Source organism: Akebia trifoliata, chromosome 10, assembly GCF_017979445.1.
Source record: "Akebia trifoliata isolate Shusen 1 chromosome 10, ASM1797944v1, whole genome shotgun sequence".
Taxonomy (NCBI): Eukaryota; Viridiplantae; Streptophyta; class Magnoliopsida; order Ranunculales; family Lardizabalaceae; genus Akebia; species Akebia trifoliata.
The window spans coordinates 1804789-1948435 of NC_141384.1; the positions used below are offsets into that span (position 1 = coordinate 1804789).

Genomic DNA, 143647 nt, shown 5'->3' on the forward strand with positions numbered 1-143647 from the left:
AATTTTTTTAACTAGGGTGACTTCTAGTATAACTTATGAAACTAATTTAACTAATAATATATATTGTGAAAATCATGAGGTTATTAAACTTGATTGAATGGGCCACAATGCATTTTCAAAGGCAGTTTATACCGTACTTTTATGTTAATGAGACAAGCAAATAAATTTTATGAGAAAATTTTTATGGTGAGTGTCATACACAGATTTCTTAGAGATAAGTATTGATTTTCTTGGGATTAATAAAAAACACTGCTCATTTTATTTTTTACCATTTTTGATTTAAAAAAACTAAGTTTCAAAAATGTTAAAACAATGTGTTCAGAATTAATTTGAATAATGCACCATTTTAATAATTAATCAATTTTCAATGTATATTTTGATAAATTAACCTAATATCACTCACATACTTATACAAAGATATGTGACATACGGAGACGAACATAATACAAATCTGAATTTATTATTATTAGATAAAGTTATTAAACAAAAACAAATCAAACAAAATCACAACCAACTTACAGAACATAACATAGATCTTATTAATACAAATATGTGTACCAACATTTCAATTAGTATTTGAGTCAGTCAATGTGCCCATCCATGCTGGTGGAAGCATCCCTGTTTGTTCATGAACAGTCTTAAACAATGGTGGCAACATCCTATAGACCCCGGCAACCTCTTTCATGGCCGAACCAACGCTCCCCCCTTCATCGACCTTCTCCCCACTACTACCATTACTCCAAATGCTGATTTTCGGTTGTAATCCCCTCACAGCTTCAGCGTTAATCTTCGCAATTTCTTGAAACATTCCATTATTAATCATCATATAGTCCCTTACTGCATTATAATTACCTCCCATTGCTTCTAGAAGTGTCCGTAAATATACACCTTGGGCTTGGGCCAACACCATTAGTCCTTCGGCCTCTTTCTTCTTCGCGTACAATTCTCCGTCTGCAATTTGTAGACGAGCGTATAGAGATGCCGATGCAATTGCTCTTTGTGCTGCGGCCTCATTTTCCTTCTCATATAGCTCTGCTTCTGCTGCCTTTTGTTTGCTATAGAGCTCCCAATTTGCCTCTTGTACCTATATGTTCATGAATTAATGGTAAGGAAAATGTTCATCTTTTTAAATGATGAAGAAAAACAAATTCATGTGTGATGCTTTGGGTTTTTCTTTTTTTCTTTGATTCTTATATGCATTTATCTTAGAGAGTTGTTGTTGGTACCCGAACTTTTACTTATTACACCCCAATTAAAAATAAAGATGAATAATCAATAAGATATAGAAGTTGGGGTACTTATAGAAACTCTCTCGTTTTCTTTTCTACTAGATTCATATTATTTGTATATGAGCATACTTTGTAATTGTAAACCACTACTGAAATTGTTTCCTGAAGAGTGTGTTTTAATGTTTAATTGGAATGGTAAATAATTTAAGAAATTAAGATATAATAAGTAAAAATTAAGAGTCGTCATAATATAATATATAAATGGGACATAATTGATTGATTCATTACGAGTCATATAGCGTACCAAATTGGATTTGTATCAGAACCCAAATCAATGATCCACAATCAAAATTATTGGATCGGAATTCGGGTCTAATCCGATCCATTGACAGTACTATTCAGCTTTTCGTTGCATCTGAGAAAAGTCAATGTAAAGTGTAAAGTGCAAACATACCTTGGTTTCATACTCCACACTTGCTTTACTCAGTAACTCAGCCTTAAGCTTCTCCGTCCGAGTCAACGCGTTCATCCTCTCAACCTCCCTCTGCAACTCAGCCTCTCGAATCGCCACCGCTTTCGCTGCCTCCACCTCCGCCAACTGCGATTGTTGGGTCCATCCAGCTTTCTTCATTGCCAACTCAGCATTCGCTTCTGCCACATCAGCTTCTCTCTGATTCTCAAATATCTTCACTTCTGTCTTCACCTTAATCTCTTCTTTCTTCCCTTCACCTTGTCTTTGTGTCGATATCACCTTAGTCTCCGCATCGATCTTCGCAGCATTCTGTAACGTTTGTCCTTCTCGAAGCTTCGATCCAATCTCACCTTTCATCCTCGCTTCCGCTACATCAATCTTAGCTTGATTGGCTGCCTCCATCTGTGTTTTCTGACCCAAATACGAGAAGTACTCATGACCGGGCACGTCGACAAGTTGCTTAACATTCGCGTTATATATTAACAACCCAAATTGATTTAGTTCAAGTTGAACTTTCTCAAACACTTCTTGTTTAAAATCTTTAGTACCTTTAAAGACTTCTTCCATAGTCATCGATGCGGCAAGAACACGGGTTTCGCCTTCGATGATACCTTGAACGAGTTCTTTAACATGGTTAGAGAGCTTGTCATGAGGTGAGATGAGTTTGGCATATTTAAGGAGACTTGATTCATCATCGATACGAGGACCGATGGTGAAGACGGCTGGGAGGACGAAAGGGAGTTTTTCGGCACTCATGGCTTGAACTTCGAAGGTGTAGTTTACGGGTGAGACGTCGAAGACAGTGCATGATTGGCCTGGGAGAATCCATGCTTTCTTTGATAGTTTGATGTCGTCTATGCCGAAACCAGTTATTACTAGAAACTCAGATGGGCTTGCAATCCTATACATGGCTATGTATGTGTCTCTAAGGTTTACAACTTTAGATTTGTGTGATATGTGTGTGGTTTTAGAGTTGGTTTTTATAGAAGGATGTTTATGTGTTTAAGGAAGTTTATTGATATTGGCGTCGTATTTACTTTGGAGTTTCTTGAGGATTGACTTTCTTTCTTGTCTTTGAGATAAGCTGTCAACAGGAAGAGGAAGAGAAAGAGAAAGAGAGAGATTCTATTGGCACGCCAGTTTTTACTTACACACAACATTCCTTTAAAAAATTCAACGGATTTTTTATGTTGGTGTGCTATAAGTAAAAGTTGGTTTGATAATATAAGATCTCAAGCTAAATGTCATACAAACTTTTTTTTTTATTTATTATTTTTTTAAATGCTCAAGTGACTGCAAAAGACATTATGCTGATGTGGATGTGATATGTTTTCCTCGAGATATAAGCGAAAAGAATCGCCATCTACGCAGTGGTGAAGCGCGAGTGTCCTGCACAGTTAACCCAAACCCATCATCATCCACTACCCAAAAATCCTTTCTTATTCTTTAAGAGTAGAATGTATAAAAAAATATAAAGTTTTGCGGGTGAATGGTAAAAATATAAACATATTTGATGATTAATCGATCAATCCTTATTGACTTGTCGATTTAATCGACGAATCCCTTATTTAGAGACTTTTATGAATTTTTTAAAAAATTTGAACAATTTTGTGATTATGGTAAAAACATGATCATATCCTCTGTGAACATAAAGCATAAAATTTTAAGAATTCTGAAGGAAATTGAAGAAATAAAATAAAAATAAAAATAATATATTTCTTAACTGTATATCAAATTTAGGAGTTTAGTGGTTATTTATTATTTAAATCTTCGGGGCAAAAGATATATATAACTTATTTTTGTTTTAAACCTTTTAAAATAAAATATAAATCATGAACTTTTAAAGACTGATTTATTATGAGAGCTGCTATTGCCACACCAACTTTTTCTAATGTACATGGTTGGTGTGGCATTAGTAAAAGTTGATGTAGCAATAGCAACTCTCTTAATTATTTAGTACAACATGGATTCATAACCTATTGGATCAGTACTACTAACTTACTCATTTCCCATCCCATAAAATGTAATAATGTAATTAAATCATATTATTTGCATTATATCAAATTAAATTTGACCTGATCGGGACGTACGCAGTCCAATTATTAAGATTTCTATCTTAATATTACGATCCGATAAAAACTTGGTTCTGTTCCAAGTCTAATTCGATCCTTATTGGATTATTCCCAGATTAATCAACCCTAATCAGATCCGGACCCAATCCATCAATTAATAGCTCTTATCAGTAGGCCCAAAGAGTGTAACATTTGAGGCTTAAAGTAGAATAGAGAGCAATTCAATCGAAATCCTTATCGGTGGCCACAGTTGTTCTTCTTGTTTGGTTGTGAGCAGTATTTGTACAAGAAACTTACGCGTAGGTTCCTACACGTCAATGTCAACCAATGAAGTCAAGTTCTTAACCTAATTTTATAACGAAACGGATCGAATAATTTTATGCAATTTATTCTAGACGTCTTTAATGAATGATAATATACGCTATATTGTCTAATAGAAGAATAATAATATCCTTTATAAGTTGGAAAAGACTAATGATATTCTCTATGCTGGTCATTGACTTATACCATATGTTGTTTTTATTTTTAAACCGTGGAAACATATAATCTTCAGATATGTTGATTTTTTTTTTTTTTTTTTTGAGTCGTGATAATCTGACTTACTCACATGACATATTCAATCGACACCCCTGGCACGATAAGTTTGGGAGCTATAGATTTGTCCTCATCGGGATATAGAACTGTGTTTTCCCTTTAAAAAAGTGTAGTTTTATGCAGTTTTGTATCTCGAGGAGAGCAAATCTATGATTTTCGATCATGTCACGTCAAGGGTATCGATTGAGTGAGCATGCCATGTGGGTACGTTAGATTATCATGATTCTTTTTTTTTTTTTCCCCTTGTAATTGGACTAGAGTTGGTTTGTATCGCATCCTCTTTGAAGTTAAATGGGGTAAAAGAGCAGAAGATAATAAAATTAGAGAAGTATTTTTCCAAAAAGGGAGGACGAGGAGATGGAAGACAATAACATTAAAGGGGGGAAGAGAAAAAAATAATAAGTAGGATCCACAAAATTGTAACCAATGAGACGTTTATACTGGGAGCAATTCCTTTGTAGCCCGATTTTTCTATAACTCTCTATAATTATATCAATGGGTGAAGGTGTGCCACATCATCAAGTCGGTGATTTAAATCCAAGTGTTCAGTGACCGTCTAATTTCAAACACTTAATTAGGTTTAAAAAAAAAAAATCTTATTAGATTTTTTTTTCCTAATTTGATTTAAACTATGGATGTGTAAATGAGGATTGAGTTGATATTTTTATGCAATGTGATTTTCAATGAAGTATAGAACAAGAGTTACAGGAAATCGCACTATAAATCGAGGATATGTTCTTGTTTATACCCCGTAACTGTAGATTTTATGTTTTAAGGATTAGATCGGGATTTCATGTTTTTTCATTATTAAAAATCCACACCTTCCATTATTGCAAGTATTTTCAATCAGCTATCACTGGTCACTATCTTAATTTATATCATTGTAGTTTTCTATTATAAACTTGTACAGAAGCAAAATAGGTGGGGAAAAAAAGGGTCAAATGGTCTATAATTACTCAAATGGAACCAATTTGGGGTTAGGTTAGAACCGGTTTTAGTGAACACTAAATGGTTTGGTTGTGATCATAGTTATTTGAATCCGATTCAATTTTTTTTTTTTTTTAAATGAGACCTAATTAGAGATACATTTACATTTAGATTTGATCCATTTTTAGGAACAAATCTTTGTTTCACACGACCAAATTATCTCAATTGATTTTCTCCTAATTCATCATCTATTTGTTAGGAAAACTACTTACCATAAATGCTTTAGATTATATTTCTATTGTCAAGATCAATCACTCGAGAAAAGTACCAAATCCCAACCATTAAAACAAGAAATCCAATAGTTCAGATAAAAGTGTACTCGAAGATGTGTCTCATGCATGCTTAAAATAAATATCGTTAATTGGATTTTCATCATCATTCGATGGATCCAAACCCTAATTTTTAATTTTATCTCTATTGATATTTTCACTCATGTATCCTATCATCTGTATTATTCGACATATTATTCAAATAATTCTCTTTTCATTCACCCCCCCCCCCTCTTCTGACATATAATCCTTATTTATGGTTTTGTGTATCTCAAAGTAAATGATCTATGATTTTGTGAGAGGGGGGCGTCAGAAAATCGTTATTCTTATTTTAATTATGTTTATTTTTTACATAATGACACGGTTCAGGGATTAATGGAGCGGTTGAACCGATGAACCAGTGGCCAACTACTTTTTATGTTCTTAATAGGCAAATGATCCTAGTCTTTGGATTTTACTTAATGGAATGTTTAAATAATTTATCAATTATTTTAAATATAATTTTCTGAATATTTTTAAATGTTAAAATTAATTTAATAAAAGTGGTACATTGTCCTAGAAACTTCGTGGGAGTTGCTTGTAGACATTTTTCGTGGTTAATTTCAACACTTCGGACCAATTCATGGAGATTTAACGAAAAAACAAAGTCAACGATGAAAGTCAAAGTCTAATAAAATCTTATGTTCTAATCATGGAGGATGAGAAAATTTGCATGACGTCAAGATATACATTGCAGTTACAATCATACAAAACAACAAGAAGAAAATGTACAAAAATAAAATGCCATTTGAAGTATATTTATTAATTTTTAAATATGTATAAATTTAATGAAATCTAATCTTTATGAAACCATTATTTATTTATCGTAAGTTCTTAACCTTATTCTAGTGCATCCTATATAATCTCCCTAAAACATATGGTTATTAGTTTTAAACGTATATTTGATGAAATATACGATCTTAAGCAATTTCTTTTGTCTCGTAAGATTAATCTAGAAAAAGTGTGTGATCGAAGAAGATTTGTTGATTGTAAGATGTGTGCTGCCGATGAGATGAAGAGTTTCAAAATGATTGTTGTTTGTAAAAGGGAGAGATGATGGAATACATTTGAATGGGTAAAATATTGTGGGGTCGTTCAACTCGAATTAATAAGTTAATAGGCTCTTGTAAAGGGCCAAGAGAACCTTGATCAACCAAGATTCAAATTTTTAGATAAAGAACTTGGATTAAAAATTTGGACGGGGCAACAAATCTTGTGGGGTCACTTGTTTATGTTAAAATGAGTTTTTTGCCTTCATGGGAGTGGATCCTCTATAGCGCTCAATTCTTCTATTGCATTTGTGTGGTAGAAAAAGTACTACATCAATATGACGTGATAACCTAATCGTTTGCAATTGAGAGTTCAAAGGCCGTCCATTTTAAAAGTGTTAGGATCATGCCAAGCAAAATATTTAAAAATAAAAAATAAAAAATAAAAAAGAAGATCTAAGGCATGAATATTGTTGTCCGGTTATTTTCAGCACTATAGAGGACCGCCCCCTGCCTTCGTTGGGCATTGCGTTAGCATGACAATGCACAAATAATCATAGATTGCTTTCCCTGAGATACAAGTTAAAAAATCAACGGTTCTCTATGCACTGCCGCGTCATTGTAGTATTGAATACAATGTTTAATGAAGACAGTCCATCATTTTCCAATGAGTACTTTATATGCATTACCATTTAAGAGAGAGAGAGAGAATTGCTATTGGGACCCCAACTTTGACCTATTACACTCCAATTTTTTAAATTATGTCCCACACCCCGGTTAATATTAAAACACACTCTTCAAACATTACAAAGGTTAGACTCAAATTATAATCTTAACATTACGACACTCAGTTCAAATAATTTTAATAATTGCTTACAATTATGATTAGGCTGGTATAAAATCCTAAATCAGAAAAGAAATATAGATTTAGCAAAAAAACACGAGAAAAAAAAAATCTAGCAAAAGAAAAAACAGAAAACTTCTATTGGCATCCCCAACTTTTACTTATTTTTTTATATTTTAATTTTTAATTGGGGTGTAATAAGTAAAAGTTGGGGCGTCAAAAGCAGCTCTCAAGACAAACATAAAATCCATTTGAAGAAGAATTTAATAGGTTGGTTTCAAGAAAGCGTCGGTCTACCTTTTTGCTATGAGTGTGAAAGAATGTGGACCAGGATTTAATGGCAATAGGATATTGAGTTGAATTAAAGCCCAAAAGCAATAACCCACTAGAAGGAATATATGGGCCCATTGTTGCTCTAAAGCTCTATAACTTTGTCTTCAAAAGAGCTATTGACATGCCACTCCAACTTTTGGTAAATATTTGAGATACCTCTTACATTTTGTCAAAACTCTTGACACATCCCTTGACTCTGGTCTACTTTGAATGAGTAACAAAAATATGCTTAAAACCCTATATTTTTCTTTTAAAAAAAAAACACGCTATCCTTGAGCTATTTGACTTCTATGGTAAATTATTTTTAACTACTCAATGTCTCTTAAATCCGTCATTTTCTACCTCACCCTAATATTTTGTAGAAAATAATTGATTTTTCTACCCAAAATTCCTTTATCTTATAAGTATCGTAAAAATAAAATATTGTTCTGTAGGTTTGAAGGTTGTACATGAGGGTAACAAATATATTCCCAAAGGGGTTGAAGATTATTGGTATTGGGAAAGAAAAATTGAGGGCTTTTAAGGTAGAGGTCAAAGATGAGGTTATTTAGGTCGTTTTCCATTAACCTCTCTGTGTAAATCGAATTACAGGTGTATGCCATCAATTGGATATTACAATGCCCAAATCCAACCCATCTAACTATCGGGGCAGGCTTAACAAATAAAACCTTAGTCCAAGATTGGTCCACTTACATTCAAATAATTTGCAGGTCGAACTAGGTCAAATCCATTTTCAACTTTTTTTTTTTTTGGTACTGAAAGCGTGCTAAATTGAAGGAGGTGAATGAGAAAGACAATAAGATGTATTCCACTCCACTATAGTTGGAAGAGACGTTTATCCCCCGTAAAACTATAACAAAGTGAGACTTATGGTTGTATTTTATTATATAGATTTGTTAAGATTTGACAAAACTTAAACTTGCATTTCTTTTGGGATGAGAATTTCCTATCATTTAGAAGATGCCCATAAAAATTATCGTGCCACTTTGTTTTTTCCTATAAATAATGTGTTCTCCATATGCATTGGTATGTTTGTTAAAAAAAAATTAGTGTGTTAACACCAATCTTTTGAATGATGGTGTGTTTGAAATCTTTTTTGATGTGTTTTAAATTGTGTTATAAATAAAAGCTAACATGGCAATACAAGTTTCCTAATTTATGAGTTCAGATTGTATGCACTCAGGGTAGAGGATTGAAACCCCCCTCCCACACCTTAACACATGCCACATAAGCCACAATTCAAGGAAATTTTAGAGAGACGTGATAAAGGATGTGCTAGATAGTACGTGGTCTGTACTCGGCTAACTTGGCAAGGGCACGTGTTTTTCTTTGGGATGCACAAGGTAAAAGATCTACGATTCCCTAGCCTTGCCATGTTTGTCACATATAGACCATGTACTACTTAGCATGTCGCTTTTATCATTAGTCAATTTTAAAAGGGAGATGTCTTAGGCTTACATGGTATGTGCTGAGACAAAGGCGGATTCTCTATAGCACAACGTTGCTGTAGCACATTTTCAATAGACATGAGGGCACATGCTATTAAAAAAAAAATAATAACACCCCAACCCTCTTATGATCATGGTTTAGATCTGGTTTAAAAGAAAAATAATTTTAAAAAATAGTTCTTTTTTTTTTCTCCATATCCATGTCTTTACAAATGAAAGGCTACTAAACTCCCACTATTTTAAGTTTGAGATTTAATTGCATCGCTGACATGATGCTCTTTCAACCATTGAAAGCATCCAATAGGGTGCTACATAAACGTTGTGCTACAGATTCCGTGTTAAGATGTGGGAGGGTTTCAATCCTCCACCCTGAGTGCATAGGATCTAGACTCACTACTAAAAGAAAAACATTTTCCTTACCATTTTTTGTAAAGATTTTAAGTCTTACTAAGAGCCGTTTTACTCAAATGTATTAGCAATCCATCACCACAACACTTTAAATGTCATCGAAAAACTAAAAAAAAAAAAAAAGTTTCTTTTATTTTTTATTTTTGTGTGCTTCATCCAAGGTTTTGAGAAATTGATGGTTACCAAACTTCCACCCAACTCCAAAATTTAAAATTAAAATTTAACACTTAAAAAAAAAAAATTGTTGGAAAAATTACTTAAAGAACCCTCGCAGAAGGATTTCTTTTCAAATAGACCCTAAGTTTTCGACGGTTGCTTGGTAGGACATTTAGTAAACTTTTTTCGTTCTAAATGGTCCATGGACCTCATCTCCTACATTTCTCATGATTGAAGGTCCTAACCTTTCGAACTTATCGTTTTCATAAAAAAAAAATATTTGGATTTTTGATATCTCAATTGAGTTTCAGAGACTCTATTCCATTATAAAGGATTTAAGAAATAAGTAGAAGCTATTTTCAAGGGGGTTTTTCAAACGTTTTGAAGATGCATGTAAAAAAATTAGGATTTTTTTCTTCACTTTTTTCCTTATTTTTTGGATGAAAATCGATAAAGAACAGTTGTTTTGGTTTGAAATCATTTAAACAAGTCCTAATCTCAAGTTTTTTTTTTGTCTATTTTTCTATGTATTTTAGTCGAAAAAAATCGAAAAATAAAAATAGATGGATTTTACCAGTGTCGAGTTCACCATTTTTTATTCAAAATGTCGTGAACTTGGCAATAATTAAAAAGTGTCAAGTTCAACAGTAAAATTTGTGAACTCGATAGAAAGAGGGACCATTTAGAAAGAAAAAAGTTCACTAAATGTCCTGTCAAGTTACCATGCAAAACTTAAGGCCTATCTAGAAAGAAACCCCTTTGTGAGGGTCCTTTAAGTAATTTTCTTTTTCAAAGTTCATAGAATTTTATTCTCTACAACTCATAATCATGGATCATGTTTTTTTGATGTCACAATTATGATTTCAAAACTCTTCCAAGACTGAGGCCTATCGCCCGAGTCATCTCGATATCAAGCATGGACGAGACGGACAAGTCAATGTATTAGGTGAGATTTAAAACCCCATATTTATTATTCGATTGTTAAATGAGACGTCTCAAACTCGTACGAGACAACTCAATCTCGTTCACGCATAAGACCAGACGTCAAATCGAATTTTAAAACCATGGTCACAAGCCCAAGACCCTTAGCAAGGGTGAAATCCTTATTAACTTAGTAAGGTTAGTCGGACTCTTACCAAAATTGTCCAACAAATTATTTCTTAAAAAGCATCTTCCAAATATGGAAAGAAAAATGCCGCTTTTAAGTACTACTTGGTAGCCTGTGTACTCCATCTTCCCATCCAACCATCATTAGACTTCCTCTCTCTATATTATGTTGCTTACGTTTCATCTTAGAAAAACCTAACAAGACAATATTTGTCCCCGCAGTAACCAAAACAATATCACGTGACACTATAGTCAGAAATATCATCATCTTTTCAAAGCATCCAGCTGTAACATAATCAACGGCTTAAAAGTCTCAACCAATCACTCCATTGATCAAATATCAACGGTCAGATTTCTCCTAATTCATGATACGTGTCAATCTGTCAGAAAAAACTGCTCAGTCCGCCTCGAACTACTACAACGAATGCACTTTCATCATTAATCTATCTCTCTCTGTGTCTGAACTCTCACAGTATCACTCTCACTTTCTCTGCTTCGGATTAAAACCCTCGACAGAGAAAACGAGTCGCCCTCTCTCTCTCTCTCAATCTTTCTATCTAAATCTCTCTGAATATCTCTCTCGATCTCATCTTCGATCGCTCTCAAGCTCTGTGACGATTTCTCCGAAGCTTTGATTTCGTGGAGAAGTCTGGAAGGAGCATCGATTCAGTTTCAGATTATTTAAGATGGAGAAAGGTTAGGGTTTTCGAGTTTTTCATACATGGATAACTCATGGCAGAGCAAATGCAGTTCTTCATGGCCTTTGTTGCCTTCTTCATCGCAGCTTCCGCCTCAGGGATCGCGAAACCAGGTGCTTTTGCAGAGAATCTTAGGTTTATGTTCTTTTAATGTTTCCTGATTGTTGTAGATGGCATGCATGAGTGGTAGTTTTAATGGATTTTCTAATCGTTTTAAGAAGGGAAAAAAATAAAAAAAATGCGGTAAATATTGTGCGAAATAGTGGATAAACGATACCTAGATTGAATGTAATAAGTTCGATTAGTTCAATCCATATGCGATGAGGCGATTGTTTGCAGAGTAGAATGTCACAGTAAAGACAATGCCGATGCTGGTAGTGAAATCTGTAGTGTTGTATAGTTGGTCTACTAATCAGACGGGAATGTTGGATTATTGTGTGTTCTGTTATAATTTATGAGTGTCTCTTTGCTGAACTTTTGCATTTCAATTCGGTGGGATATGTTGCGGTGGTTGCAAAAGTGAGCTTAGTATTTTTGGAGAATTTAGATAAGAAGTTTGGAGCCTCTTTGGACCCCTCATGCGAATGTGAATGTGAATGTTGAGGAATTTATTTCAAAATGTTTTTGGAGAGTTTATGTTACCACATGCAATAAGAATGTGAAGGCATTTTTGTGTAAAGCTCTAATGTAGTTATTGGTTGGGAAGGTTAAATCTCTAATGTACAAGTGGTTTCTTGAGTGAAAAGGATCACTTTTTTGAAGATTTATTTATTTAGATGGAGTTGCTTGGATTGTATTTCCCCTAATTTGTTGTAACAGATTTGCATTAAGATTCTTACTTACTGGCTTTCGTTCTCTGTTCTCTGTTGTATGTTTTGTGCTATTTCTACATCTTTCCAATACATTAGAGATTCATAAATGACACAAAAAAGGGAAGATTCGCAATGTGGTCACTGTACTGCTCTTTCTCTCTCCAAATTGTTTTGAATTTCCACTTCTGAATATTTTTATGGCTTTCAGTTTTGGCCTTTGTGGACATGTTTTGGAACCATTTTGGGGGAAAAGAGGCAGTTTTGTGTCTGGATGGTGTTTTTGTGTTGATGACAAATATGAAAAGGTTGGGGTGGAAAAGGGGGAAAGGGGGGGGGGGGGGCGGCTTTGGAGAAAGATTATTAAGGCTAAATATGGGAAAGATCCAAAGGGTTGGTATAGCGTAGCGAGTGATAAGCTGTGGTGGCGGAGTGTGGAAAGGTATTTTGAGAATTTTGTAAGATTCAATGTGGGTAGAGGTGACAAGGTTCGGTTTTGGGAAAACTGGTGGTGTGGGGAGTCTCCTCTTCAGACCAGTTTCCCCGGTTTCTATGACCTGTCGACTAAGAAAAAAATGTCTGTCTCTTCCTTTTTTTTTTGCGAATGGGTCAGGAAGTGTCTTGGGATCTTGGTTTCAAAAGAAACTTTAATGACTGAGAGATTCCATTGGTGTTATCTCTACTTAGCTCATTGTTTTCTCCGAACTCGCCTCCCTTGCGGAGGATTCTTGGATCTAGGTGGGTAACTCAAACGGAAGCTTCAATATGAAATCTTTCGTTTCCCTTCTTGACAGTTCTGTAGACTTTTCCTTCCCTATTGCTTCTGTCTGGCCCCCTTTTCTCGCCTCCAAGATCTCCTTTGTCTTGTGGTTAGCAACCTCAGATAAACTTTTGACTCATGATCATCTTAGAGCTAGGGGTGTGGTCCTTGTGGAGTTTTGCACGCTTTGTAAATCAAATGGAGAGTCCGTTAATCATCTCCTTATCCATTGTGGGTTGGCTTGTCAGGTTTGAGGTCACTTCCTTTCGTTGTTCAATTTTTCTTGGTATGCCAGTAGCTTGATCCGTTTGTTACTAAGTTGTTGGAGGTCCACAACTTTTTTGGCTGGAAGAGGATCCTTTGGAATTTTATTCCCTCGGCCATTTGTTGGGGTTTGTGAAAAGGAAGAAATGGGCAAATTTTTGAATGGAAGGAGCCGTCGTTGCAGGAAATCATCTTTAGCATCGGGTGTTTGTTGTTTTGTTGGTGCAAGCAATTTAAGGAGTTTAGGGGATTCCGTTTCAAAGATTTTTTGTCTAGGTGGGATTTGTTATGTAGCAGGTGATCTTGTGGGATCAGGGCCTTTTCTTTAGTTGTTTTCTTTGTGTTTTTCCCCTCTTCTTGTTCTTGCTTTGTGCTTTTTCTTGAGGACTTCTTGTTCTCCATTAATAAATTTTTGGTTTATCAAAAAAATATATGAAAGGGTCAACATTGATCTGCTCGGTGCTTTACACTGTTGGTGTAGTTAGCACACCAATTGCTCTTGAAGTTCTCACTTTCATGTGCAAATGTGTCACTGCAAAATTTTCTATATGATCTTCCACCATTTGTAAGAACTTCGAATGCTAAATATCACTCAAAAATAACAGGGAGTGTGGCTAGTGAGGCGATGGGAATCTTTAATGCAACATTAATGTGGAAGCATATAAATTCATAGGAACATGATGAAAAGTCCCCAGCTTGTATCCGGATAGCTAGCTGAGGACTAGAATTTTTGATAAAAAGGGAAGGGACGACACTAGCTTCACTGTGAGGCATGGATGGTAGCATTTGTCATATTTGTGTATGTATATGTATATATATATATATACACATATAGGTAAATGCAAGATATATTAAATGTGGTTGAGGTGACCAACAAGAAAGAGTACATAGCAAGACACAGAAAAGAACAAGACCCCCAAAAGACTATTAATCCAATCTACATACCCACTCCCATCTCCCCATGAAGTCCTCAAAGAAGACCCCTTTGAATTCTACACTCCCTCTACACCAAAAGAAAAGAAAACCTTTGATGGATACTATAATGCTCTCAAAGCAATCCTCCTTTTCTTCAAACACACGACGATTTCTTTGATATCGTATTTGTATATTGGATTGATGTTGATGGGCTTGTCACTTTTTTCCTACAGTGAATATCGTTTATCCCATTATATTGGGTCTTGCTTATTGCCCTGAATAGCATGAACTTACTAACATACAGGATGGTTCACACTCCACACCATTGCATTGCCCCATCTTTTCCCCATTTCATGTATGCATTTTTTTTGCTTATGTCTAATGTTATAGTTGAATGATTTTCCTTAATGGGATTCCTTTTCTCTATAGATGGCAATGAATGCAGGTCAGAATTTTCATCCCTATGTTGCACAAGAGCTCAGGTCAATGAATAGCGGAGTCATACAAGATTCTATGGTTTTCAATACTTTGGACATAGGTTCCTGCAGACCAGAAATGCCTGAGCTGGGAAATTCATTCCTAGCTCTCCTATCTGGACCTTCACCACAGATACAATGTGAAGTTCAGCATCTGTCAAGTTCAAAACCATCCATGGATTCTACTAAGCTTCCCATGCCTGATAATGGTCTTATGGCTGGTGGTGATGGATGTGGAGTTCAACTTTCACCTGTTGGGTTATTATCTCAGCGTCAGGGACATGAAAACATGGGAAGTGGAGTCGAACACGTTCCTTTGATTTCATCTAGAACAGCTTCAACTTCTGCTTGTAGTTTTGTTTCTGATTTGAATGCTAAACTTCAAATGGGAAACTTAAATCGTTATAATTCAGAAATCACCAAGCAAGATATCCATCACAGAGTTCAAGGCAACCAAACAGGAGTGGATTTGTCATCTCCTCAGTGGGGATGGCTTACTAGAACAAACTTTCCAAGTGTTGGTCAACATAATTTAACAAACGTTCAGGCTTCAATGAAAGTGCCATCAAACAGAAAATCTTTTGTCTCTGATCACTCTTCTGCTTTTGCAAGTGGGCGTCCACGTGTCTTCTGCCTGGCTACAAGTGAGTATATGTGCAAATTGAAAGAATATTCTTATTTACGGGATACTATCTAACATGTCTTGACTACCTTGTGAAGGAGGTGATCTACTAATCAGCAACACATTTCTTCTTGGAGTTGTTTGCTCATGTCATGGTTCACACATGTCTATCACTACATTTTGTGAGGTAACTCCTGGCGATTCACTTACTAGACCTGAACACTATTTTTAGTAGAAAATTTGTTTTTTTACTAGAGTTGTTTTACAGCATTCAGGATTATGTGCTGTTAACCCTGGAGATGCTGTCCATTTGGAGAGTGGTGAGACTGTTGCACAGTGGCGCAGGCTTTACTTCCTCAAGTTTGGGGTAAGATCTGCATATTCTATTTGATAGCTTATTTCTTATAAATAGCTGGTGACCTGGTGTATTTGTGTTCATGACAAGGAAAGTTCTATGACTTTGTACGTTACTTTGGGCTTTCTTCTTTGAATTGAACGTTATGTAGTATGCCACTTGTTGAAGCATGGATCTCCCATTATCTTCCTGTTCTTCTTATTTATTTGTTTTACTTTTCAATTGCTTGTTTTATGGATCCCAACAAACTTATCTGAAGCATTACTCTCTCTCCATGTTGAGCTCTTTTTACATGTAGTATAAGTTGCTGAAACTGCTGTTATAATATGGACCCTATGTGTACACATCTTGTTTGTAAGATCTCTTAGAGAATTTTACTAAATGAAAATTTCAAAATCTTCTTTCATCTTGGCGGAGGTAAGTACTGAGACAATAGTTTGGGGTATGCATTGTTTCATATTAGAACCCAAAATTTAGCATTTTTTTATTATAGCAGGCTTGTTTTTATTACTCAAGTAAATGTAAGCACCATTTTTTCTTTTTTGGCATAAGCATTGAAAGTCATTTAAGCTAATATATATTCGTATATTTGTTTATTGAAATATATCACTTTTGTCCAATTTCTCATCATCTTAGTCCAGACGCTCGATTATGCCTACTGAGACTTTGACAATGTAAGGATTTTGTGAGTTCTATATGTGGTGCTTTATGGTGGTTTTTTGGCAATCCCTAGAGCTACTTGGTTTGGAGTTACCACCATTCATTGGATTTGAGGGTGTGAATGGTCACTCAATAAGAATTTAATTTTAAAACAATTTTTATACAAAAACAACTCCAGGAACTAATCCAAATTAGAGGTGCAGGTAAGGAGGTTTGCTTAAAGAATAGGGAAGGTGTTAGGCATCCCTTTAACTATTATCAGGATTAAGTAACTCATAATGCCATGAATACAAACATAGAAGCGGTGTCTTTTACATTTACAAGTGCTTAGTTTGTACGTAGCTAGTTAGAAAACTGCTTCTTTCTCTTGCATCCGGAAGATGGGGCTTGGTTTTGAATATAGACCTCTCCATGAGTTGGTAGCATTTGGATCCTGACCATATTTCGTTTATCGTACAACCTGGATTGTCAAAGATGCTTCTAATGAACCAAGTATTTCATTGTGACAATGCATCAGCTGATATGTTTCAATGATCTATGTCTGGAATTTAAAGTTCTATTTGTTATTGGCATGTGTTGTTTGAAGCGCCAAAAAACACTGGATGGTGATGCTTTTCTGGTGCTTTAGATTAGGGTTCCAGATGACAATAGTGGATGGGACTGGCCTGACGGAATCTCGGCAACAGGTGGTTTGGTAAAATGCAAGGCGAGTGTGCCAAACACGTCAAAGAACTCTGAAATGCTTCGACGGATTGATCCATTCGTAGGATCATCAGCAAGGTCTGGACAACCTTGGAACGGTTTTGTGTCTCCAAACAACTTTCATGCTGAACAAAGTCTCTTGGAAAAACCGTCTAAGAAAGTTATGCATACTCCGCAGCAGAGGAATACTCAGGAGGGATGCGATGTTCTTCTCAAGAGCTTGCTTGGAACTACTCACAACATCTTGTCTTCTCAATTAGATATCCCTGTATCACAGATAATGAAGGAAAGTCCAATGCCTGGTGGTTTAGCAATGTCAACATCTCTTGAGAAAGGACGAAAAGAGAGTGGATATCAATCCATTTCCGATTACATCGATTTTCTTACTAAAAGTGGGAATTCATTCATTTCCAACCAAGGTTTAGGGAATTTGAAATTCCTTGGTACAGATTCTGATGTCAGCAGGTGTAATAATTCAAGGGAGGCTTTTATCATGGACAGAGATGCTATTTCTTCGAACATAGAGTTGAGACTTGGGCAACCATCTCAGCAGAGTAATACTATGGGAGCTTCAGTTATGTCATCTATGGGATCTCGGACATTTGATACTCTGGGAGATTGCCAGAAGTCACTATTCCAAGACCCCCTCATCCATAATAGTGAGTGTAATTTATTTTAAAATTTTTTGGCTTAATTTATCCATATTTTTATTTTTATTTCTCTGATGTATATATGAATATTCCTGAATTATTTGTTGCAGCTGTTAATCCCAGAGTAGCTGAGGAATCCAGGCAAAATATTCTTCGATGTTCTCCTTCAAACACAGCATTAAATTCTAAAAGAGAGAATGAATGCCAGTCGAACCTTACAAATCATCCACCAGGAATCTGCAGCACTTTAGATCTTGATAAACTTGAACAATTTAGGGGTGCCATGGCAAAGAGTTCATTAGTCTCAATGTATCTCTCACAGTTCAGTACCTCAACTGAAAAGGACCTCCATTTTCGTGCTCCAACTAATATGGTTGATAACAGCTGTCCTTCTACTTCTAGGATACTGCATGGTGAATCTCATAGTTTTGATTTTCGAAGTAACGGAAGTGATGAAATGGGAAGGCAATTAAATTTTAGTGGGCTGGGTTTTCTCAATAATGTAGATAAAGGTAAAGGGGCTCAACATAATACTGATACTTGCTCTTACATGGCAGCAAAAACCAGTTTGTTTCACAATAAACAGATGGCAGATTCAAGTCCTTTTACTGGACTTGTCAGTGGAAATCATATACCAAGTACTTTGACAGCACATGAAAAGCCATCTTCTTATGTGTGTCAGTCATCCAGTATTATACAAGATGCATCCAATGCTCGCAATCAGAGCAACCAATTTACAAAAGTTTCTTGCCATGGAAACAGTAGTGATCCTGCTTTTCTTCGATCAGCAAATTCTTCTACTGTGATTGCTGGGGCAGGCTCAGTGATGCCAATGGGTTTATCTTCAACAAATTCAATCTGTAGACCAAATCTGACACCAGCATCGTCAAACAATGTGGGCATTGGTGTAAGTCCATATTTTATGGAAGAGAATTTGAGATTGTTGGCGTTGAGGCGTGCATTGGATTTGTCTAAGCAGGGGCATGCAATTGCTTCCCTTGAAACAAGACCTGAACAAGGGAGGATATTTGGCCCTTCAACTATTGAAATGCAGAGAAGGGGCTCTAGTGCAGATCGATTAGCATCTGATGAGCTGAGGGAAGGACCTTATCTTACCGTTAAACAGAATGCTTCTGAAGTGGCTGGTAAACCCCTCCAATCTTGCTCTAATCATTATGCAGATAAAGTTGTTGAGAAGTTGGCTGATGTTTCAGGTAAATACCATTACTGTACATTGTGTGATTATTAACTGTTGAAAACGAAAATGACTTTATTGTGAACTTATGATTGACCTCTTTTATTTTGTAACGGTATGGAATGTCTATTCTGATGTCATTTCTGTTCAGGTGTGAGCAACTGGTGCAATTTTTTGACTTCTCCACGCGGAGTTTTTAATTCTAAAGAACTTGATATGCAAAATCCACCTCGTGAATCTCTTACCGACAAACAGCCTTTGCTGAGGTAATTTTTCAGATAACTTCTATTTTGTTGATTTATTCTTGTATGTGACTGGGTAAATGTTTTTCGTAATGTAAATTGAATTCCCTTGGCATTTGAGTTCTTTTTTTTCATAGGTACATCAGGCATTAGTTTTATATATTTTTTTCTTGAAGTATTTCTTTGTCTGACATATTCACGATGATGAAAGTGTGCTTTGGTTTTTTACTCAGCCACCCACAAAACATCTGATGCATTGAGTTATCATGTCAAGAAATATGGTGGTTCTGATTGCATGTGTACATTCTAGGCCCTAAATACGAGACTTCTTATTAAGAATTCAATTTCATTTTTATAGTTTTGTTGTTATTAGTGGGAACTGTTTGCCCCTAAAATGCTCTGAGTTGTTGGGTAGACATAAAAAAATAGACCCATGTATCACTAGCTTGCTGCCCTTATAATTTATTTATTTATTATTATTATATTTTTAATTCTTCATATTTTTATCTACCATGTAGGGTTTAGGCCATCTATGTGCTGAAAATTTCTGCATTCATTTCTCTATGCTGTGCAGTATTCTTATCCATCATTCTGTTTTTTTATTTTTAATTATGACTTTTGATGTTAGTTTAGTTGCATATGTGTGTATTCTTCATGTTATTTTATTCCCATCTCAGACTTGGGAGAATTGAAAATGACGCTACTGTATCTGGTGAACATGAAACATGCAGTCAGAAAGAACCAAATGTATACTTCTCTGGAAAATGCAGCTGTGCAGCCCACCCAATTTGTTTAGTGGGGAATTGTGTTCCCAGAGGCGACACCCTTGTTGATGCTTGTAAGGGGCATGTTGGAAAAATGAGCGATAATGCCTCAACATTGGGTGCTTCAATATTTGATAAAGGCCATATGATCCTGGAGGGCAAAACAACTCCAGTTGCTCAATGTGAAAACTTGAAGAGACAGATCCCAATGCAAAATGACCCTCATACTTCTCAATGGAGAGATGTCCCAAGAAAGAGGATAGGGAATGACAATTGTATCGAGAGGCCAGCTAAGGTATCAAATACCAGAGGAACTGTTGAAGATCAACTTGTAGACACCGCTTGTAAGGGGTTCAATGGAACTGAAGAAGCTGAGTCCTTGAATGAGCAACAGATGTCTAATGTTTGTTCTGGTTGTTCTGCCCCTGCTGTCACTGAGGTATCAATCGAGGTTAATAATATGGATTCTTGTACTGTAGATGCTGGGGATGCTAGATATGTTAATGATCTTGTAGTTGATGAAGGATCAGGCATTCAAAAATGCTGGTCATCTGATGATGCACTTGACAGTGTAAGAAGCACTGAAACCATCAATGTTTCTGGTAGGTTTGATTCAAGAAAAGGAGGATCTACCTCAGGTTTATCCAATCTATCATCACAAGGTCTTATTGATGATCTTAGGCTTGGAAACTCCTTTATATTGAAGAAGGTACAAAATCGACTCGCTACTGAAAAAATGAGCCATACACAACAACACGAGAGGCACCTCAAAGCTGGCAAGAGAAAGAGAGCAGTGAAATGGAAGAGACTCGATTCATCATTCCCTCCCTCTGGTCTTTCTTCAGTAAATTATGACTCTCCCAAAAGTACAAGGCCTAGTGAGTTGCACTCTTGTTCTTCCAGAGAGATTCTGATATCCTCTCGGTCCAACCATGGGAGGCCTTTAACATTTATTTCTTCTAATGGACCTTCAAGTCTTAAACGGAAACGCTCTGCACTGTATTCAGCTAAAACCCTTTCTTGGAATAGAGATCCACGTGGACAGCATGACCATCACCAAGACTCAGAAGATGATTGTCTGAGAATACCTAAACCAGTAGGTGAAGAGAAGTTGAAACAGGGTTGGACTGCAGATATGAGCAGAGAGTTCTGGAGTCAGGAAATGAATCAAGTAGATGCAAGAAAAGCTGCTAAGCACCATTCATTAGGCTGTGTAAACAATTTCTCCAGTCATGAGGTGGATGCCTTTGAGAAGAAGACAAGGCCAGTGGTATGTGGGAATTCTGGCATTATTTATAATGGAAAACGGACTGAAAGTCCTGCAAAACCAGCAAAAATTGTTTCTCTTAAAATGATTTATAAGACCACCAGAAGATTAACTGTTTCTGAAAATGAAGAACGTACATCGTCTTCCATGTTAGAGACAAAGAAAGCGTGCTTTAGAAGAAGCAATGATAAACTATCTATTTCGAAGAAAGAAAAAGAGGGTGAAGCTTACAAAACTATCCCACAAAATGAAGATGACCCTGTAACTTCTACATTTGAGTCAAAGAAGGCATGTTTCAGTGGAAATGATTTATGTATGGCTGAAATATCCATGTTGAAAAAAGTTGGAGAAGATGAGGGTCACAAAACATTAAAACACAATATTCTGCATAGGTTTTCTAGTGCTCGATTAAAGTCAAGATTTAAAGAACCTCGCAAGCGCAGCCTTTATGAACTAGCAGGGAAAGGTAAAAGCTTACAAAATGATGAACTTGTTTGCCGTATGCCTTGGTAAATGTACATTTAATATCCCTGTTAGTCGGATTATTTGAATTCATTACTAACCATTCAATATAATATGCGCTCAGGAAAGAATCCCAATTCTTCAAAACTTTGTCTTCCGAAGATTTCAAAATGCTCACTACAAACCAGATTGAGGTCTCGTGGGAAGTCTTGTTTAAAGAATGTCGATGTTAGTCAATCTCACATACGTGAATTGTGTCAAGTAAATGCCAAGTAAGTAATCTAATTCGTTGAAATTTAGTAATATTAATTCTCTTATTTATTTGCCATTTCATACTTGGGCTTGCAGTTAACCTTTATGAAATATGATTTAGATCTATTAAAGAGCGCAAATGCCAGGCCTCTATTTCGGATTCAGATGCATTCTGCTGTGTTTGTGGAAGCTCAAACAATGATGAAATTAATTGCTTGTTGGAGTGCAGTTGCTGCCTAATCAGAGTATGTTGGTACCTGGTTCTAGTTTAGTTTGAGTGGCTTCTAAATTTATTATTAATTGTGGGACAGATTGGTATCATTATGTGCAGGTGCACCAGGCTTGCTATGGTGTTTCAAAAGTACCCAAGGGTCGCTGGTGTTGCAGACCATGCAAGATGAATTCCAAAAATATTGTGAGACATGTGACACTTAGTTCTACACAATGTGGTCATCTTATCATCTTTTTAATAATTATAAAGGGTTTTATTAAAACCAGAAAAAGAGAAAAGGAGGCTGAGGTAGCTCCCAATACAAGTGATGAAAGAGATAAAAAGAAAATAAAAGAAAGGCGAGCGAAGGGTCACCTTTATAAATATTTTAATTTATGTTAAGTTTTTTCTTATGCTTTACCTGACATTTGGAAGGTTATGTCACTTCTCACTGGTGATTTGCCTTCAAATTGCTAGTTCACATTTCTACAAAAGTATGGGTGGCAGCAGTTAAAATAAGAATTATTGTAATAATTGTATTGGGAACACCAGGCAGCTTGCTTTCAACTGCATGACTATTTTTAAGTTTTGGCCAAAACTGAGTTGACTCGATCTAGTCATCTTGGCCTTGGCAGGGACTAGGGTCATGATCCATTTGTAAATCACAATTTGCTTTGGGCCAGACTTGGCTTGGTGCACTTGTATTGCTCAGTTATTTCTCGTTTGTATCCCTCAAGCTGTCTTGTTTGTATTTTGTATTACATTGGTTGGTCTTGTTGAGTGTATATTTTCCTCCACTCTCGGGTGAGTCATACCCCAATTAAGTCCTGTGACCCTCTTATATTCATATTTCTTCCCCTCTCCAACAGATCGGTCTTTTGGAGTAGTTGGTTCGTTAACAGGTCTTATCCCAGATTGACTTCAATGATTCAGTTATGTCCTGTTGTTTTGGTTGGATAGAACCCTAAAAACTTTTGGGGAAAAATGTTCAATTATCTCTTCAATTGTTGGGGTCTATATCTTCCTGAGTCAACTCACCTAAACTTTGGATGATATGGACCCTGAGACAAGAGTTTAAACAATGGATAGAAGGATACTTCTCTATCTACAAGTACATATTTATTTTTATCACCTTATTTTTCACTTTTTTAAACCATCCTTAGTTATTTATACTACCTTGTTCACCACATCAGCTTAGTCATTGGACTCCTATTTCAATGGGCAGAAACTGCACCTTATTTTACTCATTTTTCTGATGTTATCCTAGATGAAAACAAGCCTCCATGATCTTCCATTATAAGTGAAACTTGTGCTATTATGTGTCCAGCTTTGGTCCTAGCTGTTGATTTAATATTTTCCATGTTTCATTGGGAAGCTGCGGGATTTGTCTAGCTGGACCCTAATAAGCCTTTGATCTTGATTTGGTGGTTGTTGTTTGATGATGATGCTATCTGACTAGAATTCCTCATTTTTTTCCTTGAGTTTCATGCATGCCAAATTCTATGCCGATGCAAAATCATGCATAAATATCTATGCTTGTACATGTGTATATTTCGCACTTAATATACGAAGCATGTTGTTCATTTTTATGCTGGTCCTCTGTTATTATTCATGGAATATTGCTAGGTCAAATATGGATATCCGATCAGGCATCCATTTTCTCCTTCCAGTTTTCTTGGTTTTGAAATACCCTTGATATCTCTGGCTTATTGACATCCAGGTTTGTGTTCTCTGTGGTTATAAAGGCGGGGCTATGACACGGGCACTTAGGTGTCAGAATGTTGTGAAAAGTCTTTTGAAGGCTTGGAATATTTCAGTGGAATCCAAGTCTACAAATTTCATTCCCCTCTCAAAAGATTTAAGTGCTGAGTTGGGCATGGTAGATGCTTCAAGACCCGGACATGAAATTGATTCAGCTTCTCTCATGGGATCCATGACTGAAGAGTCTCCGACAGCTGTGTTGAAAATTGATTTGCATAACAAACAAGATATCATAAAGAATTCATATGATTTACCTAGAAATTTTCCAGTACATAACACTATAACTGAAGGAGCACTTGATCCGACTATTACACAGTGGGTGCATATGGTTTGTGGACTCTGGACACCAGGGACCCGATGTCCAAATGTTGACACTATGAGTGCTTTTGATGTATCAGGTGCTTCACGTCCCCCCAAAAATGTGGTAAGTGCTTTTCATATTTTGATCATAGATTGTTTATAAAAAATAAATAAATATTATGATCTTATATTTGTATCTTGTAGTAGATATATAATATTCTTGCTAAGCCATGATCTTATCATAAATTTGTTTTTGATTTCTAATTATTTACTCTTGTAGTAGAGAAACATTATCAAGTGTTGGCTCCTTCGATATGGTTTTTACCATTATAGTATTATTACCAAGTATTAAGTTTCTGAGGGATATTTCAACCTCCGGGGAAAGGTAACTAATCAATTAAGTGCGAAAATGATGCAGTTTTTGGACATGGAAGTATAGGGTAAGTTCTTGCTGAGATTTTATTAAATGATAAAAGACATGAAAAACACTTGGAAGGCTTCAAAACTATAATAAATGACCATATAGGCTATGGAAATGAATACCAATGGCATTCTACTACAACTTGGTCCGGATTTCTAAGGGTATAATAAGCAAAAATAGCAATAACTATGCATCAAAATTATCATAATTGTGTTACAGTATGTATATAAAATAAAAATATGATCTCCTTGTAATTGCAAGTCATTCATTTCCTCTGTTATCCAACATTTGGTAAGCATCCTCCTGCTCCAATTCAACCTCCTTTGTTATAATTTTTTTTTTTTTAAGGAGTGCGTGGATTTGTAATCTCCTCTCACTTGAACACTTTATGCACTGTACAAATTATTAAGTATACGTTCAGGCCAATGCTTTTAAATTTGGATGTATGGGGCTAGGTATTTCAGTGGCGAGACAGCCTATTGGGCATGGCTTTTTAAATGAAGACTTGAAATATTAAATTATAATTAATAAGATTAATTTGGTAAAAATGAGAAAATTCCAAAATTATGGGAAAACATTGATATCTGTTCATACGTAGAAAATAAATTTTCTCTTGATATTATGTGATCTAGAATAGATTATTAAGCGTAAGGAGTTCTCTTGATATTATGTATTCCAGAATAGATTATTATAATTTAACTGAGGGTTAAAGAGATATCATTTTGTTGGGAGCCTTAGCCTAAGGCAAGCCACAATGCGTAAGCCGTGAATGCCTTTTAAAACACCAACATATATATATCCTAACTAGTTATAACACATTGTATATGCATGCATGCGCTCAGGTTTTCTTAATTGGTTAATTGAAGAAATTATTATTTTCATTGACTGCAAAAACAATCCCACAAATAAAAAATTCCTACCTCTAATAAATTTAACATTTGTCAAGTTTCTAAGGAAATTCATATCAAACTTTTGAAATTGGGGTCTTGATATTTGTTGATATTCAAAATTTTCATTCCCAAAGACCTTGATTGTGCTCACAAATCCAATGTAAAAATATTGTAGTCCATAGATCTTATGCATTTAGGCCTCCAAATCCTATTACAATGAATCAACTATAAGAAATTTGGTTTATTCAGGCAGTTCATCAGCACCTTAAGTATTGGAGAAAAACCCAAACTTAGGCTTCTATCTGCCCTACCAATTTAACAAGTTATTGCGATCCAAGTAAATTAGCTGTTCTTTACCCCGAATGGGTGTAGGAATAGCTTTCCATATATTCAAGGGATGTGGATGGCCTTCAACTGGATGAGTGTTTCAGATTCTTTTAAATCTGAAGTAGTAATGCAAATTATTTGTATGATTTAAAATTTCATTGGAAATATTCCATTTCCTGAAACCTTGCAGAATGAAAAGCGATGAAGAGATTTCAACTGAAATCTTGTTGAAAAAAAATGTTACGTTTGATATATGTACTTGGAAGAGAGACTTTTTACAAATGGTGGAAATTAATTACCCTAGCACTTAACTGATGCTCTGGTATGATTATTATTACTTTTTTTTTTTGCCCCATTTTTCCAGGTTTGCTCCATTTGTAACCGACCCGGAGGCTCATGTATAAAATGCAGGATTGGGAATTGTTCTGTTCATTTTCATCCTTGGTGTGCACACCAGAAGGTTTCTACTTAAGCCAGAACTCAAAGCTATATGTTGGTATTTATGGCAGATACTAAGATGATTTACTTTGTACTATTTAATTTCAGTCAGGGAGATGATACGGTACAGGTTCTATATCAAATCAAACATGATGTAGGAAGAAGAATCGTCTCCATTATCTGCTTTATTTACATTTCAAATATTCTGGACATAAACTTATGAGCTATGCTATTGTAGCTTTACTTAATTTATGTTACACATGTTGAATTGGTTTATCATCATCTATGCTTCTAAAATATTTAATTGGTTTATATGTAATGAATTATATATAATTGGCAGGGTGTCATTCGCTTACTGAATTTGTGTTAAATTTTAATTCTGAGATCATAAACTTCTACATTTCAATATTAGAATGCATGTGTGAGTTATGTTACAATAGACAAAACAAATATGAAGAACATTCTTGAAAGCTGTTTATGTTGGACTTCATGTCTAGAGTGATTTTAAAACTCACGGCTTTTAAGATCACCATATTTTGACCCATCAATCTTGGTTGCATTTTAGTTATAATCTGGTCCAGGACCATGATGAACCAGTATCAGCTTGGCCGAGCTTTCCCATTTGTCTGAAGTTCCCTAGGACTTGGGTTCGTTTTAATATTTCGTCAATTCATTTTGGTCTCATATCTAAATTCCAAATGTGACATGACAGGCTGTCTTGGCCAAGATTTGTAGGTACTGCCCCAAGTCACCTTGTAAAGCAAATGAAAATTTGAAAATGTCTTACCTTTGTTGACAATTGCTTCTTGCCAGAGTTTTCCTTGAATATCTGTCTAGATTTGATGCAGGAGAAAATGATGCACACTAAGAGAAATGGATGGTTTTTTTTATTTATAAAATGGCCACTTTCAAGAGCATAAAATTTTTCCAAAGTGGTTGGAATCAAGAGAAACCAAGAACAACTAGTTGCATTTGAACTTTCATGGAACACTAAGGCTAACTAACAGTAGCAAAGCTCCGAAAGTTATAAAAAATATTACTAATCAATCAAAAGTCTGTAAATGTTCTCATAACCTCAATTTATTAAAAAATAAGGAAATCCTAAAACATAATTTTAAGTAATATATTCTAACATCAATATTTTCTTTTTAATGACTAAAATACCCTTAATTTTTGCACTTCTAATTTACCGAAACTTTCGACACAGTTTTGATACCCAAAACATCATAATCTTCCAAATAATCATCTAGTAGTTGTTATAGATCTCTGAGTAAGGTTTCTAACACATCTGACGGGATATCCAAGTAAAAAGTTGTTGTCCATTAGAAATTAACAGAACCTAGACCCTATGGGATTTGAGAACAGGGGGGAGCCATTTTCCCGGCATTTGTATGTTTTAGCTCTGGATGAGTATTAATCGTTGATCTTTGTGTGGGATCCAATTTTCAACTGCATCACGATTTAATGGTTTCATAAATGACATTTTTAAGAAGAATCACTCTTTATATGATACATAGTTGTAACTTAAAAACCAAACACTTTTCAATTAATGCTCATTCTGACTCCTGATTTATGAATTATTCTCTCCTAGGGGCTGGAAAGCATGTTAGTTTGTCTCTTAACTGGTAGGAGAACCAGCATTATGTCAGATGAACTAGATTGTTATGATTTGTCTCATATTTGTGTGTGTAATTGATTTATAAAAAATAAAAATTATGTTTATAATTGTAGCATCTTAGGTTTCTGGAGGGAGGATCTCAATGACTACCTTGTTTGTGTAAATGATTCATATTTGAATACAATTATTTCCAATAATAAAGCAACTGGGATTAGACTAAAGCTAGAGTTTGTTCTGCTGCGGGCATACTCACCTATTAACTTGTACATTTTTTCAGGGTTTATTGCAAAGTGAGGTTGAAGGTGTTGATAATGAAAAGGTAGGATTTTATGGCAGATGCATGCTTCATGCAGTGCCTCATGGCTGTGACTCTAACTGTCATCCCATGGACACTTACTTCGAATCTCTGGGAAATGGGGAATTCACTTGTGCACGGACGGAGGTATTTTTCCAATCTTAGACATTTCTTCCATGCATTAGAATTCCAGAGAAGCAATGTTTTAGTTTTATAATATTTTTGTCATTTTGAAATAGGGTTACAAAGGTCGCAAAAAGGACGGGTTTAGGCATAAGCTTCATGGGCAATCTAATGAAAACGGTGGATGCCTGGTTCCTCAGGAACAGATAAATGCATGGCTTCATATCAATGGGCAAAAGTCATCTACAAGAGGGCTTCTAAAGCCACTGGCTTCAGATATTGAGTACGATTGCCGGGTATTGTCAAGTTGCTTATTTAATCTTTTTGTGGACATTTTTTTATTCAAGTTATTTGTAGAAAACTGTGCTTCTTTAAAACTCTTCATAGGTTTTAATGTGGAAGCAGAAGCACACAATATAGTTCATTTCTACATGTTTATGTAAAAGAACTCACCCCCAAGCTGTAAATTGGTAGTCAATTTTGGCTTTGTTGAAAAGGTGCAACCTCTAGTGTTCAAACAATAAAGTTTGCATATTAATGTTGTAAATGCAGTCATGACATCCTTTCTCCTGTATTGGATTGTTAGAATGCCCTACGTTGTTCATTATAACTAGAAACTTTAAAAGTATTTATTCTCCAATTGGAGCGTTGTCTGGTTCCCAACTGAAGAATCTGTGTAGGGGCTAGCCATTTCACATTCTGTACTAGGTTTTCTTATCAATGCCATTTACATTCATGGGTGCCATAGAGAGGATACTTGTAGGGGTACTATAATCTTGGCCTATAGTAGCAAAGGATGGTGATTGTAACACCATTATTTGGTAATCTAGTGATGTTTGACAATAACTTCGACCCAAAAATTGATCACAGACGGAAGTGTGCTAAATAAAAATAAAGAAAAAATATATATAAAAGAGATAGACAATGAAAGTGGATCCCCACGATTGAAGTCAGACCAGCTTAGATTTTTAAGTATGGAATCACATTGGCCAGGCAAAAAAGAGATTCACACCTCAGAGCAGTTTCCTGCAGTGTAGTTAAGGGCGAAAGGCGCAAAGGCCTCCTGGTGCCTGGGGCGCACGCCTGAGTGAAGCGAAGCACAATAAAATTTTAAAAATGAAAAAAAAATAAATCGTGAGATATTATAATTAAATTATGTATAAATATGAGTTTTATATACAAGTTAAAATATCAACACTATCAAGAAGAAAAATAACCATCACAAATAGCAAAAAAAAATCGAGAGGAAGAAGAACAAGAATAAAAGAAGAAAAAATATAAGAGGGGTCAAGGTTTAAGATGTCAGATTGGAGGAATGTTGCTCTCAAGGAAAAAAATGGTACTATATTGGCTAATACTTTTGATACATTCTTGAAACATTCATGTGTTGGATTGTTGTTTCTTATCATTCTGATACTTTGCAACATTACTGAGGCTTAGGGTTTCAGGCTAATAAAACTATAAAATGGAATACTTTTAATGGTAAAAATTTATACTTTCCAAATAAATCTTTTTATTTATTTTTATGTAAAGAGGTGAATCAAATTTTTATTGGTGTCTTATATAAACAAAATGCATTTATTTTATTAGTTTTAATAAGGCGTGCGCTTGGTGTGCCTCAATTGCACTGCCTTGCTTCACATGTATTAAGTTATCTTCGGTGCGCCCCGCCTTGAGGCACACTCAAAACTTTATTCATACTTCAAAAACTGTGTTGAATGTATGGGCATCTATTGATGTGCTGCACGCTGCTTGAGAACTCTCCTAATTGTATTGAAACGATCACTGGCACAAAATAAAAAGTCTCATGGATTCTAGGACCTCGCCATTTTTTAAATTGAAATGTCATAACACATAGCAATCTAACACTTTGTCTTTGCGAGTTGCGACTTCTCATATAGATCAACCTATTATGAATTAAAAATGAGGCTGAACTTAGAATTTTAACTATGTTCGGAGTCATATTTCACTCAATTAAGAAATTTTATTGAGAATTGAAACTTCTTGAATGAGACTCAATTGGGAAACTTAAAACTTGCTACTACTTATCCCTAATGTCGTAATCCATTTGGGAACTTGAACCGTCTACAAGTTTATCAAATAATGTCCAAGTTGTGCAATATTGGATTACTGACCAAATAACCTTTCTTTTGGTTTTGAAAAATTGTGGAACTTTGCCACTCATTGACATGGATGGATGGCCACAAGTGACAGGACAGTATTTCCATGTCTCACTCATCTGAATTATCCCATTTAAATGCTGTTTTAGTTCTTTTATTTTTATGTCAACATGGATGTTAATTTGTTTCCAATACTTTTTTTTTCTAACTTTAATTCAACTTTCACCTTCTTATGGTGATATTACCATCATCATCAGTGTATAATTGATCTTATTATCATGATCATGTGCTTTCAGAAGGAATATGCTCGTTACAAACAAGCAAAGGGGTGGAAGCATTTGGTAGTCTACAAATCTGGCATACATGCCCTTGGTCTTTACACCGCTCGATTCATTTCTCGTGGCGCAATGGTCAATTACCATGTCTTATATATATTCATAGAATAACTCGGACCTATTCTTGCAGGGATTGAGAGGATTTAATTTCCTATAAATTTTTTGTAGGTTGTTGAGTATGTTGGTGAGATAGTGGGACTTAGGGTTGCTGATAAACGAGAAATTGATTATCAGTCAGGGAGAAAACTCCAGTACAAGAGTGCTTGCTATTTCTTTAGGATTGATAAGGAGCATATTATTGATGCCACTCGCAAAGGAGGGATTGCGCGGTTTGTCAACCATTCATGCCTGGTAATCCTTTTTACTCAAATCTTCTCTTTTAGGGAAATTACCAACATGTTCTAACATTACCACCTATTGGTGTTTGTACTTTAATCTCCACACCTTTCTAAAACTTAAGTAGAACCTTTAAATTACCTACGGCAGTGGATGCTTACAGTAAGTATTTTTACTTCATTATTTTGAACTTGCGTTCTTTTTATTAATATTTTTCTTCCTTCTTTTACTCAACATTATCAGCCAAACTGCGTGGCCAAAGTAATTTCAGTGAGGAACGAAAAGAAGGTATGAATATAAAACTTTTTTCTTTCCTAACTAGATTATGAATGTGGCTTTAATTTTTTATCATCACCAATCAACTTGAAGAATTCTTACATTTGCCTTCATAATTAATTATGCTGGTTGGAACCATTGAATCAATTTCTTACCAAGTTACGATGAGCTTCAGTAGCTTGGATGGTGTAAAGTTGATCTAGAGATCAAGGTCTTGGCTGCCCAGGGATGGACCCACACACATTTCAGAAAAATCAGTTGGTTTAGTCCGAAGTCCAAGTTTTATAAACAGTGTTAATCCATCTATGGCCTCTATATCAAAAAATGTGGGTGGTTCAACTAAATCACAATAGCAGGCATGAGTCAAAGTCCCAACCATAACCATCAGCTTTTCTTTTTTCCTTTCTCCAAAACTAGAAGACCCGTCATTTTATTTGTAAATTTTCGAAAGAAGGAAAATCTAACCTAGTCAATTTCACCCAGTGCATCAATTTGGGGACCAATAAGTCATGATTCCTGACCTTGCATATCTGATACATCATGGCATTGTAATTACAGACCATGGTTTTAAATCTCATCAGAGACCGAGATGACTCGTCTGAGTTGTCTCGGTATCATCCACCAACAAGACGAGTTGACAGGTAGTCTCAATGTCATGGTTTGTTCTAATTCTAAGGCATTTTTTTAATATTATCTCATCCAAGACTGACTCAAATAAATCGGATATCTCACCCGAAACTACTCGGTTTCATTCATGGAGAAGACAAGACGTCAAAACGAGTTTTAAAACCATGTTACAGACTGCCATTACTTATGTTTATTGAGTAGACCGTATTTTAAACGCTGGTAAACATAGAAATAGTGAAGTAGCTTTTCGTTTGCAGGTCGTTTTCTTTGCAGAGAGGGATATAAACCCGGGGGAAGAGATAACATATGATTACCATTTCAACCATGAAGACGAAGGTAAGAAAATCCCTTGTTTTTGCAATTCGAAAAACTGTAGGCGTTACTTGAACTAGCAACTTTTCCATCTTTTATCTCTTATTAGTACTTCATGATGTATTCGTTGCGGCGAAGCCGACTTTCAACTTTATCAATCCATGTTGGTTATTTATCTACAAATGGTTTCAGTTTACTTGAAAACTATGTATTTCTCAGCAGTGATCAAACTCATTATCAGCCCCGTGTACATGTATGATCATTTCTTTTGAACTTCTCTATTTTTTCCATTTTTGAAGTCTTTACAAAAGAACTATCGCCACACCAACTTTTCGTATCATAATGCAATCATATGGCCATCTGCCTACCATCATCAAACCCAAAACCAGTGAAGACTATCACGAGTGATCGCGAGCAAAAGAGAGAAAGGAACCTAAAGACCAATCTTCCTCAAAGCCTTGTCCCAAAGAAACTGTCGCTGTGTTTGTATTGACATAAATGGAGAGAAGGGAAGAGTAATGAGTCTTTCCATTTCTCCTGTTTGGATTTTTAAGTGGGGAGAGAAGAGAAAAGAATTAGAGAGAAGATGAGAGAAAAAAAAAAGGTGACTTTTCTTTCTCTCCAAAAGTAGAAGGAAGAGAGGAATCCTTTTAGGCTGTGTTTGGATTGAGGGAAGGGGAGGGAAGAGAAACTCATTAAGGGAAGGGAAGGGAAAGGAAGGGAAGGGAAGTTTCTCTTCACCCTGTTTGAATTGAAAGAGAAGAGAAGAGAAAAAGTCAAGTTTCTACTGTTTGGTTAAGATTCATAAGAGAAGAGAAGAGAAATTATTACTGTCAAATGACAATTATACCCTTCATAGTCTAAAAAATAAAATTCTACTTGTACAATGATACAAAATATAAACACCTAAACTCATTTGACCTTCTTTGTTCTAAGAAATATTTTAAAAATTGAAACGGTCGGGTTAAATTAATCGGATCCAAAAATGTAATATTAAATAGATATTTTTTATTTCTTTCCAAAATAAAGTAACTTCAACTTCAAAACCATGATCCAATGCCATAGGATATAATCTACAAAGAAGCTCTTTTTGTAATTTTGGGTCTTAAAAGGTTCAAAGATGATGAAGAGAAGCTCAATAAATTCATCAAAATGCATGTATTGAGGCTCTTGAAGGTGGACATGATTGTTGTCTCATTGAGCTTGAAAGGCAGGAAGAAGTCACTTTGGCTCTCAAGGTGCTGTTTTTATGCCTAATAAGTTCTACTTTTTGTTTTCTTGAATGATTTTATGATAAATACTCGAGATTTCTTACTTTCAAGGATAATTTAAGGTTTTCTTAAATGGTTTCAGATTTTTCAACTTGTAGTTTAATGCACCAAGTTTTGTCTAATTGTAATTCGTCCTTCGGATTGTAAGGAAAATCCACAAAATTAAGGAATATTTGCTATAGTGTACTTAAGAACATAGTGATAAAAATCTGAGTTTTTTTTATTTTATTTTAAATATCTCAATTAAATCATGATTTAAATAGTTATCGATTAAATCATCACAAAGTTTTTGAAAAAAAGTCATGATTAACCATGATTTAATCGAGGATTTTAAAAAAAAAATCACATATCATTTTTGTTTTTTCTTATCATTTTTACTTTTAAAGTTATCCAATGTTTTCCCGACTGTTTCCAAAGCTTTCTCTTGTCAAATTATTCTCAAACCGTGACTTTGTCACTGTGGTTAAGAACCATGTATAGCTAGTGTTCAAGTTCTGGTTTGTTCTGCTTGATATTCCATTTGTTTGTCAAGCTAATTTACAAATGTAATTAAAAATGAGAATTTCTATTTTCACACCAACCCTTTAAGACTCCAATTAATGGAATTATAAATGAAATACCTAGTAGCAATACAAGCATACACTAAATATCTCTTCCTTGAAAGAAGAAAAAGAATGAACATTAGAAGATTACAAATACCCAGAGAAAGATGAACGGGATGACAGAGATTATCTTTTGGGTAATTTATTAACATTCATCTCAACCCATTGTTGACCCCCCTGTTCCTCATTTTAGTGTAAAAATTGTTTGTACTCAGACTTCAACCTCAACTCGTTATCTCCTTCTAAGCAATCTTAAAATCACAAAGAAAAAGATAGGATATTTGGGAACACATAATAACATGATTTCTTAGAGAGGTCTCAAGAGGTATTTGAAATCAATCATATATCACTTTGGGGAAGAACAACAATATTTCATTGCTACAAACTTGAACTACAGTGTATAGACATGATTTTTTCCGTGACATTGGAATTGGAAACCAAACATGTCTCAACAAAAACATTTAAGTTACAAGTTTGTGTATACATTGCATTCACAGATTAAGCTCTACGCCTGCTTCCCCATAACCACCATAATTGTTGCCATTGCCAGTACCACAAGAACAGTTCATGTGGCCGAGTCTTTCCATATATTGTTTCCATAGCTATTTCCCTCGATTGGATTTATATGGATGCAATGAAACAACTCTGATAGATTTTTCACCATTGCCAACACTCTTAACTTGATCGTTTGCATCAAACTCATGGCCGAGCTTCCAAATGGTTCTCCAATATCGGGATTATTTTCTGGACTTTTCTCACCTTCAATTCCTGATGTAGATTCGCCCATGTTCTTGTTCATTTCTGGAGTAGAAGTAGAACAACCACAATGCAATCAGTATTTAAGAACACAAATATGAAAAAGAGTTTATAAATAGCATAATTTTATATAACTCCATAACCTTCTCTTTCTTCATCACAGCTTCCTAGACATTTTTATCAGAGGTCAGTGAGGCAACAACATTCTACAAACAGAACAAAACCACATCATTCGGATGAGAACATGAATCACATTGGCCATCTGTAATCAGTGAATCATTCTTTTCCATTCAATTCTATCTAGATCTAAATCTTACGTCAAGGCACGAGTCTTTGATATTTTGGAACAACTCATAATTTATGTCACTTTCAGCCTTCTTCTCTGTTTAGAACCTTCAACCAGCATTGCTAGTCTTAGTTAGACAAGTCAAAACCATCTTAATTGAATTTTTTTACCTCTTCTAATAAGGCTACTACTAAATTCATCGGGTTGTTCTCACTTTTATTTCATCTTTCCTAGTCTTTCCACTCATCTATCTCGATACCATCATTCCTCCTACAGCCATTTTAGATGGGCCAACTTTCTGCGGCCTAAAGAATATTTCGTCATATTGTTACGATGTACAATTTTCGTTTTCCCTTTGGTTTAATCAGAGTACACATCAACTCCAATTAAACTGAAGGAAATTATCAGGGATACAAAATGTGGACCAATCCTTTTTTAATGGTTGCTAGTCAGAAATTTCAGGTCCATCTAGCTAATTGGAGTTGAAATAAAAGGAGAACGTAAGTAAGCGTTTTTGGGGTTGGTGGATCAATGACAAGTGGAAATAAACCTATAGCATTGTGGGAGGCCTTCACTTTTCTTTTTTTTCTTTTAAAGGATATGGTATCTCCTAAAGTAGATATCTCAACAAGATCAAATGGGCATCAGGATTTAAAGACTTAGCTAATAAAATAAGAGAATTTAAAGAATAAAACTCAAATTCTCTTACTTTGAGTTTCTTCACAGGATCAAGTTGATACAAGTCATTGAGAGAGATAATTGTGCATTTACAAACAAATATTCTTCATAATTAAAATTTGAAAAAAAAAAACCCTTTAAGAATAGTTAATGAAGATTTGCATGAATACATATGACACCAAGAACCAATTCCCTAACCGAAGTACACATTCAAAGATTTCTCAATAAAAAAATATATTTGCTGAACCTCTGTTTTAATCTAAGGTATCAAAAAGTATACACCCAGAAACACAAACAACATACTCCAATAAACATTTGTTGATAAAAGGTCAAGTTCACAGTTGAACTTCAGGGCTGTTTTGCAACATTGAAAATGCCTGAAAAGCATGTTCGGAATGTGAAGTAACACAAACTTCGGAAGGCCTAGGGGAGGTAGATCTTTGAATGTTCGTAGAGGAAACATCACTTCCAGCTCCGGAATTACGGGAGAAACACATCCTAAAAAGATAATAATTTCTTAAATTTTTATCTTTTATTTTTTTATTTCTTTATGTATTACATATGTTACACATATGAGTCAGGTTAAATCTACATCCAATCCAACAACACAATAAGTTTGCACCACCATGCCGATTATAAATGCCAAAAAATAATCTGTTTGTACAATGTTGAGAAGGTTGGGATGCCAATATAAGGTCTCTTTCTTTTTTCTTTTTTTTTTGTTGCAAGTGTTAAGCTGGTCCTTAGAAGGATTATACCCAAAAGTTTACCAATCTAACATGCCTACTACTCCAACATACCAGCACATTCCTATGACCTTGTTACTGTCGATCCATCCATATCTTAGCTCATTATCAGAAAAGAATTATTGCCTGATTGGTGCAAGCACCAAGCACAATGCATTGCATGCATCATGAAACCAAAACATGTGTTAAACTGGACATTAGAAGGGTCATCCCATAATTTTACCAATCTAGCAATCCTATCATTCCAACGTATGGGCATATTACTTATTTCTTTACAGCCTATTCATCCACGTATTAGCTCATTATCAGAATGTAATTGTTGCCTGATTGGCACAATCTTAAGGTCATGACCATTCTACAAGTTGCATATCATTTACTCGATTCACATCATGAACACAAATAATAATGAACGACAGAAGGCCCAAAATACATCTTAAGTGTCTTAACAGAAAGAGACCAAGGTTGCTCTTAATAACCTTTACAAGCATGAGAGTGGATTTTAACAGAACCAACATGATGAACGATCGAAACAGCATCATTACTCTACATAAAGTACAATCTAATAAAAAAAACCCAAGAATAATGAATAATATAAAACAAAGACAAAATTCTACCTTTTATGCTTTTTTATAGAGCTTTTTTTTTTTTTTTGGGCTTTTCTTTGGAATAAATGTATAGATAATCATTTGCATATATCAGTAAACATGAAAACAGTGTTAAGACTACATATCGATATGTTACTTGAAATACAAATTGATACAAGGGTATTCCTATAATTATAATTATTCTTCAGCAAAAATATTTTTGTAAATCGAAGATGAAAATTTCCCACTATTACAACAAAAAAAAAAAACAAAAACAAAGAGTGAGGATTTTCGAAAAAAGAAGAAGAAGAGGAAGGTGTGTACCGTTGAAGAGGGTTTCTTGAAGAAAACCAGAAGAATGAGAGAGAGAGGATACCTCAAGTCTTCTCCTACGTTCGGCTTCTTCATTCTACACCTCTAGGGTTTCTGAAATCAGATTAAATTTGTTTTTCAGGATTTTTGAAAAAAAGAAGGAGAAGAAAAAGGTGTGTGGGGTTGAAGAAGAGAAAGGTGAGTGCCGTTGAAGAGTGTTTCTTGAAGAAAACCAGAAGAATGAGAGAGAGAGAGAGGTCGTCTCCTACACGAGTTCGAGTTCGGCTCCTTCGTTTTCTACTTGGGCTTCTGAAATCAGATAAGTTGTTTTATTACTTCGGGTGTAACTAGTAATAATTGGCCTGCCAATATCATATTTCTTAGGAAATTTTGAAAATGATGAGTGTAAATTTGGAATATAAAATTTATTCCTTTCCCTTCCCTCCTCGTCTCTCCACTTTTGGAGGGAACAAAATTCAGCACTTTTTCCCTTCCCTTCCCTCCGTTTTTCTTCTCTTCCCTCCTTACTTAACAATCCAAACAGGAGAAAGGAAGAGAAAATAGCATATTTTCTCTTCCCTTCCCTCCCTTTCCCTCAATCCAAACACAGTGTTAAATTATTTTATAATGCCAACTCTGCCTTTAGATCTCTTTTAAAATGTTTTAAATTTTCAAAGTTGTCCCAAATTCTCATAAGAGAAACTCAATTTCTCTCCACCATGTTTGAATTGATGGGAGAGAATTTGGGATAATTTTACAATTTTAAAATATCTTAGAAGTAATCTTGGGGCAGAGTTGAAATTATAAAATATTTTAAAAGGGTTTCTCTCCTTCTCTCTCTACTTCCGAAGAGAAAGAAAACTTATCTTTTTTTTACTCAAATTCTTGTCTCTTCTCTCCCCATTTAACAATCCAAACAAGAGAAATTCATTTATTTTCTTTTCTCTGCTTGCCACTTCTCTCAATCCAAACAAAGCCTTAAGTGGGAGAAATACAAATAGGGTAATGAACCCAAAAGCCTTGGTTCTTTGATTCTTGCTTGCACCTAGTTACTGAACTCATTCAAAACATGCTTACCTATGAAAAGAAGGAAAGATTAGGGTATTGAAGATGGAGAAAAGGATTTTCTTTGAAGATGATGGAAATGGGGTTCTAAGGGTTAATAATAGAACTAGACGAGAAGTGCATAGAAGAATTTTATTTTAAATTTTTGAAGAAATCCTACAGAAGGAATTCTAAACGGTTAGATGTGTGATTGGTGCTTTTTTCTTACAAGGCTGAATTCGTGTGTTTTTTATTCGGTTTTTTCTTTCAAAAGGTTTCTTTGAATAGCAACAATTAATGGGATGCATGCACATTGTGTAATAAATACACCTTGCGAATAAGCATCGGAGGGCATTTTGATTAAAAAAAAAAGTTTTATAAGGGCATTTTTGTTACAAACACACAAATTTCCAGGTATGTTTATTGCACTTCAACATGAGGGCACACGTTGACAAGACCCCTCGTTATTTTATAGGGATATTTACGGAAAAAAAATGATTTAACTTTTGACGAATGAATGTATGATTTTCGCTCACTGTTTATTTTAATTACCAAAACAGGAATGATAATGAATTTGAAGCTTTTTAAAGTGATAATTTTGTAAGTTTAAAGTGATTAATCAGAGATAGTCACTTTAAATCTGTGAAATAAACATTTTAAAACAGTTAAATTTGTTATAGTTCTGAATTTTTTCAAACAAAAACGTCACATTTTAGTGATTAAATTGAATAGTTAGCCAGAATTGTAAATAACTCATTTTCAGTTCACGAAACAGTAATTCACTCTATTTTTTTTAACTTCCAGTGAAGAAATATAAAACATTCTTTTTAAAATCTATCCCGAATATAAAGAAGGATTTGAAGACAATCGTGATAAGGAGACGATTGGGAGCCCAATCAAGCACATCTCGAACTCAGTTAGTTAATTAGATTCAACTTTGGTTTGACATGTTGTAAAACAATTTTGAGATTGTGGGTTTAAGACCATGTGACCATGCAGTATAGATCTGTTTTGGTAAAATTAAATAAATATCAAAATGGGTATGTAAATGACCATTTTAAAAACGTGGCTGTTACTGAATCAATAATTTCTTCAAAACATATGACCATTCTTTCTACTTTCCAACTCACGATCCAGCTAACTTTTACAATGTTTGATCATAATGTCCATTCCAATCGACAACTTTATTTAATTTAGAGAATCTCAGTCCCACATCAGAATTTTATTGTAACACACCAATTATGTTTTTTGACACCATTATTTTTTTAATGGGAAATGTTCAACAACAAACATTTTGGCAAAACATTTTTCAAAAAATGGTTTACAAAAATGGATGATTCACAATTTTTCAACTTGTAAACATAAGGCTAGAAGTTTTGGAATGGGCTGATTTTTGGTGAGGATGATCTCCTCACCATAGAGATCATCCTCACCAAAAATCAGCCCATTCCAAAACCTCTAACCCATGTTTTGAAAAATGTTTTGCCAAAATGTTTGTTGCTGAAGGGGACCCTTTTTTAATATAGCATACCTTTCTCTCTACCCTTTGTCGTCAGTAACACACCGACACTAATCATGGACAGTTGACTCTTTCTATAATTTCTGTGCTGGAAAATTAAAAACGAAATAAATAAATAAATCCAAGATAATTAAAATTCGTTAATTTTTTAATAATTTAGTAAAATGCTTAAGAAATTGTTGACATTAGGTTTATCCCGAAAATTTGATTTGAATAAAATTTTGATTTATTAATTTGAAGTTATTAAATCTAAAAAATATTTTGAAAAATAAAAAAATAAATAAATAAATAAATAAATAAATAAATAAATAAATAAATAAATCCAAGATAATTAAAATTCGTTAATTTTTTAATAATTTAGTAAAACGCTTAAGAAATTGTTGACATTAGGTTTATCCCGAAAATTTGATTTGAATAAAATTTTGATTTATTAATTTGAAGTTCTTAAATCTAAAAAATATTTTGAAAAATAAAAAAATAAAAAAATAAAAAAATAAATATTTTTCATAAAGTCATCAACCAAATGGACGTTGACTTTAGGTCAAGGGGATAAACCTAATATTACATTTTGCAAGGGTAAACCTAACATAACAAATTTCTCAAGGGGGTTCTACTAAATTACCCTTAATTTAATGGTTGGTGTGCTAAAGTAAAATACTAGCCTGGCAATATAAAACAGTGTCAATACGTACGGCACATATGCATCCCTCATTCAAAAAGCAAGCCACACCCAACATACGCTTGATTTGAGCTCTCCCTGCACCATTCCTGTGTTTTATAGGTCTGGTAAGCTTCGTAATTCTCTTATTCTTTTTTATTTTTTTATTTTTTTATTTTTTAATTATTGTTATTAATTTAAATCTGTTTGATTCCTGAGATTGGTCTGATCTCAGATCTTGGGTTTGTGTTCTTCCATTTTGGGATTAGACGTTTGTGAAGAAAATTAATTTTCTTTCCTTCTACAATGAGATGAAACCAATTCCAATAAATTTCCGGTTTTTCTGACCTTCTCATTTCCACCCATTTAGATGAGAAAAAAAAAAAAAAAAAATAGATTCTATGCTTTGTTTGTTGGATTGGATTTTTATGTCGGTGATTTCAGAAGACACAGCTTCTTGCCTTGAAAATTATGAAAAAAAGGCACTTATTTGCTGTAAATGAGATTGGATTCGAGGATGTCGTCTAGATAATCTTCGGTTTTGTGTCGAAATATGATGTTTTGGAAGTAAAATAAAATTTGGGTTCTTGTTATTTTTGTGGTATTAGGAGCATCTCCAACTCAAATCTTCAAATTTTTCCATCAAATTGGCATCTTTTTAAAATTTAAAGATGGAGGTTTCCTCCAAACCACTTTGAACTCTAACCAACCCTCTCTTTAAATCATTATTCATTATTTAAAACACTATTCATTCACATAGAAAAAAGAGTCGTGAGCACGTGGTAAATCATACGCGATTGATGTGGCAAATGCACAAAACCATAGATCTTTTTCTTCTGGATACACAAGGAAAAAGATATGCGATTTTGTGCCCTTGCCACATCAGCCGTGTAATATTTACCATGTGCATTCATCATTATTCTAGAAAAATATGAAATTGGTCGGGGACAAAAATAATATTTAAAACATGTTCCATGGAAAATGAGGGCAAAAAATGACATTTATGAAAAAACAGGGACAAAATAGGTATTGAGAAAAGGTGAATAGTGATATAGAGGGCGTAACTTAAAAAATGAAGACTGTTTGGAGTTATGTTCGGAGGTCTCAATCTCTATATTTGTAGTTTTGAGGGTTGAAGATGCTTTAATGAGCATGGTTTCAAAACAAGTCTGAGACCGAGACATATCGCCCGAGTCGTCTTGGTATCAAGCATGGACAAGACGGACGGACAAGTCAATTTTTTGGATGAGATTTAAAACCCCACGTTCATTTTTCTAATTTTTGAACGACACATCTCAAACGTATCAAAAAACTTGTCCGAGACGACACGATATCTGGCATGGATGAGACGAGACGCCAAACCAAGTTTTAAAAGCATGCTAATGAGATAAGTTCGTAAAAATTTAATCCTTTTTTAGGTTCTTTTATGTCATCGAGTTTCTTGTTTTGTGTCACCTTCAATATGGGATTTTATTGACAAAATCTAGAAAACTGTGGTGTTGGATTGGCAAATTTTTTTTTCTTGCTTTAACAAAAGTGGGAAACAAAATGTTTTTGTTTCATATTTTGATAATTGAGTTGAAGTTGTGAAATTTCCATATTTTGATGGTTTTATATGTGATTGAGTTTGGATTGGAAATTTTAGTATCTGGGCTTTGCTCTAATTTTCAGGTTGAAGCCAGTTTGTTTATTTGGTGAAACAAGAAAAATCTGGTGACGATGGACAGTTTGCCTGACCAGTTAGTTTGGGAAATTCTAGGTTTAATTAAGAAGAGGACTGATAGGAATTCTGCGTCTTTAGCATGTAAACGCATTTACAAAATGGAGAACGAACAACGTGAATCACTTCGGGTTGGTTGTGGATTAGACCCAGTAAACGAAGCTTTAACTTCGCTTTGTAACCGATTCCCTAACTTGAAAAAAGTGGAGATAATTTACTCTGGTTGGATGTCGAAATTAGGGAAACAATTAGATGATCGAGGTCTTGTTATACTCTCTGAATGCTGCCCTTCTCTTACTGAGTTGACCCTAAGTTATTGCACTTTCATCACCAATGTGGGTCTTGCCCATTTGGCTTCTTGTTCGAAGCTTACGGCCTTGAAGTTGAATTTCACTCCAGGGATTACTGGTTGTGGTATATTGTCTCTCGTTGTGGGCTGCAAGAATCTAACGACACTCCATCTCATCCGTTGCTTGAATGTAAGTAGTGTTGAGTGGCTAGAGTACCTCGGAAAGCTTGGGACTCTTGAGGATCTATCAATCAAGAATTGTAGAGCGATTGGGGAGGGTGATCTTGTTAAGCTTGGATCCGGTTGGTGTAAACTGAAGAAATTAGAGTTTGAGGTAGATGCGTATAGATACATGAAGGTGCATGATCGGTTAGCGGTTGATCGATGGCAGAAACAATGGGTTCCATGCGATAATATGGAGGAGCTTAGCTTAGCAAATTGCTTCATCAGTCCGGGGAGAGGGCTTTCTTGTGTATTGGGGAAGTGCAAGGCATTGGAGAAGCTACACTTGGACATGTGTGTTGGGGTACGGGATTGTGACATTGTGAGCTTAGCCCAACGATCGAGTAAGCTTCGGTCCATCTCACTACGTGTACCATCAAATTTCTCGATCCCTTTATTGATGAACAATCCTTTGGGATTAACTGATGAAAGTTTGAAGGCGGTTGCCCATAATTGTTCGATGCTTGAATCAGTTAAGATATCATTCTCTGATGGGGAATTCCCGTCTTTCTCCTCATTTACCTTGAACGGAATCCTTACTGTCGTCCAAATGTGTCCGGTTCGGGTATTGGTGCTCGACCATGTTTACTCCTTCAATGACCATGGCATGGAGTCTCTATGTTCTACACACTATCTTGAGACGCTGGAGCTTGTTCGATGCCAAGAGATCACTGATGAGGGGCTACAGCTCGTAATCCAGTTTCCTCGATTGTGTGTTCTGAGGCTGACCAAGTGCTTGGGCGTGACCGACGATGGGTTAAAGCCCCTTGTGGGATCACATAAGTTGGAAGTGTTGACGGTTGATGATTGTCCTCAGATTTCCGAGAGAGGCATCCAAGGGACTGCAAGGTCTGTGTCCTACAAGCAAGACTTGTCATGGATGCTCTAATCTTTTACTTCGCTTTTAAAGGATTGATGAACAAAAAAGGCGTTGGGTTCATGCTGGCCTGATGTGCATTTGTTATTGGATTAAGTAAGAAACTTCATTCGACATCACTAGCCTTGTTATGTATCTTTGTAATTTAACTGTTAAAAAAGATATTATAATTGTTGTATAAGTTAAATATTTGGCTTAATTTATATCAAGGAATCCACGAGTCATCAAAACATTATAACACCCCCGCTCAAGATGTTACGTTACTCGTAGTCAGCAGCCTTTGCTCTAGATTCCTTTCGGAGATGAGTTGAACCGGTCCTCTTTGTCAATCGGATTGGTCCACAGAAGAAACGATTTCAGTAAAACTCGAGTAGGAGATGTTTATGGACGAAACATAATATCATCTGTTAGAGGTGAGACCACAATCCATATTCTGAAGCACTGCTTCTGTTTACACCTGAAACCGAGGGAATTAGAAAGGAAGACAATTAGAAATGGAGATTGAATTACTATTCGTATCAAAATATTGGATAGATCTGAGTCCTGAGTTTTGAGATAGAGGAATTCTATCTCCTTTTCCCATAACGGTATCCTTATCGGTCTGTACATATGGCCATCTTAGGCCGTGTGGATCCAATAAGGGTTGCATCAATTAGTTGCAATAAATCTACCTCAAGTATATATTGAACCCTCCATTATCAAAATTAGTGGTTCATCTGTTTACAGTTCGTTTAATATGGGGGAATCGATCAGCCCAACGAGCATATCCTGAAGAAGGTAAAATGCCACATCATCAATCAAATCAAACTCTAAAACCGACTACAAGTTTTAATAATTGATTAGAAATTCATGACTAATTGGTTCTGGTCTTACCAAACCAATGGTTTTCATAAGTTAGAAGAAAGACAGGAAAATTAAATGGAGTACATACCCGAAGAAACAATCTGGTGAAGATCCATTTCTGCTTCAGCATCATCAGACATCTTATCCTACATCAAATTTGCATAGAGGGGTATTAGAAATATTTGGGTCTGGTGATAATAATGAATCCTAAAAAAGAATGATTTAGGCCCGCATCCATTTTAACCTTAAAAGAGGTACGGTACTGCAAATACATAAAAATTACCTGTCTATATGGTGCAAAACTTTGCGCAATGAGCCGAGATAGACTATTAAGAGTGCTAAGGTCAAAATCTGGATGATTCAAAAGAGACTCTTCTGATGTTGATTCAAAGATCAGAGAACAAATGCTTGAAGCCATCATTATAACAGATGGGTCATTGATGTTTTCTGGAATCATGTCAACAATTTCAATAATTCAATGAGGATACATACATTTGTTATAATAACCAGCCCTAACTTTTAGAAAACAAGACATCAAAATAGTTCCATGTGGAGAAAGAGTGGTTTATTAAAGAGAGCTTCTATTGCCACACCAACTTTTGCTAATGCCACTCCAAGACGTGTGCTAATTCTTTGGTGATATACATATGGATTGGGGTGGCATTAGCAAAAGTTGGGGTGGAGCAAAAGTTGGGATGGCATTAGAATCTCTATTTTTTTAAATCACTTTCATTGTAATATGTAGGCTTTTCTAATATAAGCAAACACGAAGTCCAATACTAATACATGTATCCAAGAAAGGGATGTGGCCAACATAAGAATAAATACAAACTATAACCCAAAGTATATCTAATATTCACTAATCATCAGAGTGGATACACAAAAACAATGAGAGTGGGAAAGCAAGAACTAGAAAACCTGTCCAGTGCGCCAATGCACTTAAAAGATGAACGAAGTCAGACCCATCCAATTGAAATTGAATTTCTTCTCTCTAGTGAAAAAAAAGAAAAGGAAAAGAAGGATTGGAAACAAGAAAATGTAAGTGGTGATAGAGAATGTCATGCAGGAAGTATCCATGTAATTTCAGTAATGCACTTTGTAATGATGACAATACCTTCAAGAGAAAATTCATTATGGTATCACATGCCAAGAATATGGTGCCGCTATCCTCGGCTATCATATTGTTCGGACCAATCATTTTGACAAGACATTCCAATACCTGTTAGATAATATAAGTCAATATTTTCTGTAATACCAAAATGCTCATGTCACTTAACTTATTCATCTGCATTATGTAATCCACATTAAGTTCATTTACATTGTGAATCAATTCTGAGAAATCATAATCCATCCTAAAGAAGCATCAACGCTGCAGAACCATATCTTCATTCAAGGCATTTGTTTTAAGATTCCAGCCTTCCACCTTTTTAGAGACTTCAGCTACTACCCAATCATTCTCCTTGGGTACTATTATTGGTCTCTGTTGTACATGTACATGACCAAACCATTCTAACAACACGATTGCGTTGAACGTACTCATTTTTTATTGTTGTCCTACTATTACCACTCATCCACTTCAACATTTCCATCTTTGCTGCCCAAAATTTTCAAACATTTTGTTTCTTCACATCCCAGCTTTTTCACCCCCAAACTGGTAACTTTCTAGTAAAAAAAATTTCCTTCAATATGATTCATGCACATCGATCATAACACTCCAGACGCACATCAACAGCCCAATCTCCTTATCCTTATGGATAATTGAACTTAAATATTGGAACACTAGTGTTTGAGATAAGGCATGGATTTCAACTACTATATCATCCCACTGAATTTCCATAAACTGTAGGGTATTTTAGAAACACTCCCCGTTAAAGTGGCGAAATTAAGTTTACCCCCCTTGACCGCAAGTCAAAACTTCCTTTTTTTGATGATTCAAAGATGAAATTTTGATTTTTTTTCTTTCAAAATGCTCTTCGAATACTATATTCTATCTGAGTCCTATTAATGTTAAAACCATTAATTTCAAAGGATAGATAAGTAATTTGATATAAACTGACTTACAGCTTTATGTCCTCCAAATGAAGCCAAGACCCGACATCCTTCGATCTCCATCGTTATTTGGCACAACATTGGAAGCAGGAAGCATATAGAGTAAAAAGGGCTGTCATTTAATTAACAGAATCAAGTGGATGTCAGTCTGCAAGTATAACCCAAACAGATAACCACAGTGACCAATCAATTAAAACAAGAATACTTAGTGAATTTGTCAAAAACCTTGGTTCATCTTCACCCTTGATTGAGAGAATGTAATCAAGAAGATCTTGAACCTTCTCCTTGCATGCAAAGGGTGTTTCTGCCAAATAGCTGTTACATATACAGTTATCAGCTTATCCAAAGAATTGAATTCTAATCAGCTTACCATAATAGTTATCATTTAAGAGATCCAGCCTAGATGTTAGAATGGAAAGATAAAGAATGGCTTTTTTTACATACAAACAAAAATGGATGGTCCTTGAACATATGCATGACGATTTTTAGATCCAAGACAGAAACTAAGAGGAAGAACTTATATGGAAGAAAACCCTATAAAACACAGACTAATGTATTCAACTAATATAGCAGAAAACTTTCTAGAAGCCTAATTTACACATCAAACAGAGACTTTCCAGATGATTTTCTTTACGTACGTTTTCCTTTTTCATAAGTAACCGAGTTAGTAATTAGTTGGTGAAGGTGAGTTTATGGGGCATATGGTAATATATTATACCAGAAAATGTTATGATGTGTATTCTTAACGAGGCTGAAGATAGTGTTGAAATGAAAAGAAATTTTTTTTTTGGATAAGTAAAAGGAAAAGAAATATTAGTGTGAACAGAAGTTGAATTGTATAGTTGAACGAATAATTGAGAAAGTAAGCATCAAAGGCTAACAAGAAAATTAAAACAAGTTAAAAGAGCTAGCAGAAGACATGGCACATGAAACATACCTCCCAATAATTCGTACAGAAGCAAGCAGATCATCTCCTTTCCTTTTTCCGTGATCCTACAAAATAATATTGTAACTTTAGAAGTGAGTGAGTTACTCTTTTCTAATTAGGGCATTGTCAAATGCATTACCTTTGCATCTTGTAAAAACTCCACAACTACACCAATTGTCTCATTAAGGCCTGCGATCACTTTCATTAAAGTACTTTCACTTATAGGGCTCCCTACATATGATTTTTGAAGAAATGAGCATAAGACTGATGAGAAGAATACGCAACAAACACATGTTTGATGATACTGACATTTCATGCGATATCCTTTGGAAAGTTCCATTTTTGTTTTAGTAAGCAGACAATGATGAGACCCAGAGGTACGATATAGCAACAGAAACTCACACCAGAGCAAAAAATTTAAGAATAATTTTAATGCAGAAACTAGAAGACCAATTCAACGTTGAAATCGATGGTAGATGATTAACATGCATGCTGAAATTGAATAAATATACCTGCGCCTTCGGAAATATTTGAAATCAGTTTAATTATCTTTTCTATCAATGAAAATGCTATCCCAAGGTTCTGTTGTTTCAAATGAATAGTTTCAGCCGTGGCTGAAGAACTTTTAGAAACCTCATATTTCAAGTAGGCAAGCTCATTGAGAAGGACGGCAACTTCAACCCTTGAAGACTCTAGAACAAGCAGTAGACACCTATAAAATTTGACAAAATCAAACCATTAGTATCAATGTCTGAAGAACATTATTATTATTATTATCATTATTATTATTATGTACCTGTCAACTGGAATTGGGTCTTTCTCATCAGGTAAATTCCTCTGATCAATCAGCCAGTTTTCTCCTAGTATAGATATCACAGACTCGGCCAAAACAAGCGCTTGAAGCTTTATAGCAGAAGCTACAAATCAATGAGACAAGAATAAAGCTCGACAATCTTCAATCTGGAAGTCAGAGATTATTCTACATTGGAATATTAGAAAAGTTGTATAAAAAGTAAGATTGGATGCATGATTGATAAAACAGCCCATGCATAATCATCAAGGTATAAAATCCCGTTCCACTCCAATGTTTTGGGTTTTTTAGAAATAAGGAATGTAGCGAAAACTTCCGAAATATTGGCTTTAAATCTATAAAAAAATAAATATATAATTATATATATTCATTAACAAATATAGAGAACTGTTTTTTAAGTGTTCAAAATGACAGTTGCAATAAAAAATTACTCTTTCACCTGGCATTTGAAATGTTTCAGAATATTCTGAAACAAACATAGATACCTGAAAACATAGCCTGTTGGAAAAGTCTTTTTTATTTGGTTAAATGAATTTTAGAAGTTACAAAGTCTGTTTAATTTTTAATTTGGTATTAAAACATTTTGAAACATATAGCAAGGCTTCATTCCAATATGTCAAAAACCAAAATGTTTTAGCTGGAACGGAACCAAATTTTGAACCATGATTATCGTCGCCATCTTCTATGCCGTATCCAAAATATTGGAGTTGACAACATTAATCCAATTTGTTTCCACCTCTATCTTGATCCATACTTTCAATCTAAGCATATATTTTCATAACATTTTCTCTTATATGCATCCACGTCATTTTTGGCTTTCCTCTTTCCCTTTTAGAGCTTCAACTTACACCAAAGGGCTCCTTCTCAATGGTTTTGTCATTGGTCTTCTTCTGTATACATTTTTGTGATGAGTTATTGATCTTCACAATAGATGACAAAACAATCTCAAACAGTTGTCTTTCATTTTATCTCCATTTTTTAAGCCTGAGGTTTTATAGGACCTCACCATTTCATTGAAATAAAAGCCTTGGTTACAACTAGATAAAATATGCACGACACCTCAGAATTAAGGTGTTGTGTAAAATCACGATCAAGATTTGCTACTTCTGAAAATGGTGTAGATGAGAAGTTGTGTCTTTACCGATCAGAAAGCAGCACACATATTGGTTTCTCTCCATTCGTGGATCACGAAGATGATGTTAAGAGTATGGATCATTTGGCAAATTTTTTTGTTGACAGTTGTCCAATATTTCCATGGGAATGTGATTGCAAGATATGTGCAATCTATTGCCACCTTGGAGTTTGAAAACTACTCTTTGAGAGCTCGAGTTGAATACCTGCATCTCCTATTGGGGCTGTCACTAAGTCCCCTCAAATGTTCATTTTTTTTCTTTCCTAGTCCTTATAAGCACCCAAATTAACTCTCTACTTTTTAGGTGCTTTGACATATGCTTTCTCTAAGTCAATAAGAATCATATGAAGATTCTTCCTCTTTTATCTATAATTCACTTCAAAAGGGAAAAAATACAAGAATATGTTAGTCTTTTATTTGAGTCAAATCTTTTGAATTCTAGTAATTTTACAGGGGGTAACACTAGTATACACCATTCTATAGGGAGTAACGTTAAAAGACCTTTTTTTTTATGGTCCCCAACATAGTGCCCCCCCCCCCCCCCCCCCCCCCCCCCCCAGTGTCTCTTAATGGAAGGCTGGTAGAGTACAACCACATAGTTCATAGCAGGGATGCTCATGCATCAAGATGATCCACAAATTTAGGCAGCAATGTCATTCATATCCAAATATACAATGTCTTTCATTGTGTGTTTGTGACCCTAATCTTTCCATAAGAATCATAAAGAAACCTTTTGTACATCCAAACAAATTCCGATCATTGAAATCAGTGATACTATTGAATTTCAGACCATTATTATTGTTATTATTTGATAGGTGAAGGATTATTAGTTAGCAAGGTGAAGCTGGGTTCAAGGGGAATTGAATCTAGGATGTGGATACAAAATTCCACGCGCATTACCAACTTAGCTAAGTTGGCACTTCTAGACCATTAAATTTTCACAGATAAACAATCTAGATGGGAGAGGGTTTGTTGTATCCAAATGGGGTAGTCTCCCTTTGTATTTCGGCTTTTGCTTGGTCGGTGACCTCACTTGACCTTGTTTTCTTATTAATGAAATTTTATTTATCAAAAAAAATAAAAATTTTGCAACGACATAATGATACTTCAGTTGTAGATGAAATCAAGGAAAAGAAATTTAACATACCAACACGATTCTGTAAGACTGCCACTATGCCAACGCGAATATAAGTTGCCCAAATGTCATTTTCCATCAACCGGAGAGCATCATGCAATGGTGCCTAAGGATATGAAGATGCTACAATTAATTTAAGAATTTCACAGACTAAAATTTATGCAGGAGAAGATAGCATATAACTATGAGCAATAAAATGATACTATATACCATAAACATGCCACAGAGAAATTCAACAACATTTTAAGTATATACATGCTCCTTAAAACAATATAAAGAAATCAACTTTGAGAAATATCAAGGTGTATTTGACCTAATATTTCAAGTCATGTGACTGATCTATTCGAGAGGAACAAGATATCCTTGACTCAGAAAAATGAAGTATTTTAAGTCTAACTAAAACACAATATGTTTTAGATGAAACAAATTTTGTACCAACCATCCTAATACTCTTTTTGAAATGTCTACGACGAATACAACTCCATTGACCTTGTTCAAGGGAAATTCTTGAATTCTCCATTTTCAGTTTTGTGGCCTACAGTTTTTGATAAGTAACAACTAATGAAAATTTTACTTAATTACTTATTTTAGAGAATTTCCCATACAGTTATACAGGAAGGCGAACTAACTCATATCTTTTTTTCATCACCACAATGATGGAAAAAATGGGTATAAAACATCTGGATTATTAAAACTAAGCAAAAGAGACAAGCTTTCATTCCAAGACATCTCCACAAGGGAGTTTATAGTTTCTTCTAACAGTCAAGACCACAATTCCCTCTCCACTACAGATTTTGACTTTAAAGTGGAAAATAAGCAGTACTACACATAAGAATTACACATTTTACCCCTTTTATTTCTTCTAACTATTTCAAAAAGAAATATAACTAAAAATGCGAGACATCCATAGTGGACAAGGTTTTTTACATGGGCCCAGTCCTCTAGACTATTTAAACATGAACTACACTTTTTTTGTATAAGTATTTAAACATGAACTACATCAACCACCAAGTTTCCTTATATTTATGAATTTTCCCCATAGTTCCACAAGAACCTCTTTCACTATTTTTCAAATGTTGTGGCTATCTAATCCAACATCTTCATAGTTTTTGCCTCTAACTTCCACATCTCTTCTCCTCTCAGATTCCACCGCCTTATTTATTCCTAAACTGTTCAATAGGAAACTTTAAGATAACAAAGAAAAAAAAAGTATAGGTTCAACATTCAATCATTGTAAACCTACTGATTGTACTGATCGGTATGTTCATTGAAAGTGAAAGAAAATGTATGCATGTGGAGCACAATAATACCACACTTCCTAGAATAAACATTTTGTAAACGCCAATGATAGAAGAAAAATCACATACAGCATATTTTGAGGACAGAATGGTAGAAAGTAGTTGCAGCACTTCAAATTTGAGGGCATTGTGTAGCAAAGCGAACTGCCTGGCTATTGTGGTCACCTGAAATAACATGAAAATGACTGAAAATTTCTTAACAAAAAGGAAAAACTGAAGAACAGGTATAGATTAATCAACAAGAAAAGCCTTTGAACACTTGATAAAACAAAGATGAAAAAATGACAACTAGACCCACCACATGTGACAGCTCGGATGGATATTCGGCATTCACGATATTCAGGGCCAGCTTACTCAGCATTAATTGTACAATTTTCAAGGCAAGCTCGAACGAGTGAGAACCTTCACAGCAATGGCATCAAATATTCTTCTATTAAAATGCAGACAAAAAATTCCCCATATGATTATATAGGAAAGCAAATTAACCTATATCTTTTTATATAAATACAGAACTATAAAATAGAGAGATAAGAGATAGAGATGACCATCCTAATACAGAAGGGGGGAAGAAAAGAGCCAAAGAAAATATGAAAAACAAAAAGACACGCAAGAAGCGCTGCCACACAACAATGCTACAAACCAAATCCCATCTAAAGAGAGAACAAAAAAACAAAAAAACAAAAAACCAAGAATGTTGATGATGATTTCCTGAAACGAATACTGAAAACACACAAAACCTTAACAGTTCATCTACTTCCAGATGCCCCAACATATGAAAGTGCCAACTTAGCTAAGTTGGTAAGGCATGTGGAGTGTCGATCCCATAACCTAGGTTCAAAACCTGTTGAACCCACCTTCACACTGACCACTGACCTTTCTTGCCTAGCAAGAAAAAGATACCCAATGGATAACAGTAGAAGTTAAATACCAAAGAATCCTTTAGAATTGACAAAAGAAAATCCAAGAGAAAGCCACCACTCAAAAAAGAAGAAATCAATTTGGGAAAGAAAACAAATAAATGGAATGGGAACAAAAAATTATACCACATTTCGCAATGAAGGATTAAGAGGTTGACAGACCTCCATAAAGTGAGCAAAAATTGGGCAAGATAAAGCCCTTAAAAATGAAAAAATAAAATTTCAAAGGGACTTCGAGACCCCAAACCACTCTAGATTGGAAAATCAATGACACATGAGCAAGCAAGTCATAAAATGATTTGACTGAGAAAACCCCATCCGGCTACCTTCCCACATCCATCAGTTGTCATCCTCATGTTGAATGGGAATGAGGGAAGGGATACACGACTAGTCAAATTTCCCAATCATTGATCAGTTTTCTAAAACCCGAGTCCCAAGACACGACTATCCATCCTGCACCATTAAACTATCAATAGAAATCAACCATAACCACCACCTATTAATAAGGTGAAATTCGATGAGCAGCACCTCACAACTGAACTCTTAGCAATTGTTCATTTCGATATGAAATGCACCAACTCGTAACCAAGCATGTATAAGGAAGATATCGTAGGAGTGCAAAAATGGACTTTCACAATAAGCTTCCCAAAAGAACCCAACAAGAATATAAAAAAATTCCCTTGGCCAAAGAATATTACAATAGACTACCATCAATTTTTAATCAAATTACGCAATTACCATCAGGCAAAGAAGGCATGTGAGATGCAAGGACATTCATGCCTCCAGACTGATACAATGTTGTAAGTCCATCTTCAGAAGAAGTTGACACCAGAAATAAAAATTCATAGCATTCGTCAAAAATTGAAGGGGCCAACCTGTGTACATCATAAAAATGTACAATCAATTTTTTTTTCTTCTTATAAGTAATCTGAAAGGAAACTGTAAATCCACGATGCAATGTAACTAATCTTCTCTCGTGTAAGAAAATATCATAAAAGGACGCCATTAGTACACATGGCGTAACTACATATTTTGCCAAAAGGGCACTGTTCATTCTAGGCAAGGCAAAATTTATTACTATTTTCATGCAATCCTGTTGGGTTTCCCCCAAAAGTCACTCTGCAAGATCTACTAGATGGTTACGGAACCAAATCAACACTAGTACCTGACCCAGCTCTTGCACCTTGATGAAGTAAGTCACCAATTGCAACAAGTGAAACTTTCGTCTGATCATCAATTCTCACTAAATTAAGTGTCTTTCCCTCTTCTTCTTTTTTTCCTACAACTTACTTATAAGCTACATTCATCACCTAAAGTTTGTTTTTACTGTAAAATTCCAAAGAAAATCCAATCGAAAAGCAAGACCAATTAAGCTGAAGAATGTGACCAATCTATGATTTCCAAATACGGGCTGACAAGGTTTGGAATTTGGGTTTTGAAATGAGAGCAACCCCGTAAAGATGCTCCACAACCCATTATTAAGTATCTAGGTAATATAAGTTAAAATGAAAAGATAAGCATTTTTTATCGATTAAATAAGCATTAATAGAAACAAAATCAATCAGAATTCAGAAGCAAATCCTTCAGAGGTCAAACTCATTCACCACACAATAAATTTAATGACCAAAAGAAGAAAATTTTACCCCTTTGACACTACTTCCAGCATAAGTGGCACATTTGAGACCATATCTTTTGAAGAGGCGATCTCTGGGACACGACAAATAGCAGCAAGAACAGTAACCGAAAGCTGTAAGTACGCATCTCGATCGTCACTTTCTTTAGCACCAACAATTCCTTTTCCCATCCCTACAATTAGAAATATTAACTCTTTAGAGGAAAAACGGATTGGTGGGAAAAAAAAATTACAATTTTTTAGTAAAAAAATCGAGAAATTACCAGTCCTCAAGAGACGATCGAGAAATCGAACTCCAACAGCATCGTAAACCTTTTGAATCGAAGCATGATCGTCACCCTTACAGAATTTGGTGGCTAGAAGTAGACCTGCAAGCCTTTGTTCATCTCTTTCGCCTTTCAAGAGCTTTAAGCAATCTTCCAGACCTGGCGATTGTTCCTTCGAAGTCCAATGTAATAAATTGATTCAAACAATTTGTGAAGAAATTCACGACAAATGAGAGAGAGAGAGAGAGAGAGAGATTACCATTGAAGCAGGTTTTCTGCAACTTCGAACTGTAAAATAGTGTCTCGTACACGAAATTAAGGTTTTCGGAACTCAACGAAAGGACGTAACAGTTACAATGACGCTCAGAGTTTCTCCAATGTTCTGCTTGTTTCAAGGCTTCGAGTAATCGAGTTAGAGCTCTCTAGAAGCTAGTCTCTCTGGTGTATTATAAGTTAAAACATGGTGTGTTGCTAGAAGCTCAAAAAAATGTAGAGGCTGCTATAAGCACCTTAAATTTTACTCATTACACCCTAATTTCTTAAATTATTTATACAACAATCCAATCAAGAAGACCTAAAAATAGAGGGAAAAATATACAAACAAACACAGGACTACAGCTCTGAAAGATCACAAATGTTGTCGGACCGAACAAGAAAGTCTTCAAATAAGTTCGCCAGTATAACACATTCAAACAACTTCAACATTTGTTCACAATTAGGATTATACTCGTATAAAATGTTAAATCTAATAAAAATGAGTTTTTATCGGCACCCCAATCATTATTCATTTTTATCCATTAATTTTTTTATTTTAATTGGAGTGTAATTAGCAAGGGTTGGGGTGTTAGTAGTAATTCTAAAAAATATTGCAAAGCTGCAACTAGGGATACCCACCGTATTAATAAAGAAGCCCACTAACTATTGACATGTTGACATGTTGACATGTTCATGTCTTTATAGAAGGAGGCATGTTGACATGCCTCCAAAAGATTTTTTGGCTTATGTCGACAAGATCATATTGACATTACTTGGTCAATGTCGATATGAACATGTCGACTACAAAAACAAACGGGGTGCTGAAATATATTGAGAATGTCAACATGATCATGTTGAAAACAAAAACAAATGGGGTGCTGAAATATATTGAGATGCTCAAATCATAAAAATAAATTCACGGGTGCCCTTACTACGATTTGTGCCTTTACTATGAATTCGGGGGGCCCTTTAACACGGGCCATATTGCAATTGTACTTGGAACATGTTTGCTATATTACGCACTCTTGGAAATTGAAATATGGAATCAATTTTTCTGTGAAAAAAAAAAAAAGAAAATTGCTTAAAAGATCCTAGTGGAGGGATTTATTTCTAAATAGTCCCTAAGTTTTGGATGGTAGCTTCATAGGACATTTAGTAAATTTTTTATTTCTTAATGGTCCCTCATTATTGGCGAACTCACCGTTTTCTTATTTATTGTCGAGTTCACCACTTTTTATTTATTATCGAACTCATTGCTTTTTATTTATTGTCGAGTTTACAACTGGTAATGACTTGTTTAGATGATTTCAAATCAAAAGAACCATTCTTGATCAATTTTTATAAAAAAAACTAAGAGAAAAAATGGAAAAAAATTCCTACTTTTTTACATACATCTTCAAAATGTTTGAAAAACTCATTGAAAATAACTTCTTTTTCCTTCTTAAATCATTTCCACTGTAATAGAGTCTTTGAAACGCGATTGAGAAGCCAAAAATTCATTTTTGGAGGGTTGAAAACGATGAGTTCGAATGGTAAGGGCAATCGTGAGAAATGTAGAAGATGGGTCCTCAAGACAATTAGGAAAAGATAATTTTACTAAAATGGACAATTAAGAAACCGCCAAAAACTTAGCGATTGTTTAGAAAAAAAGTCCCTCCGCCATGATCCTTTAAGTAATTTTTCCTACAAAAAAGAAGAAGAAGAAAAAAAAATTGTCCACTGATCTTCCCACTCATTCATATTAACCCTAATAATACTCAAACATCTCTCCTCCTCTTCCACCACCATTGTATCGTAAGATCAATTTCACCTCTAAAGCTAAAATTAGATTGGTAAGCTCTTCTTCTCATTATTAATGTTCTTGTTGTCATTCTTCTTTATATTGTTATCAGATAGAAACCCATCACAACACCCAATTTGCTGAAGAGCACACAGGTGTGTCAGATATAAGGATCATCAGAATTCGGCACCATCGTTGATTTGTAACGTACAATTGCTTTTCCTTATAGAAAGTGGATTGATTTAGGGACCGGAAGCCCCTTGTTTGTGTATGGGATTCACGTGGTGTGAATCACGAGGAATATCCAACGATATGGTCATAGGAAGGACATAGTCCATCTTGTTATATTTTTTTTGGATGAATCGATATATGGAATATTTATTATTTGGTAAGTCAAATCGAGTTTTGAAACCATGGTTGAGATTATAATTTGAGTCAAACATTTGTAATGTTTGAATAGTGTATTTTAATCTTTAATTGGGATGTGATAACTACTTTAAGAACTTATGGTGTAATAAGTAAAGGTTGAGGTGCCAATAGTAATTCTCCAAAAGAAACATTCAAGTTGAAGGTAGAGATAGAGAGAGAGAAAGAGGAATATCCGAAAGAATGTGGATAGAGATAATAGAAACATATATGGACTCATTCTCAATTGCAAAGTCCTTGGCTTTGGATAAAATGGAATGAAGTAGCATGTTTTGTCTAGTCCCACCCATCAAAACCTATTCTCTAAATTCTTTTTTAGTTGAACTTTTTTTTACCCAATTTATCTTGTCTCTTAATAAGAATAAGAATCCAAGGTTTTAAAACTCATTCCAGACAGATGACTTGGGGGTAATCGAGCAAGATAGTTAATGTCAATCATCCATTACATTTACTCCTTCAAGATCCGAGATAATTTGACATTTTAAAAATAATTAAGCTAGTTTTCATTACTCAAGCCATGTATTTGATGCAAAATAATTTTTTTTTAGTTATTTAAATATTTGTTATTTATTTAAAAAAAGGTTTTGTGAATGAACATCTACCAATCTACCTTGCGAGAATAAACAATATAATATAATTATTTAAACATGCCTAGATTAAAATAATAATAATAATATTAGAATAGTATATATGATTTGACTTATTTAAGACATAACTTAAACTGCTCCCATTGTCGATGTGTGGAGAAGTCATCTTTTACCCTTTCTTTTCTTGGGAAGTGTTTTTTTTTTTTGGCTTTTATTTTTGCAAGGAAAGAATATTTGAATCGAGATTTGTTGTTTTGAAAGTTATGCATTAAGTTGATGAATCAATGGCATGACATCATGTGTATTAAATGAGCAAAAGTGATTGGTCATTGAAAGAAAATTTGGGAGTAGTTTAAATACTTTATTTTAATAATTTTTTAGTAGACATGGCAACGTGCCGTAGATTCATCAACTTAGCACATAACTTTCAAAACAACAATTTTCTGTCAGAATATTTGGGGTTGAATCTTTCAAATTGACCAATGTGTCGCCAAAGGTATGATTTTCTTACTAATTTACTCAATAATTACATAGTAAATGAACATATAGAGTCCTATATAAATCCATAAACTATCTTGAAAAGAGTCTTTTATTTATTTTTTGAGATCAACACTTACTTATAGATCAGAAGTTGTTTGTTGCAGCTCAACCTAAAAAATATTCATTTTATTTGTATCTCAATCCTACTAAATATCTTATTAGAGGAGTCATTGTGGTCTCCTTCAATTCACTTTATTCTATTATTCTTCTGTCTTTTAATGTTATCTGTAATTGGTATCTTAATCATGAATAAGATGAAGATAAAGAAGAAAATAGAGGGCAATTTTTATGGAGAATTTTTATTAGCACATCAAATTTTCACTTGCAACACACCCATACCTAATTTATGAGATTGCATAAGAACCGTTGCACATAAGATCTTACATTGTTACCCAAAACAGAACTGGTCCATTCGATCCGGATAGATGTGGGTCCGTATGCCAAGTATTCCTCGTGTCAGTGGGCCCAACACGTGTGCCACGGAGGTGGCAACAAACTTTTGTATCACGTGGGCACCAACTATCCACCATGCAAGATTCCTATCATTCTGAAGGGACTTTCTTTGATTTTATATAATTCTATCTAAACACGAATCCCTATAAAGACCAATAATTTGAAGTTTGAACTTGAGTCCGACTAGCCTTACTAAGTTAGTAAGCAGTTCACCCTTACAAAGGGTTTCGAGATAATCTTGTTGCATCCAAAAACATGATCAGATGCTTAAAGATTGTGGAGGACAAAATTCTATATACTTTCATCTTTTTTCTTTAAAAAAAAAAAAAGATTATTTTTCATGGTTGAATTTTAATTTTAAATTTAAGAGTTACGTGGAAGTTTATTAACCGTTCATTTTCAAAATTTTGGATCAAACTTAAAATAAATTATATTTTGATTTTTGAATTTATAGATGAAACTTAAAGTGCTCTTGAGTTGGATTGCTGATGTGGCAATTCATTTGGGCAAAACGACCCTTAGTAAGTCTGAAAATCTTACTATGTTAGTAAGGAAATGGTTTGGCTTTGAATTTTGGACTTTTGAGGAAGTCGTCCTCAGCTCAGCTTCCTCAGCAAGGCCAAGCTGACAGAATCATTTTCGTACCTCTGAAAATAAAACAATCTCGTTCTCTCATATAAAGCCAAAAGATAAAATTGAAGGAAAGGTCGACATTTCGAGGGGGGAGAGAGAGAGAGAGAGAGATGGGTTCGAGTAGTAGTCGATTGGGGTCGCGCCCTTCGCGGCCCCGATCCAACCGCGCCATCAATCGCAGATTCTCATCTTTGATCTGCGGTGGCTCCACTTCTCATGCTCCGATCGATGAGGTAACACTTATTAAGAATCAAATCTATCTTTAAACCCTAATTCAATGGTTTCTGAATTCTGATGCGTTTGGGGATCGTTTACTTGATGCAGAAGATAATTTCCTTTTTTGGTAATTTTTGAATTATTAATTATATTTGTTTGTTGATGATTACTAGGGTTTCGATGGTTTCTTTGCGGTTCAATTAATCTTGATCGGTTGGATTCTGATTTCATGTAGTTCATTGAATCTAGAAACTTGATTTGAATTCGGTAAATTTTTTTTTTTTTTGTTGAAATTGAATCTAACGAAGGATTGGATCAATTTGAATCACTTAAGGTACCAAATCAACAAACATGTTAAATAATTCGGTAGAAGTAGGGATTGAGGAATACATAATCCATTGTTTCCCTTTCATTACTTATGGAGAGAAGGGAATAAGGTCAGGTATTTGTTTTTGGATTCCAGCTTTAATGATAGAAACCATTCTCTATTGATCTTGTTATAATTTCCTTCCAATATTGAAATTATGGGTTCTGATGGGTGCTTGAAACATGGTTTTAAATCTCGGTCGAGACCGAGACGAATTGACAAGTCGTCTCAAAGACACGGTTTGTTCTAATTCTAAGGCATTTTTTTAAATCTCGTCTGAGACCACTCAAATAATTCGGATATTTCGCCCGAGACGACTCGGTCTCGTTCATAGACGAGGTGAGGCGTCAAAACGAGTTTTAAGGCCATGGCTTGAAAATGTGGACTACTCTTTGAGTCTGTGGAAATTTAAAAAGGTGCTAAAATAGAAAGAGTGTCAACACATAATTTACGGGGTTCAATAAGATTGCCTGTGTCCACAAGTGATGATGAGATCCTTTCACTATTTTCGTGAAAATCAAGGTTCCAATCTTTGAATCTCACTTCCTCTAAAAAAAACTGAAAATCCCTCGTAGAAACCTAAACGAGTTGGCTATGAATTTATAGCCAGTACAAAGATGAAACTGCCCCTAGGGAAAAAGTACAAAATTGAGTTAAAAAAATGTTACTCCAAAAAATTACGGTTTTTGGTGGGGTTTCGAACCACCTTCATGCAAGGGGGCATGTTGTCCCCTAGTCAGCTTAGCGAGTTGGACCTTGGAATCCACTACTTGGTGTATAGTCGGTCCCTTATGCCAAGACAAAGCTACTGCCAACAGAAGAGGGGGCACAGACACACAAACATAGCAGAGCCATATGCTACACATCGCACCAGTGGATTTCCTTCATTTATAGTTTCTATTTTTTTTCCTGGATTAGAACCATCACAATACTCAATTTTAAGGGTACATATTTTCAGGTTGAACTGTGCATGATAGCAGTTTAGATGGATTGACTTTCCAATTCATCATAATTGAGGTGGTAGAAACAAAGGCTCCACATGGTTTGGCACCTTATCCTCTTGCCACGTGGAAAATTCAACTCCCATAGCATCCACCACAATGCAGAAAGAAGTTGGCTTAATTTCATTTATGTAAAAATTTTAAAATCAAGGGTGGTCACTCATCAGGGAAATCTAGGATACATAGTTTAAATATGATATGGTGTGATGTGGACAATCTAGGATACATTGTTATGTTATGTAGGAAATTTTCCCCAAACATATTTTCCCTCATTTTTTTTTTAATATTATTTTATTCGATAATAATTATTGTTTTTTTTTTATTGGTTTGGATAATTAGATATTCGATAATAATTGTCATGGAATTAGGTTTGCGATTGTTTTTTTTTCCCCTGATTGGTATAGTTTTTCTGTTGATGAATATAAAATTTCGATAGAAAGAGAAGAGGAAGTCAAGAGATATACTACCTACAAAACATCATACAAAGCATGAAACAAAGAAAGGAAAAAAAAAATCCCCAAAGAAAACAGAAAAGAAAAGCACCAGCTTGAAATCAAATACAAGTTCTTTCCATCGAAAAACAAAACCCTTTAATCTTACTCTTTGCACTCCGGGATGGTCGGGACCAAAGGCATCTGGCAGAAGGAAGTCTTGCACAAACAAACGTTTTGAAATTGAAGCTTATTATTGTTAAATTCTTTACTTACAGATGGAAGACTATCCAGGAGAGTATTCTGCAGAATCTCGTGATCCCATTGTTATTGATAAACTTCAGAGCTCAAAGAAGGATAACCCTTTGATATTTTCATCGGCAACTGAGTGTTCCAGTTCAACAACTGAAAATGGAAGTTTGTCTTATTTAGAGAGGACTAGTGATGTAGATAGTGGCTCCTCTAAAGAACAAGAATCTCCAGAGTCATCGTCTGTAAATGTAGGGGCTAGCTTGGATGCTGTTGTCGAGGTTGATGTTCTTAAAAATGAGGATGGGTCCCGTATTTCTCCTGAGGGGGTATGTTCAAGCAGTACGTGTCATCAGGAACTCGGAGATTCGTGTGTGAATGGGGTACCACCTATTGAAAATTCTGCAGACGATGTCCTTAGCATTCATAATTCTGATTCATCTACTGTTCCTGTTGTTCCTGATTCATCAGTAACTTCACCATTGCTTGGAGATGAAACTGCTCAAGCAGCTCCTCCAGGTACTGAATTCCTCATGTCAGATAGGCAACGAGACAGAATAAATGGAAGCATAATTCATGTTGATGTCGTGGGTATCTCTTCCAACTCTTTATTTAGTAGAACAGGGGAAATAAGTAACCGTGAGGCAAGGCGTAGTAGTAGAAGGCTATTTTGGGATGCTTTTTCAAGGCGCGGTTCTAGAAGGCATGGTGATTCTCGATCATTAGTTTTCTCAAACGAGAATGCTGATGACCTGGGATCTCGTGACAGATGGCTACTTGATTTCGGTGGTGATCTCTTTGAGGATGGGATTGGAAATGATTCGGGATATCTGGGCAGTAGAAATCGTGGCATATTTGAAGAGCAATGGAATTCAAGATCTGAGGTGAACTCTTATATAATTTCCTTCCAGGACAATTCATAAACATGTTATTTAATTTATGCAAGTCTTCACATAAGTACATTTACTTTATTTCTTTTTCTATTTTACTATAACATTGGTACTTTAGAATCACTTTTGGTATATGCAAGGCCTTAACATTTTAAATTGTTTCCCCAATTAGTTTACTTGCATCTCACGACAGTTTCTCATTTGGAATCTGTCACATTTATTGGACACTTTCTTCAGTGCGTTTTGTGTGTGTGTGTGGGTGGGTGGGTGGGGGTTGTTAATATGCTATCGAGATCTGTTCATTTCAATATAATCTTCTAATTTTTTTATCGAGGGTTTGAGATGTGATTTGGGGTCATTTCTCACTTCGATCTTTTGTGAGGAAACTCATCGTCAGATCAAATTTTTTTTCCTTTGGAAGTGGTTACATTTAGGTACTTCTTCACTGGAGGAGGGGTTAATGGGTCTCTGCTCTTGAGCAACATTCAGTTATATATGGTCTTATTGAGAGTTGAGAGTGATGTGATTTGTTTAGAAGTGCCAACTTAGCTAAGTGGTAAGATGTGTGGAGTGTTATTCCCACCTCCTAGGTTCAAACTCCCTTGAACCCAACTTCATTTGTTAACCACTATCTCTATGCACACACACACAAAAAAAAAATGTGATTTGGGGTCATTTCTTGTTATTTTTTATGTCCCATGTTGTGTTAATTATCTTAGTGAATCTGCATGGAAACCTAAAATTGCAATCCTCTGTTGAAGCAAGAGCATTCAATTTTCTTTTTCAATTATATTTTTTGGAATGACCAATGGTCAAGATACATTTAACCTCACAAATTCTGTTGGCTATACTATCTATGAGGTGTTTTGGTACCACATCAATTCACATTCTGGTCCATTGGGTTATTTTCATCACTTTATGTCCTCTAATCTATACATGCATTTTTTCAGATCTGGGAAAGATTTCATGGTGGCCTTGATGAAAGCAATCGGCGAACTACTTTTTGTGCAACTGGGCTTCACCCGGATGGAACATGCTCATGCGAGTCATTTTTGATGGCGGAAGAGTCAGGTACTCGTGGAAGTATTTCACGAATAGTTATGCTTGCTGAGGCCTTATTTGAGGTATGCCCTCCTCTTGAATCAAATAGCATGCATTGGCATGGTTGTGCGAATTTCTAGTATGTTTTTCTTGTTGGTATTTTTCCCATTTAGATGTGAATAATTTATTAATCCGTAGGCAGGAGTTTCCTTATATCATATGTCGTTGGCATGGTTAATCAAACATTATTGGTCTGCTTGTCAATATGTTACCATTAGTGTTTTATTCATCACTACATGGTTGGGTTTTACGGGCATGGATTTAATAGATGGTTGAGCAAGTTTGAGTGTATTTCAGCCTCCGCTTTCTGTTTTCTGAGGTGGTGTGACTTGTTGTATAATTGTATTGTACTTGAAGGGTATTGGGTTTCTTTAGAATTGGGTGACTCAGCATTTAATAACTAACAAGATCCTGCAGCATAGAAGGTCAATGTTCTATGGAGATATTAAACGATCAGTGGTGTGGTTCACACTGAAAGGGTATATCTTTGTCGGGCTGGCAGAATAGCATAGGCCTAGTCAACAGATTACCAGACGATGCTAAACACTTTCTATTTACTTCAAGGGGTCAACTATTTTGTTATTTTGTAAAGCAAGCTCAGACAATCTGGACATGCTTGAATTGAGAGATTTGGATTATTTAAATTGTGATGGTACTTTTGAGTGTCACATTTAGTTCTATGATGTTTGCTTTGAATCATGCTCGTAAATTACTTTTGTTCTCTCCGGACTCATTCTTTAGTTTGACTCATGGTTTCCCTTTCTGGGTTTCCAATATTAACTCTCCGCATGGCAAGAAAAGGGTTTCATTGCAGAGAAGAAGCATGAACTGACAGGCCACAAACCTCTTTCCCTATTTGTAGCCGCTTTTAATTTGTCATCTGAATTAGATCCTTTGTAGATTATATATGGCATCGAGTTAACCATTTCTATATATTTAATTTGTGCTGTTTTTTTCTACTTTGTTGCACCTTTGTATGTACCTGCTCCTTGCAATATTCATTTTGAATCTTGGGTTTTACTAGAGTTTTAACGTCTCAGTTTCTCTTTATTTATGATAGTTTTAATATTGCTACAAATATGGCATTTGCAGGTCCTGGATGAAATACATCGTCAACCTATGTCACTTGCACTATCAATGGTCTCAGTTCCAGCTCCAGAGTCTGTTGTTAACTCTTTTCCTCTCAAGAGTCACAAAAAACCTAGTGCAGCTGAAAGTAGAGATGATGTAGAACAGTAAGTTTCTTGGTGTATATCTTCTGTAGAAAAAATATATGCGTACTTAGAAGACAACTCAATTTGTTGATTGTGAAATGTTGTTCCCAGATCATAAAATGAACTTGTATCAGGCTGAAGCAGATTGACCCCAATATACACGTGAAATTTTCGTCAGATTTGTGGTGGGATCCGAGTGAGGCAATAGTGGATTCCACTACAATATTTGGCCCAAAATGAGTGCATGAATCAAGTGTGTATTGGTTCAATACAATCTTCAGGCTGATAATCTGATCCCCATATAATTCTCTCTTTTTTTTCTTTTGAGGTCCCTTTTTTTTTTTTTAATTTTTTTTAATTTTGCGGTGGTGGGAGGGAAGCTTTGGGTTTGAGCGATCCCCAACTAAATATTTTGTTCAAGAAAAATCTTACAGGGGAACATATTTCCACCAACTACCATCTTTCACAAGAATATTGGAAAATAAACCTTTATAGATTTTGTTTTGGCTTAGATTGCAGTCACAAATGCATAGTCTGACATAACTGGATTGGCTCCTCCCAGGTTGAGCTAAGGGCTATAATATTGTCAGTTGTGGAGAGTATAACGATTGATGATGACCGAGACAGTCTTGGGGTTGGGAGCATGGAAAGCATATTTGGAGATAATTTCATAATGGAAATATTTAGGAAATTTATTTTTGGCAGGGTGCATATAGATAACCAGTTTAATGAAAAGGACCATGCGTGAAGGTAATTCAATGTTGGCATATTGTTGTGTGTTGGGAACTTAATTTTCAGCATGTGGCTTTAGGATGAAGTTGTCCTTGGGAGTTCGAAATGTCCAAGGCCTAATGTAGAGGCAGACAGAACTTACACATGTTGTGAATATGTTAGAATGCCCATTTTTAACTCCTTTCATCATCATCATCAACAAAAGAGCATGGTTTTCATCATAGAACTCCCTTTTTTTGCAAGCTGTGTATCCATGCAGCAATGAGTTATTTTTAATAGTCACTTTTTTTAATATCATCATCATTTTATTAACAATACTTTAGTTGTTCTAATTGATTGATATATATATATATATATAGGACAGCGTTCCGTAGACAACATTCTAGAAATGTTTTGTCTTATATGGCAAAAAAGTTTCGGAATGGTCTGACTTTTTGTGAGTATCCCCACCCTTCAGGTGAGACTAATCCCATGGTCACACACACCGCCCCTTCGGAAAGTCCTACGTGCAACTAGTTGAGTCGAGGGTCAACGGACCCTGGAGGGTGGCCCCAAGGAATTCATAGCTTCGTGGGGTTTCAAACACTTGACCTACCCTTCTTGAGGAGCTTATCAAGGCTCGGCTTGCCACAAGGCCAACCCCTTGGGGTTAATTGATTGATATATGTTTTGATCGTCATTGGTATAATATATCATATTGTTCTAATCTATTAACTATAATGGACAAATAATCTACCCTGCAGGTGTTACATTTGCCTATCTGAGTACGAGGAAGGGGACGACATAAGAGTTCTGCCCTGCCATCATGAATACCATATGTCCTGTGTCGATAAATGGCTCAAAGAAATACACGGGTATTGTTATCTTTGTGTAACACTCCATGCCTTTTTCTTTCGTTCCTGTTTTTATTTTTTATTTTTATTGTTTTAATTCCTCTTCTGGTTCTTCACAGGGTGTGTCCACTTTGCCGAGGGAATGTTTGTGAGGGTGCCACTGAGGGATCCATCTGAAACCTTTAAAAGTCACTTCTCTTCAGAAGAACTGTACATATACATCAAAGTAGGGAAGTCTTAACTTTTGAGTTGTTAGATGTCTCCTATTTTCTCAAAAGCATTTCTACCTGCTTTTTATATGTTTGACGTGCCAATTCTCGTATAATTTCATTTCTTTAGTGCTGTATTTCAATCTCGTAAATTTTTATCTTCGGTTCACCATATTGCAATTTAACAGAAAGTATAAGAGTGTGGATTCTCTATACAGTCCACGGAGAGGTCTCCACATAGGTGTTTTAAGGGCCCAAAAGTGTTCTACGTATTTCACCTCCTCACCTATCGACATATAATTTTAGTTTAAGCAAAATGGCCTTACAGTGGGATGTTTTTACCATGGATTATGAAATTTTCCAAGACTCCGTAGAGGGTATTAGGAGTAATAAGGTAAAAAAAATGCCAACTTTTAAACATTCTCGTAAACTTTTTCGAAGGGATGACATATAGGAAATTTGTAATTCTCTCCTTGCTTTCTTCAAAACCGTGCTGAGATCATTTGGGTGTATTTGGTGAATCATGAATCTGTAACCTGTTCTATGAGAGACTTGGGTTCAAATCCCATCGGAGAAAAGGTTTCTCTGATTTGTCTTATTCAAAAATACATCCGTTAACTGTAGCTGGAGTAACCTTAGGAGACATCTTGACGTGGTGGGGCGTGCATGCACATAGATGTGTTTTCTCCGAGATACAAGTAAAATGCATCTACAGACATGCACTCGCCACCACGTCAAGGAGTCCCCCGCTGGGGTCACTCTAGGGCGACTCACAAATCTAACACGGACAAATGCTATATTTGATGTCAAATAGAGTTGCAAGAAACCACAAATCCCTTTTTTTAAAGTTGGCCTAGCCATTTATGGAAAGTTGTTCATCAGAACAACCAAGGCAGGTAAAATTGATTTTTCTCCGGTGATACCTCGCTACATCAGAGACGCAATTATCCTTCACTAACACTCAAATAATCTTTAATATTGTTTGGATCGTATACTTACTCTAAAATAACAAGTTTTATCCCATCCGAATCATTTGGGGTCGACTCAACAGATTTTGTTTCCCAATTCTATTATTATTGGTCATGTTTTTTTCCTGTTATGTTGTGGGGTTTAGGGTTCCCATGGCAGGGAATTATTTATTTATTATTTTTTAATTTGTAGTGAAAAACAATCATTTCTTGCTTGAGAAATGCTTATCATGAACCCACCCATGGGTTGCCTAAGTAGTAAGGGCGAGCACGTGAATTGTGGGTTAGGCGCATGTCACAAGTTCGATTCCCCTCTTGGGTTTTTCTCATGATTTAACTGGAGACCATGGCGGTGGGTTACTGTGGTAATCCTCCCCGAGATTAGTCGCGGTGCGCACAAGTTGGCCCGGACACTCGATTAGCAAAAAAAAAAAAAAGCCTATTATGCATGAGTGGATTTCATATTGATTTCCTTTTCCTTTAACAGAGATAATTTTATACACTTCTTCAATTTCTAAGATGACTTTTAATTATTTATTTGATTTCTTATGAAAAAAACCATCATCTTTTCCAAAAACCAAATAATGGTATCTTGATTTTTGAAGGAAACAATCTTAAGATTGAAGATGAGATAAAATAGTAGGTGATTATGCAAAAATAATAGGTCCATCTTAGTACCTAGAGAGATATTGGTGGCTTGATCAAAATGATAGGTTTCATCTCATTAGACAGATACACATTTTATATCAAATTAAAAAATATAAAAAAACAAAAGCAGAAGAATTATAATCATGCACTGATACTGGGGGCTTACAACTTGAGTACTACATAAAACTTACAACTTTTTCTTCTTCTATTGTAATAGTTTTCTCCAAAGAAATTTCTATTGTTACATAATTTTATTGATTTTTCATTAAGAATAGAAGTTTTATTTGTAAATTTTTTCTATTCAGATTCTAAGAATAGATTTAAAAGCTAGTTAACTGAAATTTTGTCCAACTCGAATAAATCAAGGTTGTAGATGATATGAGATCAAAAGAAGATTGTGGAATATTTGAATTTTGTTGTAATTTTTGAGTTATAATTGGTAAAAATTCTAAAACAATGAAATAGGTAGATTTAGGAAAATTGTTTGATAACAAAATCAAAAAAGATTCTAAAAGAATCAAGTGGTTAAATTTAGTAAAACTGACAAATGATTATTAAAAACAAATGAAGTGTGAAGAAAAAATTAACTATATGCTCTATAATGCAATAGAGTAGGGTATATATTTAGGGTATGTTTGGTAACACTTCTGAAGTTTGAAGTCTGAACTCTAAAGACTGAAGTCTGTTTTCTGAAATCTGAAATTTGAAATCTTATTCTGGAAAAGTTGTTTGTTTATTATTTTTAAGAATTTTTTGTTACAAATAGAATTTTAAAATTATTTACCAAAACGGTAGAGTTTTCGAAATTAATTCCGAAAACGGTACACTGTAGCAATTAATTCCGAAAACGGTAAATTTACCGTTTTTGGAATTAATATTTTTTACCAAAACGGTAAAAACAGTAAAATATTTTTTTTATACCGAAAATACCCTTTTTTTGTTTTACATATATATTTACAATTTTAATCTTAAAAAAAAATAAAAATCCAACTAAAAAGATTCACTCTCTTTCGGTAATCCAACAATCATATGTATTTATAATTTTTTTTTTATCGAAATCAATTTTATTTTTTAATTTCATTCAAAAAAATAAAAAAGGGCATTTTCGGTATAAAAAAATAAATTTTACTGTTTTTACCGTTTTGGTAAAAAAAATTAATTCCGAAAACGGTAAATTTACCGTTTTCGGAATTAATTGCTACAGTGTACCGTTTTGGTAAATAAACGAAAAGTTGTGCATGTTTTGATAAATCTGCCTTTAAAATATAATGGTCATTCTGATAATATTACCTTTTTATAATTCTAATAAATTGTTAACCAAAAAACATAATAGGTTATGCATAATAAAACCATCCACATATTTAATTTCAATGTCTATTTGCATCAGTAATCATAGCACTCCGCCCTCAAACCTCCCTTCTGAATGTGAGAATAATACTCAAGTTATTAATGATTGACCTTCTCAAAGGACATGTTTCAGCAGCTCAGGCTTTGGGTTCTATGATTAACAAATTACTGTTGATGATCAACACTACAGGTTTCAAGTGAATGAACTTTGGAAGAAGCAATTGATATAATCTTCAAAATGGGTTTATGGATTGTATGTGGCAGTGACCCTTTGTGGAAATGTAGTGCAATATACGTCAGTAAAGGAATTTATGCCATAACGTTGCCCTACAATCCAATGCTATGGTAGGACTGGCACGGATAGGGAAAGGTATGGTTATGCGTGGACATGAAAAAGTGAAGGACGTAATAATGATTCTTTGGAGATGCTTATTGTCAATTATTGTCAAGTAGTAACATGAGAAACTCGCCATTGCAGCAGGATATGTTGGGAGAATGTAGTGAGCAGGATACACATCCTATTGTGATGAGATCTACAGCAGATGCATTCCATGTTCGTCTGAGCGATTCTGATGTTTGTTTGAACAAAAGGTTTCATGCGACCATACGACCACTCTATAAACAATATTTTTTCTCTATTCTGTTATCTTCATTGAAGGAGTGTGATTTGTCAATCACAACGTATGTTCATGAGTTCAATCAAAATCTTTTGGTTCCTCTTTTATACATTTTGGAACCCTTCGCTTGCTTGCCTTACTTGAGGATTGTATTTTATGAATAAATTTTTTTTTTTTTTTCAGATTTCAGAAGTTCCATCCAGCGACTTTTCATCATTGATTTTATTTGTCTAAAATCTTCTTCTTGTTCTGAACTCTGCACTTAAACAAACATGTTTCAAAAAGTCTGAATTTTAATGGTGGACCACCTCCATTCAGACTTTTGGAAGTGTTACCAAACGCACACATAGTTTCCTCCAATATTTCAAGAATTATTAATATTGTTTTCATTTGTAAAACTAAGAACAAATTCAAATTGACAAGTGAACATGCACTATATATATATAGTCATGAACTAGCAAGTAGCAGTAGTCATGCATTATTTATATAAAACAAATTAATAATGGTGACAAACTTTCAAAGAATGTGAATACATGAAATCAGACACAAGACATGATGGGCCACACGCGTGGAGCTATCTGCACCTGTTTTGTGATCATTTAGGGGTTCTTTCCAATAGAAGGATAATGGCAGGTCCAATGCACAAAAGCTAAGAAAGTTTTTTCTTGGGAAAATTGGTTTTCCAAAGCAAATTCTACTGTTTGGAATTTTCACAATAATAGAAATTTCTTCTTTGGATCTTTATGTTTGCAGAGAACTCATTTTCAAAGAAAAATGAATTTCTTGGAAAAATGATTATAGGAAAATGAATGGATGATTAATTCGTCAATTCGTTGAGAGGATAACTTAATTACACGCATTTTCAAAAATAGAGTTGGTTTAGTTTAGAGGTGCAATCATGAGAGGATAATTTCAGAAGATGTAAAAGATTAATTTCTTAGAAAAAATTATTACCTTTACAAATTATATTTTCCAAAGTAAACCATTTTCTCACTAAGAAATGTTTTGTGATTTTTCCCAATGTTGTGGTAGTGCCATTGTGGGAGGAAGCCGCTTCAATATTTTTTCGTAATGTTTATCTTAATAACAAAAAAAATAAAATTTTACCAACTGATAGACAAGAGAGATCTCAAAAAAATACCTTGATAATATTCATTCTAAAATATTTATCAAATCACATTTTTCTACTATTGTGACAATTATTCCGAGGATAAATCTCAATTGTTAAATATTGAGTTTACACGGTGAGAATTGTGAAAAAATTGAAATAGCAAAGATAACACAATCGCACAAAACACAAGACTTTATGTGGTTCGACAGTGTGTGCCTACGTTCACGAAACCAAACAAGAACAATCAATCACTATTTTCTCATCAGTTTTACAGTCCTAAAGACCTCTATTTATATAATCGAGAGTTACCAAAATATGTAAAACTCCCTAAAATAGAAATCCTCAAAAATAGAAAAAATCCTTAAGAAAATATTACACGATTGTCTTTTTTGTACCCTTTAAAATATTTGGGCGCTGGCGTTGCCCCTTCACCTTTGCAATTTTGCGTATATAAAGATGAGATATTCATTATAGAATCCCAATGCTATATTATTTGGAGTTACCATCATTCTTTTTTAGAAATGGGTGTGAATGGGCACCCGAAATGATTTTGAATTTTTTTATATCATTGTAGTGACTCTTATATATGGATAAGGATACGGTCTACTTAAGATCTAAGTAGGGAGGTCCAATTAAAGAATGAAGGAGGTGTTAGGCACCCCATCCTCTCCACCAAGATTACTTTAAAACTTGATCAATCTTTTGAAAAACTTAAGAAAATAAAAAAATGCATGTTTAGAGGTGATGTGTGTAATAAGTAAAAATGTTTCGTTAAAAATGAATTTTAATGTCAATGTGAGACATTGAGGACATTCTATGAAAAATGATGACCCATATACCCTACGTTATTTTTATGGATAAGAATGTTGGTTTGGACTTTTTAGAAAGATTTCATGATGGAGTTCTCTTAATATTATAACCTTAATGCATGTATGTAAAACTAGAAACTTAGTGATTCAACCTCAACAAGAAGGTGACATATTTATTCATCATTGGCAAGCATATGTGAGTGAGTGCATAGTGTACAATAGGATGCATGAGATATATTATAAGGGAAAGAATGCTTTAACTCCCACCATTTCGGCCGAATCAAAGTCCAACTTATTGGAAGTGGGAGAGGGTGTACATTACATCTTAAATGATTTTTAGAACATAAAAATAAATAGAAAGTTAGGAGTAGAAGATACAAGTGCTTGAAAATAAAAACCTAATCTACACCCACATTGTCTCTTGATGTTCTTGAATGATGTTGAGTTTTGAAAGAAGCAACTTGAAGGTTGAGAGTTTTAGTTGGGGAAGATGATTAGCAAAGATAAAGGTTGTTAGTCGAGAGTTGGGAGATGGATATAAACTCTTGAGTTGAGATTTGAATTGAAAAAGGGTTAAAGAGTTAGAATAGAGATTTTGGTAGAGTTTTAGGTTGACAGGTGGGAGTTTGAAAACATAAATTGCTCATAGGAAATGTAACTATTTATAGAGTTTTTGACAAACTTTTGGGGGTAAAGTGGTCTAACTCTAAAAATAAAAAAAAAATGACATGAGGCTTTGGTTGTTTCTTTTTAGATTTTTCATTTTTATAAGGGTAAAAGTAAAATTTGTGAGAAGAAATCCTAAAAGTATTTTTTTTTATCTTTGATTATTTGGTAAATATAGGTGAGAGAATAAAAATATTTTTGGGAGGGTGAGTAGGGAAATGACATGTGTAAAGGTGAAGTAATAGGTAAAAAGTAAACCTTTGTTTTTTTTTTATTGATAAAGTAGACCTTGGTTTATTTGTAAATAACTCATAAAGTCATGATGAATGTATATTTTTAAAATAGATTAATAGGAGAGCTTCATGTATGTACTTGAAGATTCTCACCTTTTAAGGGTAGGATTGGAAGTTCTCCAAACTTTAGGAATTTTTACCAAATACCAAAATACCTTTTTGATTTGACCATACTTTTTGAGGAGGGTATTCTTGAGATTTTTTAAGAGAGTTGACTCTCCAATTAGGATGGAACATTGGGTGTTGGGACTTATGAGAGACTAATATGTGTCTCTTCTAGGGGGATGTGTAAGACAATGGGCTTGTATGATCTTAGAATTGGATTTTGGTTCTAGGCTTGGGTTATGGGCTTAGGATAGTTTAAGTTTGGGTATTTGGACTAAGCTTAAATGTGGATTTGATATTGAGTCAAGAAATAGATAATGGATTGGATAATATTGAATGGATTTGGATTAGGGAACGGGTATGAACTTGGGTCGATTTATGGATTTGGATCAATGGATTAAAGATGTAGGCATGAAATTGGATATGGATTAGGGGGATAAGGTTTGGGCATGCACAATAATATGAAATGATCCATGTTTGCTTGTATACATGAACAAATGTGCCAAGTGGCAATTATTAAGCTCTTAATTGAAATCAACTCGAGATTTTAAAAATTGAAACTTTTGTGCAAATTGGGGTATCTACACGTAGCACAACAAAATACAAGACATTTACATAATAGGGATCATGTGTTTTTCATCACAAGTAATTTTCCATGCCTAACCCTTTTTTAAAAGGTTACCAAATTAATATCAAGGTGCATTTATAGTATCTATTGACAACCTTAACAATTTAAGAAAACTATTTTTTATTGGCTATTATTCCGATAAATAAGATGATTTCATTGTAACCCAAAGGGTTGGTGAGATGGCCAATACCACTTCTCACAAAGCATGGTCTTGAGTTCAAATCTCACCTTAATGGGTCAGGTGTATAATATCCCAAAAATTACCTGGTGTGTGTGCCTAAGGATTAGTCTAGGTGCGTTCTCTTTGGATTGAGAGAGGATAAGAGAAAGGAATCAATTTTCTCTCCAATTCTCTTGTTTGAGAAGTTAAGGGAGGAGAGAAGAGAAAGTTAATGGAGAGAAAGTAAGAGAGAAAATTGTCAATTTTTTTCTCCCCAAAATTAGACAAATTCGAAAAGAAAGTGAGAAAATATAACTTCTCAGGGGTATAATATCGCAAAAATTACTGGTCTTTATTTGGATTGAGAGAAATGGAGAGAAGAGAAGAGAAAAGGTATCGGTTTTCTCTCCATTTCTCTTGTTTGGGAAGTTAAGTGAGGAGAGAAGAGAAAGTTAATGGAGAGAAAGTAGGAGCGAGAATTGTTCAATTTTTTTCTCCCCCATATCAGAGAGATCCAAAGAGAAAGTTGTTTTTTCTATTATCTTTTTTCTTCCCCATTTCTCTTCTTTTCTATACGTTTCTCTCACTTCCATTTCTCTCAATCCAAATAAAGACCACCCTGACTAATCATTGGGCACATGCACCAAGTAATTTTTGTGATATTATACCCCTGAGAAGTTATATTTTCTCTCCATTTCTCTTGTTTGGGAAGTTAAGTGAGGAGAGAAGAGAAAGTTAATGGAGAGAAAGTAGGAGCGAAAATTGTTCAATTTTTTTCTCCCCCATATCAGAGAGATCCAAAGAGAAAGTTGTTTTTTCTATTATCTTTTTTCTTCCCCATTTCTCTTCTTTTCTATACGTTTCTCTCACTCCAAATAGACTAACTAAGAGGCCCAAATAGCTTGGCTTCATTTTAAAAAAAAAAGGTAAATTCCCAATGTTGCTAATATGTTGACAAAGTTATCACGTAATATTGACAATTTGATAACATTTTATCAACATTATGTGGTAGTTGTGTCAACACACATACTTTCGGTATTTTTGAAAAATTCAATAATTATTTGATAATTTATCCCCAAAAAAGAAAAAAGAAAAAAAAAATCTCACCGAAAAAGTCCTAAACCACCTTCAATCTTTTGATTCTATAAGGAATGTTTTTAACAATGACTAGGGATTGGATTTATTAAAAAAAAATTCGATCAATTCAAAACATCAAATACTAATATAGCTCTCAAAAGATTTACTTAAAAAGTCTACAAGTAACAATAGTACATAGCTTCATCTAACCCATCATAGATGCACTATTCCTCGGACTCCAAAATGGATTTTGGCTTTGGAAGAAAGCTGATTCAGATCTCAGCTTCTTGTCTCCATCATTCTCACTATAACCATCGAAGAAGGGATTGTTGTTTGCAAAGTATTTAGTTGCACTACTGCTACCATTACTACCATGATTGTCCATGAACGAAGATTGTCGTTCATGATGAACAAAGAGATTTGGATGAGCATTCTCATTGTTGTCATCGAATGTCACCCATTGTGCTGAGTTGCCTTGTCGTTTCTCCTTAGTGGCATTTTTTATGTTCTCCATCTCACCGACGTGATCCTTGAATTCCTTCCTCACCACATCTAGTACAATGTCGCCATACCTATCGCACCATGACCTTCAAAAATGAAAAACAAACCACACAAATCAGAGGGTTTCTATTTTTAGAACTGTTATTGGAACCCCAACTTTTACTTATTACACCTCTCTATTTCTTAAATTATTTATCACACCCTAATTAAAGATTAAAAACACACTATTCAAACATTAGAAAGGATTGGCTCAAATTATAATCTCAACATTACAAAACATTATAACACTCATTAAAACAATTTCAGTAGTTGTTTACAATTATGATAATTAGGCTTATATATGAAATCTTAAACCCAAAAAAATAGCAATCTAGCAACAAAAAAAACAAGTAATGAGAGATTCTATTCACTTTCTTATTTGTAATTGGGGTGTAATAAGTAAAAGTTGGGGTGCTAATAGAAGCTCTCTTTTTTCCCATAATTTAGGATCAATTTTAGTTCTTTGTTGATATAGAGTCAACTTGGGTAGGAAAATCTAAGACCCAAAATCTTGGAAAACTAGAAATCATGGAAAAAATCCTAATAATTGTGATTCAAGATTGATGGATTCTTCCTTGAAGTAATTTGAACAAAGCAAATGAACTTATATTAATAGAGATATTACTTACTTGGGGAAGAACTGTTTAAGATCGGCTTTATCAACTGGAAGTCTGGTCGAAATCGCTTCAATCTGATCATTCCTGATAAAGAACAAGAAATTAACACAAACTAGAGATAAAATAAAGAAAAACAAACAGAATTAAAAAAAAAAATGTGAGTTTGTATTTTATAGTTACGAGAAGCGAAGGTTTGGATTTGTGGCACTGAGTTCTGTTTGGATTCGCGACAGCTCTTTCTTTATGTTCTCTCCCAAAACCTTCATAACAGAGATGTTGAAATCTTAAAATCAAGTTCAATTGGTACATAAATAAATAATTTTTTTAAAAGAAATTCAGTGATTCCTAACCTTGTCGATGAAGAAATCCGATGCAGATCCATCTGAATGTATCGTCTTCTTAATCAATTTTGTATCAGGGCCCTCACCAATTGGACTTGAAACAAGGTGACAAGGGTTTGAAGAAATTTGGTCATCCGATCGTTCTCCGAGGGGCAGAGGTGCTGTCGATTCGTCCTCCCAATTACTTCTCTTCCATTTCTTGAACCCATCAAAACCCCATTGTTTCTTCCCTGATTTTGCCGATTTTTCTTCATGATCACCCCCATTTCCCTCTCTTTGAAACAAAGTACGAAACGCCTTTTTCTTCACTTTATCCGTGCTTCCCCTCTCCTCATTGATTGACTCCGGGGGTGAGCTTTTGGACATAAGTATTGATTGGGTCTCACTTTCTTTCTCTTTCGACGGAAATTCCCAAAATGGGTTTTCTTTAAAAGATCTACATTGGTTCTCTGTTGAAGCTTTAGGGGTGAAATTTGGATCATGAGGTCCTAATGGATCCACAATGGGATCCATTATCCCCCTTTTCACCTTGTTTTTTCCAGATTTATAAGGCGTGACGAAGCTAATCATGGATGCCGCACCTTTAATCCGTTTCATTGGGGACCTATGCTTCGATTTGTTATTCGAATTCAAGCTTTCTTTATCCATTAAGCATTCTTCATCTTTAAAATTAATAACTGACCACACTTCTTCTTCGGAATTCTCTGTTGGCTTCTCTGCTACAATTACATCTCTAGCCTCAATTTCAGCTCCTTGAACAGCTAGTCTCTGTAATAGAGGCCTCTTCGAAGAATGATACTCGTCGGTAGAAATACAATTGGCGTAAAACAGCTCCTAAACAAAGAAAATCCCAATAAAGGGTAAAAATCGATCCATTTCGAAAATAAAAACTAAATCAAAAACCCAGATACTCATTTTCATTTATAGTATTATTTACCTGCAAGAAAAGCAATTTGTCTCTGAGGATTGTGGGTTGTTCTTGATCAGAAGGCGAAGCAATAAGGGTGTCGAGAAGATGAGTCCGAAAGGCTGAAACCTCGGTTTCTGGTAAGATTCCTTCTTTATGAAGACCCATCAAATTGAGAATCCTGTGGAAAGATTCTTGTTGCCATTTTAGATTCTCTGACTGTTGCTTGGAAAGCTTTCGATCGGCCGCAAGAGCGGGTAAGCGTCTCTTCTTGAGAGAGGAGAAGGGGATGATGGTTTTGCAGAGAGAGGTGATTGTGTCATGGAGGGATGAATAGTAAGTTGGGGTGTAACTGTACACCATTTTCAGATCTTCTGCAACTAATGGATCGATTAGAGAGCTTTGTGAGGTTGTGATCAGAGGAAAAGCTTTGTGGATTTTCAGTTTTTTTTTTTTCTTTTGGTTTTGGGTTTTTGAAATTTCTTCTTGAAAAAATAAGGCCTTTTTGTTTTAGAGAAGGGAACCGATTTGGGATTTTGAATCATACTGGCAACGGTAACTTGAACTAGCCGTTGTAGTCTTTCCCGTTGGGATTGTTCTCTTCTATATAATATGCCCCTCACATTGTTCTCAATTACGAAATAGCCATCTAACACATAAACAGAGAACTTGGGAGACTGATAGGTGGGTAATGTCAGCTAACTCCATATGCCTTTTTCTTACACGTGCCCTAGTTTTTCATCTCTATTAACGGGCCCACACACCACAAGGGACTTCAGTTGATGACAACCGTTGGATTAAGGAATTTTTTCATCATGGAATTAGGAATCACTTACATACCTACCATGAGACCCATGATGAATAATTGAATTAATCTTCAATTGGTGTAAAATTGGTGATATTAGGTTTACCCCCTTGCAAAATACAAAGTTAGGTTTACCCCCTTGACTGTAAGTCAACATTGTTTTTTGTTAATGATTTAACAGTGAAATTTTGATGAATAATAGAATTAATCTTCAATTTTTTTATTGGGCATTTTAGAAACACCCCGGTGTAAAATTGGTGATATTAGGTTTACCCCCTTGCAAAAATACAAAATTAGGTCTACCCCCCTTGATCGTAAGTCAACTTTATTTTTTCTTGATGATTTAATAGTGAAATTTTGATTTTGTATTTTAAATATTTAAATAACATTTTGGAAATTTTTTTTTTTAAATTTCACCGTTAAATCATCAAGAAAACATTACGTTAACTTACGGTCAAGGGGATAAGCCTAATCTTACATTTTGCATGTGGGTACACCTAATATCACCAATTTTATAGGGAGATGTTTCAAAAATACATTTTTTTTTTAATCAATGTATTCAGACCTCTTAGAGAAATTTGAATAATCATCGGGACACGCAATCCCCACCCTCTACAATCATCAAGTAATTTTTGGGATAAAACCCAAAGGGTGGACTCTAAGAAGGGATTCGAGGAGGGTGGTCTTGGCCATCACATCAATTCTTTGTCTAGAAGTTTGTTCGGAACCCAGCCCTAACTATATAATTAAACACAACTAAGTTGAAACAATTATATGGCACAAACATTTATGTGGGATCCACTTTAACTAATTTTACTGTCTTTTCTCTTTATCCCTTAACTTTTTTTCAGTCCTCTAATTGTTTTATATTTCATCTTTTACTCATTTTTAATCTATTTTATTATTTTCATCTTTTACCTTTTTAATCTCAAAATTATCTAATAATATCATTCCAACTTTATTTTTTTTTCACTGTTACGTATTTAACCATTCCATCAAACTATAGTTCTGTAAGATTTATTTTATTTCTTTTACATTTCACTATTATAACTTTATTATATTTTATCGTTTATCCCTTAATTAGTTCATTGTATTATTTTTTTCATCTTTTACCCTTTTAATCTCAAAATTCTTTAATAATACATTCCAATTTTTTTTTTACTGTTATGCCCTTAATCCTCCTATGTCCCATCAAGCTATAGTTTCGTAAGATCCACTTGATTTTTATTACGTTTTACCCTTATAATTTTATTGTATTTTATCTTTTACCTCTTAAACCTTAAAATATTTCAATAATACCTCAAACTCAATTAGTCTTAACTCAAACCCACTAATTTTATATCTATTTCAAGATATGTTCATGGTTTTATAACATTGCCATTACCTTCTGTAATTTTATTTTTACGTTTTTAGCCTCTTAATCCAAGAGAGGATGCCTGTGCCCTAAGCACTGGTGAACTCTGGTACATATATATACCCAAAGTTATTAATTCTAAAGGAATTGAAATCAGGTATATGATCAGATTAATCGACAGTTGTAATTTTTTTTATTATGATATTGTTACAAGTGATCTCAGATTGATAAAAATATCAATGTATTGGTTCTTATAATTGGAATGCTTTTATCCACGCAATAATAATAACTTTCTATAAATATAATAGCCGAAAATCGTATCAATTTTGATTCGAATAAGTGACCTCACAAGCGAAATGGATAGTAACTTCTCATAAGGCATCTAGTTTCTATATAAATGGTAGGGGGGCACCAATACCTAAAACACAAAAAGAAAATAAAAAATAGAAAAGAGAGGAAAAAGAATGATTGGGACTTTTCCCCAATAATTCAAAAACACATAGGATGCTTTTTGAAGATACATTAGAACCCACTAATTGAGATAAGGCATTGTTAGGGATAAGCAATTTTTAATGATAATTGTGACTTGTATCCAACCACACTAAATAATCGCATTGACGTAGACTTTTCACTTAGCGAATCATCCGTCACTAATTTTGATTAAGAATAATTCTTTTCTGACACCCCACTACAGAATCAAAGATTATTTACCTCGGGATATGTAGAATCGTAAATTTTTTTCTTCTGTATCCCGAGGCAAATGATCTACAATTCTATGATGAGAGTGTATGTCAGAGGGGGGTGTTAGATTATCACGACTCTTTGATTAATTTGATGGTTATAGTCAATCCATCAAAATGAATTTTGAGTTACGTTCCCATTGATCAACGGTTTAGATTAATGCCTAGGGATATGAGAAAATTTTAATGATAATTGTGACTTGTATCTAACTGCACTATCGTAGACTTTTTACTAAGCGGATCATCTGGCACTAATTTTGATTAATATGATGGTTATAGTCAATCCATCAAAATGAATTTTGAGTTACGTTCCCATTGATGAACGGTCTAGATTAATGCCTAGGGATGTGTAGCAAGTCTAAGTTTCACTCTTATTCCCTAAAATAAAATATTTCAAAGATTAAACAACATTAAGTCAGGTACAGTTGTGCTATGATCGTATATCAGTGGGCCCCATGTATAAAATTCCTGATTGGATCATTTTTTTTAAAGGAAGGAAGATTAAGATTGTTACCAAAGTGGTTTCTTCCATGGAGCCCATTGATTGACTGGTGTGCCAAGAAATTGGTATTATTAAAAGAACAATAGTACCATGTTTACATCATTATTCCTTATATGTAAATATCTAACTTGTGTTGGGCCACTTCTAGACTAGATGGTGCATTATTTCAAAATCCAAATGCCATCTGGATCACAAATTCCTCTGTTGTTTGGTTCTCAATGAATTTATTTGGGGAAAATTATAAATAATAAATAAATAAATAAATAAATAAATAAGGGTTAAATATTTTAATATTTACAAAAAGAATCTATTTTTTCAAAAATTACTTAAAACAAATTAAGTCGATGGACAATCTAGCGAGTTACTAAAACGCTAGACTATCCAACAATTAAATTCGTTTTTGGTATAAATAAAAAATATTTAAAGTAGATTCTTTTTTGTAAATATTAAAATATTTAATCATCTTTTAGTAATTTTTCCATTTATCAATGAAATAATAAGGTAAGTGGAATGGGTACTTCTCTCTCACATGAACATGATCACACCATCTCAATCGAGTTGCTCTATTTTCTTGGATGCATTTATTTCTAATTTTATCTTTACTAGTCTTTCCAGTCATCTATCTTAACATCATCATCTCTATTATGATTTTTGTAAATTTATTACCATTTTAATTCATTGATTCTTGATTACCCAACTTCCAACTCTATAATATAATTGATTTTATTTTTGTCAAATATATATATTTTTAAATTTGGTTGGTATGCATCTATCACTTATCGTATTAGAAGTGTACCTCCCCTCTTACCATCTATCACATACATTTAAAATAATAAAAGTGATTTCTTCAAAGTATTTCTAGACCACCAAATTTTACATGACATTCCTTTTCTTCTTTCTGGGCATCACTACTGAATTTAATTACATCCACATATTTAATCTTGATTCTACTTGTTTGAAAGCCCTGAGACTCCACCACATTGCTTCATAATTCTAATATTCTGCGAACGACTCTCTAGTCTTGTCAACTGATATTATATTATTAGCGTATAACAATGATTTACCCATTAGTGCTCACCCCACCTCACCTCAAGATTCTATCTTCTCCAACATTCAAATCTCAAGAACACCATACGTTTTAAGGAGATTGTGAATTTAATGGGTTTTTGAAAAGAATTTCAAAAATATCATTTGTATTTTTTTGCTTTAATGACATGTGTATAACAAGTTAAATAGTCACCTTTTTTGTGAAGGGGCACATGTAGATTCAATGTCATGACCTAAGGAGCAATCCCAATCAATTTTGCCATTTCAGCCAACCCCTAAACATAAATCATTTGTATAATCCTTGATTTCTTTCTTCTTCATATTTTTTTTTTTCCTTTTTTTGGATTTATCCGAATTAAATTGAATTGATCCCGGTAGAATAATTGTTGAACCCAAACTAAGTTACTATGGGTAGAATTATCAAAGATGGATACATAAACATGAACATTCATAAACTAGCAAGATGCCTCAGAACACTGACATGAAGGTTATTAAGATCTCTTGTATTCCAAAATACTTAAGATAATATTTGGGTTCGACAACAAGGACAATGAGAACTGCTCTCAAGCCATGGCACCAAGCACCTCGAATGGAACCTATGTGCACATGGAAGGTTAACTAGAGTTTCACCTGCCTTGAACCTATCTAAGCACACAGCACACTCATCTTGCTCGGACGCCCTCCATCTAAGCTTCACCCAACTAAATCTCTTCGAGTTGTTCCTCTTCAATCCAAACACCTCTGTCTGAAGACGGAGGAGGATCGTAGAACAAAAAGCCACCCCACCATCTTCACACTTCATACTCCCTTTGTTACTATTCCTGCTTTGAAGACAAACACAACCAAAGTGAAAAACAGATGGTTATAGCTTCATATACAGCTCAAATGCATTTTGGCGCATTTTAGCACATACCCATATTGATTTTACTAACGTGCACCACCAACATAAAAAATAAAAAATAAAACACACCCCCACCATAATACCTCCTTGGCTCTGATTTTTTTTGGGTTCTCAACCTTTCATCTAATCTATCCTTGGCTTCTTTAGCTGCCCCTTCAAGTTTATCAACCTGTAAGCTCTGGTTCGACGCCTTTCTTGGCTTGTTTTGTTTGTTATTCAATTATACAAGACTTCAAAAGATCAACTTCAATAGAAGAAACTAAAGTAATAAGTGAAATAAAATCAAAATTAAAGAAAATATATACATATGGGGTACCAGAGACGAGCTTGAATTGAGATGGATTTCATTGTTGCTTGTGTAAAGGCAAAAAGACGAGTGCCTCGTGCCACCATGCCCGACTAGGTTTTGTGCTTCGATCCATCCTCCTTGATGGAATCGCCGCCTCCGGGCGCATTCCACCCCAGGGAGCATACCAGCCATTGATGTAGCTTAAAAGTATAAAAGAAGACAAATAATTACAAACAAATAAGTTAGAAAATTTTCATCTCTAATTCAGGATTCTCTCCTTCCTTCAAGCTTTGCCTTGAACAAGTGAGGAAGAAAGATGGAACATCATATAATAATACCCACATACAAAGAAGATATTCCCCTAGGAAAGAAAATCCTACCAAACAGATCCAACCCATAGAAAATTAAATTAGTTTTAAAACCCAACCGAATCACCTCGAAACTCAGCTGAGTCGATTCCACTAGATGAAATTTCAAAGTGAGTTGGTATACATACTCATAAATGAATTTTTTTTTTTTTCAATTTAGATTAGAAACTTGGCCGAAAATGAATTTAAAATTCGAAAACTCAACTCAACTCCAATGTCCAATGAATTGAAATCCAATCGAGTCGACTCAGAAAATTTAAAAACATTAATAATAATTAAGAACCCATGTGAGATTCTGGCAGGCAAAAGTGGGCCATCACCATTATAGGTTGGAAAGGTAGCTTGAGTGGTATCTTTTTCAAGTTCAATTCTTCTTTTTTTCTTTTCTTTTTTCAACTTTATTATTGTTGATTTTGCTACATAGTACTTCAATCAATTTTATTAATGAAAAAAATGGGGTTAAAAGTAGCATTGTGAAGCTTCTCTTCACCTTCCTCTCCTCACAACCTTCCAATGGCAAATCAGACAAACCCCACATAGTTGCATGATCCAGACACCTAAGCAATCAGACCTTGTTCTCTTTTGAATCAGTTATGCTTATTTCATAAAGATTTTGTTTTTTTTGAAAACTATTATTTAAAGTTGTCAATGGATTGGATCAGACCCAAAAAATGATCCATTTTGTTCTGATAACTTTGGATCTAGATCAAGGATTTTGGTACCAATAATGATCCAATTTGATAACCTATCAAATTGATTCTTGGTGGAATCTGGCGCATCTTAAGCAAACCTTCGACTTGGGCACGTCGTGCATTTGTATTGTCTAGAGAGGCTTACTCGTCTTATAGTTTATGTGCTTTATATATCTTTGGTTTCATCTCTTGTTCCTTTGTTTGATGCTTTATCTTTGATTTCATCACTTGTTGCTTTGTCTGATTGAATAATATCAATAATTATCGTCGAACTTAAAATATTAATATTATCGAACTCAATGACACATATAAGTTATATTATTGTTGAACTCAACACTTTTAAGTCATGTTTAACTATCGTCGAGTTCAACAATATTTTCATAAAAAATCGTCGAACTCAACAATAAAAATTGGTAAACTTGACATTGCAAATGTGATATAGATCTTTTTCGATTTTTTGTTTATTCATTTTTTTCGACTTTGATATCGGGTAAATTTCCTTGAAATACTCAAAATACATATATCATAGTTGCAAAATAGACATTCAAATCAAAAGTTATGACATAATCATTAAAAAAAAATTAGAATCTGAACGTTGTTCTTTATTTTTTAAATAAATTGTTGAAATAAATCAAAAAATACATGTAACTATTCAAAATTAAGAGTATATCATTCTCTATTCTCATTCTCGACCGAAAAAAAAAAAACATTAAAAATGATTGCAATCACCTTTGGAAAACCTAACTATGTGAAGAAGATGATAAAATGGTAGTTTGAGTATTTAAAAAATATTATAACATGAGATGAGCTTCAGAGACTATTAAGAAAAGAAAAGTTTACTAAATGAACTATTAAAATACCGTCCAAAACTTAGAAACTATTTAGAAAATAATCCCTCTACCAAGGCCGCCCTTTAAATAATTTTCCCTTGTTATTATTACCACACAACTAAAAATATTGTTGTTGAACTCGACCACTTTTGATAGGGTTGCCCTATCTATTATATTTTTATCAGAGTCATCGAATATCTTCAAGAAGTGTATTATAGGTCTCTTTGCCAATAAACAAACACCTAAGCTTCTTTTTCAACTATATGACAAATTGATTGGAGGAACATGATTTGTTTAACCGACCTCAAATCTTTGAGATAAAACTTTCATGATGATGACAATACGATTAATATACAGAGTCAACTTTTTTCATCTATAAATATTATTATTTTAAAAAATTAGAATAATTGCAAAAAATTATTTTTGCCAAAGCACATCAACCATCCATCGCCTACCAATCACCAAATAAATCCATCTTATTGTCGCAAGGCAAATCGAAAACCAGTCTAGGAATAAGGGTGGGCCAATAAAAATGTCTAGGCCCAAGCCCAGTCTACTTGCACATAATTAGAGCCTATACTTAAACAGGCAAAGTACACTCCCAACCCAATCAAAACTGGACCGGATCAAGCCCAGCCCAGTGAGCCCACAAATAACCGTGAACACCAAAGGAAAAGCAAGAGCATTATTAAAGGATAAGTTTTTGTTTAAGAAACATTTATTATTACTTTTTTTTTAAGAAACTATTTTCTTTGGAAAACAAACAAACACTTATGCGAATATCAAGAGATTAGAGCGAATCTAAACTGACGGCAAATCAGACTTTTGAAAATAAAAAACTTAAAAAATTGTAGTATGGAGCATTTATTTTATTTATTGTTGAAATTGATTAAAAATATGAAAAATGAGTGGAGGTTCAACAAATAAAGACTTTATATTCTCTTTAGTTTTTGTTTTAGTTAAAATATATTTACTCCAAGACATTTCTGGGTTTATTTAATTAGATTACTAATAGGACTATAAATGTTAAATAAATTTATTAGTAGACTTGTATAAAGTCTCTAAGATGACTACTTAGAACTGGACCCCTATAATGATCTACTCAAACCGAGTACATTGGGCATCCATTGACACTCTTAATTGAAGTACGACTTAGAAAAATTAAAAATCCAACATTAATTTGAAATATACTTTAGAAAAACATTACTTATTATTTTAAAAAATGAGTACCTCATATATCAATGAGATTGGGTAATTTGAATATATATATATATTTTTTTAAAGTTTTCTTGTGACCCCCAACTGACTTATTATATATTAGTTTCTTAACGATTATATTTATTAAAGGAATTAAAGGTAATAATACTATTATATATATATAGGGTCCCGTTCAGCAACAAACATTTTGACAAACATTTTGGCAAAACATTTTTCAAAACATGGGTTAGAGGTTTTGGAATGAGCTGATTTTTGGTGAGGATGATCTCTACGGTGAGGAGATCATTCTCACCAAAAATCAGCCCATTCCAAAACTTCTAGTCCCAGTTTATAAGTTGAAAAATCGTAGACCATCCATTTTTTGTAAACCATTTTTGATGGGGTTAGAAGTTTTGGAATGGGCTGATTTTTGGTGAGGATGATCTCCTCACCGTAGAGATCATCCTCACCAAAAATCAGACCATTCCAAAACCTCTAACCCAAGTTTTGCCAAAATGTTTGTCAAAATGTTTGTTGCTGAACATTTCCCATATATATATATAGGGTTAGGTTTGGCAGTTAGAGAGCCAACACGTTTGTCCTATGTGGCTTAAAATCAATTATCAACCGAATCTAAAACTTCTAAGTCCATCAAAAATGATTTAAAATTGTGAACCGTCAATTTTTTATTGAAAATTTGTAAACCACTTTTGATGGATTTAAAAATTTTAGATTCGGCTAATTTTTAGTGAGGGTGATCTCCTCACCTAAAGATCATCTTCATAAAAAATCAAACTCAATCCAAAAATTTTAAGGCACTATGACAAACGTCTTGGCTCCTTAACGTTGGTTGCCGAACGCCACCCATATATATATATATATATTATATATAGATATAGGGGACGAATCATGGGACATGTGTAAAAACAATGGTTTTTCAAAATATGGATTAGAGGTTTTGTATTGAGCTGATTTTTTGTGAGGATGATCTCTATAATGAGAAGATCATCTTGAAAAAAATCAGTCCAATTTAAAACTTCTAACCCCGTCAAAAGTGATTTAGAATGTAGATCGTCAATTTTTTATTAATAATTTGTAAATCACTTTTGATGAAAAGATCATTCTCATCAAAAATTAGTTCAATCCAAAACCTCTAACCCATATTTTGAAAAATCATTGTTTTTACACATGTCCCATGACCTACCCTCATCTATATATATATATATATATATATATGGGTCAGGTTCAAGGGCCATATGAGAAAACATATAAGAAAACTTTCGTTTTTCAAAATAAGGGTTAGAGGTTTTGGATTGAGCTGATTTTTTGCAAGGATGGTCACTATGATGAGAAGATCATCCTCACAAAAAATCAGCTCAATCCGAAATTTATAAATCCATCAAAAGTGATTTACAAATTAGTGATAAAAATTGGTAAAAAATCGACGGTCCACATTCTAAATCACTTTTAATGGTGTTAGAAGTTTCAGATTGGGCTGATTTTTTTTTTTTGGATGATCTTCCCATCATAGAGATCATCCTCACAAAAAATCAGTTCAATCCAAAATTTCTAACCCATATTTTAAAATTTTATTTACCGTCGAAAGTTTTCTTATATGTTTTCTCATATGGCCCTTGAACCTGACCCTATATATATATATATATGTGTGTGTGTGTGTGTGTGTGCGCGCGCGCGCACGCGCGTGTGTGTGTGAAAATGTTATATTTTAGATTATGTTTCTTTAAGAAATAAAATAAAAATGTGTGTTGTACGTCAAAATATCATTTAAGACCCACCAGGGATTAGTTGAGATGGTAAATGATGGTTGCTTATCTGACTTCACTTGACCAGGCAAGATGGTGTGTGTAGTTCGAGCATTGGTCCTATAAAATGAGATTGGTTGTTTGGGTCGGGCAAAGCCCGATGGATCAAACTAACCTGACCAGCTATCACGGGATCAACTCGTTAAAAAAAAAAATACTAAGATACTTACAATTCAAAGTTCTTATTTCATAAATTTAAAAACATGGGTATCTCAAATATCAACTAAAATGTGAAGAGGTGATTTCTTTTACTAATGGTGACAAAAATATAAATAAAGAAAACAAAGTTAAGCTAAACAACTTTCGGTATTAGAATCGAGGCATTATCCGTGTAAAGTTTTCAAACTTGTTGAGATAAGAATAAGTTTTTAAACTTGATGAGATAAGATTTAAGATATAGCCTTTTGAATTGCTTTTTGACTCGGGACACGTCGCTTTGTCAACTTTTCAACATTTCTTTCCTTATTACTAGGATACAAAGAATACCAACCGTTTCAGTTACATCAATCCCATCCCGTGTAGATTCTTTTTTTGGCTGATTTAGATACGAGAGATTTACTGGACAGACCTATCTTTTATAATTTTATTACAAAAACTCCCCTACTTTATAAAGTTTGTTATGTGAACAAACCTTATTTTGTGAGTAAGGCTATCATGACTACTTTATGAAGTTTGGCCCATATGGCTTATGAAATTATCAATCCAACATCACTACCTTCTAGATTTCATAGAAAATTTAGATTCAACATAAATAAAATTAAAAAATAATATTTTTCAACTTGATTGAAGGTGTTGAAAATGGATGGCTATCAAACTCCTGATTTAAAACAAAAATTCAATAGTGAAAATTAACTCTCTTTTTTCAAATTTCTTAGAATTTTTTTTTATTTATAACCCTATTGCATCAAATTATGTTTTTGGATGCCATGATTTGATTCGGATAGAATCCACAACAAAGTATGTTAAGTAACAAATTAACCTTATTAATTTGAATTTTATGATATGGATTCCCCACTTCAAGGTTTACTTGGTAACAAATTTGATAAAATAAGGTTTGATGGGTAACAAACTTCATAAAGTTAAGTTCCCTTACAGTTATCAGAACTCCAAGGGAGTTTTTGTAATGAAATGTAATAGTTAGGTATGTCGAGTAAATTTCTCTTTAGATATTTTCGTATGTTTTTCTCGATATTAGAGATACCCTATGTTTTGAAATGACTAATGATTTCTGACTCCCCCCTTGTGACAAACTCTCTTTATGTGGCATGTGTATGAACCATAGATTTTTGTCCTTAGGATACAACTGCATATATTTATAGGGATGTGTATCCCGATGAAAAAAGTTATCGTTCATGCACATGCCACGTCAAAAGAGTTTGTCAACTCTTTTAGAATTGATGATATGTATTCTTTGACCTTAGGCTTCTACACAGATTAAGGGAAAAAGACTCAAATGCCTTCATCTTCAACCTCTAGTAGAAAACATAGGTTTTCCTCTCAAAACCAGTCATCTTTCAAATATCTATGGTTCTAGCACATGTCATGTTAGGGCGTATGGGAGCATATGTCAGAGGGAGGTGTCCAAAAATCATTATTCTTTCAAATATTGCATCTGCACAAGCAAAAAACTTGCATTACCTTGAGATCAGTGACAATGCCTTGTGATCTCCTTTTCTTGTGCCCCTAGGTGTGCCTGCAACAACACTCTCCGACGCTTAGGTCAGAAATTTGTACTAATGAGTAGTAATTTTGTAATTAGAAGAGAAAAAGATTAATTACCTTCATTTCTTGTTCCTCTCTTATTTATAAGGGTTTCTCTCATTGGTTGCATATAATCTCTTTTGTGAATCTTACTAAGAAATGTGTTTGTATTCATTCCTCAGATTTAGGAGGATTCTCCTTTATTTTAGGATGATCCCTCAAATACCAAGTCAAACCTTATCTTTCTGTATCTAGAATCCCTGATCTCTTGGGAATCATTTATATCATCAGTTTATATTGTGAATTGTGGTACCGAGTCTGACATATTATACTACATCATTAGATTCAGTACTTCAGACAGTTCAGTACTTCTTGAGTCGGTAAACGGTGCCATGTGGCATGATCTCGTGGGTCATAAAAATTATCCTCCACAATATCCCCTCTTCATGGGGCTTGGAGTAGATTTGAGGCCCTAAGATAATATTTTGAGCATTTAGTGGGACGTGGCATTGTTTTAAATGTGTCTAATGCATCATTTTTTTTTTATTTTCATAACTCAAATGACTCAATTATCGTTCCAGTCGTCATCTCGATTTTGCCATTTGCGAAACTCGATAATGGCACATTCATTTCTCTATGTCATGTGTCTTTTTAGTGACCCTTAGAGCATGTGCATCCGTACTTGTCAATTCATTTAAAGAGCCCTAGTTATGATGACCCATCATTACTCTATGACTTTAATTGATCTCCACTGTTAATTTTAAAGTCTTAATCTTGAGGATTTTGCCTATAAATACCACTTGACCTTTCTTATTTTCCTTTTACTTTTGCTTCTCTATCAGACCTTCTGATTCTATGTTTCTAGTTTTTTTCCACTTGTTTTTGCCTTCTTGCATCCTGTGAGGTTCGTGCATAGCTTCCTCAGTACTCTTATTGTGGTTCCTTCCTCAAAACAAATGTTAGTATTTGGGGTTTTTGGGTCTTCTCCTATTATATTTTTATGTTTTTTTTTTCTTATTTCTATGATGGCTAAGAGGAAATCTTATGTACCCCCTTGCCCTCATATGCCTGCGGTCAGGGATTCTTATAATATCCCTGATGAAGTTGGGACCTCTTATACAGAAGATCCCCTTACCTCTCATAATTTTCCCATTGGAACCATTGTGGTGTACTGGGGTCAATTTAAAGTTGGCTTTCGTGTCCCACTAAGTCGGTTGCTTCGGGAGGTGCTTAATTATTATAGGAGGATGCCTGACTAGATGAGCAATAATTTCTATCGACTCATACATACTATTGAGTAGATCAACGCTTGACTAGATGAAGGTGAGAAGATTGGATTGTTGGATATCTGATCTCATTTTACTCTGAGGAGGTGTCCCGGTCAAAAGGGGTACTTTTATCTTACTAAGAGGAGGGAGAAGGCTCCCTTATTCATTCTCCCCAACTCCGACAAAAATTGGTTTTTATACTCGATCCATCTTACTAGCAATTGGGAGCATGCGGTTGGGGAGGAAGATCCCCCTCTATGTTTCAGTGAATTTAATTTGGCCTATAAATTTCCCGGCCGTACTTTATGAATAGCTTTCTTTTTCCCATTTTTATTTTTAACTACGTACCTTCTTCTCTAGACCCAGGCAAAGACAAGAGGGTCCCAAACTCTGTGATTATCACCAACCTTCTATCCGACTGAGCCTTTTACGACAAGGTAACCGAGTTCTTAGCCCTTGAGGGCATCCACGAAGAAGAGGTCACTCAGTCATCTTTTTGCCCAATTCAACACTTCAAGGATAAGGAAGTAGATGATTTGAGTGATGTGGCTATCTTTCGCACCAAACGTCTTCCAATTATCGACTATGCTTTTGAGGCAAAGATTCAAGAGATGCTTGTGTTGAGATCGACTCCTCTAACATCTGATGCTCCTTCAGGACCTTCTAGAAAGAAGCAAAAAAAAAACATGTGCTTCTTTTAGTTTTGCTTCTGTAGAATCAACTGTTGTTGAGGGAGAAAAGTCAGCTCCTCGTCCTTCTTCTCCACCTCTGACCCTTGATAAAGGATTGGGTTTAAGGAGGGTGGACATTTCGGGGATTTCTTGGATGGTTGCCCTAAAAATAGGTGATCTTGTAGTCACTGAAAATCATTCCGCGCTCACTAATGCCTGAGTGACATGAGCGGTGATAGAGGCGTTTTGCCTTTCGAGAGACCTGATTATGACTAGTCAGGGTTTCTTTGAGAACCCCTCGAGGTTTTTTAATAACGTTTTTCGTGCATTGGTAGTGGTGAGTTTCAATTTACAATATTTATTTTCTTTCCTTTATATTTGTTTTGGATTTTAATGACTTTCTCTTTTCTCTTGATGGGTCCAACACTGATTGACCAGGTTAATCTCAGGACCATGCCATCACAGAATGTTATAAAGCCGATGCAGCCGACTTGAAGCTGCTTAAGGAAAGGGAAGGCCTTCGTGCCCAACTCAATAAAGCAAAAGAAAAACTTGAGGTGAACAAGTCCGAGCTTTTGAGTTTCAGGCTTCAGACGAAGGAAGTCGACAAAGAAGCTTCATCTTTGAAGCTAGAAAGGGACGCGGTTTAAGCTCAATTGGCCGACATTGTGGCCACCAAGGAAGAAGAGAAGGAGAAAGCGTTGGCGGCTCATGTCGCCCTCATCCAATTTTAGGTGGATTCTTTGGAGGCAAGGTGGGAGAAAGCCTTTGAAAAGGTAAAGGCTAAATTGGAGAAAGCCTAGAAAGCTTTGGTTGAAAAGGCTTCTCCCTCCCATCCTGCCCCTGCTTTCGTTGTCGATCTAGAAGAGGTTGACAAAGACTATACTCCTTTCACGATCGTTTTGCTTGAGGTCTCGGATGTTCCATCTGGCGGGTCTCCTCACCCCGAACTGCAACAACCTTCCGTATTTTAGGTTTTGCTTTTCTCTTTTTGTAACTATCCTCATTTTGTAATAACATTTATTATATTAATGAAAAAGGTTTTTATTTCCATCTTGTTTCCCTTGATAGTGGCATAGAGAGATTTTTTTTTGTTCTTATATTGAATCGAGTACTTGTAAGATCTAACTCCAAACAACCAAGCTTGACTCCCAATCAAGTCAAGTTTTTACAAGATTAATCCCATACAATCGAACTTAGTTTTCATCGCAAACCAAATACCCTAGTAGGTTTGACTCCAAACAATCAAGCTTGACTCCCAAACAAGTCAAGTCTTTTTAGGTGTCGACCCCATACGATCAGACTTGGTTGCCGACGTGAACCAAGTACCCTGTTGGATTTGACTCCCAAACAAGATAAGTCTTTATAGGTGCTGACCTCATATAGTCGGACTTGATTTCATCACGAACCAAATACCTTGTTGGATCTTACTCCAAATAATCAGGCTTGACTTCCAAATAAGTCAAGTCTTCGAAAATCGAACACATGTATAAGGACCTCAATCAAGAAAGAAATTTATTTTATTAACTGCCGACTCATAAAGGTCATTTTTCTTTACAAAACCTTCAATGAAATCTACTGGTAATACTTGTAAGCATTCCAAGGAGACTATCGTTTCTTTTATCCTTGTCCTGAGATAATAGGTTCCAGCTTTCTCAACCTTGCGCACAATATAAGGTCCCTTCCAATTAACTTCAAGCTTCCTACTATTTTGTTCTTGTGTATTTGGAAAAGCCCATTGCAATACCATATCCCCTAATTTAAACGATTTGCTTCGTATTTTTTGATCATAGGACCTCTTCAGCTGTTATTGATATCATTCAAGTCTTTCTAAAACCCTTTCTCTGGTTTCATCCAGCCAGTCCAAGTTCTGAGCAATCATGTTTTCATTTTCCTTGGTTTTTGTTATCTGGGTTTGGATGGCCGGAACCTGTATTCCAATTGGTATGACGACTTTCGTTCCATACGTCAGGGAGAATGGGGAATATCCAGTTCCTCTTCGTGGTGTTGTTCGATACGTCCATAGAACACTATGAAACTCGTCTACCCACCTGCTTTTGTGTTCATCTAATTTCTTTTTTAAATTGTCGAGGATGGTTTTGTTGGACGCTTCGGCTTGAACATATTTTTTATAATATTCTTTCATTCATGGTCAGTAGTACCTTTATGTGATTATCTTTTTTGCCAATGATCTCTTTCCAGAGTGATTATCACAAATTTCTTCATGTATTTTTACCATGATGATGTATGCTTCTTCCGTCCTTAGACATTTCAGATGTGACCTTCCGTACAACATTTGGTATAGTTCTTCTCTGATCATGACATACTTGATGGATTTTTGTATAAGATTTCAAGTTTTTTTTTTATCTTGATAGAGTCTCCCCTTCTGCAAATATTCGATGTAGTCATCCATCCAACTCGGACCCAGATCGATCTACATACATTTTTCAGCCCGTTCTTATATGCTCGACTTCTGTTGATACTCCATTGGAATTTCTCGAGATTTGATCTCTCCAAGCATTGATGCAACGTAGGCTAACAAATCAGCATGCCTATTGTCTTCTTAAGGAATTCGTTGAATTCAAACTTCATGGAAAGTAGTTACCTCTGCTTATACGAGGTTTAAGTAACTAGCCATTCTTTTGTCTTTCACCTAGTACCTTTCGTTTTTTTGATTTACCACCAACTATGAGTCGGTGAATAACATCATTTTTTATATTCCAAGCTCCTTTGCCATTCTCATTCCTACTAGTACCGCTTCATATTCAACTTCATTATTTGAAGCTTGGAATTCGAGTTTTATAACTTTTTTGAACTTGTCATTTTTGGGCATTACAACTATGATTCTGACTCTCGAACCATTTTTGTTGGCATATCCGTCCATGAATACTCTCCGTACGACCTCGGTTCCTTATATATTTCATCCTTCTATTATCTTTTGGTCAACAACGTCTTCTTCTAACCAATTTGGATCATTTGCAAGCAAATCAGCTAGGAAATCAACAATTATTTATCTTTTCTGAGCGGTTCTATTCTCATATGTTAAGTCGTATGCTCTGAGTATTACTGTCCTTGTGGAGGTGGAATGTAACTAGGATCGTTCTGAATATGTTTGAAGATTTTTGGCAAACTTTCATTCAAAGGGGTATACACTTGTTTCATCTTCCATGATGCCTTTACTTTTGAATCTTCCCCTCTTTTCTGCCCTTGTTTTTTTGTTTGAACTTCATTCTGTTTTGGTTCAGGATCAACTGTGTTGACTATGACGATCTTCGCTGCCTAACTTTATATCTTCATTGAATCTTCTACTAGCATGTACTTTTCCACCTTCATATAGATATCCTCCAACCTTGTTGGTCTTGATTTGATAAGTGACACATAGAGCCTAGTTCCTGGAGTTACGGCAGTTATGAATGCCATACAAACCATTATCTCGTCTGGTTCTTGGACGGTCAACATATTTGCCTAGAATCAAAGTGGACGGGAAAAGTTTACACATTAACTCATCGTCTCCAGGGTACCATCTGGTTCCTATAATGGAGTACGCAGTATGAGGTTCTGTCAAAAACTTCGAACTTCGGAAGATGGACACCCTTGGGGGTTCGGTGGTCGTATTTGCTTCCGAAAACGGGTTTCCTCGAAGTTCTCAAATCACATTCTAAGGTATCCTTCCTACATTTCCTTTTCGGATATGCTTATTGTCTCTTCTTCGCAGCAAATCTTCTACTTCTTTTCTGGTCATATGTTCCCAAGCAACTGTGTTTGTGCTGGTGTCCATAATCTTCCTTCATTCTTACCATGTTGGTCGTTTCTCCTTGTAACGTTTTCCACGGACGACGCCAAATTGTAGATGCAAAAACTTGTATTACCTTGAGATCAATGACAATATCTCATGATCTCCTTCTCTTGTGCCCCTGGATGTGCCTGCAACAACAACTCTCTGACGCTCAAGTTAGAAATTTGTACAAATGAGTAGTAGTTTTGTAATCAGAAGAGACAAAAAACTAATTACCTTTATTTCTTGTTCCTATCTTATTTATAAGGGTTTCTCCGATTGGTTGCATAGAATCTCTCTTATGAATCTTACTGAGAAATGTGTAGTTATCCATTCCTCGGATTTGGGGAATTCTACTTTATTTTAGGATGATCCCTCGAATATCGGGTCAAAGCTTATCTTTTTTGTATCCAGAATCCTTGATCTCTTGAGATTCGCTTCTATCATCAGTTTGTATCGTGAGTTGTGGTACCAAGTCGACTTATTATACTACATCATTAAATTCGATACTTCTTGAGTCGATAAACACCACATGACACGATCTTGTGGGTCATAAAAATTATCCTCCTAAAACATCTATAATTTTACCACCATTTTCAACTCCGAATCTAATACCATTGTGAATGGTTAGTTGGTTCGAACACTGCCAAAGTAACTTTTCTACCTGGTTAAATCATATAACCCCCATGGGCTTTAAGGTTGAGGTTTCAAGCCCAACTAACCTAAAAAAAAAGAAAAAAGAAAAAAGGAAAAAGGGTGGGAGGGAGGGAGGGAGGGAACATCCCAAATGGACCCTACCTTCAACCGATCTAAATCTACTGATAGAAACTGTACTTCCGACTTACCAAAAACGGAATCATTCTTTATTAAATTCACCACTCCTGCAAGATTCCACACTTTATTGGCACAGATTTACAAATACACCCTCTGTATTTAGAATATTTACAAGTTCCAACATCCTTACTTTCTTTCCTTAATCTTCAGTCCTCCCCAGTCTTTGTCGTATTCCACACGCAGACATATACGCTCTGCATGAAGTCCATCCACGTGGCTACATCTCTCTTCCTCCTTCCTTAAAAACTAAGAAAAACACCATTTTCAAGTCAGATTCTCTAAGATATTCAACCAAAATTCCGAGAGCATCTCTAAACTTCATCTCTGCACCACCTCTCCACCACGTTTTTCGCTACCACATAGAGAGAAGCGTTTCTCATATTCATCTCTGGACCGCCACTCCAGACGAGACTGTGATGCTTGTCTTTGCCGCTTGTTGAAAGTTGAAATCGCACCAAATCGGTCCTTCACTCTTAGCTTCTTCTCCCTTTTTTTTTCCCCTAATCAGGTACTCTCTCTCTCTCTCTCAAAATCCATAGTTTTAATCTCTATTAGGGTTTATTATATTTGTAATAGTTTCTGAAACACTTATCGTTTTTGCAGCTCAAACGCATAAAAACAACCAGGAAAAACCCTAGTTTTTATCTTATCTTATTTGATTTAAACTTGTCTTTCTTTCAATCTCTGTCATCAATTTTCCCTCTTCAATGGCGATTGATCATAATTCCATCCCCAAAGATCTCAGACCATTGAACGTAGCTCGAACAATGGGTGAAGAGCCTCGCCCCACTGACACCCCTGCAATGGGGAGGAACATTATTGGGTTTGTCCCAAATCCAATTCAAGATGTTAGTAGTCCTGAATCAAGGCCGGTCTTTGATGCTGGATTCAGTGGTGGGTTAGGCTATGGGAATCCAACTATGGGTTGTGTCCCTAGTCCGATACCAGTCAGCTCTGTTGGCATTGCTGCCCCTGGGTTTAGTGAGATTCCCAATTTCGTTAATCGCTTAGATGGCAATGCTGGCGATCAGGCAATCGATATGGGCATCAAAGATTCATCTTCGATCAAGAAAGTTAAGTTCTTGTGTAGTTTTGGGGGGAAAATTCTTCCAAGACCGAGTGATGGGATGTTGAGATATGTTGGGGGTCAGACTAGGATCATTAGTGTGAAGAGAGAAATTAGTTTTCAAGAACTTGTGCAGAAGATGATCAATACCTCTGGGCAACCAGTAGTCATCAAATACCAACTTCCCGATGAGGATCTTGATGCCCTTGTCTCTGTTTCATGTCCCGAGGATCTTGAGAACATGATGGAGGAACAAGGGAAGTTGGTCGAGAGATCTTCGGATGGGTCAGCGAAACTTAGGGTCTTTTTGTTTTCGGCCTCGGAGCTGGACCCGTCTAGTCTTACGCAGTTCGGTGAATTACTTGATAGTGGGAAGAGGTATCTTGATGCCGTTAATGGGATTTCAGATGGGATTACAAGTGGAATCACAAGGAAGGTGAGTGTATCAAGTATGGCGTCCACGCATAATTCTGATAGCTCCAGTCCTTGTCAAGGGGATGGAGGTTCTCATGATATCACAACGAATTTGACTCATGTGGATCCTAACACTGTATTGTATACAGAAGTTCCTCCGATGCCATCAGCTCTTCCTGCGGTCCTAACTGGAGTACCCCAAACGTTATCTTCTCCTCAACCTGAGATTGAATTGGAGAGACCATTGGGTTACAATCTGCAACAACCTTTGGGAATGGATTTTCCACCACCCGGGACTTATGTGCAGACTTATATGGATCCTCATCAAGAAGCCATAAATCATCTAGATTATCCCCATATTTCTTCCCAAATTGGGTACTCGAATCCTCAAGGGTTAGGGATTGTGGGGTCCATTTATGGGCGTGGTGATCACCGACAACAGCTCCACGACAATACTATTGGTGTTCCACCTCAACAGTTCATACCGGCAGTACATGTGACAATGGGTTCTTCAGCTTCTCATGTCAGTATAAAACCAAATGAATTTCAGCAGTTTGTGCAGCTTCACCATGCCCTAACCAATCCGTATCCCGAAGAAAATAAAATGGGAGCAAGGGTGGTTCGGCTTCCAGTTGATCAAGGCTATACAACCTACCAACCCCAGTCCCCAGTCCCACTTCAGGGAGGAAGTCATGGCTGGCATCAGGTGCCACCCGTAGAACATGTGGTCTACTCCGACGGATGGCTCTCTCACCAACAAGGACTATGTCCTGAAAAAACTCAAATTCCGGAAGATTGTCTTATGTGTCAGAAAGCATTGCCTCATGCACATTCAGATACTTTGGTACAGGGAAATAAAGACGGCATAACAAATACTATATCTGATTCGAACCCAGCTTTTCTGAGTCTCCCGTTGGAGGATAATTTGAGAGCTCAACCTCCAAACAGAGTAGTAGTAAGTGGAGCCTTGGGTGAGGGAATGGTTGAACACCAAGGAGCCTGGACTCAACCAGGGGATGTAACGCATGTAGATCATAAGTTCGGGTTCGCTAAGGATAGAGAGATGCAGCATGAAAACGCAAGAAGTCTGCAAAAACCCAACAATTCTGATCATCCTAGGATGGTGTTTCCCCAAGGTATGGTGGTGTTTCCAAGTGATGTGAAGTCTCAATATGGAATGATGAGCCAACCTGTTGGTTCTGATATCCCTACTGTGAGAATCGTACCTCCCAAAACTTCAGAATCCCCAATTCAAGAATCTTCACCAGAATATTTTGGCAAGAATCCTGGCCTAGCTTCGAAAGAAAATGTCTCAGACCCTTTCATCTTATCTGACCAGCTTAGACCAATTGATGGCAAAATGAAAGGAAACCATCCAAGTCCACCCGAAGTTTCGGGAAGTAACGAGCAAGGTAGATCACCTGTTAATAAACTTGAAATGGAAATGTTGATGCGCAATGCCTTCACGAAACCCAGAGTTCTTCCTGATGGGAATCACATTAGTCCAATTGAAACGCTTCCATCTTCCTCTCCAGAAGTTCTGTACTCCCATTATTTTCATCCTGTAGAGGCCACCAACCAAGACACACAATCTGCAATGTTGGGTATTTCAGGACCCTATCCACACTTAAAAATTGGAGTTCAAAACACAGGTTATGATGAAATGTGGCATGGTAAGCCTGTATTCTCAGATGATGTTTCGAATGATGTGGCTTCTGGCCTTTCAAGTGGTAACTCTGTGAATCCATTCGAAGGGGTGGTTGGAGATAACAAGGATCTTGATTCCTCAAACTCGCTTTTCAGCAATCAGGATCCTTGGACTATGCAACATGAGACACATTTTCCAAGTCCAGTACCTAACACATTGCCAATGAGCAAAGAAGCCTTTGTTATGATGGAAGAAGGCATTTTCCACAAACCATCAGTCAACTTAAACAAGGATTCAAATTTGGAACATGTTCACTCCGACAAAGGTGAGAACTCATTGAGAATTGATTTGTATTTTCATATGTTATATAAATACTTATCTAGGTTTTAATATTCCTTATTTTCCCTTTCGAAGGTACGGTCTTGGCAGAGGAACTTACCAAGCAAGAACTTAAGGCTGTTGCCGAGGGTGTGGCAGCTATGGTTCTTCAATCTTCCACATCTGTTCATGATTTCAATGATCCCATTCTTGAGGCCAATCTTGACAAAGAAGTTCATGATAATGATGTAGAAGCCCGTACTGCATTCAAAGTTGAGGTGCTTACAATACTTCATGTTCATCTATCTTTTACTACTTTAAATTGAACTTAATTGTCCAATGTATTGAATTCAGGGTGTCAAAACCAAGCTACCAGACAAAACAAATCCTGGTTTACCAACTTCAGATGGCATTGGTCGCTTACAGGTTGGTGATTTGGTTCTATGGTTTCTAAACTTTCTAGCATAGTCACAAAATTCACAGTATTTTTGGATAAATCAGAATAATTCGCAGAATAAAGGCTAAGCTGATTAAACCGGTAATTAACTGGATAAATATTTAATGCACCGATTTAATTGGTGATTTGTCGATTATTTAACATTTGTTTCTTTCCAATGTTCAAACTTCAGACCAAATGATCCTTTTAGGTTTTTAATAATTATGATCAAACCCTTAGCTTTTGAAAATTATTAAAATTTAAGACATTATATAAATTTTTTTAGGAAATCCTTCAAGAATAAAGTTATGTTCTTGTCCATCCAAAACTTTCAATGCACTTAAATTATATGAATTCTAATTTGACTTGAGCAAGTCAACACTGAATAATTGACCCAGACACTCTTGAATCTTAATCATATAGTGATTAGTAACTGAATTTTTCAGATTTTAACCTAATCAACCCCTTACCAAATAATTGCTGAATCCGAACTTTGCTACTGCTGTTTCTGGTGGTCAAAGTGTGTGCTCTTGATAAGCTTATTCATGCACCCTTGATTATCTTTTGGCAGATAATAAAGAACATTGATCTTGAAGAGCTGCAAGAATTAGGCTCTGGCACCTTTGGGACAGTTTACCACGGAAAATGGAGAGGGTCTGACGTTGCAATTAAGCGGATCAATGATAGGTGCTTTGCTGGGAAGCCATCAGAGCAAGCCCGCATGGTTTGTGTCCATCAACTTTGATGACCTCCAAACTTTTTGCTTATGTCATACTTTTTTGCTCATTTTGTCTCCTTAAAACTGTGGTTTCTGCATTGCTCAGAGAGAAGACTTTTGGAATGAGGCAATTAAGCTTGCTGACTTGCACCATCCAAACGTCGTAGCTTTCTACGGTGTTGTTCTGGACGGTCCTGGGGATTCTATAGCAACAGTAACAGAATTCATGGTTAATGGTTCTCTGAGGCAGGCTTTACAAAGGAATGACCGGTATGGCTTATTTGTGGACTTTTATTGTTCCTATTCTCTGTATGTTTCCATTCCATGATGATCTGGTGTGATTGCATGAACCTGTAAGTGTATATGGCACACTACTGGTGGAAAATTTGGTTAAAAAAATGATGATTCAGTGCTAGTTGTTGTCAGGGGACTTGACAGGCATAAGCGTATCTTGATTGCCATGGATGTGGCCTTCGGAATGGAGTACTTGCATGGAAAGAATATCGTACACTTTGACCTAAAAAGTGATAACTTACTAGTCAATCTTCGAGATGCTCACCGACCAATATGCAAGGTGAGTGGCTCTGCCCCAAATTATTTGCAATGCTTTGTTGGTTTATTGTCACAATACTACTTTCTCTATCTCGGAAATCTGCGTTCCCTTGTTGATTCATGGATTCATCTGTTTTGAATAGGGTTGATATCTTCAAAATTTAAGTAGCTGGCTATTACAGAATGTTTCTACATTTCAATGGAACAATATGTTCAAAGACAACCATGCATTATTCCTCTAAGGTCTCACCACCTGAAAAATCTTACCCCACTTCAAGTTTAGCCATCTGATACGCTGTTTATTTCAAAATATGTAATCGATACATATAGATATTAGCCATGTAGAGCTTGGACCGTGCCTCTCATTTGGGCCATGTGGATTGCCACACATAGGTCTAATTGACACCTCAGCCTTACAGTTCATGGTCTAGATTGGATTTGTAAATAATTCCAAAAAAAATAAAAAATCTTTTGTTGGGCTAGATCTTGACTTTGAAAATTGACAATCATTGAACTCTCATATTTAAAAATTAAATCCAATGGTGAAAAATGTTTTTTTTTTTTTTTTTTTTTTTTTTTTTTATTTGGGAGTTCATAAAATTTTATACCCTACATCCATGTGGCACCCGATCGTGTTTTTGGGTGCCACATGGAGACGTGGTTCATATAAATAGGTGGTCCTTTAGTCCATATATCCCCGTCTCATATATATAAATAGGTGGTTCTTTCGGTCTTTATGTTGAGTAGTTAACACCAATATCAGGGTCAAATTTGACCAAATTGACTGTTTTGACTAGGAAAAATATTAGGCAGCCATACAAAACTATAGCCATTTTAATAATGACCACCTTTTGAGTAGCCAAGACAATTGGCATATGGAAAAAAAAAATTTACTTTAAATACTTGATTAAAACTCATAGGCTGAACACCACAGATATGCAAAGTTTTTTGCTTGCTTTTGTTCCATTTGTTGACAATGTCATTCTCAAAATGCCCCAGAAGTGAATCTTCCCGTACAAATCTGTATGTACGTGGCATTAGCTAAGAAATTTTGGTTTCCATGAAAACCTTTGTACTGTTCTAAATCCTCAGTCCTTGTTCCAATTTCAGGTCGGTGATTTAGGCCTATCAAAAGTGAAATGTCAGACCCTAATCTCAGGCGGTGTTCGTGGAACACTTCCATGGATGGCCCCAGAGCTTTTAAATGGCAGCAGCAACCTTGTCTCTGAAAAGGTTTTTTTTTTTTTTTGAAGCCCATATTTCGGTGTATCATTTCCATTTGTCACATTTTTACAAATTTTGATCTTTTTCAATGTTTCTGGTGTAACGTCAGGTTGATGTGTTCTCCTTTGGAATCGTGATGTGGGAACTTCTCACTGGTGAAGAACCATACGCTGACTTGCATTATGGGGCCATCATAGGTAAATTGCACCTTGTATTATCGAGCTCATACTTGTCTTTCGAACTTTTTATTAAACCCACCAAGTCTTACAATACATAACTCTGACCATCAATTTTAAAAGGTGGTATTGTGAGCAATACATTGCGACCACCGGTGACGGAATCATGTGATCCTGAATGGAGATCTCTGATGGAGAGATGCTGGTCTTCCGAGCCATCGGAGAGGCCAAGCTTCACGGAGATTGTGAACCAATTACGTTCTATGGCAGCTTCTCTTCCACCAAAAGGCCAATTCCAACAAAAATGATTTTCAGGCAAGACACTACCATTCTCTGCTCTCTCTCTCTTTACTCTCTGCTTGTATTTTGTTGGCCTCTGGTTTTTAAATCAACTCTTTAACGCTTGAATCCGTTCACATTTGTGTATGAATCCACTTGTATCTAAAACATTTGTTTAAAAAGCTTATTACTTGGTTATTTTGTGCCATTGTGAAGGTTCCTGTTAAGTTTTCTCACATATGCATCAATCAAACCCATCCCACAATATAAGCCATAAGATGAGAAGAATTGCAAGAGATTTTACTTCATCACCCATTTCGGCCCACCCTTTGCCTTTGGTGATCCTACAGACAGAAAATCATATTCATCAGATTCGACTTTATTTCTTATTTATTTGTTTTGTTGAAACACATTTTTTTGTTTGTGATTCTGGAAGAAGAAAAAAAACTCGAACCGATTAATAAGAAATCACCAATCTGGCTGATTTTTGGAATATAAGCCCACCGAGTGGAAAGTTCATGGGCCATAAAGTGGGGCACATGCAACAAAACAAAAACAAAAACTAATATCTCTTTTTCTTAAAAGTAGAGAATTTGGGATATTCTGAAATTGATTTACAAACATAAGTTTTAGAAATCATCTCTCTTTTTCTTAGAAGTAGAGAATTTGGGATATTCTGAAATTGATTTACAAACATAAGTTTTAGAAATCATATCATCCTCTACCCCTTTTGAGAGGTTTTGGATTTAATTGGGTTGGAGTTTGCAAGCCTTACTTGTGCGACTAACTTAATATTTTAAAATTTAAATACCTCATTTAACTTGATATTTCCCATATAAACATATCTTTTTTCAATAATTAAATGTGTGCTTGATGTCAAATGATAATTTTTGTTTGCTATTTATTCATTAAGCTTATAATATAGAAATACTTATTACCCTTATTAGAGAAATTTCCCAAAAAGTGTGCAACTTTTGCAAAAAAAAAAAAATCAGATTCATGTACACTGTTCATCTTTAATTCCCAAAACACGTTCATTGGTCAGACAATCTCGCTGATAAAAATGCCGTTTCGGAATTAAAATGATCAGTGTACCATACACGTAAATTCTTCATATTCAGCAGTAATTCACCCTAATTATTATTTAAGAGAGGTTCTATTGCCACCCCAATTCATATGTAAATCACTGAAGAACTAGCACACATCTTGGGAAGGCGTTAGCAAAAGTTGGCATTGCAATCAAAGGCACTGGGTTTGAAAACCACATTTATAAGTGGTCTTTTGACTTGGAATTTGTCAGCTTAAATGGAAATTACAGAGACAAGTGGAATTGCGTCTGTCCAGCGGGGTATCTATCTAGTGAAGTTTTAAAGTGAACTGCTTTCAATACATATACCAAGTTTCCATTATCACGATCTGAATCCAATCGAGCTCGTGGTGGCTTCATGATATTTTGACCTCCCAAACTATTGATGATTTTCAAGTTAAAAAAGAAGAGAAAACTCAAACAACAAATGTGATTTGTTAAGGCTGTCTCCATGAATGGGAAACTTCAATTGAAGATCACATGAAGAGCTTAAACTTCAGTTAAGGAGTTTTGCTGCACTTTCTACTCCTACAACAGACAGCTGGACCTACGTAGCACTGTCAGTAAACATTTTTACTGTGTCCACGACCGATGGCCTATAACTGCTCTTATTCACCAATATATATTGAGGGAGAAATATAACTCTCATCTGCTAATGCAAGGAGAAACAAATTCCATGAAGATCCTGTGTTCCAGCAATATATTCTTATAATTTGAACTACATGTTGTGCCTCGATGTATACTCGTCAATTGGCACTGATTAGCGTTTGAACTAACCACTTGTAAGCACTACTCAGCCGCCTCATCTACTATGATTCATATTCTGTGTAGAAACAAAAGAGTAAACTGTGTGGTATCCCCACGGAAGTCTTTTGTCTATATTCTGTATTTTGATGTTGAATTTGGCCCACATATTAGGAAGTAGTACCCAGAGTTTGTTTTGGCATTTGAATCTGAATGTGGCCATCATCTACGCAAAATGTCCGCCGCTGTTTTCACCTGCATTGTTTCTATTATAGAACTAAGTTGTCAGAAGTTCTTGAAATAATCAATTTTTACCTAATAGGTATATTCAAAGTTTCAGTCAAGACACACGAAACATTGAATGTTTTGGATTTTCTCGGAATGTTTCACTATGTCTTGGTCAAGACAGTTTTGGTTTTTTTTTTGGGGTGCCAAAACATTGCATCAAAAAGAGATTCTAAACCTTGGGTACATGTATTATAGTGGGCGTACCTCTTGCGTTTGGTCTTTAGAGTTGTAGAAGATGAAGGATTATTGTTCCAGTTCCTCTTTCTCTGGTTAATGAACCAGTTATTGATCTGCTTTAATTGCAAACCTGTTTCCTGTACCAGCCTTGCCTTGTCTTCCTCCTGAAACATGATATAAAAAAAACATACCAGACGTTTTAAAGAGTTGATAAACCAACAAAACCAGTTGAATTACAGAAAAAAGGGAAGATAAGTCAGACTTACAGTTGGGTATGGCCATTTGGAATGTGATTGCCACCAAGCCTTTAAGTGTGAGGCAGTGTCACCAGGGAGTTTTCCTGCTCGTCTCTTGCGTAGAATCTCCTCCCTTATGTCCACAATCTTCTCTTTGTAACTCTAAGATACATGCAACTTATTATTAGAACCTCGATCGTCTGTGCATTTGAAGTAAATAACCAAAAAATAATATTCTTGCCTGTTTCAGATCATGCTTCAGTTCTTGCCTGACACGCTCCATCAAGGACCTCTCTGACTCTGTTGGGACGAGAGGTCCAAGTCCCATGCTATCTGGCTCTTCGAAACTTCCATCATACAAGTTGGTGTTGCTATCTGGGTTGTCGTCGTCGTCGTCATCTGACATTGTTGCACCTGTGCCTTCACCTGGAGAGACACCTACTCACACAGCACGGTTGATTACCAAATAAGTTCCCCAAATGTGTTTCAGAAGTAGAAATGTGAACACCTGCATTTCTATTATGCTCAATCCATGAATATATTGTTTCTTTATTACACAACATTCAGCTCCACACCATCTCAATCATCAAAACATAAATAGTTGAACACCCATAATTGATCGTAAAGAAGCGCTTCGAGAAAAAATGTGGGATATCATTTTAGAATAATAAAAATACCTAACACATTAGGTAGCAAGGAACAATCGCACTGCCAAAAGAACATACTCGGAAGGGAGAATCTTGGATTCAGACAAAAGAACAATGTGTAATGAGTTTTGAGTATTGCTCCACAAGGCACGAAAAGAAATACATTGTCCTTTATTTGCTAAAACTACACCTAAATTCACTTGTAATTTTCGATTTCAAGATTTTCTCTAAAATTGAGGATTGACCACAATCTATGGCAATGACAAGGAAACAAAATGGAATCGAAAGAAAACAATCAAATTTATGCAACACATTTTACAACTAGTAACAGTTATGCTCACAAACGTCACTCAGAAGCTTCCACTAGATGCCAACAACAACAACAACAATAACAACAAGAAGAACAGAAAAGAAAACATTATTTTTTTTTTTTTTAAGTATAAAATATATTGAAGAAAAGAGACGAACAAAATACAAGAAAAGAAGGCCGATGTAGCCCTTCAAAGAAAAGCAAAAACAAACGAAAAAATACCAAGTCATCAATGATTACACAAGAAATTCCTTCTAAAAACAAAGTCATCGAAAGTAGTTCCCGCAAACTCTATGTTCAGATTTGACCAAAGATACAAAAAACCCAAGATCTCCAAGAAAACGCCATGAGAGCTTCTTGCCTTACTTTTTAACACCCTGTTATTTCTCTCGTTTCACAACCCCCAAGCAATAGCCGAGGGAAGCATAGCCCAGATGAGTCTTTTTTTGGAGGAGAAAGCATTATTGGCCCATTCTACTAACAAGAAGAAAAACTTCCAAGGTCAGAACTAATTAATACGAAAAAAGCCAAGGAAAAGGGACCAAATATCATGAAAAAAAGAGTAATAAAATATGGTCAACTGATTCCCCATCCCTCAAACAAAGGGGACAACAATTGGTAGTGATCCATCCCCGAGCAATCAAATTGTCCATTGTAAGAATCCTCCTTAAGGAGGCCAACCAAACAAAAAATGAGATTTTAGAAGGAACTAACTTGGACCAAATGATGGACTCCGGGAAGGATTCCTCAGCGAAAGGGATTAGCCACTTGTGAAAAAAACGGACAGAGAATCTCAGATCTTTTGCCCTCATCCATTCCCACCTATCCTGAACGCTTTCGTTGAGATGAAAAGAATACAAGAGATAAAGGAAAGATGTCACCTCTGTTAGCTCCCAATCATTAAAGTTTCTCCTGAACCCCAACTCTCAAATAGAAGTGGAGTCGTTGCAAATCAAATGCTACTGGATTGAACAGTTCCTAAAAGAACAAGCGTACAAGGACGAAAATTGAGTTGCCAGAGACGATGTGTCATACCAAATATCTTCCCAGAATCTGATTTTGTCCTCCGTGCCCGCTCTGAATCTTATCCCACTCTCAAAGTTCTCGCTCACTTTAAGGATCCCCTTCCACACACTGCACCCAAAGATTTGGAGTGAATTAAAGGAGTCTTGTTCCTCCATTCCACACTTTCCAAAGCCAAGGCTTCTATTGTTGGTAGAATTCATATGCAAACTGAAAATTCTATACAATGGTTTTTTTTTTAATCGGTAAACTGGGATTGTAGGGCCCCACCCTTTTATTTATTCATCGAGAATAATTACATGTTACAACATCATAAACTATCCTTGCTAATTCTTGAGGAATAGCAATTGAATCCTCTATTACAAAGAAATCCCTTCCAATAGCTCCCAAACGGGTAAGAAAATCAACAGCTCGATTGGATTCCCTCCAATAAAATTCAAGAAATAAAAGTTCCATCCAATAAAATTCAAGAAATAAAAGAATTTTCCTTTTGCCAAATCTCCCTTACAAGTTCATCATATTTCCAAGACACCTCAAATTCACCCTTAATGTTTTTTAGGGCATAAAAGGAATATCAACTCGTACGTATTTGTGGATAGTTCCATACCAAAGAAAATTTCATAGCCTCCCGACTTGCTAGCAACTCAATAGCAATTATGTCATTTTCTTCACTTCCAGCCCAACCTGCAAATTCCACTTGGCCAAAATGATTTCGACCTATAAAATTTATGCATTTGGGCATTTTCCAAAACATACTCTTCACTTGAGGAATAATATGTTTACATGTGCATTTCCAACTTTGGAAAAAAGAACTCAACGACTGCGGATCATCATTCACTTCCATTCCATCAAAGATTCCCTTGATATCTTCTCTAATATCCTCAAGAATAGTAAATTTTGTTTTAGCCACATCATCAAAAATTCATCCATTCCGCTCTTGCCAAATATGATAGATTGCAACACACAAACTAAAACTCCGCATATGGAAAATAATTTTGCTTGGGAACGAGTACCTTTGACAACAAGTACTTCCTCAACAAGAACCCATACCCACTCGGCTTATGCCAAATTTTGAAAGGATTAATTTCCAAATCCAAGCACTTTACTCACAAGCAAAAAATAGATGATCATGTGTCTCCGCGGCTTTTAGGCAAAGAATATATCTCGAGGTCATTGAAAACCCCTTTTCTGTAAATTCTCAATGGTTGGAAGTTTTTTTCTGAATTGCCATCCACGAAATAAAAGAATACCGAGGTACTCTAAATTTATTCCAAATGATGAATTTCCAAGGCACAATAAATCTCTCCCCAATGAGTCCCAAGTAAGCACTTTTTGAAGAGAATTTTCCATTTGTGGTGCTTATCCAAATCACCCTATCCACCATCACCCTTCTTGGAATCGATTTTGAATTCAGTAAATTCATCACATCCATCATTCTTTGGTTGTAAGGAATTGGCAAATTCCAAGAATCTCCACTATAGCACTCATTTACCTTTGCATCCAAGTGGCTATCAAACTGGACAATTCTATTACCAAATCTTCCAATTAAAGGTTTTCCCTCAATACATAGTTCTCTCCACATTAAAGTCAAAGGCCCATCACCCACCAAAAAACTAACAATTTTCATTATTGATTCTCGAGCCTTTAAAATACCCCTCCAAGCCCAAGATGCATTTTGAGGTGCTTCACAAGACCAAATATCGTTCTTCCCAACATATCTTGAAACCATCCAATTCGCCCACATGGATTTCTTTTCAATCAAGCTCCAGAAAACTTTCATCATACCCAATTTATTCCAATCCCTCAGTCTCTAAATGCCAAGACCACCATTTTCTAAAGGAGTACAAATTTTATTCCATTGAACAAGGTGACAAGAGCTAACAAGGGAGGGACCACTCCAAAGAAACTTAGACAAAATGGATTCAACTTTTTTCATAATACTAACTGGTATATTAAAAGAAGCCGACCAATAAAGTTGAAAACTGGACAAAACGGACTTTACTTCAACTCAACCCACAGAAGAAAGAAATTGATGTTTCCAACCTTCAATCCTCTTGTAAATTTTATCAACTAAAGGTTGACATATGGAATGGGTAAGTCTCGAAGAGAAAAGGGGGAGACTTGTACATTGTTTATATAATGATGAAATCATAAATCTGGATCCCATGCAAAGATCAAAGATATTGTATTAGGAACCACAATGAACATATGCCTGAAAAAAGGTCGAGATTGTCAAATCCCACTAGGACTTAGATATCGTTAATTTCTAGTGGCATTACATTCTACTCAAATATTTCATTGGGAGGGTATCAGATGTGTTGGAAAGCTCGTTCAAGGAACTACAACTATTTTACGGCTTTTGGATAGCTTCAGATGCTTTGGATGTCAAAAGCATGTTGAAGTTTTGCTACATTAGGAGTGACGAAAATTAGAGGTATTTTAGGTCTTAATGTTAATTTACATGAATGATTAGCAATCATTTCTTAGGTCTTACGTTTTGTTTTCTATGCTATTGATGTTCATAGGAATATAGGATGAGAGCGTGAGTTTTTTTCCGAACTTCCCATAAATGGCACCAAATTGTAGGTGCAATTTCTCATCCAATAGGCATCATATTGAGATGTGAACTACAGTGACGATGTTACAATAACATAAGATATGCTTTAAACAAAGAAGAGGAAGATAGAGAAAATAAACCTAATAGATTCTATGAGGTTAATTGTAGGATTTTTGGCTACCTCCTTGGACTCCCTCGAAATCATTTTGAACCAGGTAAAAAATATTTCCCAAAATGATTTGATTGATACCTCTCCAAAAAAATATCTTCATCTAAATCCTAATTGATAAGGTTAAATTCGGATTTGACTTTTATTCATGATCCCATGTGTTATGTGGGCGACCCAAATGAGTGTCTAGTTTCCTGACTTCCTAATATACGTGAATTCTCATTATGCCTGACTTCTCATGATGTTTGGATCAAGGTGGACATATCTCAAAATTTCATGTGTCCGACCTAGATTAGGTGCGCAAGTATTTGCACCCGCAGTTACCACTACCATTTATGAATATCACAAGACAATATAACACCATGAGCAAGCAGTTAATTTTGAATTTGGTACACATTGTTCTCAAGCACTAATGCAAAATTGCAAATTGTCACCTGTTAGGCTTTGCAGAGATTGCTCAAGCTCCCAACAAGCCATTACTGCTTCCATTGCATGCACACGAACATGTTGTTGCAGTTGTTCTTTAAAGGAACATAGCAATAGAACATAATGGGTCTATGCACCAACAAAAAGAAAATAGAAAAGTAAATCGGATGAATAAGAGAAATATGATTAAAGGACAAAATTAAAGATTATTCTAATGAAGATTAATAGATTCTTCAAATAAAATTAAAATAGGGGTGGCACAACAGTATGAACATGAAGTACATTTAAACCCAACACAAGCTATCAAGCATCCATTGAAGGAATTTTCGTATAAATTTTATTTTCTCCTGTAGGATAGTTTGATATGCTATTGATTAGGTAAAACTCAAAAGGTTAAATAATAATAATCATCATCGACACCTTATCCCAATTAGTGGGGTTGGAAACATGAATCTTATTTCTCCATGTAATCATTTGAGCCATAACCTCAATGTTGTTGTACTAGATCTTTTTGCACATTCCCATACCATCTCAAACCAATTTCCTTTCTTTTATTTTCTATTAGTGGATATGGACATTTGTTTTTCTTAGTATTACAACTCATCCTCTCAACATCCCAATGTATGAACATTCTAAGACCATGTTTCTTGATATCCCATTGAACTCCATAATGTATGGTTGGTCTTATTGTTGTCTTCTTCAGTTGACGTTGATTACGTAATACTGTAGAAGCTCTCCTCCACTTCATCCGCCTAACACTAATTTATAGCTCACGTACTTACGAATTTATCCATCTTTATGCATAAATAAACCTTTTAAAAAAAAATGTGCTTCTTTTGGGGTTGTGATTGTCCATCAATCTAAAAGATTCAAAGTGTACAACACCATAAGAGTACACAATCCCATCAATTATAACCAAGGAAATTAGAAAATGTAGATATAAGAGGAATACTCAATCACTGATTAATATGCACAAGTGGATATTGGGGGAACATTCGACCATAGATTGTTATGCACATTTGACATGATCCAAACTTCATACGAATGAAGTTTGGATAATGTCAAATGCGCAAAACAATCAACTAAAATCTTGGGGACTAGGCTTCGATTATGATTGGCAACCACAGTACCTCCATAACTACTGAAATCTACTATTTAGACAAATGATCCCATAATTCCAAAATGAATCCCTCAATTCCAAAATGAAATTCCACAATGAAAGTTGCGCAAGGGCTTTCATATTTAAATAAGAGAACCAACATACCAATAAAATCCCTAAAATCTAAGTCAATAACACCAATGTACTCAAATATAGACATTTCTAATTTTGATTTTCTTAGTATTACCACTCATCCATCTCAACATCACAATGTTCACTACGCTCATTCTAAGAACGTTTTTCTTGATATCCCAACATTCAACTCCACAAAGAAGGAATTGAAGGATTACAATCAAGGAATTTATGGATGGTAAGACTAGGAAAGACAAAATTAGAAATGTCAACATTTGAGGAATTTAAGAATAGTCCTATAATCAGCATCTAAGCTTATCCAAAATATTGGGGTTGATGACATGAATTTTATTTCTCCATTGAACTCTACCTTGAGCCATATCTTCAATTAAGGTGTGTTCAGAAAATTTGTTACTACCTTCATCCCACCATTTCCGATCCTCCTCTTGTCTCTTTAAATCCTTTGGCTTGAACCAAGTTGTTTTTTTTTCACTGGTATCACTATTGGTCTTTGTTCACATACCTAAACCGTGTCAAGGAACAAGTTCATTTAGTTGGCCCCCAAGCCTTTGGGGAATAAGGCTCCATCGCTCAAATGATAATGATGATGGAAGAAACATGTTCATCTAATTGAATGGTTGAACCTGCACAGACCACCAATTTGGTCTGATTCTTAAAACACTTATATGACCTGTGTAATTAATCCCAAACCCTTATCATGGATCAAAATAGCCCCATTTGGGGATACCATACGGAACGCTGGTTGAGATAGTTTAGGCATGCAAAATAAAGACAAATGAGATGGGATCAGTGAGAGAAGCGTTTTGGTGTCATCTAAAGGATCTAAATAAGATATCGAAAATAAAAAGTGTGTATGGAAGTAGTAAGAAAATATATGAAGAAACTTACATTTACTAAAGATGTGGCTCAAGTTAGAGTTAGAATGGCAAAATAGGATTCATAACCAATCCCAATCTCAAGGATAAGACATAGATAAAGCCATCAAATCCAACTTGAAGGTCAGGAAATAAATCTAGAGGAAATCACCAATACAATGCAAAACTTTTTGGAAATTACCATTTTCAAACGGTTAAAAATATTTCTCAAACCAATAATTTTATCATATTGAGAATTTAAATAAATTAAAAAAAAAAAATTTAACTCCAAACCAACAAACTTTTCTTCAAGGATTTTCTAGTAACCCCTAAAAAATGACATTGTCTTTTAACAACTTTACAAGAAAGTCATTATACATACGGAAAAGCCATCCTTGACATGGTCTTCTCTTAAAAACTGGTGACGATGACCTTGTATACCCTCATCTTCAACCTACAAACCAAAAACTCTTCATTTTTCTTCCCAAAACCAATCATCTTCAAGCCCTGCAACCCCTATGGTAAATTCTTTTAATATATTAAAGTTCATCTTCAATCCATCATTTTCAAGTTTCAACCTCGCTTTAATCCCTTGTAGAAACCCTTTATTTTTTTATCTGAAATTCCCTTATCTTTTACTTCAAAAATCCGATCTTGTTTTCGAGGTTTGCATGTTGAAAGGAGGGTAAAATTATTTTGCAAGGTTTAAATAAATATAATCTTAAGATTGAAGAGTAGGGTAAAAAAAATTCTCCAAGAGATTGAAGATGTCTGATTTTGGGAAGAAAAATCAAGGGTTTGGGATACAAGTTGAAGACGGGGCATTTAAGTCATTTTCCAATAGTCTTGTATAGAACACCAAGATCAAGGGGGCATGTTATCACTTGAGTGGGGGTAACTCAAATATTCACTAAAAAGTGGAGGGGTGTGTATCTAAATCGCTCATTAAAAAAAAAAAAAGACAATATCCTTCTGAGTACGAGGTATCAAGGTAATGTCAATAAAAATCCTATGGAAAATTTTGTTGGTTTGGAATTTTTTTCCTCAAAACAATAAATTTATTATTTTGAGAAATACTTTCAAAACACACTAAGTTAGGTAATTAACCAATCATTCGTGCATGATTTGGTAAATCACCCATAAATCTAATATATCCATTTGAAAATTTTAAACTACTCTTAGCAATAGCTAAACTATCCCTAAGTTTGGTTACCTTCTATTTTCAGGCAGACAAGCAAGGATTAGTGATCAGTAAAGAGTGAAAGCGGGTTCAATCGTTTTGAACTTAGGTCATGGTTTCAACACTCACGAACCTTACCAACTTAGCCAAGTTGGTACCTCCCTAAATTTGACTACCTAAAGTATGGGTAAACTTCAAGTATTGTTTAAAACGACAAACACAGTGAAATCTCACGAGAAGTGTAGCAGTAGCGCTTAATAATCTTAAGAATGATATCCTTGTCACTTGAAAGATTTTTAATGGAAGCAATAGTGCAATCTATGGATGTTGATTATATAATATGGTCATGATGTTTAAAGATTCCAAACTCTTTTCTCCACCTTGTAACACCAAATCACCAAGAGATTTTCTCTTGTTTTGCAAGATTAAATTGTAGAGAAACAATCTCTTAACACCCAAATCATTAAAAGATTGTCAATAGAATACTTGAGTTAGGTTAAAAAAAACATTTTGAAGCTGATTGAAACATCATTGCTGTAAAATTTGAAATTTCCAAACTCAATTCTCCATCTTGCAACACTTCAATCATCCCAACTATGCCTTAGCCCAACTATTTGGAGTTGGCAACAAGAACCAATTTCGATTTCTTACTAAAACAAGATAAATATCTTCTGTGAAAGAGAAATTTGTTGCGCACACAGAAAAGTCAATTCAGGATTTCACAGAATCCGGATTGACCAATCGCAAGATGTCGCATGTATTAAGAGCATCCCCAATTTACAAAAATACCTACATTAGGGAAGCCCTCAATACACACGGCATCCTGCGATTGGTCAATCCGAGATTCTGTGAAATCCCAGATTGACTTTTCTGTGTGCAAAAAAATCCTCTTTTGTCAAGGCATACATGTCTTCAAATAATTTTTTACTACCACAATCAACTTAATTTTAGGAGTTCTTCTTGCCCTTTCACAACCCTTATCTTGTACCAACCTACAAATTTCTTGAATTTCTTTCTCCATCACTTTCTTCCTCCTCCATTCTTGTTAAACTGTAGAAACTCTAATTTCTCATCCCTAATTACAATTCGCAGTCAAACAAGTCCCTTCCACCAAACAAACCTCGTCGAAAAGCTAAACTATTATAGATCTTTAAGTTTTTAGTTTAAATTCAAGACCATCAAAACAAACTATCAATTTTAATTATAAAAAAAAAGGATTCAAGTACAACAATCAACAACAAAAAACATTAAATTATTTCTACTCAAAGCTCATAAATTCAAAATATCAGATAAAATCATAAAATTAAAACCAAATAATATACCACAATTGAAACAATCAAGATTAACGAAAAGAGGGCAAAAAACCTAACCATGAACTGATCGAGCTCCTTATCGTCTCCATCAACTAGTGGTTGATTTCCATGTCCAATTACAGAGTACTTCGCTACGATTTGCTGCGATTGAGAAAGTTGCGCATCGATACGAGGCAACTGATCTACTGGAGTAGCAATGCGCAAGCACGCAACATGAGCCGAAAGCAACTGTTCGGACAACGGATGCGTCAAGATCTCAGCTTTATACTTCGAGTTCTCTGATAACTCCATTCCATTTCTGCTATTATCACCCCCTTGGTTCAGATCGTTGAGGTTACTGTTCTCGTTGTTCCTCAAATCGTTCGAACCTGGCGATATCGAAGCCGCGATCATGGCGTCGCTCTTCGTTCTGGTCTGTAAGTGAAGGAAACTACCGTCAACGTATTGATTCTGTTGCCGGAGAATTGCGTCGTTGAGCCAAGTCGGACCATCGCTAAGCTGGTTTTGTGGTGGTTTTCCGGTTATGGCGTCAGATGACGACGATCGACCTAGTTGTTCCGGTAAAATAGTACGTAAAATCGTTGTGGTTTCACCTAAATGTGGATCTGAGAAATGCTGAAGTGCCATCTCGTGTGAGAGATTGTCGTGGAACGCCATCGATAAGAGGTTTCACGGCGATTATCTCATCTTCTAATCTGGTTTTCTACACAACTCGTATATCAAGGACGACGACAGAAAAGCGGTATCTTGGAGAAGAAAATCCGCTCGTGAAACCACTTGTTATAGCTCTGAGAGTCTACCATTAATACTGCAGAGTGGAAATCAAAAGTTCGATACCGACATTCCAATCCTCCTCTAGCACTAAACGTAGTTTTGATTGGTAATTTAATAACATCTTTATCAAAATTTTGATAAGGATATCTAGAACTACCACGTGTCAATCTTCAAGGCCAACTGATCGTACCGACAGTCTTATAAGTTGGGAATTTTTACGTCTGTATCAAAAAAGGACTTCTGCTTTTGACGCCGCCGAATTTAATTAGCAGACTTTGGGGAAAGAACTGTACTTTAAGATCTGATCCCTATTGTGAAAATCGAGGTAGATAAATCGACGGTATAGAAATTTAACACGTGGTGAAATCTGTTTAATAACTGGATTACAGTTTGGTAACCGGTTGTGGCCTGTGATAAGACGACAAAAAAAAAACATTAAAGAAGCAGATCGAGAAAGGCGATTAGATTGAATTACGTTGGATTCTAATTCGATGGACACGTGTTGGATTATAGTTGCATGGACCACAAAGTTGGGGACATGTCGGAACGCGTTCCGATACAAACGTGGAGAAAAGAAGGGGGACCACTGGAGAGAATTTGACTTTGGGAACATCTAGGGTCCCTTCCAGCTGGCATAATCACGCTCTCTTCAGTGGTCCTCGATTTACGACAAAAGCAGGTGGTCCCCACCTGATTTACTGTGCATCTTATCTCATCTGTGGGCCCCTCCAGATTTACTGTGAAGCTAGTCTTGATTGAATTGACGCATGGTGGTCCGCACCTCCTACTACACGAGTCCCACTTTGAAGCAATCAGGCCGTTTCAAAAATTCGGTAAAACCATCTTCGCAACATGACACGTGGAATTTTAATTTATTTCAACCCCTACTTTTACAAATATTAGGATTACCTCCTTGATTTGCCACGTGTAATTCAAATAAGAGGATTGTACCGAAATTTTGAAGTGGCCTGTCCGCTTCATAGTTTTTTCCATCCCGTGTCAATCTGTTCAGATCTGTTTATTTACCAAAATACCCTAAAACTGTTTAGTGTTTTACCTTTTCAAAAGATAAAAATCATTCTTTTACGGCACCTTCTTCTTAGGCGTGTTCCACTTAAAAATGATAATAATAATAATAATAATAGATCTGCTATTGGCACCCCAACTTTTTTCTTATTACATTCCAATTAAAAATAAAGAAGAGTAAATTACTATTCCGTGTGCTAAATATGACAAAATTTCGAATCCATTACACTGTTCATTTTAAAAATCAAATCTCGTTGATAATTATCAGCGATCTCATTTTTAAGAAATAAATATATTTGTCTTTAAGTTCATCAGTGAGATCGTCACTTTAAAATCAAAGATAGTTGTTCTTTAAATTTAGCAGCAAGGTCGTCACTTTAAATTAGAATACCTATTGGTCAACTCGCTCAAAAAATATCAAGGTCCTAGGTTCAAACTTCTTGAACCCCTTCTTATGCTAACCACACCAAGCAAAAGAAAAGTGAATGATTGAAAATATATAAATGTTAATAGAAACTCTCTTTCTTCTTCTGATATTCTTTTTTCTTTTTATTTTTATTTTTTGATTTTAAGATTTTATGAGCGTAATCATATTTGTAAACAACTATTGAAGTTGTTTGAATGGGTGTTATAATGTTTTGTAATGTTAAGATTATAATATGAACCAAATCTCGATAATGTTTGAAGAGTGTATTTTAATCTTTAACTGGGGTGTGATAAATACTTTAAGAAATTGTGATATAATAAGTAAAGGTTGGGGTGCCCATAGCAGTCCTAAAAAATAATTATGAATTTTTTTAAAAATATTATATTTATTCCTCTTGCTCTCAATGGTAAATCCTTAATTGATTAAACTACTAAAATATCCATTGTTGGTGCGGGAACACTAAAGTAATTATGTGAAATGTATAAAAAAATAGTCAAATGGTTGTGATTTCGACAAAAAATAAAATGTAAAAAAATTATATTTTAAAGAACTAGTCATTACGATCATTATGATTGTAAATGCTATACCTCAAGAACCAACAACATGTGATCCGTGAAGGTGAGAATCCATGCAGGGGTGTCAATTGACACCACTAAATCCATGTCCATATGGTGCCACGCTGGAGACCCTCCCTCTCATGATGATCTCATATTTGAATCGATAATCGTGACATCGTGTAACACACGGAGCCAATTGCTATCCCCAAGAGGGATTGAGTACAAACTAGTGGGACAGAGATAATGAAGGTGAATATGGGGAAGATAAAGTCAAGAACTTCACCTCCAACATAAAGAACCTTTGTGGACACTATTAGGGTGGCCATACTATCACGAGGGATGAGGGGAATAAGGATATCAAAGTTGGACCCTCCCAAAAGTTATAAAAAGAGAGGAAGGGGGTCAGAAAAGGATACAGTGTGTGAAAGAAAACTCTCATCCATCTATTACAATGAAATTATAACAATCGCTACACTATCATAAGGATTACTGGTAACCAGCGAGTGTTGGGCATAGTAATCCCCTAAGGATTTATCTCATTTTACTTGACATGTGTGATTTGTGAGGTATTGCATGTACCTGAGAGATTTGAATGGAGATATGATGCTTTAAGAGGTCAATTTCCTCATCCTTGCCAGTCGAGCATACAGGTCAAACACCCTATCATAAAAAAAAATAAAAATAAAAATAATTATGATTGTTGTTTCATCGTAATAATATAATAGTTATAGTCTATCGTAAACTATTCTATCGTCTTCAAATGGACAAGAATCAAGTACTAGCCAATATTTTCTTCCTTTCAATTTGAGGTTTTTATGAAAAAAGGCCCCATATACCTAATTGATTCCTCTTGTTTCATTTTGTATTGGGTCCCTCTTTTTAACTTATTTTTTTTTCCTCCATTTTTTTTTTTTCAAAAAGGCTACTTGATTCCTAGCTAATCAATAAGCTTCTTCCACGTGTGTCCACAAACAAACAACAAAAGCTCTAGTGTAGAGATGTTTGAAGCTTGTATTTCTCTACCCATCTTGTCGCTAACCTTGTTGGACCTAAAAGAAGTCCAAAACATCTCCACTGTAGTTCAAAGAGTAGTGCTGGAGTAACATTAAAATTGACATCAATTCTCACATTACTGATGTGGATGTATGATGAAATCATATATATGATCATACATCCATGTCAGCAATATGAGAATCGATGTCAATTTTAATGTTACTTATTCATAGCCCGAATCAAGTTTAAAGGAAAACATTAGTGTCAACCCAATGTTGAGACTCTCCATTAAATTGACGATTGGGATGCTAGGGATTTTCAAGAAAAATGTACCCTTTATAAAGTTTACTAATCCCTAGCAAGACAAAACTAATCTCTCTTAAAAAGATTTAGTACTTTTTCTCTTATCCTAATTATTTATTTGATAAAAGTTGAAGTTTAAAATCTAGTAGATATTAATTCGTTCGGGAAAAAATCAAAATAGTTTCAATCAAAATAGAGTCTAAGTACCTTCACTAACTTTGGACGATTTCAAGTCTTACTAAGAGTCGTTGAGCTCATCGTTTGGCATTTAAAAACATGATTGGATGTCACAGAGGGCAAAATTCTATGAACTTTGAAAAATTAAATTAAAAAATATTATTTTTCATGGTTGAATTTTAATGTTAAAGTTTGGAATTCCATGGAAGGCAATGTGGTAAACCATCTAAGCTCAAGGACCTAAGATCAAGCGTCCCCCACCCCCAAAAAAAATTGAATTATTTTTATCTGATTTTTTCCATTAAATCTAAAAAGATGTGGTGTTGCATTACCAACGTGGTAAATCATTTGATCTCAAGGACCATTTGTAAGAGTTAAAATCTTACTAAATTAATAAGGAAAGTGTGTTTCATATTGAAAGTATAATCCAACATATGCTCAAACAACAAATAAAATAAAATAAAATAACGTTTTCAATTTAGCGTTCATGCTTTTTCTACTTGCCTTGCTAACGTCAAAATTTGCATAGGAAAGAATCGTCATCCTACGTAACCTTTTGGGATCAGTGGGTGTGGGTCCCACACATCATCGCCTTTGGTAAGAAGTGAATAAGAAGTCTTTGAAGTCACATATACATACTTTCATCATTAAAAGTAGAGTCGTGATACACTACCATCGTTGGACACTACGTTGATGTGGTAGTGCACATATAACTATAAATTTATGACTAATGATAAAACAATGCGCTAACACATACATGATATGTATGTGGCTGACATGGCAAGGCCACGGAATCATAGATCTTTTTTCTTGTGTATCCTAAAGAAAAAAATCTATGATTTTGTGTCGTTGCCACATCAGCCACGTGAGTGCAATGTTAAACACAGTGTCCGACGAAGGCAGACCCTCACTTTTCCTTAAAAGTAACCTATAGGTGTTTGCTTTATATTAAAAGATAAAAAGAAAGAGAATTTCTATTTACACCCCAACTTGTACTTATTACACCCCAATTAAATTTAAAGTATAAAAAATTAATAAGTTGAGATACCACATTCACTTTAGGAAAGATTGTTAGGTATGGATATTTTCTTCTCGTCCATGGAGAGATGTTGAACAGCGAAGAGCACAGGGTCAACATCAAGAGGTTGGAGTAGACAATCGCCATTGATGTCAATTTGTTCTTTTTTTATGGGTTATTGTCACTTGGCAATTTGTGTATTTGTTTTTGTCTTTTGCAAGTATTATCAAGAAAATTTTGACGTGGAAATGTAAAGTCTTATTTTAAAGAGTCGTGCTACATTGCTTGCGTTGGACATTGGGTCAAATACTGAATTGACCTGACAATGCAAAGATAATCATAAATTTATTTTCTCAAGATAAAAGTTAGAAAATCAACGATTCTCTATGCAGATCAACTTAGTGTTGAATTTAGTGTCCAACGCAGGCAATAAAGCATTTTCTTATTTTAAATGGCATGTGTTAATATTTATTTAGGAAGTGAATCAAGTGATGACTAATTTAAGTAATTGAGGTGTAATAAGTAAAAATTGGGATGACATGATAAGAATTTTCCTTGAGAAATTATGGTGTCCAAACATTAGTTGGAAATAAAAGCAACAAACAGTAATAAAAGTATCAAACTCTATTCTTCTAAGAGGCTTGAAAACCTAGGCAACCGGTTACCCTTTTTATGTTCCTTATTGATGAGTTTCAAGGATATTCTCTCTCTTTTCATACTGGACGCTCGTTAATAAATTTGCTTATTTAATACATAATTAGATTTTTTTTTTTCTTGGATACAACGACGAAGAAATGCATATTTCTTAGGGATTTCCAAAGCAACATCTAGGCATCTGAGCCGTTCATTAATGCTCCATATAATAGAACTGGTAAAGAGGGTAATTCATGTGAGGAGCACCTAGTCTCGAAATTTACACCATTGGATGATCCTCATAATGAACAACAGTCGAATCTCAATGAGAATGAAGTAGTGTGGACCTTAGCAAACCCAAAAATCTGATCCATTTTGATCTTATAACTTTCGATATGATTTGAGGATTTGGATTCTAATAAAGATCCGATCCAGCAGAGAAGTATTCAGTTTATTGGACTATTAGATCAATTTTGGATCAAGCATATGGCGATCTGATAGGTCCTGATCCAATAAATGTGGGTCAGTAATTAAATTATATAATATATTTTGTTTAAATATATGAACATTTATTTTATAATTTTACGGATCAAAATAAACATTGGATTTGAGAGGTTATTTTGGATCCAGACATAGTTGATCCAAAATTGATCTGAGAGGTTATCAAATCCTTGATCAAGATCCGAAGTTATTAGAGTGGATCAGATTTCAGGTCTGATCCGATTCATTGACACCCCTTGCAGTGAGACTCCACAAACACATTCACAACCACAACCCAATTGCAAGGAATGTAAATGGATTGAATCACACTGAAAATCAAATTTGATAGGCTCTGACAAGGATCCGACCCGATTTGAAAACCTAATGGATGGACTTTTGGATTAACAATGTCCCAATCAGATACAGATCCAATCTGATAATTTATGAGAAAATATAAAATTTATATAATCAGAAATATATAAATTATAGATTCACTCACCATTAATTGCAAGAAATTCTAAATAATTGATAAAAGAGGGAGGGGGGGAGTGATTTTCTACATTTACAAGCACACACAAAAAAAAAAAAAAAACAAACAAACAAACAAACACAAAAAAAACAACACAAAGCTCATCTGCAAAGCGGATGCCATGGCACCACTCCGATCAGAGAAACGCCAGTTTCAATGGCATTTTCAATTATCTTTGTGAGACTACAAATAAAAAATGCTGATGAGATAAATGGGCAGATAAAGAGATCATACGGTCCCAATGACGCGGACATGAAAAGGGGGTCCACGACAGAAGATTGGTGCATCGGGAGAGTCTGTTCTTGCACGAGCCCTGAGAATGTCGTTTGCATCATCAATCACAGCAGCAGCCACCAGGGTGTACTCCCCAGGAATCAGGAAATATAGTGAAAAGGAATGTTTGATTTCTTGAAGAGGTGGAACCTCCACGCTGATCCCACTCAAAACACCTTCACCAAATTACGCAAACAAACAAAACAATATAAAACGCGTTAATAACAATATTATTTCTCATCTGTAGATATACCCAAATAATATCTAATGGAGATACAGAGGGGAAAAAAAGGATTTTCACATAAAAAGTATTAGTAGACTAATTTCACTTAATGAAATGGCTTTGAATTTGCAAATAAGGGGAAAAAATTAAAAACAAAGGGCCAGATTCTTTCTTATCCATCCATTTAAGTTTAATTTGAAGCCCAAGTGATCATAAAAAGCTGCTGAATAGTGTTCTACCTAAAATATTTGTATGACGAATAACTCATATGAGAGCATTGGACAGGCAAAAGAAGATATTTATGTGAAAAATAAAAAACAAAGTCCAATCCAAACTAAATTAATTGAACACAAGAATAGGACAAGAAAGGTTATATTGGCACCCCAACTTTTACTTATTACACCCCAATTAAAAATAAAGAGAATAGGTGAATGGTTTGAGAATAAAAGTTGGGGTGCCAATAGAAGCTCTATAGTTTTTTGTATGCAAGATTTTTATTTTTTAGGTTTAGGATTTTATATGAGCCTAATCATAATTGTAAACAACTGTTTGAATGAGTGTTACAAGGATTTGTAATTGGGGTGTAATAAGTAAAAGTTGGGGGGCTATAAGCAGGTCTCTAGAACAAAACCAACTGAAACACCTTCTGATGCTCTAGGAAGGCCACTAAACACATAATTTTAGAATCATACCAGCCCAAAGAACAGTTGCTTTGTTGCCCTCGATGCAGTTCTCCCCAGCTACATCTCTGCAAGTAATACTAAGGTTCATCCTAATCATTTCTCTTGTGTTGTTACGAATAAGAACCTCCATGGGAGTCATGTCATGTGCTAATATAGAACCTTTAGACCCTGACGAGTTATCTTGAACATTGGATTCTTTTGGAGAATCAATCACTGAAGCAGTTCTGACGCCATTCTTCGAAAGCCTGAATCCAAATGTTAATGGGTCCGGAAGTAGTATGTCCATCACAGAAGTTTGCAGCGCTGCTTGTATTGCATCCTTAATATTCAATTCTCCGGAACTGTTTCTTCCAGATTGCCACCTCACTTTTATCCTAGAAATCAAGTTCTTGATAGAAGCATTTAATTCAGCTTTCGTATTCTTTTCTGAGAAGCTTGAACTTCTACCACTTAAACCCTGATCTGCTTGAGAATCTTTCATGAAAAAGGATCCATCGAGAATAGGCAGCTTAAAATGCTCCAGGGGTATCAGTACCCTTGCAGAGTAATCTCTATCAATTCTAGTTTTTGGGTAACCAAAATCGGAAGCATCACGATCAATAAAAGTACTATCCTCGTTCGTTGGATTTTCCAGCTGGACGGAAACGCTAATCTCGAATACAACATCAGTTGGGTTAGACAACTCAAGCTCAAGAAGGCGGAGACCCCAACTTCCTCTATATGGATCAATCTTTACTAAACTATCAGTTTTACTTTCGGTAGGAGAAACTACTTCAGTAGATCCATTCTCCACAAAAACTGGTTTGGGAAGGGTTTCACCAACATGTGCAGGAATTTCCATTGAGAGCAAACGGGCCTTCACGAAAGACAAGCCCTGAAGAACACAAACATACAATGGAACAACCAGACGTCTCCCTGGGGTTAAACCAGACCCATTTTTTGAAGATTCTTCAGAATGTTCAAAAGGCCCTGAGAAGGAAAAAAAAATTGAAAGATATTAAACATTCAGAACACTTCTACTTACAAGCTCACTGTCAGGAAATACTCCAGAGATTGCAAGTAGTTTGAACAATACAGCTCTGACAATAATAGAATTTATACACCATGAAACTTGTGATGAATTCAAGATCATTGTATAATGGTTATCCCAGAAATATTTGTTGAGTGTATATTTCCCTCCACTCTCGGGTGTGTCATACCCAAGTTAAGCCCCTTGACCTTCTTATATTCATAGTTCTCCCCCTATCCAATAGATCGGTCTTTTAGAGTAGTTGGATGGTTAACAGGGAGAACCTATGAATATAAGAGGGTTACGGGGCTTAACTGGGGTATGACAACACCCAAGAGTGGAGAAAGAAAATCTACACTAAACAATATTAATGGATACAGAAGAGTTATTGCCAAAAGCATTTATGGTGAAAATGCTTTTGGGGAAATGTTACCCAAAACACAAAGGCCTTGATGAGAAACAGTAGCCTTCCAAAAATTAAAACCCCTCTTAATTTGTATTCTTTGTTCCTACTCATTTCAATCTTTCATTTCTCTATGATGGTAAAAAAATTCCAATTCGAGATGGTGTGGGTTGCAATAACTTATCTGGACAAAAAAAAAGAGATGGTATGGTGTTGGTAAAGGTGGCAGTAGTTGGGGAGGTGGTCGCAGTGGCATTCAGGGTGGAAATGATGATGGCGGTGGTAGTGGTGATAATGATAGTGGAGAGGGAAACAATGGAAGATGTGGTGATCAATGGCAGTGAAGGTGGTAGGTGCAATGGTAGCACAACAGTGGTCATGAAGGTATGAGAGAAACAAATAGATTCAATTCAACCACATAAAATTAGTTTATTTTTAATAACATGTTCATTTTGTATATATATGAAATGTCTTTACAAGACAATAAAATGCTTATCAGGCCAATAAACAATTTTATAGGCTCCATAGCTGTTTATCTCAAATGTTACCAATCAGCCCTTACTCGAATGAAAACCAAAAGATATACTTCAAGGGTGAGTTTCAGAAATATTAGATACTCATACCAACATAACTTATTCCATCAAGTAGGTGGTGATACTAAATGTAAACAAGAGAGCTTCTATTTCCACACCATTTTTTTTTTCTAACAGCAACCCAAGACGTGTGTGAATTCTATGGTGATTTACATATGAATTGGGGTGCTGTTAGCAAAAATTGGTGTGGCAATAGAATCTCTCTTAAACAAGTCAAAACAAAATCTGATCATCGTAATTATGGTGGGAAGTCTACCTGCATAATGAATCACCAACATGGGGCTGCTTCCATCCTTGGATACCCTACCCATACTTCCAGAAGTACTCTTAGCATTATCAGGATCCACCGGACCAAGCTGCCAGGCTTTTATAGTCACCGGTAGTGTCACTTCAGCACCCGGTCTCAACGGAAGAGCTGATTTTAAAGTCTCATATGCAACTGAAATAACGGAATCTTGATTTTTGCCCAATAATGAAATATGAGCTTGCTCAACTGGAACAGATCCTGCATTTGCCAAACTTATCCAAACATCACGAATTTCACCTTCGTATAAGATTGCAGCACCATCACCTCCTACCACATGCGACACTAGCAAAGGTAGAGGGGGCACAACAGAAATATTTGGCACTAATACGTTTTTTAATTTGGGGGAACCACAGCAACGGAAAGGATCGGAAAGAACAAGTCCTTGTGCAGCTCCAAGGAGTAAGTTATCAACATCCTTGAAAAGGTGTTCAGTTATAACACCAAAACAGTGGACGATGCATCCGGGAATTTTTACTGTGCCCACTGAAGTTGGAATTCCTGATAATGCGATAACTTTTGCTGAATTAGGTGGTAGACTCACGCGTATGGGAAAAGCATCAAAATTTCCAGAATGGACTGAAAGATATATACTGTCGACCATCAAGTCAAAGCCACAAGGATTTGCCAACTCTACCAGCACTTGGACGGGTTCCCCAACAATCCAAATGAGTTCCTGTTTGCTGTTATCATTTGGTTCTCCTTTGCTAAAAGGTGTGTAAATAAAAGGTCCTGAAGGAGCAGAGCCCACCCACCATTCTTCTCTTCCTGGATTGCGTTTTACAATATCCATTTGTGAGGGATGGACTGGAAAGGAATGCAACCTGGAAGTAATCAAAAGAAAATTTATGTTTATATATTGATGTTCACATTTATGTTAACATTTCGATCAAATTAACCGAAATTAGATTTTCCCTATCTTTAGAAATTCCCCTCAACTGAGAAGAGCCCGTGGGTTTCCAGTTAAAAAATATATCTAGCTTTGAAAGCAAAATATAAAATAGGCTATGCTGTTGGGATTGAGTTGCCTACACCCAACATTCAAGAGCACCAGTTAATGAACCCTTGGGTTGCCCATCTCATCGCTTTCCATTTGCTAGGATTGATACAAGTGGCAATCTTTATTTTTATTTTGGTATAGGTAAAACCAACTTCGATTAAACGTGATCGAGGTGACTACAAAAAGAGTACACGCACAAGACACCCAAAACACAACTAGGACAATCTACACCACCAATCCCATCTCCCCATGAAGTCCTCAAAGAAGACGCCTTTGAACTCTTCAAAAAATTTATACCGAGAAAATAAAAAATAAAAAACCTTTGATTGACACTATGATTTCAACAAAAGAGATCTCCTTTCCTTCAAAAACCCGACAATACTCGAAGAGAGCTTTAACCAACTGAGGAAGGGACCCCACAACACCAAACAAATCCCAGAAATGCATCCAAATGTCCCGAGTCAACAAATAGTGTAATAATAGGTGACTAACGGACTCCCCATCCCTCCTACACATGATGCAGTAATTTGGGGTGCAAAGTCCCCTACGAATGACCATCCAGAGTAAGAATACTTTCCCACGCAGCAAGGAACACATGGTTCCTCTAAGTTAAAGGGTGTGGCATCATTCCACACAAAACCTTCACTTAGAAATTGTCCTAAGTGAATAATATTTGATACACAAATAAGGAACCCATGGTTGTTCTTTGCATGAACAAGATGACCAAAGGAAAATACCTTGTGAAAGGTAGGGCGGGATCAGCACAGCGAATTCCTGAAGGGAGCCTCTCTGCCGAATTTGTAAGTGCCCTTGCAAGGCCACTTTGCCAAGCAGGCGTGATGAGAGGGTAATAAGATCTAAGTAGACGAGCTGCTGCACTCCAGGCAGCGAGGGGATCTCCAGCACGAACAGAAGACAACAGTATCTCCCTCAGAACAACCATCTGAAGGGTACTCCATTGAGATTCAAATAACGAAACTACTGATTGCGGGTGCATTTTTCCAGCATCAGCGTGATTCGATCCAATTTCCTTCCACAGAAGAAAAACAGAACAAAAAAAATAATCAGTTTCATTGCATGCAATTCAAATTTAACGATCAGAATGACATATTTACAGAGCAAACTTCGCACAATTTTTCAAATTCATAAGCATCTCTACTTCACAAGAACCCAAATTAGAAATCACTTGAAAGCATGATTAACATCGACAGATATGAATCAATTCCATGGAACTTAGTCGAGCAATGTACGCAGATTCAGGCTCACCAATCATCACCTGCTCTTTCTTTCGAAGGATAAGGTTGTCTTCTGCCAAGTGGGCAGTGGCAACATACACAGAATGATAGCATGGTAATTGTCTTTCATTATTGTATTTTTATTACTTTAGGCTGTAGTGATGCTCTGCTGAGTTTTTTCGGTTTTTGTCTGGTTAGTCTGCCTTCTATTATAATAAAATTTCTTTAGGAGAGCTTAAACAGTAAAACCACAACATGGCAAAAGAGTACAATTATAATGGAAAGTGACATGTATTTAAACCCAAAAAGCAAACGGGGAAAAAAAAAACACTGCAAAATAAAATCAGCACCAATCAATGGTTCGTCACATATGTTAATTTCTGGATCATACCAGATATCAATGTAAATAAATAAACAGCCTCAATTCCAAAAAATAAAAATAAAAATCAAATCAAGAGAAAGAGAAGAAAGAAAAGGAAAAGTTAAGACTTGTAACATATTTTGTTCATGTTTGACAATCGGTTACCATCTTAAAAGATTTCTTGGGAATCTCCTTGCCTGTCAAAACAAAACAAAATGAGCAGCATTTTTGTTTGTAGCCCTTTTCCTTGCTAAGCAAGCAAGATCAGTGGTCAGTAACTGAGGGCCTGTTTAACAGACATAATTTTCTCCTGTAGAAATCTTGATAACATGAAATAAGGAAAATTAGAAAACCCAATACTAGCTTGTAACGAAGAGCAGAAATTAGCCCCCTTTATCATTTAAGTGCACATGAGCTTAAAAAAATCGACATTGGGATTTCCACCTTCAAGTGTTTTTCGCAATCCTAGCAATAACTAGTGTTCATGACTATCAAGATACAACCAAGAACCAACAGTTCCAATTTCAAAAGCAAATAAAAATCAAGATGAAAGAAAGAAAATACTATTTGTTCAGACAAAACTTACATTGGACAAAGAAAGTGACTTTGAACTGGTTGCTCTACTTTGAACACGGTACGCCTTTGTGGTCATTGCCAACACTTGCATCGCGCTGATAGCAGCCAAGCAATCTTCTTGTTGCATATATAACTGAGCAACCTGTCTCGAAAAGAAGGCAGCTTTTCGCTGGTAACCAAGAGACCCAAATAAACGAGCTATTTCAACATATAATATCAGCCGATCACTAGCATCAATCAAGGATTTTGCACCATCTGCAGCAGTCATCAACAGCTCAACAACCTCCTTAGCCAGCTGTCGTCTGTCACAATCACAACAGTAATTACAATGCAACATTGATACCTGTAAGAATAGTTCCGGCAGAATAATTAAATCTCCACATGTCAGACCTGTTGACATAGCCTAGTTATACCCTCTTATATTCATAGTTCTCCCCCTCTCCAACAGATCTGTCTTTTGGAGTAGTTGTTTTGGATGACATGGTATCAGAGCACTAGGTTCATATAGGTCACGGGTTCGATTCTTTTCACCCTTATGGGTGATGGGGAGTGTTGAGTGTTACGTATCACACCTCCGCTCCCGGGTGTTACGCACTCATTTAAACTTAACCCTGTTTAGCCTGTGATCCTCATATATTCATAGTGGTGCCTTTCCCAAACAGATCAGTCTTTTGAGGTAAATGATTTGTCAACAAGACCTCCATCCTGGTCTACCCTAAACCATACACCAGCACTACCATTTGAAGGGTACCGATAATAGTTTTTTTTTTTTATTATGTGAAAGTCCACCTGGTAAGTCGATCCTACTATCCTAACCATCTTATCTGCTAACTATTTTCAGAACCATTTGTCTTATTCTGTTTCCAACAGCACGAATGAAAACAAAAGGATGATTATGATCATTTTATCCAGTCGGCATTGGAATAGGACTGAAGAGTGTGAACATGTTACCAGGGCAGGATAATTTGGTAGAATCCTTTTGCAATTCCCTAGAACCTAGCTATTCTTTGGAGTTTCCTGCAGTCACAATTTGGGGTCATAGGGTTTCGTAGAAGGTAGCATTCTCCATTTGGCTGGCCACCCTGGATAAGCTTTCCACCACTGATCTTTTAACCAAACAGGGGTTTTCCATGGCTAACTTTTCCCTCCTTTACGAATTCAGTGGTGAATCTGTCAATCATTTACTAATTCATTGCGATTTCCTTAGGGAGGTTTGGTCTCTCTGTCCTTGTTCAATACCCCTTGGCACTTAATTCAATCCACTTTAGCTCAGTTTCAAAGTTGCCAGATTTAAGCCTTCTCACATAGAGAGAGAATTCGGTGGACATTAATGCCTTTTGGTGTATGTAGGAGAATCTGGAAGGAAAGGAACAACAGAATTCTCATAAATAAAACCTAATCTTGAGGAATTTTTGTGTAGATGGGATCTTATGAATAAAACCTAATCTTAGATTTTTCTTGCCTTCCCTTGTGTACTAAGTAGGTCTTCTCCACCTCATACTTTTTTTGCAATGAAATTATACTTATCAAAAACAAATAGTAGACTCCAGAAAGTGACAAGAGATATCACTTAGGCATCGTTTGTTTGATGTATTGACGTTGTCCAACCCCAAGGTTGGACATGTTATTACCCTTTTTCGTGTTTCTTTATCCTAAAAAAGAATAGTAGAAAAGGAAAGACAGGTCCTAGGAAAAATATACGGCACCTAAAAATTGGGGTAAGTGTTTCACGAACTGTTGTGTGATCATCCCCATATAACAACCATTTAGCTATGATGGCAAGGTATTGTATTATTGATTCTAAATTCTCGCATTCTCTAGCTTTACACCCTTTCCTTGAAAATTAACAAAATGCATTTTTAATTCCCTTTGAATTTTTTTTTTTTTTTTTTTAAATCAGTAAAACACTTTCATTAAAAAGACGGTCGAGGGGACTGGCCAAAAAAACAAGAAACAAAAAGACAACTTTACACATTACAAAGGGCCTCCCATCTAAACATGAAATCCTTAAAAAATACTCCTCTAAATGCCCCAAATACTTAAGAATTATCTTCATCAAAATCGATTTTCCTCCCTTCAATATACATTTGGTTTTCAAAAAACCAAGAGCGGAACTCTTTCAATAACTGGATCCCAAATTGATTTTTTTTTCATGTACCTCACTCCAAGCTGTAACCTCAACTACTTTCAAGAAATTAACTCATTCCACAACCCAACACACAAACGAGGTTATTGACATTAGGCATTGTCCCAACCTCGAACACCTTGCTTTCAAAAGATTGACTACAAGGCTGAACACATCCTCGAAGCGTTCTCTAATACCTAAGCTGAAAGAGAAAATCCACAAAGACCAAGGTGTCGTCCGCAAAATGAAGATGAGATACCATAGGATCCCCACCTTAACAGCAAATCCAAACATATCTCCTATAGTCATGACCTTAATAGGAGTCTAAAAATAAGGTGTACAAAGGGCTTAGATGTTTTGAGCTTTTACGTACATGGTTGCAGAACAAACACAAATAATTTTATTTAAAAAAATTAAAAATTGTTCATGATCTATGCAAGAAACTACACTCATATAGCATTGTTTTTCCTTTATGTGAGCATAAAAAGCACATATAGAAAAAAGAAATAATCATGAAACATGTAAGTAAGCTCAACTTATACAAGTTATTTTCCATTTTGGTACAAAGTTATGAACAGAATTAGGAGCATACCCGGAAAGAAATCTAGCCAATTTCAAAGTAGCTTCAAGTTCAAAGCTTAGGGTTGAAACTCTGCAACAAATAATAATAAGAAATTGTAATGAGGTCCAAATATGAGGAAGTAAATGAAGAGCTACAAGCCACAAACAAAATCAAAGAGAGAGAGAGAGAGAATAGCAAGACTGCAGATCTGCCTTTTGTCTGTTCTTTTCTTTTCTGTTTTTTTTTTTTTTTTTTTTTTTGTTTGGCTAAGCATGTATCCTTTTTCTGTTCACGGAACAGAAGTTAGCATCATACTTTCTGCCTACACTAGTTCTGAATAAATGACTTGAAAATTCTCTACTAAAATAAAAATAAATCACATCATCAAAACCTGATGTGATCTATTTGGGAGCCCATCTATTAGAAGAAATTATTTACAATGTTATTTCTAGGATGGTAAGGACACTTATTAGAAAATGCTAGATTTTTTTTTAATAAGTAGAAAATGCTATAATTTTAGAGAAATATATTTTTCTAAAGAGAGCAAACACAAAAGGAGGTAAGAAACCATTTATCAACACAGACACTTATGATTCAAAGTTTCGTTCCATTTCTGAATGTTTCAGAAAAATATTCTTGTTATGGCCAAGACTAGAACGAAACATTGATCCTGAAACATTGAATGTATCAGATTGTCTTGGAATGTTTCAGACTCAGTCAAGACTGTTTTGATTTTTCTCCCGAACAAAATCTTACACTGAAACAAGATTTTAAACCTTGCAGACACCCAACTTGATAATAGATGGAAGATTCGTGACTCATTCAAGGATATGTTCTTCATCAACATTGCTTGCACCTTATCCCAATTATTGGGGTTGGCAACGTGAGTTCTATTTCACCTTTAAACTCTATCCAAAACAAGCTAAAAGCATGCATAAACATGAAGAACAAATAGTACACGAGGGAAAAGGGGTAAACGGTATAGTATTATTCTTAATTTTATCTTCTTATAAGTACACACAACATAGAATATGCATTTGTAAAACCAATTTAGACAAGACACAGACTGAAGAAAACTATCATCATGCCCAAAAGAACCACTAACATAACTGAAGCAATAGTCAATTACCTTTGAGCATTGTCTTGCATAAATGATTTTCTGTAATGCAAGATGACACTATTATAGCGATACTTCACCTCCTCTTCTAAAACTGGATCTTTTTGTCCCATCTGGTCTATCTGATTACATAAGAAAAGGAAATAAAACAATCATCGCAAACTTGGTACACTTTTATTAAACTGGAAATAATAATGACTGTATGAACTACAATTAGGTTGGAAACTTCAGAGCATATTGGACATGCGTGTGAGGAAACCATATAACTGTTAAGTTTTAACATGAAGGATATGTCAATTATTTGTATGGTAACCACTGGGGATGGTCTATCAACACATAAAGCATGGAATGTATAGCCACCATGATTTGAAAATTATTCGAGACTGAGATGACTTGCTCAAGTCATCTCAGTACTGTTCATGAATGAGAAGAGACACAAAAGCCAAGATGTGCCTGTTTCCTCTTCTTCTTCTTCTCCTCCTCCTTTATGGTATTGGGTTGTCTCATCGGAGATAACAAGTTGACTTGCACGAGTCATCTCGGAACCATTTGTGAACGAGACGAGAAGGGAAACTGAGATTCAAAACCATGATAACCACATGCAAGGAGGTGAGATGTTACCCACATGCCGACATGCAGCAAGGGCATGTGACCAATACAAATATATACAATCTATATAATAAAACACAACGGTGGGTCCCACTCTCTTTGTCTTAAGATTGATACCCCCATAGCCAATATATATCGAGGACAAATGTTACCTTTTCTCTTCTTCCTCTTTTCAAAAATACCCCTAACTTTATTCTCTTTCTTCTTCTACCATTTTCCAATACTACCCCTCCAACTTTATTGTTTTTCCTCTTCTCTCTCTCTCTCTCTCTCTCTCTCTCTCTCTCTCCCCCCCCCCCCCCCGCGCCCCTTTTTCTTAATAATACCTCTCCAACTTTATATTTTTCCTCTTTTACCCCCTTAACCCCAAAGAGGATGCCAGTGTTGTAGGCACGGGCAAACTCTAGCATTAATTCTAAAACTGAAAATATCCAATACAAAAACAGCATCATTTTAAAGTCTCTATGTATTGTAGAACATTTAATGGGACTCAACTAGGACATTTCAATTTCAACATGAAAATGGTTTCCTTAGACTTGCCCTTTGATGTTTCTAGCACAGTGAATGTACCCACCAGTAAGGCACATACGCTGCCCTCCAAAGCCCCAGCATACCAGAAATAATCCCCCGTCAACCTTGCAAGTTCTATTGCTGTAGAATAATGGGCATTGGCATCAACAGGTGAGCCCGCCAACAAACAATAATCTCCAATTGTCTTTTGTGCCCGGCCTAGCCTCCGTTTTTTGGCCTTGATAACCTACACGAAATAAGAGTCAATCAATTAACACTTCTCAATGTCTGAAAGTAATTCTATAGGATCCCAAAGAAGAAGGGGGAAAAAAAAGTTTCCAAATCCTTAGGACACCTAAAATATAAACCTCCTCTGAGCTGAGACTGGTTTGAGAATCTAAAGGGGTCTTCAAAATAGTTCCAGCAGATTCTGCACGAAGAACCCATTTTTCAAATTCCATCAATAATGAGGCAGCAATATCTTGCACCATAGTATGCAAGTGGAACTCCTGAGTTTGCCGATCTGCGGGAGGAAACAATACTAAATTGTTTTGTTTTTTACCACCATTCTCAAGCTGTAGCAGAAAACAAGGAAACCAGTTATGCCCTCAGAGGATGAAATTTGCAGGAAAATAAATAAATAAAATTGAGTGCCTTAATTGTCACTTTAAAACCATGACAGAGTAAACACTGTTCATCTATAGAACTAATAATTAATAAATTCGTTAAAACAGAAGAATTATCAATGAAGTACATTACAGAGTGGAGAAAAAACCCTAAATGTCTACTTAAAGCAGAAAAACACTTCAAGATTCAAAAAAAATTAATTCGAATGTAGTTTCTTCACTCCAAAGTCCATTACCATTGATCTCCAACTTCAATCTTTTTTTTATTGGATCGCCAACTTCAATCTTTGGAAGCTACTCAGCAACTCAAAAGATCATCCAAATGTTTCTAAATCAAATTCACTATTTTCTCAATGATTCAGATTACTATAGATGTTTTCACTCACTAATCACTACCGGCAAACCAAGTTAGTTCCTCAATTGGAGATTTATACAACAATTACAAATCAATTTTGATATAAATCGAAATTACAGAGCGGAGAAAAAACCCTAAATGTGCTACTTAAAGCAGCAAAACACTTCAAGATTCTAAATTTTAATTAGAATTCAGTTTCTTAACTCAAAATCCATAACCATTAATTACTTCGCAACTCAAAAGATCTTCCAAATGTTTCTAAATCAAATTGGCTATTTTTCTCAATCGATTCAGATGACCAGCAAACCAAATCAGTTCCTCGATTGGGGATTTTAAAACAATTACAAATCAATTTTCATCTAAATCGATCTGATTACATTATCGACTAAATTCAAACCTAGAATTATATAGAAGCAATAAAAATTTAGGATCATAAACCTGAGAATCGCTAGGGCAGAACGCGAAGCACCGCTCAACAACAGCGGAAGTATAACTCTTGCAAGCAACAGCAAACTGCTCGGCAATAACCTCGAGATCTGGGGATGATGGGCAGTGGCAGAGGCCAATGACGGCTAGGATCTTGCGGTTGGACTGGAAATCGTCCCACGGACTAAGAGGGGACCCACCAACCATGAACTTGAATCTGAGACTTCCCGTATCCCAAGGTTGATGAGCGAATGGGCTCTTCTGGTGTTCTGTGTAGAAGGAACTAATGGCGGAGAGTTCGACCTTGTGATGTCGGACCAACATTGATACGTAGTCCCTAAGCTGTGCTTGAGGGATCGGTCCGATCGGGAGCACTGCAATTCTTATCATGCATCCGCTTTCGATGCCGACGTCTGGTTCCATCGTTGATGCAAGTGATTGGATTAGATCTTTTGATCGTGCGGTGTTGAGTGGTGGGAGTTAGGGTGCAATTCTTAGGTGCGATTCACTGGATCATGAGTTGCAGAAATGAAGATTGGAGAGGGAGGGAGAAACAGCAGCACATCTGCTGATCTGCACATGAAGATGGGCAAGGTGAAGGGTATAATTGTCAATGAAATATGCATAAAAACTTTGGGCCCACGGGCTTATTGAAAATTAGGCCCCATGGTTTAAAGAGTTAAAACCCGGTATCTAGTCTTGTCTCGCCCCCGCGGACAACGAGTTGACTCATCCGACTTATCTCGTCTCGGACGAATATAATAACTTAAAATTTAGAGAGACTCTATTGCCATATCAACTTTTACTAATAGCAAATCTAGGGTCTAGTCCAATAAATACACTTTGAAAATTGAGTTTTGTTCCGAAAATGCTCTTTAAAATATTCTTTTTATTAAAATACCCTCAGATCCTAATTTTCAAAGTACATAAAGGCACATATTAACAAAATCATTCATATTATACCATCAAACAATTGGGTTAATCTCCATTTTGTGCGTTGAAAACGATGAAATTCAATGACCAATACATTATTCATTTTAATTCCCCAAAATATGTTTTTCCATTGAATTTGTCACTTTTATAATCAACGAAATCACTAATAAAATACTAGTGATTTTGTCATATCAACAATCTCGCAGGTAATTTATTAGTGAATTCGTTGATTATAAAGTGACGAATTCACTGAAAAAACATATTTTGGGGAATTAAAATGAACAATGTATCGGAATCAGAATTTTGTCAAAAATTGCACACGTTTTGATAAATATCTCCAACCAATTAGTGCACATCTTGGACACTCTAAGTAAAAGTTGGTGTGACAATAGAAACTCTATTTTTATTACTATAAAACGTAAAATCTTGAATCTCATATGAATGCGGTACACATTTTCAAAGTATCATACGAGTCATCTTGAATCTCATATGAATACATTAAAACTCGTCTTGAATCTTAGATGAGTACATTAATGTAAAAGACAGTTCATAATGAATGTCTCACACCGTTTCCCTTATCCAAGCCATCTTGGTTTCAAGTTGTCAGTACTATTTTTTTTTTCTTTTTTGAGACAATATTATTGCACCATAATAATATAGATAAATAAGTGATTTTATTATAAAACCACTATTAAGGTTATGTGATAGTAGTATCTATCCAACAAAATCACTTATAATGCTTGCTTATAATATAATGGTGTGGTAATAAATGAGTCGCAGACTCATAAATCAGTTGGTTTGTCACATTAATATTGTGAACAATTTTTTAGACATAACTCCTCGAGATTTACAAAGCCCTTGATCAAGTTTGATGAATCACGATTCATTGACTTTGCTCTTTCGATAGTTGTTCCTCCATTCGCATTCCTCGATTGTTGTTGTTATGGTTGAGCTCCTGTCTTCGAAAGGTTCAAAGAAGAATGATGGGGGCCCAGTGTGTTGTATGTCAAAAGTCCTTCAACGATTATATTAGAATTCTAGACGAAATAGAAATAGGCGTATGATTGAATGAGAATGAGGAAGATGATGAATAGTAAATTGCAGAGCGAATTTAGATTTAAGCCTCTCTTCCTTCTCATTTTTCTGAACCTTCTCTCCCACTTTGAGTGGGGGTTTTATAGCTCCGAATCTAAGATAGGTATCACCACATGACTCGTCTAGGTGTCTCGTTGAGTAGGTCATGAGCTAGCTATAATAGTTGAATGCATTCTTAGGCTTCACACCCACGTCTCATTAATAATAGTACTTGAATTTGATCTAAAGTGTCTCAATGCATTGATGATTGAGTTGATCTGATTATACTATTTGGGGTTGGTGAGCAAGAGAAAGTCGTTGTCAGTGTTGCTTCGATATGTATTCGCGAATTATACATTAAATACAAATATTCAACGCATGGTCAGACCTCGATTTTGTCTTAGTACATCGTGCTAACCGATCTTTACTTTGGCACGCTTCTTCTTTCTCGATAAAATTCCATGATTCTCCATACCTATCTTATTGTTTCGATCCAAGTGATTTATCTTCTTGACCGACTGTGCAGCTTCCTGAATTGATGTGCCTAAGGTTAAGGTTGGACTTGCGAGGTTGGGGAGGCATGTGTCCTTACCTCATGTCGTGAAGGAAATGGGCTCCACAAATATCATTATCCATTGTTTTTATCACACATTTACCATATTTGTTTTTTTTTTTGTCCATATTTTAACACCAAATCCAGGCTCTATACACAAGTGAAAGACTTGGATAACCTAATATCCAACTCGTGGTACCTTCTTCATTCATCTTCAAGTTCTTCCCTTCCAATAAACTTAGATATTACGTTCCTGTTATGTTATCTTAGAATTTTTCTTTCATCAAAACATAAGGAATCAATAAATTATAGAAGATCTTGGAAAACTTTATAAAACTACAAAATATTTCGAGAAACTTAGTATAATTAAGATGAGTTTAGGGAACTTTTTTAAAATATACCATTATTTTTATTATTTTTTTATTTCGTGACTAATCTGGATCTTATGCATCTAGGATTTAGAATTGGAACCCTCCTCCCACGTCTCAATACATGCCACTTAAGTCATAATTCAAGGAATTAACGTCTAAAATATCTCATTTTTAAAATCATATGCAGCATGTATTGAAGAAGGGGGAAGATTTCAATCCTCGGACCTAGGTGCATACGATTTAGATTTTTTGTAACTAATATCAATTCTTCCTTTAGCTCTTTTAATAGCAAAAGATGTGGCTCTCGCCACAATAGATACTACATTAACTTTCAAATTCTACAAGTGTTTAAATTCTAGAAAAATATTCCTCGTTCGAACATCGAAACCTATCAAATTTTCAAACAATTTACTCATTAGAACCATTTTTTGGCAAAGTCAAAGGGGCTAATTAACGTGGAAATATTACAATCATCAATTCCAATGTTCTAAAATTGTATCGATCTCATTGGAGAGAAAAAAAAAATTCTCAAATTTGTCTGATGACCCCATTTATTTTGGATGGACTCCCTGACATTAACTAAAGTAATTAAAAATATGAATATTTTTTTCTTAAGGACATTTAGCATAAGAACTCCATAAGTTTATGACAATGGCAAAAAATGGTGACTTTTTTTTAATACTCAAAATAAGGCTATCTGCTACTTTAACTCATGTTTTTTTGGACAAAAGTACCCTCACCTACAATTTCTCTAATAAACTCTTTAAAATATTATTCTAAATTGTAATGCGCATCCCTCTCAACATTTTATACCATCAAAATAGAGAGATTTATTCTCTCTACCAAAATAGTCAATGGAGTTTACCAAAGAGACTATAGATTTGAGGAACAATAGTGAATCTTGTAGCTCTCCTTTATTTCTTTTATTTTTAAAAATTGTTTATATATTCTTATAATCTTGATAAATGTATTGTCTATAATACATTCTAACGTCGAGGTTTGACGCTAAATCATTTTTTTGAACAAACCTTGTGAAATGAAAAAAATACTACTATTTTCCAATTAGATAACTATGGATGAGAAACGTATCAAGATTATAATAATATAGAAATCATAGAAATAGAGGAAAAATTGATTGTCAGTGGTGGAAATCATCGATAGATCGAGAATCCAACACGAGAATATGTAGATCTACAAGATTTATTATGGTTCCTCAAATCTTGAGCCTATTTGATAAAGAATTGAACTCTCTCTCTCTCTCTATGGTATAAATTGTCGAGAGGAAAGAAGTTACAATTTAGAAGATTATCTTTTAATGGTTTATCATTGAAATTAAAGACGAGGGTATCTTTATCCAGAAAACATGAGTTAGTATAGCAAACAACCTTATTCTGAGTATTAAAAAAAAAAATGGACCCTTTTTTGTCATTGTCATAAGCCTATGAAATTTTAAATTAAATGCCCCGTTCACAGAATCGTAAATCATTTTCTTCGAGATACACAAGAAAAAGATTTATGAATCTGCGTATTCCAAGACTAATGATCTAGGGTTGACGGGAATCATTATTCTTTCCTAAATCATCATCATTTGTTCTTATAAAACATAAAAATTAAAAAAAAAATTTAAAAAAACAAAGGTTCATTAATTGAACCTATTTTATTACAAAATCTGGTCTAACCATGGGTTGGACCGTTGAGTCATCTCATTGGAAAGCTAATCCATACCATAATAACATTCCATCAATATAAACTCTATTTGATTTAATCTCCTTAATAATCATAGCTCTAGAATGATCACAATCGTTCATTCCTCTGATTTTTTTCCTCACATAAAAAACACTTAAGAAATCTTCCGCAACATTAATAAATATATATAGACAAATCAGCCCTCCTCTTCTTTACATAATTCCAAATGAGTCCTCTGATCTGTTCCTCTAATCACGTTACCAGGTGAAGAAGAAGGAGAGAAGTTAGAAGGAGAAGATGCTGATGCAGCTAAGACCAAGCAACCTTCGCTCCATGACCGTCTGATTGGATACGATATTTTCTTATGTTGATTCGACGTCTTATCACACTTACCTCTAGATTTGTGCAACGCGCAACGGCAATTACGATGGTATGGCCTCCGTTCGATCTCTGTGTCGGATGTAGATATGCATCTTCGTATACACACCGTATAAATCCCTCTGCAGCTCCTGTCGCCATCTCTCCTCTCTTCCTTCTTTTTTTTTCTCTCTCTCTCTATCTCTCTCTCTCTCTCTCTCAGGAGCTCATATAAGAAGCCGTGACTTGTGGATCGAGATACTTTTGGTAAGAATCGGTAACCGAACTATACACGCGGAAAAGATCTACGGTTCTGAGCCCTTGCCACGTCGGCCACGTTGAGGCGGCGTAGAGACCGCGTATGCTTTGCTGCGTTCAGTTTTTATTGGTCCAAAACTTAACGTATTTGTTACAGTTGTGAAAATGGAAATAAAAACAAACGGCCGAGATGAAAGATAGTCCAACGAAGTCAATAAGATAGTGAAATGTGGAAAGATACAATTGGTCGATTACCCGGCAATCAGATTCAGCACTTTGTCGGCACTCCTCCTTTATTGTCGTTGTTGCTATTCGGAGGGGAAATCCCAATGTACCGACATGCAATCTTGTTAGAGCTGCTATTGGCACCCCAACTTCCTTTACTTATTACACCTTTAAAATAAAATAAAAATATAATTATTTTTATTTATTTATTATTTTTATAAAAATTAATTTGCAACAAATGCTACCTATCCATATTATAATAATAATAAATATAAATCTCGAGGGATTTGCTTAATGGCTATTTTGAACCGATAAACAGTTAGTACCTATAGGTCGTGAGTTTGATACCTATCATGAGCCTTAATTCCTCGGGGACTACCCGCGAGGATGCACCCTCACTTACTTGGTGTGTGTGATGTGCAGACGTTGTATGTGCCCCGAGATTAGTCCTTGGACAAAATCATGGTCTATGGACTTGACAAAGTCAAGCCAAGGCCGTTATCTATTGGGATACCCAATTATCAAAATACACACACACACATGCTAAACTAAATATAAGTTAATAAGTAATTTTGAATCAATTTAAACAGTTTGACTCATTCGAGACAAGATTATTTGAACTAGTCCACGCGACCAATTTTTCAGGCTTGATTTACACTCGTGTTATACGACTGTCCTAGTGGAGAGTGTTCTAGACTTCTAATTTTTTTTAATTATCAAGCATCCCTATTTTAAATGTATCATAGGCGAGTTGAATAGATTGGAAAGTAAACCCATGCTCAACCCAAGTAGCAGAACCCTCAACTCAACTCGACCATCGATCCTAAGTTCACTAACCCAAACTCAACTCGAGCTTCATTTTCTAAAATCGGGTCGAGTTTGGACTAGTCCAACTGAGGTAATTTTGGGAGGTTTGGTTAGGTTGGGTTTGTTGACTAATCTTAATGTCATTTTGATTAGCAAATGAATTTTATAATAATAATAATAATAATAATAATAATAATAAAAGAAGAAGAAGAAAGAACTATATACAACATCAAAAACAAAACTACTAGTAAATAAAATTACATAAAACCTTCAAATCCAAGAAAATAGTTAGACAAACCATACTAAACCAAAATTCACATTGATATTAACTAGTTGTCCACGAGTCTTAATAATAAGTTGGAATAAAAACACTAAACAAAAAATCTATAATTAATGTAAATTTTTTATATGTTATAGAATTGGGTTCAGGTTGAGTCAAGTTGCTTGTACCCTCAATCCAAGTTTAATCTGAATTGAAATCGTGTTGAGATATTCTAACCCAAGTTCAACTCATCTTCTACATAACTCGGCCTAGGCTCGCCCAAGTTGCAACCCTACTAATCGCCAAGCGTCTATCTGGCTTAACCAAACATAGTCATTTTTGTCTTGAAAATTAAATAGAATTAGTAGCAATTTAGAGAGTTTCTTTTAACACATCAATATTTTTATTATAAGACACCAATCTATAGGTAAGCACCTAGTCAAGTTCAAAAGAATTCGTGTGTTGTAAGTAAAAATTGGTATGTCAATAGAATCTCTCTTATTTTATTATTTCACCATTTCAACTAGGAACCCTTTGAGTTCCCTCCGAGGGAATTAGATATCTTTAAAGTAAAGCACAATTTTTCCTTCTTAACGAAGATCAAGTTATCAAAACAGATGTATTTGTCTAATTTAATGACTTAAAAATAATTTTTATTTTATTTAGTTATTTACAATTATGTGATGCATGAGTGTATGTGAAGTCAAATTTACCTTTATTTCTCTTAAGTTGAATAGGTTCACAGAAGGGGTAAATAAATAATTAGAAAGAGCAGTAGTATATTATAAAATTATATTTTCAAAAATAAATAAGTATTAGATTAAATATATAATTATTTGTGTAAATATTAAGATACAATGGTTAAGTCAATAGTTTTGCAAAATATTTGCATTTCTCCTAAAGATTGACACTTCCCCACGCCTTCAAATTTCCTTCGCCTCATTTGTTTTTATTTTCTCAAATTGTCACTCTTAATTTTTATTATGTAGAAGACCAACATATCTTTATTTTTCATAAAAAGATAAAATAAAGAGGGTATTATTGAAAAGTAAATTTGGTGAACAATACTAACGTTCTCTTAAAATCTTGAACATTAACATTTCATATATATAGAGTGAGAGAGAGAGAGAGATTTTGTGGAATGATCGGAGAAAATTTGGGAGGCAATGAGTGCTTTCGTTTTACAAAACACATTTAATGAAGCACAAAACCTATAAAATAAAAATAAAAAACATGCAAACATATATATTATGTGTGTTAGGGTCTTGACACCATCTAGGTTTTTGTGTTAGGAACTAGGATCATGCATTATATAGGACTGGCAACGGATCGGTTTGATTTCAGATCAGTACCACTTTAATACCAATTTGAAATTTTTTAAACATGTACTTGATCCAATCCGATCAGATTAATGAATATGTAAATCAAATCTGATCTGTTTCATGTCATCCTTAATCCGAGATCGATTCGATTCGATCACATGCCTTATTTTCAAATTATGTTTAAAATTTAAAAAAATATATAAAATCATATAATTTTTTTAAAAAAATCCACTTTTCTATTACA

The 143647-nt window shown here is 35.3% G+C and overlaps 10 protein-coding genes and 2 long non-coding RNA genes across 19 annotated transcripts; 5 read left to right on the forward strand and 7 right to left on the reverse strand.

Moving 5' to 3' along the window:
* Window positions 1–441: 441 nt before the first annotated feature.
* Window positions 442–2763, reverse strand: LOC147392664 (flotillin-like protein 4). Its single transcript, XM_086454914.1, has 2 exons — window positions 1684–2763; window positions 442–1084 (listed from the first exon to the last, which is right to left on the reverse strand). Exons 1-2 carry the CDS (start codon window positions 2608–2610, stop codon window positions 566–568), a joined length of 1446 nt encoding a protein of 481 aa, XP_086311040.1. The 5' UTR covers window positions 2611–2763; the 3' UTR covers window positions 442–565.
* Window positions 2764–11384: 8621 nt separating this feature from the next.
* Window positions 11385–32720, forward strand: LOC147392665 (uncharacterized). Of its 3 annotated transcripts, none has more exons than XM_086456955.1 (19): window positions 11385–11758; window positions 14823–15513; window positions 15590–15678; window positions 15760–15858; window positions 17135–17867; window positions 17969–19072; window positions 19205–19319; window positions 19973–21792; window positions 21913–22060; window positions 22162–22285; window positions 22372–22455; window positions 23972–24436; window positions 26315–26410; window positions 28284–28448; window positions 28541–28720; window positions 30841–30954; window positions 31048–31230; window positions 31459–31503; window positions 32376–32720. In XM_086456955.1, exons 1-19 carry the CDS (start codon window positions 11669–11671, stop codon window positions 32508–32510), a joined length of 6480 nt encoding a protein of 2159 aa, XP_086313081.1. In that variant the 5' UTR covers window positions 11385–11668; the 3' UTR covers window positions 32511–32720. The 3 variants fall into 3 exon arrangements, with proteins under 3 accessions (XP_086313081.1, XP_086313082.1, XP_086313083.1); XM_086456956.1 differs by having other exon boundaries at window positions 20027–21792; XM_086456957.1 differs by lacking the exon at window positions 11385–11758 and having other exon boundaries at window positions 15374–15513; window positions 17140–17867.
* Window positions 32721–34629: 1909 nt separating this feature from the next.
* On the reverse strand, window positions 34630–38291 carry LOC147392666 (uncharacterized). Its single transcript, XR_015182398.1, has 2 exons — window positions 37678–38291; window positions 34630–35104 (listed from the first exon to the last, which is right to left on the reverse strand). It is a non-coding gene; the product is annotated as an uncharacterized LOC147392666 (long non-coding RNA).
* A 2615-nt stretch (window positions 38292–40906) lies between these two features.
* On the forward strand, window positions 40907–44164 carry LOC147392667 (RNI-like superfamily protein). Of its 2 annotated transcripts, none has more exons than XM_086455530.1 (2): window positions 40907–41014; window positions 42558–44164. In XM_086455530.1, exon 2 carries the CDS (start codon window positions 42606–42608, stop codon window positions 44004–44006), a length of 1401 nt encoding a protein of 466 aa, XP_086311656.1. In that variant the 5' UTR covers window positions 40907–41014; window positions 42558–42605; the 3' UTR covers window positions 44007–44164. The 2 variants fall into 2 exon arrangements, with proteins under 2 accessions (XP_086311656.1, XP_086311657.1); XM_086455531.1 differs by having other exon boundaries at window positions 40991–41009.
* On the reverse strand, window positions 44058–56244 carry LOC147392668 (neurochondrin family protein). The gene is made up of 20 exons (XM_086456406.1): window positions 56182–56244; window positions 55266–55428; window positions 55004–55165; window positions 54751–54913; window positions 53846–53982; window positions 52489–52592; window positions 52260–52355; window positions 50905–50998; window positions 48611–48731; window positions 48327–48526; window positions 47954–48045; window positions 47824–47879; window positions 47112–47201; window positions 46899–46998; window positions 45952–46056; window positions 45756–45828; window positions 45121–45284; window positions 44926–44983; window positions 44666–44762; window positions 44058–44451 (listed from the first exon to the last, which is right to left on the reverse strand). Exons 1-19 carry the CDS (start codon window positions 56242–56244, stop codon window positions 44707–44709), a joined length of 2097 nt encoding a protein of 698 aa, XP_086312532.1. The 3' UTR covers window positions 44058–44451; window positions 44666–44706.
* Window positions 56245–59639: 3395 nt separating this feature from the next.
* Window positions 59640–67060, forward strand: LOC147392669 (uncharacterized). Of its 4 annotated transcripts, XR_015182055.1 has the most exons (7): window positions 59640–59913; window positions 61974–62828; window positions 63785–63958; window positions 65028–65170; window positions 65712–65899; window positions 66625–66735; window positions 66834–66862. XR_015182055.1 is itself a non-coding variant. In XM_086455720.1 (6 exons), exons 1-6 carry the CDS (start codon window positions 59791–59793, stop codon window positions 66889–66891), a joined length of 1464 nt encoding a protein of 487 aa, XP_086311846.1. In that variant the 5' UTR covers window positions 59642–59790; the 3' UTR covers window positions 66892–67060. The 4 variants fall into 4 exon arrangements, 3 of the variants coding, with proteins under 3 accessions (XP_086311848.1, XP_086311846.1, XP_086311847.1); XM_086455720.1 differs by lacking the exon at window positions 65712–65899 and having other exon boundaries at window positions 59642–59913; window positions 66834–67060; XM_086455721.1 differs by lacking the exon at window positions 65712–65899 and having other exon boundaries at window positions 59884–60023; window positions 66834–67060.
* On the forward strand, window positions 60030–61853 carry LOC147392670 (uncharacterized). The gene is made up of 2 exons (XR_015182056.1): window positions 60030–60127; window positions 60231–61853. It is a non-coding gene; the product is annotated as an uncharacterized LOC147392670 (long non-coding RNA).
* An 8432-nt stretch (window positions 67061–75492) lies between the features above and the next one.
* Window positions 75493–78365, reverse strand: LOC147392671 (uncharacterized). The gene is made up of 5 exons (XM_086456871.1): window positions 77788–78365; window positions 76860–77684; window positions 76690–76769; window positions 76522–76593; window positions 75493–75939 (listed from the first exon to the last, which is right to left on the reverse strand). The coding sequence occupies exons 1-5, from the start codon at window positions 78118–78120 to the stop codon at window positions 75558–75560; spliced, it is 1692 nt and encodes a 563-aa protein (XP_086312997.1). The 5' UTR covers window positions 78121–78365; the 3' UTR covers window positions 75493–75557.
* Window positions 78366–82634: 4269 nt separating this feature from the next.
* LOC147392672 (RING/U-box superfamily protein) lies at window positions 82635–83758 on the reverse strand. Its single transcript, XM_086456946.1, has 3 exons — window positions 83423–83758; window positions 83190–83305; window positions 82635–83026 (listed from the first exon to the last, which is right to left on the reverse strand). Exons 1-3 carry the CDS (start codon window positions 83585–83587, stop codon window positions 82723–82725), a joined length of 585 nt encoding a protein of 194 aa, XP_086313072.1. The 5' UTR covers window positions 83588–83758; the 3' UTR covers window positions 82635–82722.
* A 13057-nt stretch (window positions 83759–96815) lies between these two features.
* LOC147392673 (RAF-like serine/threonine-protein kinase 24) lies at window positions 96816–103593 on the forward strand. The gene is made up of 10 exons (XM_086455904.1): window positions 96816–97062; window positions 97158–100007; window positions 100097–100278; window positions 100355–100426; window positions 101008–101160; window positions 101261–101424; window positions 101581–101728; window positions 102817–102939; window positions 103040–103127; window positions 103230–103593. The coding sequence occupies exons 2-10, from the start codon at window positions 97262–97264 to the stop codon at window positions 103412–103414; spliced, it is 3861 nt and encodes a 1286-aa protein (XP_086312030.1). The 5' UTR covers window positions 96816–97062; window positions 97158–97261; the 3' UTR covers window positions 103415–103593.
* A 1295-nt stretch (window positions 103594–104888) lies between these two features.
* On the reverse strand, window positions 104889–116497 carry LOC147392674 (homeobox protein knotted-1-like 2). Of its 2 annotated transcripts, none has more exons than XM_086455906.1 (6): window positions 115706–116497; window positions 111058–111178; window positions 106159–106355; window positions 105948–106079; window positions 105709–105845; window positions 104889–105471 (listed from the first exon to the last, which is right to left on the reverse strand). In XM_086455906.1, exons 1-6 carry the CDS (start codon window positions 116303–116305, stop codon window positions 105468–105470), a joined length of 1191 nt encoding a protein of 396 aa, XP_086312032.1. In that variant the 5' UTR covers window positions 116306–116497; the 3' UTR covers window positions 104889–105467. The 2 variants fall into 2 exon arrangements, with proteins under 2 accessions (XP_086312032.1, XP_086312031.1); XM_086455905.1 differs by having other exon boundaries at window positions 104889–105482; window positions 115706–116496.
* A 6040-nt stretch (window positions 116498–122537) lies between these two features.
* On the reverse strand, window positions 122538–136143 carry TRS120 (transport protein TRS120). The gene is made up of 10 exons (XM_086455318.1): window positions 135568–136143; window positions 134517–134723; window positions 134213–134395; window positions 133042–133151; window positions 131943–132002; window positions 129236–129527; window positions 127791–128083; window positions 126006–126877; window positions 123754–124713; window positions 122538–123014 (listed from the first exon to the last, which is right to left on the reverse strand). Exons 1-10 carry the CDS (start codon window positions 135976–135978, stop codon window positions 122794–122796), a joined length of 3609 nt encoding a protein of 1202 aa, XP_086311444.1. The 5' UTR covers window positions 135979–136143; the 3' UTR covers window positions 122538–122793.
* Window positions 136144–143647: the final 7504 nt, after the last annotated feature.

Excerpts from the sequence above, each read along its gene's own strand:
- LOC147392664 (XM_086454914.1), bottom strand. The coding sequence starts at position 2,610 with ATGTATAGGATTGCAAGCCCATCTGAGTTTCTAGTAATAACTGGTTTC. Across the intron at positions 1,085-1,683 it reads GTGTGGAGTATGAAACCAAG|GTACAAGAGGCAAATTGGGA; the intron begins GTATGTTTGCAC and ends ATGAACATATAG.
- LOC147392665 (XM_086456955.1), top strand. The coding sequence starts at position 11,669 with ATGGATAACTCATGGCAGAGCAAATGCAGTTCTTCATGGCCTTTGTTG. Across the intron at positions 15,514-15,589 it reads TGTCTTCTGCCTGGCTACAA|GAGGTGATCTACTAATCAGC; the intron begins GTGAGTATATGT and ends TACCTTGTGAAG. Across the intron at positions 28,449-28,540 it reads TCACTTGTGCACGGACGGAG|GGTTACAAAGGTCGCAAAAA; the intron begins GTATTTTTCCAA and ends ATTTTGAAATAG.
- LOC147392667 (XM_086455530.1), top strand. The coding sequence starts at position 42,606 with ATGGACAGTTTGCCTGACCAGTTAGTTTGGGAAATTCTAGGTTTAATT.
- LOC147392668 (XM_086456406.1), bottom strand. The coding sequence starts at position 56,244 with ATGGCCCGTGTTAAAGGGCCCCCCGAATTCATAGTAAAGGCACAAATC. Across the intron at positions 52,356-52,488 it reads CATCCGAGCTGTCACATGTG|GTGACCACAATAGCCAGGCA; the intron begins GTGGGTCTAGTT and ends ATGTTATTTCAG. Across the intron at positions 47,202-47,823 it reads TCTGTACGAATTATTGGGAG|CTATTTGGCAGAAACACCCT; the intron begins GTATGTTTCATG and ends TATATGTAACAG.
- LOC147392669 (XM_086455720.1), top strand. The coding sequence starts at position 59,791 with ATGGGTTCGAGTAGTAGTCGATTGGGGTCGCGCCCTTCGCGGCCCCGA. Across the intron at positions 63,959-65,027 it reads TTGCTGAGGCCTTATTTGAG|GTCCTGGATGAAATACATCG; the intron begins GTATGCCCTCCT and ends TGGCATTTGCAG. Across the intron at positions 66,736-66,833 it reads TGGCTCAAAGAAATACACGG|GGTGTGTCCACTTTGCCGAG; the intron begins GTATTGTTATCT and ends GGTTCTTCACAG.
- LOC147392671 (XM_086456871.1), bottom strand. The coding sequence starts at position 78,120 with ATGGTGTACAGTTACACCCCAACTTACTATTCATCCCTCCATGACACA. Across the intron at positions 77,685-77,787 it reads ACAAATTGCTTTTCTTGCAG|GAGCTGTTTTACGCCAATTG; the intron begins GTAAATAATACT and ends TTCTTTGTTTAG. Across the intron at positions 76,770-76,859 it reads CGGATTTCTTCATCGACAAG|GTTTTGGGAGAGAACATAAA; the intron begins GTTAGGAATCAC and ends TCTGTTATGAAG.
- LOC147392672 (XM_086456946.1), bottom strand. The coding sequence starts at position 83,587 with ATGGCTGGTATGCTCCCTGGGGTGGAATGCGCCCGGAGGCGGCGATTC. Across the intron at positions 83,306-83,422 it reads TCAATTCAAGCTCGTCTCTG|CCAAGAAAGGCGTCGAACCA; the intron begins GTACCCCATATG and ends AAACAAAACAAG. Across the intron at positions 83,027-83,189 it reads AAAAAATCAGAGCCAAGGAG|GAATAGTAACAAAGGGAGTA; the intron begins GTATTATGGTGG and ends TCTTCAAAGCAG.
- LOC147392673 (XM_086455904.1), top strand. The coding sequence starts at position 97,262 with ATGGCGATTGATCATAATTCCATCCCCAAAGATCTCAGACCATTGAAC. Across the intron at positions 100,008-100,096 it reads ACATGTTCACTCCGACAAAG|GTACGGTCTTGGCAGAGGAA; the intron begins GTGAGAACTCAT and ends TCCCTTTCGAAG. Across the intron at positions 100,279-100,354 it reads GTACTGCATTCAAAGTTGAG|GGTGTCAAAACCAAGCTACC; the intron begins GTGCTTACAATA and ends TATTGAATTCAG.
- LOC147392674 (XM_086455905.1), bottom strand. The coding sequence starts at position 116,305 with ATGGCGTTCCACGACAATCTCTCACACGAGATGGCACTTCAGCATTTC. Across the intron at positions 111,179-115,705 it reads AGGAGCTCGATCAGTTCATG|ACCCATTATGTTCTATTGCT; the intron begins GTTAGGTTTTTT and ends GTTGGTGCATAG. Across the intron at positions 106,356-111,057 it reads ATCTCTGCAAAGCCTAACAG|GTGTCTCTCCAGGTGAAGGC; the intron begins GTGACAATTTGC and ends CTGTGTGAGTAG.
- TRS120 (XM_086455318.1), bottom strand. The coding sequence starts at position 135,978 with ATGGAACCAGACGTCGGCATCGAAAGCGGATGCATGATAAGAATTGCA. Across the intron at positions 134,724-135,567 it reads TCTGCCCTAGCGATTCTCAG|CTTGAGAATGGTGGTAAAAA; the intron begins GTTTATGATCCT and ends TTTCTGCTACAG. Across the intron at positions 124,714-126,005 it reads GTTGGTGATTCATTATGCAG|GGCCTTTTGAACATTCTGAA; the intron begins GTAGACTTCCCA and ends TTTCCTTCTCAG.